The sequence below is a fragment of the Carcharodon carcharias genome, chromosome 16 (genome assembly GCF_017639515.1).
Source record: "Carcharodon carcharias isolate sCarCar2 chromosome 16, sCarCar2.pri, whole genome shotgun sequence".
In the NCBI taxonomy this organism is placed as follows: Eukaryota; Metazoa; Chordata; class Chondrichthyes; order Lamniformes; family Lamnidae; genus Carcharodon; species Carcharodon carcharias.
The window spans coordinates 97,190,821-97,334,999 of NC_054482.1; the positions used below are offsets into that span (position 1 = coordinate 97,190,821).

Consider the following 144,179-nt stretch of genomic DNA (forward strand, 5'->3'; position numbering starts at 1 on the left):
GTTAGGAATTCAATCAGAGAATTCAGTTATCTGAAGGTAGCTATCCCTTTTAAATTCATTTCCTATATACAATGGCAACACCAAGCTCTACCTCACCCACCTCAAACCCACAACTGCCTCAGATTTATCATGCCATTTGTCCAACAGAGAATCAATTTCCCCCAATTAAATATTGTGAAAGCAATTGTCTTCAATCCCCAACCATAAATTCCTGTTTCCAAGTCACCCATCCCTCTCCTTAGCCGGAGACTAAACTAGGTCATTCGCATCTTAGTTGATCCTGAGCTGAGCTTGACCTCACATCCTCTTCATCACCAAGATCACTGTTTCAACCTCCATAACATCTTCGTAAACTTGAGTTCATCCACAGCTCTGCTGCCTATATCCTCACACCAGGACTATGTTTCTTTGTTTGCATTTTTAATAATCAAAATAATGCCTGCAATTTTTCTTCAAACAGCCAACAAAGTTTTAAGCATTTGCTTTGCCCTGTAATGTTGTTAAACGCAGTGACAAGTATCTTCATAGAATAGATACAAAAGGAAAAGATGGTCACATTGAGTCCAGGAAATGCATGCGAGTCAAGTGGCCAGATGAATGGGTTTTGCAGATAATAAATTGCTCATGCATTCTCACAAAAGTCATTATTGTAGGTTTCTTTGAGTTGTGGGATATAAGTACAACATATGACAAGTATGGAACTTCTCCCCTTTTAAAAAAAAAAATTGTCAAATTTAAAATGTAACAAAAAATGAAACCATCTATACAATTGCCTGAGCCAATCAAGTGTAGTTAACTTAACACCTGGACATTTTTGGTCTTTTTGAAACACTTCAGCTAGTTTAAAATGTTTTTCTTTAGAAAAGAGGGCCAAATAAATTTTCTCAAAAAATACACCACTTTCAATTGATCTTTCCCAATGCATCTATTGCTTTCTGCATGACAAGGATCTTGAGGGGTAAAAAATATGCATCTTGGCATGCACTAAACTTTCTAAAAAGTTTTTACTTCAAATATAAAAATATATTCATCTTTTTGGACCAAGGACAACAGAAATTTACCCATTAAAAACTATGACCAGCATTGCTCACCTGCCATGTTAGGTCCTTAGGCATCAAAATGATGTGCACCAGAATAAGCATGTATCCACATAAAGCTATTACATATTTTCTTGTGTAGCAGTTGCCTGCTTACAGCTGCATTCACCTCACCATTAACATTCTTCTTGTGGACAATTACATGTTTGAATAGTCTTGTCCACAAATGCACGTGCCAGAATATAACGCAATTAATAAGAGAATTAGTAGGTAGCAAAATGCAGAATTGGAAATGAGAAATAGTAAGATCCTGAAGGCTGCATTTAGATGAAATGGAAACAGCAAGAGTAGATGGGATTAGAAGATTACTCACAAATGAGCCATTAAATGTGATGATAAAACTGAATTTCACAATCATTTGTACTGCTATGTCAATTCAAATATGTTCTATTTCTAAAAACAAGATTTCTTGATGTGCTAACCTTAAATTTGAATTCAGCTTTTAAAGTCCAAAATAAACTACAGAATTTATGGCAATCAGGAACATTAAGAAGTTTGTCTGCACTATATGAATAGCACAGCTATCTTTTTAAGGTGGAATGTATTTTTCATCCATGGACTTAATAATGTACTGAGTGACAGTAGGTTATAAACATTTGAATGTTATGCTCAAAGCCAGCCCAAACTGGTGGGTACCAACATTCTGTGCAAAATCTCAGCATTTGTGGACATTGATTCTTTTCCCAAGCTGCTTCTAATTAAGCACTGCCACAAACCTGGCATCTCTTAGCAATTTACTGCTATTGGCATTATGAGGTGAAAATATTAAAATGGTGCAGTGTGCTTTTGAACTGAGGTCAAAGCTCATTTTTTCTGACAGACCAATGCTGCATCTAACTGTGGTACACTTGACCTGGGAAGGATGCACAAAAAAGGTGCCCAATTTTGCAAGCTCGAATGTCACTCACTTTTGACTAGCACAAAAGAAAACTGAGTGGACAGATGAAAACATTTCAGTAAGTCCTTGGGCATCAGAATACAAGGTTTCCACAAATATTTTTTTTTATATATGTTATATATATAAAAAATGCTGTTTCAGTGCAAACATACATTTGGTGTTCTGAAATTCTGTCATCTAAATTCAAATTGTGCCTGCACACCCGTTTGGTGAGATAAATTTCAGAATTTTATCACAGTAATATAACTAGTGTTTTGTTCCCTCACTAACTACATGAAACAGTTTTGGTCTACTCATTTCTGATTAGGTTAATCCATATTTATGAAATGTCTCTTAAAAATTCATGTTTTTTGAAAGTTCAAAATTACCAATTTTCAGAACAGGTAGCTGATTAAATTACATATGAAATCAGGTCATTTTTCTTAAGTGTAGGCACACTATTTAACAAAAACAGAATTACCTGGAAAAACTCAGCAGGTCTGGCAGCATCGGCGGAGAAGAAAAGAGTTGACGTTTCGAGTCCTCATGACCCTTCGACAGAACTTGAGTAACTCAAGTTCTGTTGAAGGGTCATGAAGACTCGAAACGTCAACTCTTTTCTTCTCCGCCGATGCTGCCAGACCTGCTGAGTTTTCCCAGGTAATTCTGTTTTTGTTTTGGATTTCCAGCATCCGCAGTTTTTAACACTATTTAACAGCCTGATATACAATGAGAGCACTGATACTATTTACAGCACAGAATACCATTCTGTCAGTAATAAATTCAGCTTCAGTGACTATATGTATTTCATACAAAAGCCTTGAGGGTGGCTGCAAGAATTTATTCAAGTAGTTTTCTGAATGGACATACATATAGCTTGCTTTTAAAGTACAAGTTTTAATTGGTGACCAGATTTCTTTCTGTCCATCATAGATTTCCACATTTGTTATCAAAAACAATTTCTTCCATTGCTATTTTGAGTAAATGTATTTCCAAAGGCTTCCTGGAATGTTAACTTTGTGCAAAGATATGCCTAAATATCATGTTTTAAAGAATAAACTACTAATTGCTAGAATGCTGCAATTTAAGACAACCATTTAATAAAAAGACTTACCTGCAAACATTTTATCTATTTCCATTTTTGAAAACTGTGGAATTTACCCCAATTCAATCTCAATGTCACTGATTAATCCGCTAAGTGAAAAACTTCTAATTTAAAATTTTCAGACTGCAAACGTACGTATGTTTTAAAATGTTCAGCTTTTAAAAACAGAATCCAGAACAGTTGCATTACATTCAAGCTTCAACTCCAGTGAAAATATCTCAAGTCTTTTAATTTGCAGCTTGGTGCTAATTACAAATTTAAAAACTAGTGCAAATTTGCATTTTTAAACACATATAACCAAACATTAAAAATACTTGTCTGCTTTTGTACTGTCACAGATTCTTCCGTGCCAGTTTTAGTACAATCAATATAGAAAGTTGGTAATGGACCATAAATTTAATAAGCCCATTTTTAAAACTACAATTACTAAAATGAACCAGTGCTATTGAGATGAATCAGAAGTTACTTAAGCCAAGTTTGCTTCAAAGAAACTGTAGAAAACTTCAAATACTGAATTGTAAGGTTCATTATCAAAACTGTATTGCTCCAAGTTTTAAATGCTGTGTGCATAAGCGGAAGGAAGGTAAAGAAACTGCAGTACTTGCACCCCAAGTTGGATAATGGTCAAGTTACAGCAAGAAGGGTGCAATTTTCCCACCCTAAAGAGAGTATTAACCATGAAGTCAGAAGCTTAATGAGGTGAAGACGAACAAGGGAAGTGAGGAAAAGCAGTACAGAAAGACAGAAGAGGTGGATAGAGCTACAGAAGTATTTATTAGGCATGCTACAGCAAGCGAACAGAGTACACAGGGAAGAAAAATCAAAGTCAACACAACCATCAAACATCCCAATTTTGTTAGAAAATTAATTTTAATTGTGCCTCTTTCAAACTATACTGAGATTTACATTGCTAGAGATCAAGATGTAAAAACGTAACTAATATAGAAAATATATATGACCTTTTTTGCTACATAGTCCAGAGATTCTATGTATATGATTTATGCTAATACATAGATCTGAAAAGTTCCTGGCCATTAAACTACTTAAATTTGACAACACTTGTAATTGTTGGACTTTCTTCAAGTGATGAACTCTACTCATACAATTCCTCTTATTTGAAGATACAGAACTGTTTATATTAAAGTCTGTTTCTGTTCAAATACAAAATATCTTGAAGAGGTTTATTAAAACTGAATATTACAATGCAAGGTAAATTAAGACTAAAGGCACATAAACTTTGGTCCCACCTGGTTGTCCATTCTAGAAAACTGCCACAAAACTATTCTTTCTGCTCCTTATTTTGAAGCATTTTTCTTTTGCCTTTCTATGACACATGCACCAATTTCATTAACTAACTAGACTTGACTGCACATGCTCAAAAATCCACAGCCATTTCAGTCCTTAAATTACAAACTAAAGATGGTAATAGAAATGCACATAAGCAATTTGCAATGTCAACTCCAAACATCTACAAAATGTATACTCAGCAACAAGCAAGACTGTAACTTAGTGCTAACATTTACACAATACTTCCAACTATTACTTAAATTCTCCAACCATGTGCCCAAAAGAAGGCCCCAGCTTCACTTTCATAGTATATTCACTTGTATTAATAGAAGTTTTTCAACTTTTAAGGCACATTTCTCTTCAGATTTTTCTACTAAATAAAAAGACACAGAGATTATTCAAATCCCCCAAAACTAAAATTGAATGAAATCTCTGGAAAAAAAAAACTTCAACATAAGAATGTTCTGAATTTTCATCCCAACCAGCAGCTGAATGAATTTCCTCTGCCCCTTCTAATGATTGCTCATCCTCCAAATTTTAGTATCACAAATGTATATATGAAGGAATGACAATAGCTGGAATTGCTAAACTCTGGTCCCACCTTCCTGAAACAAGTCTACAAATAACCACAAAATCAAAATCAAATAATTAAACTGTAAGCTCTCTCTGGGCATTTTCAGATAGTTGATTTGGAGAAGGAGACTCTCAGATGGTGGTTTTCGCCAAGGTCATAGTTGTGAAGATCAATCAGTGCCTGGATGGCTTCCTCCACAGAACACATTTGCAGCAGCGCCATTTTGTGATCTCTTCTGGAACAAAAGTATGGAATTAGGCAAGTGTGCTAAAATGGGAAAAACTATGGCTACATTTGCTTGTTTGAGCAATACCATTCACTTTATTTAGTGCATTACAAATCAGTAAATCATGATCTTAAACCCTCATAAGAATAATCTATTTGAACCTCAGACACAACTGATCGGATTAAATGTGTAAAATATTTTGAAGCCTGAGTCTAAATAATTTTAATGTGTATTCTAAATTGTATGCTAGTTTTCTAACTTTAAAATGGATCCTCTTTTCCCTCAAGAATACAATTAGCCATGTCTTAACTATGCAGAGAATTCCATTCACCTAAATTGCTCTGTGTAAAGACATTTCTCCTAGACTCCTCACTAAGGATTTTATGACGCCATGTCATTGGCCCCTGAGCCAGAGGAAATTATTTCTTCCCTACTCTATATCTAAACCTTTCAGAAATGCAAAATCCACTAGTAAATCTCTTCTTAATCTTCTCTGCTGAGTGGGAATAGTCCCAGCATTTTGACATTGTTGAAGATACATTCGCTGTCAGGGAGTTCCAGGTTTTTAACCCAGTGACAATGAAGGAAGGGCAATGGTGCGTGGCTTGGAGGGGAACTTGAAGGCATCTCTCAAGCGTATGCTGCTCTTGCTCTTCTAGATGGTAATGGTCGTAGTTTCGAAGCTGCTGTCAAAGGAGGCTTGGCATATTGCTGCAGTGCACCTTGTAAAATGGTGCACTGTGAGGTGGTGGTGGTGGAGGGAGTGAATGTTTAAGATGGTGGCTGGGGCACTGATTAAGAGGGCCGCGTTTGCCTTGAATGGTATTGATCTTCTCCAATGTTCTTAAAGTTGCACTTATCCAGGTAAGTGAAGTGCATTCCATCAGTCTGCTGACTTGTGTCTTATTAACGGTGGACAGAGTTTGGAAGTCAGTGAATTATTCACTGCAGAATTTCCAGCCTCTGACTTGTTATTATAGCCCAGTGTTTTTATGGCTGGTCCAGTTAAGTTTCTGGTTAATGGTAGCTCCCTAGGATGCTGATGGCGAGGGACTCAGTGGTGGTAATGTCGCTAACTTTCAAGGAGAAATGGTTAGATTTTCTCTTGTTAGAGATGGTCTGGCACTTAAGTGACGCGATTGTTACATGCCACTTATCAGCTCAAGCCTGAATGTTATCCAGTTCTTGGTGCACATGGAAGCGGATTGCTTCAGTGTCTGCGGAGCTGTGAATGGTATTGAACACTGTGCAATCATCAGCAAACATCCCATTTCTGACATTCTGATGTAGGGAAGGTCATTGGTGAAGCAGCAGTTAGGAAGAGGGGTGCTCAGAGATGTCCCAAAGGAGGAAAATTCTGAATGGGTCACACAAAGTAACCTTGGCGCAATATACAGTGGCAGAAATAAGAAAGCTTACGCTTTTCCTCTTAGCCACAGATGATGCCTGTTGTGAACGGAGAAGGAAAGTGCCTTTGCAAATGAGGAAGAAGCAAAAATTCCCTTAGTAGGTATTGATCTGTATGTCAGCATATGTGAACTCAGATAAATACTTGAAGCATATACGAAGCATTAATCTTAGAATAAAGATGCTACAATTATACATTTTAAAAAAGGCAGTGCCTAGTCAACTTGTTAGTACTTAGCTATGATTTTGTCCACTTCAATCCACTTAACGTGTTTTTACTGAGGAGCATCTAAATAAAAATTAAATGTAAATGGGATTTTACTACACAGTACCTCAAAAGCTTAGGCGAAGTCCTGTCTTCACATTGAGAGTACCCTCCGCCATGTGTGACACTACCACCGTGCTGAGTGGGATAGATTTCAAACAGATCTTGTAACTCAAGACTGGGAAACCATGAGGCCTTGTGGGTCATTGGCAGAATTGTACTTAATCACAATCTGTGACCTCAAGACCCAACATATCCCCCACTCTACAATTACCAAGCCAGGGGATCAACCCTGGTTCAATGAAGAATGCAGGAGGACATGCCAGGAGCAGTGCCAAGCTTACCTAAAAATGAGGTGTCAACCTGGGGAAGCTACAACACAGGACTTTTTGCATGCCAAACAGCATAAGCAGCTGGTGATAGACAGAGCTAAGCAATTCCACAACCAAAGGATCAGATCTAAGATCTGCAGTCCTGCCACATCCAGTTACAAATGGTAATGGGGCAATTAAGCAACACACTGGAGGAGAAGGCTCCACAAATCTCAATCCATCTCCATCCTCAATGATGGGGGAGCCCAGTACATCAGTGCAAAAGATAAGACTGAAGCATTTGCAACAACCTTCAGCCAGAAATACCAAGTAGATGATCCATCTCGGCCTCCTCCTCCTCCTTGGGAGATCCACGGCATCATAGATGTCTGTCTTCAACCAATTCAATTCACTCCAAGTGATAGCAAGAAATGGATGAAGGCACTGGATACTGCAAAGGCTATGGGCCCTGAAAACATTTCAATAGTACTGAAGACCTGGTTCTCTGGAACTTGCTGCGCCCCTAGCCAAGCTGTTCCAGCACAGCTGCAACACTGGCATCTACCCGGAAAGTTGCCCAGGTATCTCCTGTACACAAAAAGCAGGACAAATCCAGCCCAGCTATTTACCGGCCCATCAGCCTACTCTTGATCATCAGTAAAGTGATGGAAGGGGTCATCAACAGTGCTGTCAAATGGCACTTGCTTACCAATAACCTGCTCACTGATGCTCAGTTTGGCTTGCACCAGGGCCACTTAGCTCTTGACCTCATTACAGCCTTAGTTCAAACATGGACAAAGAGCTGAATTCCAGTGGTGAAGTTAGAATGACTGCCCTTGACATCAAGGCAGCATTTGACAGGGTGTGGCATCAAGGAGCTCTAGCAAAATTGGAGTCAATGGGAATCTGAGGGAAAACTCTCCGCAGGTTGGAGTCATACCTAGCACAAAGGGAGATGGTTGTGGTTGTTGGAGGTCAGTCATCTCAGCTCCAGGACATCGCTGCAGGAGTTCCTCAGGGTAGTGTCCTCGACCCAACCATCTTCAGCTGCTTCAATGACCTCCCTTCAATCATAAGGTCAGAAGCATTGGCTTCACTGATTATTGCAAAATGTTCAGCACCATTCATGACTCCTCAGATACTGAAGCAGTCCATACCCAAATGCAGCAAGACCTGGACAATATCCAGGATTTGGTTGACAAGTGGCATGTAACATTCATGCCACACAAGTGCCAGGCAATGACAATCCCCAACAAGAGAGAATCTAACCAAAGCCCCTAGACATTCAAAGGTATTATGGCTGAATCGCTCACAATCAACATTCTGGGGATTATCACTGACCAGAAACTGAACTAGCCATATAAAAACTGTGGCTACAAGAGCAAGTCAGAGGCTAGGAATCCTGCAGCGAGTGACTCATTTCTTGACTCCCCAAAGCCTGTCCACCATCTTACAAGGCAGGAGTGTGATGGAATATTCTCCCCTTGCCTGAAGGAGTGCAGCTCCAACACCACTCAAGAAGTTTGACACCATCCAGGAGAAAGCAACCCGTTTGATTGACACCACATCCACAAACATTCACTCCATCCACCACTGACGCACAGTGGCATCAGTGTGTACCATCTACGAGATGCAGGAACTCACCAAGGCTCTTTAGACAGCACCTTCCAAACCCAGGATCACTACTATCTGTAATGACATGGGCAGCAGACACATGGGAACACCAACACGCGGAAGTTCCTCTCCAAGCCACTAACCATCCTGACTTGGAAATATATCACATTCCTTCACTGCCGTTGGGTCAAAATCCTGGAACTCCCTCCTTAACAGCACTGTGGGTGTACCTACACCACATAGACTGCAGTGGTTGAAGAAGGTGGCTCAGTACCGCCTTCTCTAGAGCAATTAGGGATGGGCAAAAAATGCTGGCCTAGCCAGCGACACCCACATCCCGTGAATGAATTTAAAAAACGTCGCTTTCATATTCTTGGAGAGCGCTCACAACTTGACCCATGTCGGAAGCCGGTAGCGCAAGTTGCGCGAAGGTTAGTAGTGGGTGGAGGGGCGCCAGGTGGAAGGCAGGAGTGAGGCTGGATTTGAGGGGCAGGGAAGCTGTCCAGGTGCCCTTTGAATATGGCAACAGGGCCTTTAACCCCATGAGGCAACGGCCCCATCATGAGAATCACTGTGCTCTGAACGGATTCATAAGTAATGAGCTGACCAGCAAAGGAGCACACGTAGTTAGCTGTCCCCCAGCGAAAAACATATTGACATCCACTCCCTCCACCAAACTCAGGTTTCAGAATGGAAGATTCTGCCCAAAGTTTTCGGCCAATGACCTTTCTTCAGAACTGGAAAAGGCTGATGTAATAAGTTTTGAGCAAGAGATGGGTGGGACAAGGACAAAGGAAGATCAATGGTATTGTTGAAGACAGGAAAGATTGAATGACAGAAAAATTAGTCTTACAGGGCCAAAGGGAATGATGATGGGGCATAAACAAAGAAACAAAAGATGTTCCCAGTGCAGATTTGTCACTGTCTCAAAGCATAAATAAAAGAAAAATCAAAACATGCAAAAAGTAAACATAAAGGTAGGGAAGTGTGTTTACGGTCTGAAATTATCTCAATGTTGAGATGAAAAATGCCTAATCGAAAGGTGAGGTACTGTTCCTTAAGCTTACATTGAGCTTCACTGCAACATTGCAAAAGGCCTAGGACAGAGATGTCAGCTTGAGAGCAACGTGGAAAGTTAAAATGACAGGCCCTCAGAAGCTTAGGGCCATGTTTGCGGTCCGGAGATATTCTGCAAAGCAGTCACCCAATCTGCATTTGGTCCCATCAACATAGAGGAGAAAACATTGTGAGCAGGGAATAAATTATACTAAATTGAAATAAGTACAAGTTGCTGCTTCACTTAGGAGTGTTTTGCACCTTGGACAGTGAAAACAGTGAATGTAAAAGGGCAGGTGTTACAGCTCCTATGTTTGTATGAATAGGTGCCATGGGAAGGGGACATGATGTTGGAAGCGACTGCAGAGTGGACAAGGGTTTTACAGAGGGAATAAGTCCTTCAGAATGCTAAAAGGCAAAGGTGGGGGGGTGCTGTGAAGATGTGTTTGGTGGTGCCGGATATGGTGGAAAATGATCCGTTGAACATGGAGGCTGATGGGGTGTAAGGTGAGGACAAGGGGAACCCTACCGGGGTTCTGGGAGAGAGGAGAAGGGGTGAGAGCAGAAGCATGGGAAATGTGGCGTGCACAGTCGAGGGATCTGTCAACCACAGTTGGGGGAATCCTCAGTTCTGGAAAAAACAAAGGCGCTTGTGGAGAGGGTTGCATCATCGGAACAGATGTGACGGAGGCAGAGGAAGTGGGAGAATGGAGTCCTTGCAGAATGTAGGTAGGAAGAGGTGTAGTCAAGGTAGCTGTAAGAACCAGTGGCTTATAGTGTATATTAGTTGACAACCTTTTGACAGAAATGGACACAGAGAAGTTAGGGAAGGGAAGGGAAGAGTCAAAGAACAGCCATGTGAAACTGAGGGCAGAGTGGAAGTTGGAAGCAAAGTTGATTCAGTTTTCCAATTAAGGATGAGAGCAGGGCACACCACCAATACAGTTATCAATGTACAGGAAAAAGAGTTGAGGGAGCCCACCTCCCCACTACTGAGTAGGACTGGAATAAGCAATGTTCTACATGTCCCATAAAAAATACAGGCATAACTAGGACCCATATAAGTACTCATAGCAATACCTTTTATTTGGAGGATGAGGTGAGTTAAGGGAGAGATTGCTCAATGACAGAACAAGTTCAGACAGGCAGGGGAGGATGGAGGTGGTGTAGAGAGATTGGATGTCCATCATGAATGGAAACAGTGTGACATTGCTCAGCACATAATGGCAACTGTCCATGATGGAAGTAAAGCCAATGTTAATCAATTAGAAAAGTGCTTGCTGAAGTATGAACATACCAATTACATTCACAGAAAAAGACTTACTGAAAAAATTTAAAACCTTTCACTTTGCCACCAGTATTTGTAAAAAGTATCTTGAGATTATCTTCAGTAATCAAAGGTCTGGGAAAACACAATTAGGACATAATTAAAAGTTTTCTCCTACAAAAACTAGCTCAGTTAATTTCTTGATAAAACAGACCACTTATTGCATGCATTACACTCAAATGGATTACTTACGGAATATTTGAAAGGTGAAGAGTAGCAGAGGGAGGGAATATATTCTGGAAATTCTTTGATCCAGGTTTTTTGAAACGATGGAGTGGGGAATTGGTAAAATCTTTTGTCAATCCCTGGTCATCCAGGCCCTCTCGAGGTAGCTGTACTGTCTGGTGTTTGGACAGTGTGACACGGATAATCTTTCCATACATTTTCTGCCCATTCAAGTGGCTCATGGCTAACAAAAATTCAATTTTAACAAATTTTATAGGAACAGTGTATTTTCTAAGGACAAAAACTTATAGATTCTGGTCAAATGCATACAGAATCTTACCCAATTGTGCCTGGTTGACATCAGTCATTTGCACAAGAGCACTGTCTTTTTTATTGTACAAAATCTTCACACGCTGCACATCACCATAAACACCTTTTGCAGAGTGGAAGAGTGAAGAAAAATAAAAGTTATGCATGAAATTTGGCAAACTAATAAAGTTACTTATAGATCAATGAAACATTCAGATCAGACATCAACGTGAACGAGTTTTGACATCCAAAATGAATACAACAAATCAAGATTTAGCATAGTGATTATCTGAAGAGAAAAATCCTGGTAAAATCCCTCAAAGCTAATGTGAAGTGATACTAAAGAACATGCAAAATAATTTTTAGCATGCATTACTATAAATAAAATAGCATCTATGGAGAGAATTACAGCAAAAGAAAAAGTAGCAGAAGATTATCTACTTATCTATGAGCCGAATTGCTAGCTACAAATAAGAATTAAGGTGAAAACTTTTAAATCAATAATAAAAAGTATAGTGCTAACGATAACATACCGAAGAGGGTAAACAGACTTTGGGGCGTAACCATCTTTAGAAGGAGAGAAGAGCAAGCAGCGTAAGACAGGAAGAGAGAAGAATCGAGGAAGAGCGGAGATGAACAGATCATCCATAACGAAGGGTGGTTCCCGTAGAATGGTGAGGTGGTCATGGATCATGGTTCAAGGCAGTTAATTGGGGCAAGTTGGTCCGAGGAACATTTGTTCAAGCACATAAGCATGAACACAAGGAAAGAGGTAGGGGTGGGACAGAAAGAGGATTGGTATTGGGGAGGGTTGGGAAATGTGAAATAAACACACAGGGTAAGAAAGAGGGATGGGATGGGTAGGGGTGGAGCAATGCAGAAGTAAACAAGGAGAGGGAAACAAAACAAAAATAAATATATAGGTCAGTACACAGGAAATGCAGGAATTTGGTCAGAAAATGGCTGGTTCATGTACTTTACAAGAAAATAGTGTTGAATGTAGTCACCCAAGACCAAAAAAAAACATGGGCAAAATACATTTATAATCAAAGAATTACAATACTTTATATTAAATGAGAAAGTAAAAACACAAATCATGCACAAAAAAAACCTTGAACTTGGAAGTTAACTGCATAGTCATGGTGAGGTATGAAATGCAGGCAAATAAATATCAGAGAGGCACTCGAATTCAACCATTACACTTAACAGCATGCATAAGTACAGCACGAGGAAAATTATCAAATGTTACCAAATAGCTTTCCACCATTTAAATCTTTACAGAAGTTAATTTGAATTTTATAAATGAAAACAGAACCTTGGGCAACTTCTGTGAAGTGCTCAGATACAAGCCACATTTCATACCAGCTTTTGCTAAAGCCAAAATGAAAATAGAATATAAGTAGATCATTTGAGGACAAAAGCCCAAGAACCAGCGTTTTATATAATACAAAGATTTGCACAGTGCAAGAACACGTTTAGCTATAACATAACCAAGGTTTGCAAGGGAAAAAAAAAACTACAAAGAGTGGGAAAAGTGTCTCATCAAATTCTTTGGCGAGGACCTTTAAGGGAAAGGCATCAAAGCAAAGTTTACATGAAGCAAGATTTCATTGCAAACATATGTAAGCGTAACAATAACTGAACAGTAAGACTACACAATTTTATAGCAAAGAATCAGGTTATTTGGCCTACACCAGTGTTGACATGCAACGTAACCCTCCTCTCAAACTTTCTTCATTTCAATGTATTCTTCTATTCCATTCTACATCATGTACTTTGATGCTTAAGTAGAAGCTATATATGGCAATCACCTCAACTACCCCATGTGGCAGGCGTACCACATTCTCTCTAAGAAATTCCCTCCTGGATTCCTCATTGGATTTAGTGATTACATTTATGTCCCTTTGTTAGACTCCAACGTATTTGAAAGAATCTGTTTCTACCCTATTGAACCAGTTTATAACTTTAAATACTCCAATCACCTCCCCCATAGAGAAGAGGGCTAGATTGTTCAGTCTTTCTGGTTAGTTGTACACCTCAGTTCTAGTATCATCCTTGTAAATCTTTTTCATACTCTCTCAAGTGCTTCTGCAACCTTTTTGAAATATAGTTCTTCTCTCCATATTACAAGGATAGTACTCCCAAGTGTGCTTTGACTTCTCTGCTTTTGAATCTGATCCCCTAGAAATCAATCCGTGCTTTGCTTGTACTTCTTATGGAGTTGTGAATCCGTACGCCCCGGATGCCTTTGTGCCTTTAAACCATTTAGATACTCTATTTTCCAAGGAGTAGGTGACCTCCTTATTCTGCTTACCAAAATGCACTACCTCATATCAATATTTAAATTAACTTTCCATTTCCATACTCTTTTTATTTTCTCTTGGGATATGCGCATCACTGGCTTGTCCAGCATTTTTTGCCCATCCCTAATTGCCCTCGAGATAGTGGTGGTGAGCCACCATCTTCAACTGCTGCAGTCCCATCTGGTATGGGTACACCCACAGTGCTGTTAGGGAGCTCCAGGATTTTGACCCAGTGACAATGAAGCAACAGCAATATAGTTTTGAGTCAGAATGGTGTGTGGCTTAGGGGGAAAGCTGCAGGTGGCGCTGCTCCCATGTGTTTGCTGTCCATGACCTAGGTGGTGGGGGTGGCAAGTTTGGAAAGTGCTGTCAAGCTGCTGCAGTACATCTTGTAAATGGTACTACTGTTGCCATTGTGCGCCGGTGGTGGAGGGATTGAACGTTTAAAATTGCGGATGGAGTGCCAATCAAGTAGGCTGCTTTGTCTTAGATGGTCTCAAGCCTTTTTAGGTTTGTTAGAGCTGCACCTGTCCAGCTAAGTGGAGTGGATTCTACCACACTGCTGACTTGTGCCTTGTTGATGGTGGACAGACTTTGGGAAGTCAGGCGAGTTACTCGCTGCAGAATTCTCAGCTTCTAACCCGTTCTTGTAGCCCAGACTAATATGGTTGGTTCAGTTAGGTTTCTGGCCAATGGTAACCCGAGTGGCGGTAATGCTGTTGAATGCCAATGGTTAGATTCTCTCTTGCTGGAGATGATCATTGCCTGGCACTTGTGTGGTGAGAATGTTACATGCACTTTTCAGCCCAAACATGAATGATATCCAGGTCTTGATGCATATGGACAAAGAAAGCTTCAGTATGAGGAGTTGCAAATGATACAGAATGCTGCAATCATCAGTGAACTTATGTTGGAGGGAAGGTCATTGGTGAATCAACTGAAGATGGTAGGGCCTAGAGCATTACCCTGAGGAACTCATGCTGAGATGATTGGCCTCCATCAACCACAACCATCTTCCCTTGTGCTAGGTTAGACTCTTTTGTGGACAGGAGATAACTAGGTATTCTTCCACAATGTTGGGTAGATGTCAGTGTTGCAGTTGTACTGCAATAGCTTGGCTAATGCATGGCCAGTTCCAGAGGACAAGTCTTCAATACAACATCTGGGATGTTTTCAGTGCCCATAGCCTTTGCTGTACCCAGTGCCTACAGCCGTTTCTTGACATCACATGGAGTGAAATGAATTGGTTGAAAACTGGCACACATGATGAGGCCTCAGGAGGCCAAGATGGGTCATTCACTTAGCACTTGGCAGATGATGGTTGCAAATGCTTCAGCGTCACCTTCTGAACTGACTGCTTCGCCATCATTGAGGGTGAGGCTATTTTTGGAACCTGCTTGTACCATCAGCTGTTTAATTGCCCATCACCATTCATGACAGGATGTGATAGAACTGCTAAGTTTTCATCTGATCCACTGGCTGTGGCGTCACTTAACTCTCTCAATGACATGCTGCTTCTGCAACCTGCTCCAAGCTGTAGGGCTTCTGCGTAATGTACATGTAGTCCTACGCTGTATTGACATCAGGTTGGAATTTCATTTTAAATGTGCATGGTACTGTTCCTGGCATGCTCTCCAACACTCCTCAATGAACCAGGGTTGGTCCACTGGCTTGATGGTAATGATAGTGAGGGATAAGCCAGGACAAGGATGCCTAGTTCTGACACCTTAAGGTTGCCTGGTTTTGAGCTGCTAGATCTATTTTCCATTCAGCACAGTGGTACTGTCACACAACACAATTGAGGGTACCCTCAATTTGAAGACGGGCCTTTATTTCCATAATTCATTTCACTTCTACCAATGCTCTCAAGGACAGATGCATGTGACAGGTAGATTGGTTAAAGATTGCTAAATGAATGTTTCCCACTTGTTGGTTCTCTCACCACCTGATGCATGCCCAGTCTTGCAGAAACATTTTTCAGGACTTGGTCAGCAGTGATGTTTCTGAGCCACTCTTGATGGGTGGGGGCACTTCAGTGTTCATCAGAGTACATTCTGTGTTTTTGCTACCCTCAATGCTTCTTCCAGATGATGTTTAAAATGGAGGAGCACTGGTTCATCAGCTGAGGGTGGGTGGTAGGCGGCAATCAGCAGAACATTTCTTTATCTGCATTTAACGTGATGCCATGAGGCATCCTGGGGTCTGGAGTCAATGTTGAGGACTTCCTTAACTACTCACGCCAGGCTATCTACCAAGTGTGCCGCCACCATTGATAGATCTGTCCAAGTGGAGGAACAGGACAAAGATAGGGATGGTGACACGCAGTCTGGGACATTGGCTAAAAAGTATGATTTGGTCAATATGGCTATACCAGTGGTCTGTGGGACAGCTCTCCCAGTTTTGGTGCAAGTCCTCAGATATTAGTGAGGAGGACTTTGCAGGGTCAACTGGGCAGAGCGTATCTTAAGGTAGTGTAATGATTAAAATGGTGGTTTGATATAGCTGAATGGCCCACTAGGCCATTTCAGATGGCAGTTAAGAGTCGATCACATTGTGGTGGATCTAGAGTCACATGTAGGCCAGAACGTGCAGGACGACAGATTTTCTCCCTGAAGGGTGTTATTGAACCAGATGGATTTTTATAACAACCCAGTAGTTTCATGATCATTAGTAATGAGACTAGCATTCTGCATATTTGCTCAAGTCTTCTTGTGTTGCTAAAAAGGCAATGAACAGATAACATTTCACTCTACACTCAATCCAAACCCTAGAATTTATGACTTACTAACTCGTCAACTTCATTAATTTTAGAATTACTAATCTATACAGCACAAGTTAGATTAGAAAGTAAAAGCCCAGGCACCCTCAATATATATACACAAAGGGTGGGGCATTTCTCCAAAACAATAACTTGTACTGTGGCAGAAATTAATATCACTCAGGAAATGGGGCCTAAAATCCCCCCATTATATTCTAAATCATTATTTTGCACCTGTACTTTTGCGATTGCTAATAACATTTGCAATCACCATGCATTAATTTGATCATATAAATTTTGTTTCTACACTTATGGGAAATTTAGTTAGTGGACATTGAAATACAAACATGGACACAAATACAGACATGGACACAGAAAGTAACAAGACAATGAGTGAAGACGACAAACAAATGTTAGAAAAGTGAATGATACCAACTTGCTCTGCAAACAGAAGAAGAAAAGATGTGTAAAAAAACAAATAATTACCTCGTCATTTAGATTGCTAACCAGAAGCACACTGTGGTTGGCAGAAGCAACTCCAGACATTGCTACACGCCCTGCAGCTGCAGCAGCAGCTGCAGCAGCAGCACCGGGCATAGCCAATGGGCTCAGGGATCCTGGAACAGCTGCAACAAAGACCAAATATTTTAAAATAAACTAATACTAATTTCAGCCAGAAGAAAACTCTCCATATAACAAAGGGTGCTCTGTTTTGACCAGAGATTTGGAGTAAATTTATTCAGCTAACAGTAGAATTATAAGTCCCATTTTTTGATTTTCCATATGTGCTGACTAAAGTGACTGCTGAGGTGCTACAGTTGGCCTCAGTGACCTCAAGTTAGGCAACAGAAAATTGGCAGGAACCACTAAGTGGTGGTTTATGTTGTTAGGTGCAAACTGGGTTTGGTTTGTCTCTAAAGCTCCTATAAGCAAATAAGACTGCCAACATTTATTATTGAAGATCATGCATGAGTAAAGGCCGCTCAGAGGAGATAGATGGTACCTGTGAAACTTCAGCTTACAATTAAGTTTCTGTTCCCAGTCATGGAGAGTTAATAAAAATGGATGGCAAGAAAAGACATCAGAGTGGATAATTATCAAAAATTAAATCGACTGGTGACACTGGGACTGCACATAGATTCCTCAAAAACACTCCAATTTCTTTGCTTGTAGAGACAATATGGTCAACATAAACAAACAAGAGCAGCTATGAGTAGAATCAGGTGAGAAAGAAAAATCAACGGCAAAGAAGCTCAACTTGTTCCAAACAAGACAACTACTGTCACTTAATCAGCATTTTTTCTCCGCTGCTCAGCATCCGCATTCAAGGTGCTATAGTTCCTAGCAATTAAGGTGCTGGACAAAACTTCAGTATTGAAATTTCCTTAGTTAAATAAGCTGTATTAATAGTTGGAATTAAAAAAATTGCTCAACTGCAGGCAGAATTTTAGCAATGCTTTGTTTTAAAAGTTTACCAAGACGGCATTGCCAACTCTTGGTGTGATAATTGCTTCTGTATGACCAATCCATTCAGTAAGCTGGACATCATTTTGTTTACAGGTGTATGCAACGATGTTCTGCGTGCCCACATACTGTTCAATACAAAGATCTGAAGTTCCAATAACACTTATACAAAAGTGCATGATCCCACATCAAGTAAACAGGATATGGTTTTTCTTTTTCAATGTATCTAATCAGCATTTTGTCAGTCTTGCCTACACATGTTGCAGAAGAAACCTATATTTTAAATGTAGGCTTACTAATGTTACTCATGCAACTCTAACCTGCAGTCTGTGCAAAGCTTATTGAAGTTGGAAACCCAGATCCTCCACTGTATGGACCAGACATCATTCCCGCAGGGGTACCTAAGAAATGGAAGGCAACAAAAAAATTAACTCGATTTGCTTATGCACTCTACATAATTGTAAAATACCAAAAGCATGTCCATTGTCATTTAGAGATTGTAAATCGATACAAACAAGTAATACACAAAAGGTAGGTTTTAACTTGCCTAAATTAATTTCATATATACATAGAACTTCTCAAAGAGAGGGCAACTTGACCATATAAGGTTATACCTTAAATATACATTTCATCATGAGCCTCAATTTGACATCTTCCCAGAAACACATCTAATTGCCTCACACCCAATTATACCATTGGCTTTAATGGCCTTTCTTGGTAATATATTGCACAATTTAATGCCCTTATACAAGAAATGTTCATCAAACTTTAACTCTTAAACTTATTCTCTGGTATTTGGAGTCCTTCAAACACGGAATAACTTTTAATCAGTTGTTGAACCGCTCTCAACATGGTTTGTGTGTCCTGATCTCTCTCAATTTCACAAATAATTTTCTATCCAAAAAGATTGTCACAAATTTGAAATCTATTCAACCTAAATGCAACAAGTAGAATAACAAATGAATGACTGCACTATGAATCACCAATCTTTGTAATTGATTCTCACAAGGGACAGCAACAATGAGAATCTATTGTCACAAAAGCTGCCGATGCTGGAAATCTAAAATAAAAGAATTATTTCTAGAGTCCGTTGTGCAGCTGATTGAATTTTCAGAATGAGCTTGACAGCTTTTTATTAGGTGAGGTTATCCAGGGATATGAACCAAAGTTCGGCAAATGGCGTATGAGGTACAGATCAGGAACGATCTAACCGAATGGCAAAACAGTCTCAAAGATGTGAATAGTCTATTTCTCATATGCAGTTGATTCAAAGCGAATAAGTCTTGGGAGAATAATTTTATTTGAAATACTCTTCCATTGAATAAAATAACACAATATTCTGACATGGAAATTATCTTCTCTCAACAATGGCGATCCACATAAAACATTTTCAAACTGGTTGAGCAGCTCAAAACCAGGCATCCATCAGGCATTGTGGACCATCAACAGCAAAACTGTGTTCAACCACAATCTATAATCTCATATCTCTCACTCCACCATTACTATACAGTGAGGTGACCAATCCTGGTACACTGACCGTAGAATTTAGTCAATTTATAGTGCCTTTAATTTTCCTTTATTATGCAACAGATCTTTCACCTCCAATGTCAACGAAGAACAGATATGATTCCACAGACCATTCACTCCTGCCGAGAGGTGATCAACCCTGATTCAAAGATATGTGATGGAAAGCATGCCAGGAGCACCAGGCAGGCAGCTTCATGAAGCTGCAACGCAAGATTACACACATGCTAGCAGAAGCAGCATGCTAACAGCCAAAGCTAAGTGATCCAACAACTGATGGATCTGATAAAAGCATTGCAGTCCAGCCACGTTCATTTGTGAGCCACAGTGGAAAATTAGCAGCTAATCAGAGGCGGCAGTGGCCCCACAAACACTACCATCCTCAATAATGGGTGGAATCCAGATCTTCAGTGCAAAGTGTCATGGCCAGGAGAAAGAAAGAGAGAGAGAGAGGGGGGGGAGATTTTAAATGCTTCCCCTTTTTCCCTCTCACGTGATTGCAACAGGTCCTTTTTTTTTTAAAAATGGATATACTTGCCAAGTCACTGAGTGTTTAACCGTTTACACGCTGTAATTATAAAAGAACTAATTGGACAGGTTTTCTTGAGATCAAAGGAAGAGGTTAGCTTCATTACACTTAAACCAATCTAAGGAAAACAATAAAATAAACTGACTTTCATGCACACGGACTCAAAGTCCACACACACCAATAGATTCGAGTGGGGAAGATTTGTCAGCTCAGAGTCCAGAGAAATAAAAGGGGTATATTATTTGTGCTGGCTTCAAGCTCAATTCGAAGGCTGTCTTATGACTTTCCTTTGGTGGCCTCGATGATTCGAATTAACGATATATTCTGTTGATTTGGCTATTCTCCTGCAAACAGTAGCATTGAGTTGAATTCATTTACGAAGTCTCTGCCTGCAGCCGGGGTGTCCCTGCATGGTCATGGTCAGCAAACAGGGATCGAAGCTGGCAAGGTAGGTTGGAGAGAGAGGAAGGAGACACACCACTTGGTGGTTCTTCCTTCAGTGTCTCCACTGCTTGCCCTTACTGCAGAGAAAGCAGAAATTTAAACACACAAAGGGTGGACCTGTCACATGGCTATCACCCAGTGATTCAAACATTACTAATATATTTCTCCTTGTAACTTTGGGAAACCTCTTTCTTAGCCAGTGTCCATCGGTCAAGTGATTGGATTTGGCATATGCCCATTGGAGTTTAATGAGCTCATGTGTGGGAACCCTCTGCTGAATGCCCCAGGTGATTGCTTTGATGCCTTGCTAATGAGAACAGGGTATGTGGCTCATTCATATTCTCCTAAAGCCATTGTCCTTGGTGGGTTTTTGCAGATGGAGTGCTTCTCCATCTCAGTGGGCTGCAATGTGGAGAGTACAGTGATGCAAATTGGGTAGCCATGTTTGCTGCGAGCTCACGCCACACTTTTAGTCTGTGTTTTAAAAAGGCTCCATTTTTGAAGGTTTAGCTTGTCTCGCCAGCTGGTGAAATAAAAATCATTTGACATAAAGCACATTTCCGTGACAAAAGACAAAGCTGAAGCAATTGCAACCATCTTCAGCTAGATATGCTTAAATGGGTAAACCATTTGGGCCTCCATCTGAGTACCCCACCACCATAGATGCCAGTTTTCAGCCAATTTGATTCACTGCACATGATATGAAGAAATGGCTGAAGGCACTGGGTATAGCAAAGGCTATGAACCCAGACAACATCCTGGCTGTAATATTGAAGACTTGTGTTCCAGAGGTAGCAATGCCAATAGCCAACCTGCTCCAGTACTGTTAGAGCACTGGCATCTATCTGGCAATGTAGAAAATTGCTTAGATATCCCCTATCCACAAAAAAGGGCAAATCAGCGTTGTCTATTCTCAATCATCAAAGTGACAGAAGGTGTCGCCAACGGTGCTGTCAAGCAGCAATTACAAAGCAACAACTTGCTTATCAATGCTTAGCTTAGATTTTACTTGGGCCTCTCAGATCCAAACCTCATTATGTACTTCAACCAAACATGGACAAAAGAGCTGAATTCCACGTGAGGTGAGATTAACTGCCCTTGACATCAAGGCAACATTTGACCAAAAGTAGCACCAAAGAGCCCTAGCAAAGCTGAAGTCAACAGGAATCGGGGAGAACTCTCCACTGGTTGGAGTCATAAGGAAGATGGTTGTGGTTGTTGGGGGTCGATCTTCTCAGTACCAGGACATCAATGCACAAGTTCCTCAGGATAGTCAGCTTCATCAATGACCTTCCCATCAACATAAGGTCAGAAGTGGGGATGTTGCTAATGATTGCACAGAGTTCAGTACCATTCTCAAATTCCTCAGATACCGAAGGAATCCTTGCCTGCCTGCAGCAAGATCTGGACAACATTCAGGGTTAGGCTGAAGTGGCAAGTAACAGTTGTGCTACACAAGTGCCAGGCAGTGACCATTTCTAACAACAGAATTTAATTGTCTCCCCATGACATTCAATGGCATTACCATCACTGAATCCCCCACTGACATCCTGGGGGTTACCACTGACCAGAAACTGAACTGGACCAGCCACGTAAATACTGTGGCTACAAATACCGGTCAGAGGTTGGGAACTCTGGCAAGTATCTCACCTCCTGACTTCATAAGTCTGCCCACCATCTGCAAGGCACACGTCAGGAGTGTGATGGAATACTCTCCACTTGTCTGGATAACTGCAGCTCCAATATTCAAAAAGCGTGACACCCCATCCACCACCTTATGTATTCAACTCCTCCACAACTAGTGCACAGTGGCAGCAATGTGTATCATCTACAAAATCCACTGCAACAACACACCAAGGCTCTTTCAATAACGCTGTCCAAACCCACAAACTCTATCACCTAGAAAAACAAGGTTGGCAGAAATAAGGGAACACGATCACCTTAAGTTCACATCCGAGTCACACCCCACCTTGACTAAGAACCATACTGCCATTCCTTCAATGTCACTGGGTCAAATTCCTAGAACTCACATCCTGTGGATGTACCTGCACCACACGGGCTGCAAGAGATTCAAGGCAGCTCTGCTCAAGGGCAACTAGGCATGGGCAATAAATACTAGCTTTGTCAGCAACACTTACATCCCAAGAACTTATAAAAAAAAACCTCCTGCCTTCCAGGACTTGCTAGCAAAGCGAACATGCCTGCGTGTCAGAAAGCAACTCCATGTCAGTAACAGGGATTGCTCCTGATCACTAAATAGCTTGCAATTGCTTCCACACAGCCCAATCCCAGATTGTTTCACATACCCTTCCAGCTTACTATGCAACTGTCCGGGACAGTCCTTGCAGGCCAGTTAATTGAGAGATCTAGCCGAGATACTGACCATATCCTCAGTGCTATGTGCCTGAAATATCAAATATATCTCAGGGAAGATCACTTCCTTAAATTAAGTGCACTATGAACAAAAGTACTTAAGGCTACTATTATGGGTGGCCTGTTTCTATGCTGTAAGTACTGTGCAATCAGCCCCAACAGGTCCATGCTGGTGTTTATGCACCACACAAGCCTCCTATTCACTAGCCCCATTATCAAATCGTTTTAATCCTTTCTTCCTCATGTTTTTATCTAGCTTTCCCTTAAATGCATCAATGCTAATTCCTTCAACTATTTCTTCTGGGTGTGCTCCACATTCTAACCATTCTGAGTAAAGAAAAATTTCCTATTACTTTCTATTCTATCAAACACTTTCATAATCGATCTCTATCAGGTCACGTGGGTTTTCTTTCTTAGAAGACAGCCTCAACATGTTCAAATTTTCCTGATAGATATAATCTTTCAATTACAATATAATTCTAGTAAATCTTTATTGTACCTTCTCCAGGCGCCTCTATCCTTTCTATAATATGAAGATCAGAAATGCTCATAGTACCCCAGGTGTCTAACCAAGGTACTATACATGGTTGACGTAACATTTTGCTTTCAATTTAAACCTGCAAGAAAAACTCCAGTACTTCAATTAATTTTATTTTAAATGAATTTAATAAGCTGCAGCACTGCTTTTACTGACTCCCAGATCCACTGCTCCCCTACCTTATTTAGGCACTAGTTTCTAAGAAGTATGTGGCATCCTCATTCTTCTTAGCAAAATGTACTACATCACACTTTGTTTTAGTAGTTAATTTGTCAATTACACACCCATTCTGCAAATTTATTAATGTCTTCCTATATTTTAATGCATTCCTCCTCTTTAACCATGCCCCAATTTGGTGCTGTGCACAACTTTTGAAATTGTACTTCTGATACAAAGTCCAAATTATTTATTTAAATGGTGAACAGTGGTCCCTGCACTGGTCCTTGCATAACTTCACTTCCTAAGTAACTACCTTTAACTCCAAAGCTCTTTTTTTCTGGCCAGCTTGTTATCCATTCGTACTTGTCCTGATTCAATATACTGACCGTCACCAATTTTCCTTCTAAGTTACTACAAAATGTATTTCTAGAAGGGTTGCACCCGAGATCATTTATAAAGAATCAACCCAACATCGCACCCTTTTGTTCCATCCATTTGCATCAGCTTTATTATTATCTTTATCTAAATAGCAATTTCTGAGGAAAAAACTTGGTGAATAAACAGTTCTCAAGCCAACTTATGGAGCACTGTAACTTTAGACCAATCAGTTGGCATAAAGCTTGCAAAGATTCAGCGTCAAGCACACATAATGCAACACCCTCACATCATCAGCATATACAAGGCAACATGGCTTAATTCAATCTCCTTCGAAAAGTTAGCTAAAGGATGTAACAGAACAAGAAAGTGTTGAAATTCATCATTGTAACTTGCAAACCTCAACAATTCACACCATTTAACTGGAGTGCAAAAAATACATGTATGACTAGAAAAATTAATGTACATTTCCCAATGATTTCCAAAAATATATTCACAAAATTAAATAAATAAGGTTAGCTAAACATGGCAGGGCAGTCTGTGTGCTGTAACTTCAGCAGGTGGGAGTTTGGGGAGGGGATTGCAATCCCAGACAACTATATGTGGAGGAACATTGGCTCAAGACTTGTTTAACTGGAGTCCAAATTGCAGACATTGCGGGGCATCAGGAAGGGGCTGATCCTGATTGACTAATTCTAAAGTTCTACTTAACCTAAAGGATCAGTTAATGGTCAGGGACAGGAGGGTGTGACTGAGAGCCAGGCAGGTATTGGGATCCAGGATGTAGCGATAGGAGAAGCCTCAGCCCTTGACTTTGACTAATTGAAACGAGGTAATTTCTCCTGTGTGGATCTGATAAAAGGCTGCCGACCTGAAATATTAACTTTTTTTTCTGTTGTATGGAAAGAGCAATGGAGCAGGACTATTTTCACAACTCTTTCAAAGAGCCAACAATTCTGCAATGGACTGAATAGCTTTCTTCTGTGCCGCATCATTCTATTAGAACTAGGACTACAGGGTGAATGGGTAAACTGATCACAGCGCCATGTTTCAGGAAGCCATTCAAGCGAGTGGAATGAAAAACAACATAGTAGCAAAGGGGTACAGTACAGTCAGGGAAACAGATACTGTTCTCTGCAGCAGCAGCCGAGAGTTCCAAAGATTGTGTTTCCTGCGCAGTGCCAGGGTTAGAAACATTTTCTTGTAGCTGGAGAAGATTTGGACATGTGCAGATAACGAAGCAGCTGTCGTGGTACTTCATTGGCTGTAAAGTGCTTTGAGAAATCCAGTGGTTGTATGAAGCACTACAACGATATAAGTCTTTCGTTTCTTTCTTTCAATAAAGAGGGAATCTTGAAACAACTCTAAGCGAACATTCGCATACGCACTAAAGACATCCCGTGATGTGGGCATTATCGGTACCTATATCTCATATATAGTACAAATAACTGGTTATGTTTTATTATTTGCTTTGATTTAATAAAATATGAAACCAACTTCAGTTTCCTTACTCCTTAAACATGTATTAGAGTTAAAGAATATACAACAATATTCCATAATATCATCACATAAGGGATAAAGGGATATATGACAATATCCTATGTAACCCCAATATTCCTATAAGAAATGCAACTTCAATTTTAGTTTGGGGGAGCGTAGAGGAATTGTCACTGGACTAGTAATCCAGAGGAGCAGGGTAATGCTCTAGGGACCCGGGTTTGAATCCCGCCACGGCAGAAGGTGGAATTTGAATGCGATGAAACAAAAATCTGGGTTTAAAAGTCTAATGATGACCATGAAACCATTGTCGATTGTAGTAAAGGCCGATCTGGTTCACTAATGTCGTTTAGGGAAGGAAATCTATCATCCTTATTTGGTCTGGCCTCAGTTACAAAGTCACAAAACAGGAATGAAACCGGATGGACCGTCCAGCATTGACCAAAGCACCAGAAAAGTCAACAGCAAACTCAGCCCTGTCGATCCTGCAAAGTCCTCCTTACTAGCATCTGGGGGCTAGTACCAAAATTGGCAGAGTTGTCTCACAGGCTAGTCAAGCAACTGCCTGACGTAATCATCCTCATGGAATCATAATGTCCCAGACACCAAAAACCACCATCCCTGAGGTGACGGCACAGTGGTATAGACAGGAGGGAGTTGCCCTGGGAGTCCCCAACATCGACTCCGGACCCCATGAAGTCTCATGGCATCAGGTCAAACAGGGGCAAGGAAACGTCCTGCTGATTACCACATACCACTGTTCCCTCAGCTGATGAATCAGTGGTCCTCCATGTTGAACACCACTTGAAAGAAGCACTGAGGGTGGCAAAGGCCCAGAGAGTACTCTGGCTGGTGTACTTCAATGTCAATCACCAAGAGAGGCTTGGAAGCACCACTACTAACCAAGCTTGCAGAGTCCTAAAGGAAAAAGCAGCTAGACTGGGTCTGTGACAGGTGGTGAGGGAACCAAGAAGGAAAAACATACTTGACCTCATCCTCACCAACCTGCCTGCCACAATTGCATCTGTCCATGATAATATCAGTAGTTGTAACCATCGCACAGTCCTTGTTGAGACAAAGCACGCCTTTATATTGAGAATACTCTTCATTGTGTTGTGTGGCACCACCACCGTACTAAGTGGGATAGATTTCAAACAGATCTAGCAACTCAAGACTAGGCATTACAAGGCACTGTGGACCATCAGCAGCAGCAGAATTGTACTTGAATACAATTTGTAACCTCATGCCCTGGCATATTCCCCCACTCTACCATTACCATAAAGCAAGGGGGCAACCCTGATTCAATGAAGAGTGCAGGAGGGCATGCCAGGAGTAGCACCAGGCATACCTAAAAATGAGGTGTCAACCTGGTGAAGCTATAACACAGGACTACTTGTGTGCCAAACAGCATAAGCCGCAAGTGATTGCTAAGCGATCCCACAACAAATGGATCAGATCCAAGCTCAGCAATCCTGCCACATCCAATTGTAAATGGTGGTGGACAATTAAACAACTCACTGGGGGAGGAGGCTCCACAAATATTCCCATCCTCAATGATGGAGGAGCCCAGCACATCAGTGCAAATGAAAAGGCTGAAGCATTTGCTACAATCTTCAGCCAGAAGTGCTGAGCGCATGATCCATCTCAGCCTCCTCCAGAGGTCCCCAGCATCACAAATGCCAGTCTTCAGCCAATTTGATTCACTCCATATATCATCAAGAATGGCTGAAGGTACTGGATTATGGAAAGGCTATGGGCCCTAACAATATTCCGGCAATAGGACTGAAGACTTGTGCTCCAGAACTTGCTGTGCCCCTAGCCAAGCTGTTCCAGTACAGCTACAGCATTGCCATCTGCCTGGCAATGTGGAAAATGTCCTGTACACAAAGAGCAGAACAAATCCAACCTGGACAATTACCACCCTGCCAGTCTACTCTCCATTATCAGTAAAGTAATGGAAGGGGTCATCAACAGCACTATCAAGTGGCACTTACTTAACAATAACTTGCTCACTGACGCCCAGTTTGGGTTCCGTCAGGGCCACTCAGCTCGTGACTTCATTACAGCCTTGGTTCAAACAGTTACAAGAGAGAGATGAATTCCAGAGGTGAGGTGAGAGTGACAGCCCTTGACAACAAGGCCGCAGTTGACCAAGTGTGGCATCAAGGAGCCCTAGCAAAATTGGAGTCAATGGGAATCAAGGGGAAAACTCTCCGCTGGTTGGAATAATACCTAGCACAAAGGAAGATGGTTGTGGTTGTTGGAGGTCACTCACCTCAGCTCCAGGACATCACTGCAGGAGTTCCTCAGGGTAGTGTCCGCGTCCCAACAATCTTCAGCTGCTTCATCAATGACCTTCCTTTCTTCATTAGGTCAGAAGTGGGGATGTTTGCTGATTATTACATAATGTTCAGCACCATTCGCAACTCCACAAATACTGAAGCAGTCCATGTCCAAATGCAGCAAGACCTGGACAATATCCAGGCTTGGGCTGACAAGTGACATTCGTGTCATGCAAGTGCCAGGCAATCACTTTCTCCAATAAGAGAGAATCCAACCATTGCCCCTTGACATTCAGTGGCATTACTACCACTGGATGCCTCATAATCAATAGCCTGGGGGGTTACCATTAACCAGAAACCGAACTGTACAAGCCATATAAATACTGTGACTACAAGACCAGGTCAAAGGCTAGGAATCATGCGACGAGACTCCCCAAAGCCTGTCCACTGTCTACAAGGCACAAGTCAGGAGTGTGATGGAATACTCTCCACTTGTCTGAATGAATGCAGCTCCCACAACACTCAAGAAGCTTGACAACATCCAGGACAAAGCAACCCGCTTATTGGCATCACATCCACAAACATTCACTCCCTCCACCACCGACGCATAGAAACAGCATGTACCATCTACAGGATGCATTGCAGGAATTCACCAAGGCTCCTTAGACAGCACCTTCCAAAACCCAAGACCAAACCACCGAGAAGGGCAAGGGCAGCAGATGGATGGGAACACCATCACCTGGAAGTTCCCCTCCAAGTCACTCACCATCCTGACTTGGAAATGTATCGCCGTTCCTTCACTGTTGCTGGGTCAAAATCCTGGAACTCCCTTCCTAACAGCACTGTGGGTGTACCTACATCACATGGACTATAGCAGTTCACCACCACCTTTTCAAGGGCAACTAGGAATGGGCAATAAATGCTGGCCCAGCCAGCGGAAGCCCAGATCCTGTGAATGAAAGAACTAGCATTTTTTTTGATTGAAGTTGTCCCCAAGATAACCAAACCTATTCCAGTCAAAATGTGTGTGTCACATTTTGGATCTTTGCTGCCAATAAAAGCAATCACCTTGGACAAATGATTAGTTAATACAAATATTAATGACAGTGAAGTGGAGACTAATTTGGAAAAATACTTTAGCAGTCAAAATTATGGAGATGTAGCTCTAAACGGTAGTCAAAAATATTATTTGTCCAAACCACATTAAGTACAAATTATAGTTTGCTCTGAAAAATATCTGAAAAAAATTATTACAGGCGACTTTATCCTACCAAGAAGGGAGCTCTCCTTAGCAAATGCTGCAGCAATGGCAGGATCCATAGATGACTGCCCATCTCCTGAAGGAAGATCTGGACGAGTGTAGTCACGACTTTTATCATTGTTGTATTTTACATTCAAATTCACCAATTTTGAAAAATCAATCCTGAGAGTACAGCAAGCATTATAAATGTTCTGACCATCTAGAGCCTGTAAAGATTAATTCAAATTGGTAATCAGTAGATGAAGAATCAGGAGCATAAAAATGTTTTGTCACAAAGTCAGAGATACAAAAAAAACAATCATACCTTCAAAAAATTTTGTAACCTTCAATACAATTAAAAAAGACTGTTTTAAAAACAAAGTCATTTGTTTCATTTTGACAGTTAAATTAGGGGGAAAAAATCAGAATGAAATACTTCATTTAAATAATATCTTATGACATGTAAACATTCCACAATTAATTATTTTTGGAGTAGATGACATTATACAAGCAAATGCTTAGAACAGGACAAGAAAATGGTGTTTTGTTAAAATACCACCATGGGTTCTTTTAAATCAAGTTTATTACATTGTGATTAATAAGCTGGTCAGGAGAGACCAGCTCATCAGTTTGCAAATCAATATCTCACTACAATTGTGCTTTCTCCCCTTCTATTCCTAAACTTTAGAAAACAACACTATTTCTTAGATTCCAAAATCAGAGGGAACAAATAAAGCTGAGTCACCAATAGCAGACAGGACTGATGCAATCATGCTGGAAAACGAAACAACCAGATGTAGGCATAATTTACAAGGTCCAAACTAGCAGCAGGTAGGTTGTGAACCAAAGTAGCAGAAAATGAGTATTTAGCAGCAGACTGGTCATAAAATTTCTATAAACATCAGATCTTGTGCTTTCCACAAGTACCACCAAGCCAAATCAGATGCTACAGCACATAAAGCCATTTAATTCATCATACCTGTGCTCAACTGATCGCACTCTCCAGCTCTCTCCCCATAGCCCCGGAATTTTGTTCCTATTAATTATTTATTCAATTTGCTTTGAGTGTTACTAATCAATCTACTGCTACCACCCATTCGGGCAGTGCAATACAAATCACAACAACTCGACATGTAAAGAATTCTTCAAACCTCTGGTTCTTTTGCCAATCACCTTAAATCCTTGTCCTATGGTTACTGACCCCTCTGCCACTGGATACAGTTTCTCCTTATTTAATCAATCAAACCATTCATGATTTTGAACACTTCTATAAAATCTCCTCTTAACCTTCCCTGCTCTCAGGAGAACAAACACCTTCTCCAGTCCTTCTGCCTGACTGGAGCCCCTCGAGCCTTTGTACCGCTCTGGTAAAGCACCTCATTACCCTCTCAAAGGCCTTGACATCTTTCCTAAAGTGTGGTGCCCAGAATTGGACTCAATACTCCATCTCCGTGAATCCTAACTGGCGTTTTCTAAAAGTTTAACATAATTTTCTTGCTTTTGAACTCTATTTGTAAAAGCTCAACTGGAACCTTAGTTTTAACAGTTTTTCTCAACCTCTCCTATCACCTTCAAAGATTTGTGCACATGCACCTAGGTGTCTCTATTTCTTGTAACCCCCCTCTATAAAATTTTAATCATTTGGTTTATAGTGCCTCATTTTGTCTACCAAAATATATCACTTTATACTGTTCCCAATTAATTTAATCCACCATGTGGGCCCATTTCATCAATGAAATACTTTACAATTTCTTCCTATTGTTTATTACATTTGAGTTTCATATCATCTGCAAACTTTAAAATTATGCTAGGTATATCCAAATACAGATCACTAACTTATCAGCAAGAGTTGTTATATGCTATATGTTATAACCATTATATGCTTTCCTCCAGTTTGAAAAGCAACAGTTTATGCTACCATGTTTCTCTGTCCGGCTGAACTCCAGGACACTTGCCCATGTCCATGGCACTTCTGCTCTCATCCCTTCCCTTCCCTCTCAGAGACATATGATTTCCTTTATATAATAGAAACACAAAAAATGTTGGAAAAATTCAGGTCTGGTAGCATCTGTGGAGAGAGAAAGAAGCCACAATCAAATCAACCATGATCTTATTGAATGGCAAAGAAGACTCAAGTGGCCTTCTACCCAACTGGTCACCACATTCAATGGATCATTGTCTGCCATTTCCTCTGTCTCCAGTGTGATGCCACCACCAAACACATCTACCTCCCCCATCTCAACATTGCAAAGGGGCCAGTCCCTCCATGGCACCCTGGTTCACGCCTCAAATCACTCCCAACAGCCCCTCTCCTTCCCATGGCACCAACCCATGCAAGTGCAAGATATAAAACAGCTATCCTTTACCTGCTCTCTCCTCACCATCCATAACTCCAAACACTCCTTCCAGGTAAAACAGTGTTGACGTGTAGTTTTTTCAATTTAATATACGGTATTTACTGTTCACAATGGAATCTGCTCTACATTGGAAAGGTCAATCACAGATTGGGTGACCACTTTGTACAACACCTTTGTTCAGTCCGCAAGCATGACCCTGAGCCCTCTGTCACCTATCATCTTAACTTTTCACCTTTCTCTCAAGCTGACCAACGCTATCCTTGGCTACTCCAGTGTTCCAATAAAGCTTAACTTAAGCTTGAGGAACAGTACCTCATCTTTCGATTAGACACTTTACAGCTTTCCGGACTCAACGCTTGAGTCCCTATATTGTTTTATTTTTCTTTGCATCTTACTCTGTTGGTTTTCTTTATTCATTTATGGGATGTGAGCTTCGCTGGCTGGGCCAGCATTTATTGCCCATCCCTAGTTACCCTTGAGAAGTTGGTGGTGAGCTGGCTTCTTAAACTGCTGCAGTCCACGTGGTGTAGGTACACCCTCAGCGTTGTTAAGGAAGGGAGTTCCGGGATTTTGATCCAGCGACAGTGAAGGAAAGGCAATATATTTCCAAGTCAGGGTGGTGAGTGACTTGGAGGGGAACTTCCAAGTGGTGTTCCCATCCATCCGCTGCCCTTGTCCTTCTAGATGATAGTGGTTGTTGGTTTGGAAGGTGCTGTCGAAGGAGCCTCGGTGAATCGCTGAAGTGCATCTTGTAGATAATATACACTGCTGCTACTGTGCATCAGTGGTGGAGTGAATGTTTGTGGATGTGGTGCCAATCAAACGGGCTTTGTCCTGGACGGTGTCAAGCTTCTTGTGTTGTGGGAGCTGCACTCATCCAGGCAAGTGGGGAGTATTCCATCATACTCCTGACTTGTGTCTTGTAGATGGTGGACAGGCTTTGGGGTGTCAGGAGGTGCATTGCAGGATTCCTAGCCTCTGACCTGCTCTTATAGCCACAGTATTCAGATGGCTAGTCCAGTTTAGTTTCTGGGCAATGGTAACCCCCCCAAGGATGTTGATAGTGGGGGATTCAGTGACGCTTGTGCCACTGAATATCAAAGGGCAATGGTTGGATTCTCTTGGTGGAGATTGTCATTGCCTGACACTTGCGTGCGTGAATGTTACTTGTCACTTGCCTGCCCAAGCCTGGATATTGTCCAGGTCTTGCTGCATTTAGACATGGACTGCTTCAGTATCTGAGGAGTCGCAAATGGTGCTGAACATCGTGCAATCAGCAGCGAACATCCCAACTTCTGACCTTACAATGGAAGGTCATTGATGAAGCAGCTGAAGGTTGTTGGGCCGAGGACACTACCCTGAGGAACTCTGTGACCATGTCCTGAAGCTGTTATGACTGACCTCTAACAACCACAACCAACTTCCTTTGTGCTAGGTATGACTCCAACCAGTAGTTTTCCCCCTGATTCCCATTTCACTCCAGTTTTGCTAGGGCTCTGTGATGCCACACCCTGTCAAATGCGGCTTTGATGTCAAGGGCAGTCGCTCTCACCTCACCTTGGGAGTTCAGCTCTTTTGTTCATGTTTGAACCAAGGCTGAGTGGCCATGGCGGAACCCAAGCTGGGCATCAGTGAGCAGGATATTGCTAAGCAAGTGCTGCTTGATGGCAGTATTGATGGCCCCTTCCATTTACTTTACTGATGATGGAGAGTAGACTGATGGGGTGGTAACTGGCTGGGTTGGATTTGTTCTGCTTTGTGTGTACGGGACATACAAGGGCAATTTTCCACATAGCCAGATAGATGCCAATGTTGTAGCTCTACTGGAACAGCTTGGCTAGGGGTGCGGCAAGTGCTGGAGCACAAGTCTTCAATATTATTGCCGGAATATTGTCAGGGCCCATAGCCTTGTGTAATCCGTTCAGCCGTTTCTTGGTATCACGTGGATTGAATCAAATTGGCTGAAGACTGGCATCTATGATGCAGGGGACCTCCAGTGGAAGCCGAGATGGATCATCCACTAGGCAATTCTGGCTGAAGATTGTCGCAAATGCTTCAACCTTATCTTTTGCACTGATGTGCTGGGCTCCTCCATCATGGAGGATGGGGATATTTGTGGAGCCTCCACTATTCATAACTGGATGTGGCAGGACTGCAGAACTTAGATCTGATCTGTTAGTTGTGGGATCATTTTGCCCTGCCTATCACTTGCTGCTTATGCTGCACGCAAGTAGTCCTGTGTCACAGCTTCACAAAAGTGACACAGGTATGCCTGGTACTGCTCCTGGCATGCCCTCCAGCATTCTTCATTGAACCAGGGTAGATCCCCTGGCTTGATGGTAATGGTAGAGTGAGAGATATGTCAGGTCGTAAGAATACAGATTGTGTTCGAGTACAATTCTGCTGCTGATGGCCCACAGCGCCTCATGGATGCCCAGTCTTGAGTTGCTTGATCTGTTCGAAATCTATCCCATTTAGCACGGTGATAGTGTCACACAACTATCAAGTTGTGATAGGGTATCCTCAATGCGAAGACGGGACTTCAACTCCACAAATGACTGTGCGGTGGTCATGGACAGATGCATCTGTGGCAGGCGGGTTGGTGAGGATGAGGTCAAGTATGTTTTTCCCTCACCACCTGCCGCAGACATGCAGCTGTCAGCTATATCACTTTTAATTCCAGATTTTTATTGAATTCCATCATCTGCCATGGCAGGATTCAAACCCTGGTCCCCAGAACATTGCCCTGGGTCTCAGGATTACTAGTCCAGTGACGACACCATCGCTTCCTCTTGAAAGGCAACCACTTATCTTTGTCATCCACATCTCCTTGTGATGCATCTTATTTCTTTACTTGTCCAATTGCAACTCTTATTCACCCCTCACCAGCAACTCCTTTGTCATTTAATCGGTCTTCAACTGTATCGCAGGCCTTCCCCCTTGTTCTTTTTCCAATCTCCTCCATTTCACTGGCTTAAAACCTATTACATTTCTAATTCTAAAGCTCATTGACCCAAAACGCCAAGATAAAAAATAGGAGCAGTATTCAGCCCCTTGAGCCTTCTACAATAAGATCATGGTTGATCTGATTGTAGCCTCAAGTCCACTTTCCTGTCTGCCCTCCACCCCACCATAACCCTTGGTCCCCTTTTCGATCAAACATCTGTCCAACTCAGCCTTGAACATATTGAATGATACAGCTTCCGGTGCTCGCTGGGGAAGAGAATTCCAAATACTAAGTCTCTCAGAGAAGAAATTCTTCCTCATCTGTCTTAAATGGGAGACCACTTATCTTGAAACTGTGCCCCCTATTTCTAGATTCCCCAATAAGGTGCAACACCCTCTAAGTAACTGCTCTGTCAAGTCCCCAGCTCCCCCCAAAAGGGTATATGTTTCAATAAGATCAACCCTCATTCTACTAAACTTCAATGAGCATAGGCCCATCCTACTCAACCTTTCCCCATAAGGCAACCCTTTATCTCAGCAAGTCAGCCTTCTAAACCTTCTCAGAACTGCTTCCAATGCAGGCACATCCCTCCTTAAGAAAGGAGACCAAAACTGTACACAATATTCTAGTTGCAGTTGCAAACAATGTTTGTTCAGTTGTACAAGCTCCTACTTTTATACTCAAATCTCCTTTCAACAATGGCCAAAATTCAATTTGCCTAATTACTTGCTGGATATGCTTGGTAACGTTTTGTGATTCATGTACAAGGGCACCAAGATCCCTTTGACCCACAGCATTCTGCAGTCTCTATTTAAATAATATTCTGCTTTTATATTCTCCCTGCCAAAGTGTACAAGCTCATATTATACTCCACCTGCCAATTTTTTTTGCCCACTCACGTAACCTATCCATATCCCTTGGCACCCTTTATATCCTCCCCAACTTACTTTCCTACCCATTTTTGTATCATTGCCTACTGGTTCCCCTTTTTCCACCCTCCTTATTAAACCCTCAAAGAATTCTTAACAAATATGTCAAACACTATTTCTCTTTCACAAAACCATGCTGACCCTGCTATTACCTCCTTAATAATGGATTCCAGCATTTTCCCCAATAAAAGATGTTACGTTAACTGGCCTTCAGTTTCCTGTTGCCTCCTACCCTCCTTTCTTGAATAGAGGTATTACATTTGCGGTTTTCCAATCTGCTGGGGCCTTTCCAGAATCGTGGAAAGTTTGAAGATTACAACCATCTCAGTTTCTCTCTCAATGGAAGATATCTTTGTTGAGATTTATGAAGTGGATCCTTAAACGTCTACAACTATGTCACTGTCTTACCCTTTAACCCATTTTCCCTGTCCATTTTGGCCAGCTCTGTCTTCATACCCTTGCAATTGCATAAGTTTAAGATACTAGTTCCTACATTTCTCACCCTCAAATTGACTGAAATTCTACCACGTGATCACTCTTGCTTAGAGGATCCTTTACCATGAAGTCTTTAATTAATCCTGTCTCATTTACACATTACAAGGTCTAAAATAGTCTGCTGCTTGGTTGGTTCCAGAACATATCACCCTAAGAAACTCACAAATAAACTTTAAGAACTCACCCTTCAGGCTGCCTTTGCCACTTGATCCATCCAAATCTAAAAGATTAAAATCGCCCATGATAACTGCGCTATGAGCCCCCATTATTTCTTGATTTACATTCTGTCTTAGTGTCCCGACTGTTAGGAGACCCTAAACTATTTCCCATTCTTCTTCTCATTGCTATTTCTTACCTCCATCCAAACTCAAATATATACCTTGATCTTCCAAACCAAGATAATTTCTCACCGTTGTTCTGATTGCATCCCTTTTTAACAGAACTACCCCCCTCCTTTTCCTTTCTTCCTGCCCTTTTGAAATGTCAAATACCATTGGATATTCTGTAATGGCTATAATATCATACTCATTTTTTCCATTTGAGCTTTCAATTCATCCAGATTTACACACCAGAAGATTAACCAATGACAAAGCTAAACAAATGTGAAAATTAGGATTTAGAATTCAACCTCCATGAGTTCTCGTAATTTCAATTTTCCTGCAAAATTGTTTTACTGCTAGTTGATTTGCTTTCTTTCAGTCCTTTCACAAGATCCCCATTAAATTTTGCATAATCTTTATAGTTCTTTCATGTTCTTCTTTAAGATGTTGCATTTTAAATTTGTGTTCATGAACAATGTGCTGAAGCTGCCTGCATACTTTTTTCCAGTTTTGCCATAAGAATGAGCTGCCGACCATCCTGTTGAAATTTCTGCGCTTGCTGTCTTTCAGATCGTTTTAATGCATTCTCAGGCTCCTTCAACTGGATATCATTTAGTTATCTTTGTAATAATCTTCCTTGGTTTTCTCCTTTTCCCATCCCGTGGGCCCCTTGGTCCACCATTCATCATGCTTCTGCTCGTCCCCTCTGTGGATGCCTTCCAACATCTACAGAGGGTGGCGTGAAGTCTGGCCTCCAGGATAGCATTCACTTGGGGTCCAAAGGACTTGCAATTTGTTTGGTCTGGTTAATCTTTATCAAGGACAACATCACTGATTGCTGACAGTACACCTAACTTCTAAGCACTGGCTGCTATGAACTGGAACCCAAGGAAAACATCCAGTCATATTGCTTCTTGCCCTCTAGATTCAGCAATTTCACTCTCCTTCTTTAGAGTTGGGCAATTAAGCCGTCATCAGGGCTTTCTTTGGTGATTTCAGTGCTATAACTTTCAAATAGACTCTGACCCGTTCTGTTCAGATTCTCATTCCTGATCCTAATTTTGTTCCCACACGAGCATGTTTTTTACTGTCCAAGCCCTTAACCAGACATGCATCTAGAACTGACCTATCTTTTCAGATTTGAAGCATTTTCAACTGCAAATTCTTCTTCACGACCATTCTTCTACAAGAGACGCCAGTTTAATTCTGCCCCTTTTTGTGTAAGCAGCTCATCTTTCTGCTGCATAAAATCCTCTTCAGCTGCTTTAAGAACTTTAACTTGTTTCAATGCTCAGCTACCTGCTTTGTCACATTTTGTTCATGCTTTTTCTTCAATTCTAGTTCAAGTTGCTGTTTGGCCTCTCCAATTGCCATTATTTTTTCCTCTTTAGCTTGATGCTCCAATGTAATTTTTAAACTAGCAAGCAGAGCTTCTAATTCTTCTGGTGCATTTTTAGTAAGAACATCAATCTTGGCAGCAAATTGATAAAAAGTAATCAGTTCCTTCAAGTTGGCCAGTTCTTCCTTAAGTACTTAACATTGAGTTCAACAACTTCAGATCATGAACTCTCTCCTCCACCCCCAACCCCTTTCCAATCCCCCTTTTTCTAATCATTTATATTTTTTAAATATATTTTTCATTTCCCACGTATTTCCATTATTTTTAAATGTGTTCCCATCCATTGTTTCATCTCCATCTTTTAACCTATTTCGATCCCTTCCCCCCCACCCCACTTAGGGTTATCTGTCATTTGCTCGCCCTGCTTTCTACCCTTGTCACCATTAGCACATTTCTTAGCTAATATCACTACCGTCAACAAGCCTTTGTCCTTTTGTCTATGACATCTTTGGCAATCTCCTCTTTGCCTCCACCTATCACTGGCCCTCTATTCAGCTCTACCTGTCCCACTCCCCTCAACCAGCTTATATTTCACCTCATTTCTATTTTTCCTCAGTTCTGATGAAGAGTCATACAGACTCGGAACGTTAACTGTATTCCTCTCAGCAGATGCTGTCAGACCTGCTGAGTTTTTCCAGCTATTTATATTTTTGTTGCAGATTTCCAGCAGCTGCAGTATTTTGCTTTTATCTTCCTGTAAAACCTTAGTTTCAACACTCTTAGCAGTTAAGCTATAAATTTAATGCTTATATTTCCCAGTACCAGTTTAAACTATTGCCAAGTGAGAAAAAAAGCTAAAACTTTTTCTCCCTCCAGATGACCATTAACTTGCCTACCTCCCTAGACAAATGTGGGCATACTTTACCTTCAAACAGAAAACTTCTATAGTTACCTACACCCTGATTCACTCATCAATAAAAATGGTCAATCACTTCAAGTAACTGAAAGAGCTGCAACACCCTTGCATTTGCATATTGCCAGCTCCTGGGTCCAGCCTTCATATTCTTCTTTTTACCTGCACCACACACCTTTCCTTCTTCTCCAAAAAAAAAGTCACATGGGCCAGTTTTCGTGCTGCACCCATGGTCATGTGGGAAGAGGTGATATACCCGTGTGCGCCCATCAACCCGACCATGGCCAACTCACAGAGAAAGTGCCCTGGATGAGCCCACCAACACAATTCATTCCTCCGGAAAGCCCAAGATCGCAGGTGGCCTCAGAGCTGCAGCTCCATTTGCTTCATTTCAACTCCCTGGTTGTTCTGAGCCATCTATCGCTCTGCAAACTGCGCAAATTGCAGAGCTCAACACAAGTTTTTAAATGACCATAAAACCTGTGTCCATACAGAAATTTTATTTGTGCATTTTCATTAATCTATTTATAGCTTAATTTGTTGATGGGGCTACAATTCCCCACACTGGGCGGGATGCATGGCCAAACCTGACTGCTAAGCATACAAATAAAACCTATTCCCCAACTCTTTATTTATTTTGACATTTGGAAAAGTCACTCTTCAGAGGTGCTGTTCAAGTATGAGACAAACATACCTAGCCATAACACAAGGCTTGGACAGCAAAGCCTTGCATTCTAATTATGCTAATCAACAAATCTGAAATGGGTTGTTCCATTCTGTAGAATACTTAGTGCGTGGCAAACACAGGTATCAACATGCCGCCTTAACTTAAAAACGTTTGTTTTGCTGCAGGCATTATACCACAACCAATGCTGGCAGACATGTTGGGAGACAAGCAACTGGATTTGGAAACAATCTGAACGCTAAAATTCTATTTTGTGTCTCAGATCCCTCAATTGTCCTTGTTTGTTTAGGCTATTTTTATATCTGGCTGATAAACATGAAATGACAATATGGCTTGTAATATGTAATGCTTGCAATCAAAGTGGACTAATTGGACCTTAAAGACTGATACCTCATTCAATTAGCTCCTGGCTGATCTGTATCTCAACTTCATTTACCCATTTCCATTTCATATTTCTTAACACCCAAGCCCAACTAAGTTTTGGAACAGCATTTTTTTTTTGGTGGGGGATGGGGGCACAGAGGGAGAAGAATGAAGAATGCAGGAGAAATAAATTCAGATTCCCACTGCTGTTTGTGTGTGAAAAAGTCCATCCATACCAACTAATGGCCCACCTCCAGTTTCGAGTTTATGCCCACCTGTTCTGGGCTCCCCCAAGGGCAAACAGTTGCTCTCTATTTACCCAGAGACACAATGTTTTTCTTAAACATCTCAATTGGATCACCCATTATTCAAAGGAATACAAGTTTAGTCTATGCAACCCTTCCTCATAATATAACCCTTTCAGCTCAGATACCATTCTGTTGAATCTGCATTTCACCCACACCAATGCCTACAAAATCCCTTTTTAAGGTGTGGTGCCCACAGGTAAACATGGTACTCCGGATGTGACCTAAACTGAGCTTTATGCACCTGTGGCATAATGCCAACTGGGCCAAGGAATGCTAAATCCTCTATGCTGGGTTAAAGAAACTGTAAAAAAAAAGATGAATGGTAGGTTTGGAGTGTACTTGCACACTGCAAAAAAAGTTCTGAAGACTGTAATTAACCTACTCCTGTGACAAAACCAAAGATATTGGCCACATTTAATGTGGGTATGGTATATGTGACAGAAAGTTAAATGTTTTTAGCTGGCTAGAGAGAAAAATAAACTAAATGTAAAGGTGCCGTTTCTCAGGCTTTTGGGATTTGGGTGTAGCAGGCAACAAGTATTACTATCCACCTACAAATTCCAAGCCTTTTTATGTGCTTCTTAGGAACCTAGTTTTCCAAGATCAATTAAACTGGCTTTAAATGCTAGAGGGGTGAATTTAATTCAAATGATTTTTAATAAAATCTTTTCAGAGAGAGATCAATCTTGTACTTGGATGCATTCTTTTTATGGTGGCAAGGGTTCAAAAACTAAACTAGTGTCTACTCTTCTTCAAACTTCAGGGGTAAATGGGTTACTACGGTGACGATAGCTCCAAATATGATATCCCAGGTAACACAAGGTCAGTTAGTTCATGTCTTTGGGGAAGACAACGTGCAATCTAAATAAAAACATGTCTAGGTTACTCAGTAGTTTGGTTCGGTTCTCAAACAAAAATCCTACTGCCCTTTATTCCACTTAGACACTCATATCCCAGGGAGTATGTAAGTTTTATTTCTCCTGCCAAAATGAACCACTTCAAATTTATCGATATTGAATTGATTTGTCAATTGCTAACATCTTATATTTCATCGCAGTCTTAAATTTTTATAAACCCCAAATCGGTGTCACCCACGAATTTTGAAAATGTACTTCTGATTCCTGAGTTATGTTACCAGTTATAAAGTCCAAATCATTTATATTAAATTATAGCTCAACATTCTGAGCTAATGCGCACTAAGTGCAATAGACAAATTTAATTACTGATGCATGGTTTACAACCTGATTTTCTTCCTTCTCTGCCTCACAAAAACAAAACTGCTGTGCTTACCACTTACAAGGAGTTATGATAATGAAACAGTGCATGGAAGAGGAATGACTTAACAACGTGACTGAATAGCTGTCCAAGAACATGCACGAAAGGTTTTATGGTAGCCAAAAAGCTCCCACAGGTGGATAGTTTTTCAATGAACCCAGGAGCCTCGATGTACTATTGATGACAGAAATTAAAGACATTCACTAACTGTTATGTCAAACCGTGGTGTGGATTTTCCTGAAGCGTTCTACAAAAGGTACACACAACAAAACCATACGACTGCTCTTAATTTTATGAAAGCTTTAACAGAAAGTACAACCTCAGGTACCAAAAGTAGAACGTTTCTACTTCAAACCAGGGGCACTATTTTTCGATCAGAAGTTGATGGTGGAGACACAAAGGTGTGGTGGTAGAGAGAGAGGGATCCTGAAGTGTTCTACAAAAGGTACACACAACAAAACCATACGACTGCTGTTAATTTTATGAAAGCTTTAACAGAAAGTACAACCTCATGTACCAAAAGTAGAACTTTTCTACTTCAAACCAGGGGCACAATTTTTCCATCAGAAGTTGATGGTGGAGACACAAAGATGACAGACAGCGATCAGTGCTGGGGTCTCAACTTTTTACAATTTATCTAAGTGACTTGGATGAAGGGACTGAAGGAATGGTGGCTAAATTTGCTGACAACAAAGATAGTAAAAGGAAGTAAACTTTGAAGAGGATGTAAGGAGGTACAAAGTGACATAGATAAGTTAAGTGAGTGGGAAAAGATCTGGCAAATGGAGTATGTGGGCAAATATGAAATTGTTCGTTTTGGTAGGAAGAATAAAAAGATTATTAAATGGTGAGAGGTTGCAGAGCTCTGAGGTTCAGAGGGATCTGGGTGTCCTAGTGCATGAATCACAAAAGGGTAGTATGCAGGTACAACAGGTAATTAGGAAAGGTAATAGAAAGTTAACATTTATTGTCAGGGGAGTTGATTACAGAAGTAGGGAGGTTATGCTTCAGTTGTATAGGGCATTGGTGAGACCACATCCTGAGTATTGTGTACAGTACTGGTCTCTTTATTTAAAGAAAGATATAAATGTGTTAGAAGCAGTTCAGAGGTTTACTAGACTAATACCAGGAATGGGCGGGTCGTCTTATGAGGAAAGGCTGAACAGGTTTGGCTTGTATCCACTGGGATTTGGGAGTAAGAAGCGGCTTAATTGAAAACTTTAAGATCATGAGGGCTCTTGACAGGGTGCATCTGAAGAGGATGTTTTCTCTTGTGGGAGAATTTAGAACTGGGGTCATTGTTTAAAAATAAGGGTTCGCTCATTTAAGGCAGATGAGGAGAAATTTTTTCTCTCAGAGGGTTGTGTGTCTTTGGAACTCTCCCTCTAAAGGCAGTGGAAACAGAGTCTTTGAATATTTTTAATGCTGAGGTATGTAGATTCTTGATTAACAAGCGGTGAAAAGGTTATAGGGGGTAGGCAGGAATGTGGGGCTGAGGTTGCATTCAGTTCAGCCATGACCTTTTTGAATAAAGGAGCAGGCTCAAGGGGCCGTGTGGCCTACTCCTGCCCCTAATTCGTAAAAAAAAAAGATTGGATGCAAAAGGCTTTATGCAAATTTCTAGACAGCAAGGCTGAAAATTGAATTTGTCTAGCACCTTTTATGAACCTTAAATCAAGGATGATTCTCTAGCTCTTTTAAAATGCCTTTCCTTAAAAGGCTTTAGCTTAAACTCCCCCACTAGCTCCAATCATCCACCAATGTGAATTTTTTTTCTTCTCCTTCCTCGAAAATAGAGCTACCTGTCACAAATCTTTAAGGATCCTTTGTTCGAGACCTTTCAATTTTTGTTTTGTACCAACAGAGGCTATGCTGGTTAAAATTAATGACATATCTTAGAGGCAGTTGTCAAGCTTGTACATATCTGTGTTTCATCTTTCTTCCTAAACCAACAACCTGTCCAAAAGTTACGCAATGAAAGAATCAAAATTTCTAACTCATGTAAGCAAAACTAAAATCATCCATTCTGGCTCCATTTATAGCTCTTTTATTAAATCCACTGGGTCTACAGTTTCTATCTTGGATTCAATATGGTCGAGAACACACTGTTTGATAAACTGCTTAAAGTTTCTTCCCCAGTTTTGGTTTTTGTTACGCAAGTATAATACTTTTCATAATATTTTTCTAGTTTGTTGTAAAGTCAGTTTATGGGTGAGTGTGTAGATGGTTGTGTGTGATTTAATTACATTTGAAGTCAAGTAGATTGCAAATTTGAAATCATGGAAAGAAGCTAGGTGTTGAAATGTACTTGAAATGCTAATGAGTGATCATGGATGCTGTCTTAGCATGTAAGGTGTGAAGGGAATTGCATTTTTGGATAATTGAAAGGATTGTTTGGATTTCAGAGATTTTAGTATGTTTACAACTGGCCAGCTGAGCAAGGCTAAGCAGTGTGTTTATTTTTCCCTGGGTTACTGACAATATTGGCAACATGAAAGTTTTTATATTATGGGAAAGGTACAGTTCCAATGACATGTGGAACAATGGCATTCACATATTAAAGAGAGAGAAACACACATAAAAGGAGAATGAAAGGCTATGTTGGGGGCCAAGTAAGATCTAACAGGAATGTGTGAGAAGACCAAGAAGCCCCCAACTATTTTATCAAATTGAAATAAAAAACCTACAATGTGGCAAAGATTAGTGGTAAGCCAGGGGATTGGAAAGTTTCAAAGAACAGCAAAAGGTGATTAAAAAAGAGAAAATGAACTTTGAGGGTAAACTAGCAAATAACATAGAAATTGACGGTAAAAGCTAATTTAAATACATAAAAAGGAAGAGAGGCGTCAAAGTGAACATAGGTCCCTTAGAGAATGAGGCTGGGGAAATGATTAATGGAAGAGGAGTTAAATAAATACTTAGCATCAGTCTTCACGGTAGAAGACAATAAAGCATTCCAAAAATACTAAATAAGCAGGGGGCAAAAGGGTGGGTGGAAATAAATGCAACAACTATCCTGAGACAAAAAGTACTAGGGAAACTATTGGGGCTAAAGGCCGATAAGTCCCCTGGACCTAATGGTTGGCATCCTAGGGTATTAAAGAAAGCTGCTTCAGAGATAGTGGATGCACTGGTAGTAATCTTCCAACGGCACTTAGATTCTGGAAAAGTCCCAGAGGATTGGAAAACTTCTAATGTAACGTCCTTATTCAAAAACAGAGGAAGACAAAAAATCAGAATGATAGGCCAGTTAACTTAATATCTGTCATTGGGAAAATGTCAGAGTCTATCATAAAGGATGTAATAGCAGAGCATTTAGAAATGCATAATATAATCAGAGTCAGCATGGCTTCATGATGGGGAAATCATGCCTGACAAACTTATTAGAATTCTTTGAGGAGGCAACAAGCAGGGTAGACAAAGGAGAATGAGTAGATGTAATATATTTGGATTTCCAAAAGGCTTTCAAATAAGGTACTGCACATAAGGCTACTTAATAAGAGCCTGTGGTGTTGGGGGTAGTATATTAGCATGTTGGCTAACTAACAGAAGACAGAGTTGGGATAAGGGGGGCATTTCAGGGTGGTAACTAGAGAGTGTCACAGGGATCAGAGGTGGGGCCACAATTATTTACAATATATATTAATGACTTGGATGAGGGAAGTGAACGTACTATAGCCAAGTTTGCGGGTGACAAAAATAAGTGGGAAGGCAAGTGGTGAGGGTGACTCAGAGTCTCCAGAGGTTTATAGACAGATTAAGCGAGTGGGCAAAAACTTGACAAATGGAATATAATTGGGAAAATATGAGATTATGCACTTTGGCAGGAAGAGGAGGAAAACATTATTTAAATGGCGAAAGACTGCAGAAAGCTGCAGCACAGAGGGATTTGGGAATCCTCGTGCATGAATCCCAAAAAGCTAGCATACAAATTCAGCAGGTAATAGGGGAGGCAAATGGAATGTTGGCCTTTATTTCAAAGAGGGTACAGCATAAAAATAGGGAAGTCTTGCTAAAACTATACAGGCACTAGTTAGACCACACCTTGAATTCTATTAACAGTTTTGGTCCCCTTATCTAAAGAAAGATATCACTGGAGTTTAGAAGAATGAGAGGCGACCTTATTGAAACATATAAGATTCTTAAGAGGCTTAACAGGGTAGATGCTGAGAAGTTGTTTCCCCTTGTGGGCGAGTCTAGGGCCAGAGGGCATAATCTGAGTAGGTGTCACCCATTTAAGACAGATGAGGAGGAATTTCTTCTCTCAGAGGGTAATGAATCTTTGGAATTCTTTTATCACAGAATGCTGAAGAGGCTGGGTTGTTAAGTATATTCAAGGCTGAGATAGACAGATTTTTAATCAGTAAGGGAATCAAGAGTAATGGGGAAAAGGCAGGAAAGTGGAGTTAAGCTTTATCAGATCAGCCATAATCTTGCTGGATGGCAGAGCAGACTTGATGGGCCAAATGGCCTACTTCTGCTCCGGCATCATATGGTCATTTGTGCATAAGCCTGTTGCATCCAGTAACTAAAGCTGGAGAAAGCCATTTGGAATTCCACTGTCAAGTGGGTATTGTGTTAACTTGCTGGTTTTAAAAAGTTACTAAAATTTATTTTGGAATGTTGCCTTAAAGGGTGTGTGTAATTGGGAGTCAGGTTAATTAGAAACTTTAAGATTTTTTATAGTATTACATAATTAGTTTATGTAAGTGCTTGAAATCTTTTATTTTGTTAATAAATATTTTAATATAATTTTTAAAAGCTCCAAAGGTTCTAGAGGACTCATTACTTCTGAATTCAGTGCATTCTCATGATAAATACAAACTGCAAAACCATTGTGGTAGTGTGACCAAATTTCCCTTGTGATTTGGCCTGCTTGGCACACATCATCTGCCACATCATAACAGTTTCCAAAACTTGCTACCTTGTTGTTAAAGAAATCTTCAAGCTTTTCAATCCTCCTGCTTTTTGGCCCTATCTACCAATTCTTTCTTCCCACCTGGTTTCCATTTTTTTTCCTTCCATGTGGTAATGCACAAAAAATAGTAAGTGCAACTACTGCTACAGAACACATAATTGAAGTAGGCCAGAAGAAAAACCAGCCTAGTAAAAACTTGCCCAAATAATGTTAAATAAAACAACTGGGTGATCAAAACCTCATTGACAGCAATTTCCACAACAACTGCAGCACGTTATTTCTACACAGAGTATTTGCACTTTGTTTCCGCATTCTAGGTTCAGCAGAAATGGTTTCAGTAAAAAGCACTTGGATTAGGTGGTTGCATGGCAATGAAGTACTTCCTTCTAATAATAGCCAGTCATATGTAAATGTGCTTGCTTTCCACTGGGAAAGTTGAACAGGTTGCATCTACCAAAAGGCTTGTTAAGTAACTGTCAAAGACAACTTGCTACAAATGCAAGGGTGCAGAATGTACTCTGGGTGTGGGACTTCAATGTTCACCACCAAGGGTGGCTCATAGCACCACTAATGAATGAGCCTTAAATCACATAGCTGCTAGACTGGGGGTGTGGCAGGTGGTGAGGGAGCCAAGGGGGAAAACATACTTGACCTCATCCTCACAATCTGCCAGCCTCAGAAGCATCTGTCCATGACAGGAGCGGTAGCGGTGACCACTGCAGTCATTGTGGAGACAAAGATCCGCCTTCACAATGAAGATACCCTCTATCGTGTTGTGTGGCACTACCACTGTGCTAAATGGGATAGGTTTCAAACTGCCCTAGCAAATCAAGACTGGGCATCCAAGAGGCATTGTGGGCCATCAGCAGCAGAATTGTACTCAACCACAATCTGTAACCTCTTGGCCCGGCGTACCCCCACTCTACCATAACCATCCAGCCAAAGGATCAACCCTGGTTCAATGAAGACTGCAGGAGGGCATGCCAGGAACAGCACTAGGCATACCTAAAAATGAGGTGTCAACATTGTGAAGCTATAACACAGGGCAGCTTGTGTGCCAAACATAAGCAACATCTGACAGACAGAGCTATGTGATCCCATAACCAACAGACCAGGTCTAAGCTCTGCAGTCCTGCCATATCCAGTTGCGAATGGTGGTGGACAATTAAACAACTTATTGTAGGAGGCTCCACAAATATTCCCATCTTCAATGATGGAGATGCCCAGCACATCAGTGCAAAAGGTAAGGCTAAAGCGTTTGCTATAATCTTCAGCCAGAAGTGCTGAGTGGATGATCCATCTCAGCCTCCTCAGAAGGGCCCAGCATCATAGATGCCAGTCTTCAGTCAATTCGATTCATTTCACATATCATCAATAAATGGCTGAAGACACTGGATACTGCAAAGGCTATGGATCCTGGAAATATTCCAGCAATAGTACTGACGACTTGTGCTCCAGAACTTTCCGCACCCCTAGCCAAGCTGCTCCAGTAAGCTACAACACTGGCATCCACCCAGCTATATGAAAAATTGCCCAGGTATGTCCTGTACACAAAAGCAAGGGCAAATCCAATCTGGCCAATTACCACCCCATCAGTCTACTCTCCATCATCAGTAAAGTAATGGAAGGGGTCTTCAACAGTGCTATCAAGTGGTACTTGCTTAACAATAACCTGCTCACTGATGCCCAGTTTGGGTTCCGCCAGAGCCACTGAGCTCCTGACCTCATTACAGCCTTGGTTCAAAATTAGACAAAAGAGCTGAACTCTCAAGATGAGGTGAGAGTGATGGCCCTTGACATCAAGGCAGCATTTGACCAAGTGTGGCACCAAGGAGCCGTAACAAAACTGGAGTCAATGGGAATCAGGGGGAAAACTCTCCATTGGTTGGAGTTACACCTAGCACAAAGGAAGATTGTTGTTGGAGATCAGTCATCCAGCTCCAAGATATTACTGCAGGAGTTCCTCAAGGTAGTATCCTCAGCCCAACCATCTTCAGCTGTAGGTCCTGATGGACTTCATCCTAGAGAGCTTTAAAAGTAGCAGCTGAGACAGATGATGGTTCTGATTTTCCAAAATTCCCCACATTCTGGAAAGGTCCCATCAGATTGGAAAATAGCAAATGTAACTTCTCTAAATCAAGATAGGTAGAAGACAGAAGGCAGGAAACTACAGGCCAGTTGGCTTAATATCTGTCTTAGGGAAAATGGAATTTATTATCAAGGAGATTATAGTGGGGCACTTAGAAGATCCCAATGCAATCAGGCAGTCAACATGGTTTTGTGAAAGGGAAATTTGTGTTTGACTAATTTATTTGAGTTCTTTGAGGTAACAAGCATTGTGGATAAAGAGGAACCTGTGGATGTGGTGTACTTCGATTTCACAAGGTGCCACATCAAAAGGTTACGACACAAAATAAGAGCTCATGCTGTGGGGGATAACATATTAGCATGGATAGAGGATTGGTTAGCTAACAGGAAACAGAGTAGGCAGAAATGGTTGGCAAGATATAACAAATGGAGTGCCAGGGATCAGTGCTGGGGGTCTCAACTATTTACAATCTATATTAATGATACGGATCATGGGATGAATATTTGGTTGCAAAATTTGACGACACAAAGATTGGTAGGAAAGTAAGTTGTGAAGAGGACATAAGGATTCTGCAGACAAGAATAGGTTAAGTGAATGGACAAAAATTTGGCACGGAGTATAATGTGGGAAAATATGAACTTTTTCATTTTAGCAAGAATAAAAAAGCAGCATATTATTTAAATGGGGAGAAACTGCAAACTCGAAGCACAGCGGGATCTGTGTGTTCTAGTAAATGAATCACAAAAACTTAGTATGCAGGTACAGCAAGTGATTAGGAAGGCAAATGATTGAAATGTTGTTTAATTTAAGGGGAATGGAATATAAGAGTAGGGATGTTTTGCTACAGTTGTATAGGGTATTGGGGGGACCACCTCTAGAGTACTGCGTACAGTTTTGGTCTCCTTATTTAAGAAAGGAGACAACTGGAAATAGCTCAAAGGGGTTCCACTCAACTGATTCCTGGGATGAGGGAATTAACCTACAAGGACAGGTTTGATAGATTGGGCCTGCATCCATTGGAGTTTAGAAGAATGAGAGGTTATCTTAGTGAAAAATATAAGGCACAGAGGACTTGACAGGGTGGATGCGGAAAGGATGCTTTACCTTGTGGGAAAGACTACAACTAGGGGACACAATTTAAAATTAAGTGGTCTCTCATTTAAGGAGACAAGAAAAAAAAATTTTCTCTAAGAGGGTCTTGAGTATTGGAACGCTCTTCCCAGAGAGTGGAGAAGGCTGGGTCATTGAATATTTTTTAGGCTGAATTAGATTGACTCCCTTGTCAATCAAGAAACTAAAGGTATAAGGGGTAGGAAGGAAAGTGGAGTTGAAGCCACAATCAGATCAGTCATGAGCTTATTGAATGGTGGAGCAGGCTTGAGGGGCCGAATGGCCGTCTCCTGTCCCAATTGCATGTCTGTATACTTAAGCTCCTGCAGATAGCAATGTCTAGGAATCACTGAATTTATGAGAACTTCCCCTTTTATTCTGCAGTTGTTAAAATCACTTAAAAATCTCCGAAGAAGTTATCCCTTGTTAATGAGGTAACTGGCTTTTTAAAACTCATAATTTAGAGGGGTATGGTGGTTATGATACTGGATTAGTAATTCAGAGGCCAGGACTAATGATCAGGAGGCATGAGTTCAAATCTCATAATGGCTGCTGGGGAGTTTAATTCAATTTAATTATAGATCTGGACCAACAAGCTAGTATCAGTAGTGATAACCACGAAACTACCAGATTGTCATAAAAACCCATCTGGTTCACCAATGCCCTTTTAAGAAAGGAAACCTGCTACCCTTACCAAGTGTGACATAAATGTGAAACCAGGCCCACAGCAACGTGGTTGACTTTGAACTGCCTCTGAGATAGCCTAGGAGGTATTCAAGAAGGCAGCTCACCACCACCCACTCAAGAGCTATTATGCAATAATCGTTGAGCTTACCAGTGGTGCATGGCATCCTGTGAATGATAAATCTTTTATTTTTATTCACTCATGGGATGTGGGCATCATTGGCTAGATCAGCATTTATTGCACATCCCAAATTGCTTTTGAGAAGGTGTTGGTGAGCTGCCTTCTTGAACGGCTGCACTCCAAGTGGCCCAGCCAACAAAGGTCACAATCCATGAAATGAATTAAAAAAAACTACACCCACTGTGGTGTTGGTTGGTGGGTGGGGGGAGGGGGGGAGACAGATCCAGGAGTTTGACCTACCCACAGCGAAGGAAAGGGGATACATTTCCAAGTCAGGATGGTGTGTAACTTGGAGGGGAACTTCCAGGTGACAGCATTCTCATGCATCTGCAGCCCTTGTCCTTCTGGATGGTAGTGGTCATGTGGAAGATACTGTCTAAAGAACCTTAGGTGAATTGCTGTAGTACATCGCGTAGATGGTACACACTGCTGCTATTGTGCATCAGTGCTGGATGGATGAATGTTTGTGGATAGGGTGCCAATTAAACTGTCCTGGGTGGTGTCAAGCTTCTTCAGTGTTGTTGGAGCTGCACTCATCCAGGCAAGTGGAGAGTATTCCATCACACTCCTGACTTGGACCTTGTAGATGGAAGAGAGGCTTTGGGAAGTCAGAGGTTGAGTTACTCACCGCAGGATCCCTAGTATCTGACCTGCTCTTGTAGCCACAGTATTTATATGGCTAGTCCAGTTCAGTTTCTGAACTTGCTTAAAACCTATTACATTTCTAACTTTTCACAGTGATGATAGTCACTGACATTGACCAGGATGTTAAAAGTTGGGGATTCAGTGATGGTAATACCATTGAATGTCAAGGGGCAATGTCTAGGTTCTCTCTTGCTGGAGATGCTCAATGCCTGGCACTTGGGTGGCACAATGTTGCTTGCCACTTGTCAACCCAAGCCTAGATGTTGTCCAGGTGTTGCTGCATTTGGACACGGACTGCTTCAGTATCTGAGTCGTCGTGACTGTACTGAACATTATGCAATCATCAGTGAACATCCCCACTTCTGACCTTATGATGGAAGGTCACTGATGTAGCAACTGAAGAAGGTTGAGCTGAGAACATGACCTTGAGGAACTCCTGCAGTGATGACCTGGAACTGAGATGACTGACCTCCAACAACCTTTGTGCTAGATATGACTGTTACCAGTGGAGAGCTTTCCCCCTCATTCCTATTGACTCCAGTTTTGCTATGGCTCCTTGATGCCACGTTCTATCAAATACTGCCTTGATGTCAAGGGCAGTCATCTCACTTCACCTCAAAAATCTACAGCTGAACAATTTCTCTGGTTCTGGAAAACGAATTTTATACTTGTCTGATGTCAAATTTTTCCATTATGACAAAAATTCCATAGTATGAGGGGCTGCAAACAGGAGGGCCAGGGAGGGATGAGGTGAGCAGGAAAGGCGTCGAGTGGAAGGATTGGTGAGCAGCCCACAGGGAAGACAAAGGTTGAGCGATAGCTTCAGGCTTCCAGGAACTGACACGAGTGAATGTGACTGTTAATTCAACCTGATTAATCCTGTCAGACTTGGCTCTCGTCTGTTAACTTCCTGTGTCCTGGGGAGTCTATGAGCTCTTTGCTCATGGCCTACAGTGGCAGTAAGCCTCACTTAACCCATCAGGGTATGTGCAGCTATAATAATGAACTGCACAGCACTTGATGCACTGCTGTGTGGCTGCACAGATATGCAACTTAGAGGGAATAAAGCTCTAAACCCATCTTTTGGTTCTTCAATTGTTCCATTACTGTCTCCTTTTGCCTTGCACCATTACATTTGTCATTTACTCTCTTGTGCTTTCCACCCTATCATAGATCTTCCCTTTTTCTTTCCCTTCCTCTGAACTTGCTTAAAACCTATTACGTTTCCAACTTTTTACAGTTCTGATGAATGTCACTGACCTGAAACATTAACTCCATTTCTCTCTTCATAGATATTGCCTGGCCTGCTGAGTATTTCAAGCAATATTTCATAGTTACGTGGTCAGAAAAGCAAGTTCAATTGTAAGAGAAGTGTAAGCACATGTGCAGGCATGATTTGGGAAAATTGGTGACCAGCTTTTTGAGTTTGAAGAAATTATGAAGTAATCTCAGCTGTACATTTCAATCCCATTGATGATGATTTCACATATTGCATGTTCAAGTCAAAATTTACTTTCAAGTTATGGCCAAGTAAAACAAGAACAAAAACATTTGAGTGTTAGAATGCTAATTTTGATTCATAGATATTAAGTGGACGGCTTTACATTGGTTGTAATATTTTACCTTCAAAAATATGCAGGTATGTAAATATACTAAATCCAGAACTGGCACAGTTCTCAGCCAGACTAGCTAATAAGAGTTCCCAGTTAAGCATAAAAGCCATCACCTGAAACCTATAGCTACTATCATCTTGCTCCACTAAAGCCCATTTGCCTGTCATTAGCATGGTAAACAGAAATGTAGGTGTAATGGAAAGTTTCAGCTGTGCCCACTTACCAGTTTTGCTTGTTGTGCATTCATAGGATCAGAATATTGCAGTAGAGCTTGAAACTGATTATTCTTTGTAAAAGTAATGATTTTCAATACTGGCCCAAACTTGGAAAAAATCTTTAAAAAACAAAAATGCAATTATTGTCCATCAAAATGAGTTTAAATCAACACAAAACAATGTGAAGCATAAACGCACCTGATAAAGTACATCCAGAGTGACTGGATAGTACATGTTGTCAATAATTACTCTCAGTACTGGGCTCTGTGCTGGCGTCACTGCACTCTCACTAACTGTAGTTCCGGTAAGTGGGGTGCTTGCTGTCTGCACAGCAGTTACAGCCTGAAGAACTGCTTGGGCACGCTGAAAGCAATAACAGGCAAATTAGTTTTCCAATTTCACCTCAGTTTCATTTTAAAGCATTATTTTAGAGATATAATTTTTAAACAAACGATCAAATCAATTTTACTTCGCCCAAATTAGGGGAAAGGGGAGAAAGGAGCAACAAAATTAGAAGTTACTGTATGTCAGTTTAAAAAATAGAAATCAAAATTAGAATTCAAACAGTTTGCTAAGCAACACATTCAAACTAAGGTGTTATTTACTTTATTAATTCAATTTAGCAGATAATTTATTCTGTGCATTAAAAGTTGAAATTATTGATAAGGTGCCACACAAGGTTAAATTGCAAGATAAGGGTTCACGGACTTTGGGTAATGTATTAGCATGGATAGAGGATTGGTTAATGGACAGGAAGCAGGCAGTAGGGATAAATAGGGCATTTTCAAGTTGGCAGGCTATGACTAGAGGAGTGTCACAATGATCAGCTATTTATAATCTATATTAGTGACTTAGACAAAGTAATGTATCTTCTGAGGCAAGGTTGGACAGGGTGGGCTTGCATCCATGTGATGATGCAAAGCTAAGCGGGAAGATAAGCTTTGAGGACACAAAATATGTTGAAAAGAGATGTAGAGAGATTAAGTGAGTAGGCAACAAGGTGCCAGTTGAAGCATAATGTAGGGAAGTGAGAGTTATTCACTTTGGTAGTCAGAAGAGAGAAGTAGGATAATTATTACAAGGTGCGAAAAAGCTAAGTGTTGATGTTCAGGGACTTGGATGTACTCTTACAAGGAACACTAAACCACCATCTCCCCCCAGTGCAACAAAGATTCCACAGATTGGTTTTGGAATGAGGGGGTTATCCTGCAACGAGAGGCTGAATAAATTGGGCCCACGCTCTCTGGAGTTCAGAAGAATAAGGGGTGATCTCATCTATAATCTATAGGTTGGTCTGGGCTGAAATTTTGAAAAAATGCACACTACAAATAGTTGAAACCATCACATTATTGATTTCCTTTGCACCACTATAGGCACCACTCAGTAATGTTTGAACCTAAAGCAGTTTAACGTTTAGGAATACAAGCATTAGATAAAAAAATCATGGCAGACATCCATTAAATCCCCAAATTTCAAATTCATAATTCCAAAAAAAAGAAACAGATGAGTGAAAATGTATGAACGTGCAGCCTTTTCACAATGAACTAAACAATAACCTGGTTTAAAGCATTGTCTGTCTTCAACTCTTTATGGTTCGAGTACTGGATATAGATAGGCTGGTTCCGAAGATGAGGCGTAACTGCAGTATAGTAATTGACCATGGTGATAGCTGCCTCTTCAGAAGCCATTTCCAAGAAAGCCTGAAGGAGCACAAAGAAGGCATACTAATGGTGAGCACAAGTTAAAAGATGGCAATTCAAACCTTTAGACAATGGCATCAAACCAATTCATAAAGTAACACCTGCTTCGTAGTCCAGCATTTTGTTTATAATTATTAACTTACAAATAAATTTTACAACATTGGATCTCAATGGGGGATTGCTAGTTGCCATCTTAAATTCCCACACTTTTGGACAAAAGTATCTCAACATTTAAACGATAGATTTTAAAGCAGCACCCTCTGGACTACACATTTCCAAGCTATGATGAATTGAAACTTTAGTGATCTTGTTCCCAGTGCTACTCTGGATTTGACAATTACTCATCTTTTCCTTAATATCTCCCAAAGCTACACAGGAAAGAAACGTTTGGAATAGCAGAACAATGAATAACAGAAATTCATATATTCTTACTCTAATACACAATAGGTATTACAATCCAGATCTTTGTAAATCCCACATCTGCTTGATGCTTTCAATCAGAAATTAATTCCTTAGAACATATTCAAAGAAAGTCCATGTGGCATATTTACCAATTATTGCTATTATATTTGACATTAGTCTCACAGAAAAGGTTTTCAAATGCTCACATAATATACGCCAAGGGCTGGAAATCGCAGAGGAGGTTGCGCAACCCATTCCCGCCGACAGGGAAACTACCCCCATTAAATCAGCGGCAGGAATGACCTGAAACAGGGAACCTGCCACTGACTAATTAGGCTCATCAACAAGCCACTTAAAGGTTATTATCCCAGAGTCCAGCGAGGTTTAGTGGTGGCTCAGGGATTCTTCCAAACTTCCATGTTTCCTGTACCTGTCAGGACTGCCAGTGGCCTCCTGGGGCATCCTTTTTTCAAAGGCATTTAGTGCCCAATCCAGGGATCTATCATCAGGAAGGGAGGTGCCCACTGAGGATAACTGGATCCAAGCTTCACCAACATATTCTAGCACCAACCAGAGCGCAGACTATATTAGGTCTGGTAATGTGCTAGGATACAGGATAAGTGGATAATTTTTGGGTTGACAAGATGTGAAGAGTGGAGTGCTATAGGGATCAGTGCTGCAGTGTCAATTATTTATAATTTATACCAATGGTTTGGATGAAGGGACCAAACGTTTGGTTGCTAGATTTGCGGATGAGGCAAAGATAGGTAGGAAAGTAAGTTGTGAAGAAGACATAAGGATTCTGCAAAGGGACATTGATAGGTTAAGTGAGTGGGCAAAAATTTGGACATGGTGTATGAAAAGTAGAAAAATGCGAATCTGTTCACTTTGGCAGGAAGAATAAAAATGTAGCAGCTTGTTTAAACGGAGAGAGATTGAAGAACTCAAAGTACAGAGGGATGTGTATGTCCTGGCACATGAATAACAAAAAGATTACTATGCAGGGACGGCAAGTGATTAGGAAGGCAAATGGAATGTTGTCGTTTATTGCAAGGGGAATGAAATAAAAACAAAGGAGGGATGTTTTGCTATAGTTGTACAGGGCATTGGTAAGACCACATCTGGAGTATTGTGTGCAGTTTTGGTCTCCTTATTTAAGAAAGGATTTTAGTGCTTTAGAAGCAGTTCAGAGAAGGTTCACTGGACTGATACCTGGGGCTTGCGGGTGGGGCAAGGTCAGACAGGCTGGGCCTGTATCCATTGAGTTTAAGAATGAGAGGTGATCATATTGAAACATACAAGGCTTGACAGGGTGGATACTGAAAGGACGTTTCCCCTTGTGGGAGAGGCTAGAACTAAGGAACACAATTTAAAAATAAGGGGTCACCCATTTAAGACAGCAATGAGAAGAAATTTTTTCTCTCAGAAGGTCGAGAGTCTTTGGCACTCTCTTCCCTGGGCAGCGGTGGAGGCAAGGCCATTGAATATTTTTACGGCATAGGTACCTGACTAACAAAGGAGTCAAAGGTTATTGGGCGTGGGAGGAATGTGGTCAGCCACGATCTTACTGAATGGTGGAGCAAGCTTGAGGGACCGAATGGCCTACTCCTGCTCCTAATTCATATGTTCATATGTCCAAGTTCTATTTATAGATATAGGTTTCCAGTGAGAATCTGCAAGTGGCTTTTCCTCATTTTTTGCTCATCGCCCAGAGATATATAAGGTTGAAAAGTTTGGGAAAAGCTGAACAGCAAACTAAAGAAATTCAGATATTTTCACTCTCACATACAATGCCTACAAGCTACACCTTATTCCAGGATCATCCTAGAATGCAAAGAACTGCAGGCTTCTTTTTCTCTACTGTGAACAAACATCTTCTTACATCTCCTCTGTCCCCCCTCTACCTCCATCTATAAAATGTCTGAGCAGCTAATGGGCTTTTTCCTGTCACGAAGTTCAAGAACATCCGATCAGATGCCTCTGCTGCTAACCTCCACTCCCTAGTCAATTAAGCATAACTTCTTCAAAAGTTTCCCCTGCTCTAGCCCTGAACTTGCATTGTTCTCTAGTTTGTCTACCTACCCCGAAGCCTTCTGCAAGCGCATCTTCTTCAAGAGCCGACCTGCTCTCCCCGGCCCTATTCCTACTGAACTGCTAAACACTAACTTTCCTGGTTCCTTTGTTGGCTAAGCTGTCAAGTTTTTTTCCTTCAGGTACTTTCTGTCCCTCTCTCTTTAAAATCAGCCATCATTGCCCCTCTGCTCAAATAATCAACTTGTGATGTCAAGACATTTGTAAATTACAACCGCATCTTCAACTCCTTTCCCCCGCAAAATCCTTAAGCTCCGTCATCTCGCAAATCTGTACTCACCTGGGGAAGCAGCGATTTACATGCACTTCTTCCAATTTAGTCTACTTTATTAGTTGTTCACAATGTGGTCGCTTCAACGCTGGGGAGGCCAAATGCAGACTGGGCGACTACTTTGCAGAACATCTCCAATCAGTTATTAGGCATGACTCCGGGGTTCCATTGACCTGTCATTTTAATTCTCCTTCTTGCCCTCACATGACATTTCTGTCCAGGTCTGCTGCATTGTTCTGGTGAAGCTCAATGCAAGCTTGAGGCGTCTCATCTTTCAATTAGGAACTTTACAGCCTTCTGGACTCAACCATGAGTTCAACAATTTCAGACCATAAACTCTTTCTCTTTGCAAGTTTGACAGTAGCACACCTGCTTTCGACATTTCTTTTTCATCTGAAATGCTTCTGTGATTCAATCTCCCCTGCCTTCCACGTGATTGCAGATCTTCCTTTTGTCCTCGTCTCACTCATTCATTGCTCAAAACCTATTACATCTCTGACTTTTCCCAGTTCTGATGAAAGATCATCAACCTGAAACATTAGTACCGTTTCTCTCTCCACTTCTACAGACCATTTTCTGTTTTTATTTCAGATTTTCAGCATCTACAGTATTCTATTTTTCAGTTAACTCTATATTATCGCCCGACTCCACCTCTACACTTCTGTTGTTAAAACCCTCATCCATGCCTGTTACCTCTAGACTTGACTACTCCCACGCAATTCCTGGGTGACCATCCACCTTCTACCCTCCATAAACTTGGTCATTCAGAACTTTCGGAGGGGAGGCAAGAGTGGCTGTCCTTAACATCAAGCTAGCATCTAACCAAACGTGGCATCAGGGAGCCCGAACAAAATTGAAGTCATTGGAAATCAGGAGGAAACGTTTCCGCTGGTTGGGAGTCATACCTAGCAGAAAGGAAGATGTTGATTGGTGTGGGCCATCTCAGCCCCAGGACATCAGTGCAAGAGTTCCTTAGGGTAATGCCTTGGAACTCCCTCCCTAACAGCACTATGGGTGTACCTTCACCATATGGATAGCAGTGATTCAAGAAGGCAGCTCACCACCACCTTCTCAAGAACAATTAGGAATGGGCAATAGTGCTGGCCTAGCCAGCCAGGCTCAGATCCTGTAAACAAATAAAAAACACATTTTTGTTCCTTGGCTCTAGCCAAATAGATTCTATCCTTGACACCTCTGTGACATTCTCTTTTTCCAGCACTGCAATGCTTTCGTTAATCAATACTGACATCCCTCCCCCTGTTCTTCAATTTCTATCTGTCCTGAACACTTTATTCAGGAATATTAAGCACCCAGTCCTGCCTTTCTTTGAGCCAGGAGTATTACAGCCACAACGTCATATTTCCACATGACAATCTGTGCCTGTAACTCATTAATCTTATTTACCATTCTGTGCATTCACAATAGCCCTGATTTAGACTTTATTACTTTCTCCCTTACTCTGGGATAACCTATTAACTTACTATTTCCAAATCTAATGCTATCTATCTCTGTGCACCTTGGTATTCTCCCTGATATTACTTCCTGGTTCCTACACCCCTGTCAAATTAGTTTAAATCCTAACCAGTAGCACCAGCAAAACACCCTGCAAGGAACTCAGTCCCAGCTCTTGGTGCAGCCCAATTCAGGTCCGATCTCCCCTAGAGCCACTCCCAATGCCTCAAGAACCTAAAGCCCTCCCTCTGACACCACCTTCCCAGCCAGGCATTCATCATGAATTTATCCTCCTATTTCTACACTCACTCACGTGTGGTACTGGTGTAATCTGGAGATAACTACTTTTGAGATCCTGCTTGCTACTTTTCTACCTAGCTCCATAAATACTGACTGCTGCACCACATCCCTATTTTTGGCTTTGTCTTTTGTGCCAATGTGAACCACGACCGCTAGCTGTGCACTCTCCTCCGTCAGGGTGCCCTCCAGCTGCTCAGTGACATCTTTAACCCTTATGATGGAAGGAAGTTCTTGGTGAAGCAGCTGAGGATGGTTGTGCCTAGGACACTACCCTGAGGAACTCCTGCAGTGATGCCCTGGAGCTGAGATGATTGGCCTTCAATAATCACAACCATCTTCCCCTATGCTTGGTGTGACTCCAACCAGAGGAGAGTTTCCCTGATTCCACTGACCCCTGCTAGGGCTCCTTGATGCCGCACTCAGTCAAATGCTGCCTTGATGTCAAGGGCAGTCACTCTCAACTCACCTTGGGAATTCATGTTCTTTTGTCCAAGTTTGAACCAAGGCTGTAATGAGGTCAGAAGCTGAGTGAGTCTGGCAGAACCCAAACTGAGCACCAATGAGCAGGTTATTGCTAAGCAAGTGCCATCTGATAGCACTGTTGATGACTCCTTCCATCACTTTACTGATGATCAATATTAGACTGATGGGGCAGTAATTGACCAGGTTATATTTGTCCTGCTTTTTGCGTACAGGAGATACCTGAGCAATTTTCCACATTGCCAGATAGATGCCAGTGTTGTTGCTGTACTGGAAGAGCTTGGCTAGGGATGTGACAAGTTCTGGAGCACATGTTCAGTACTATTGCCAGAATATTGTCAGGGCTTATAGCCTTTGAAGTACCAAGTGCCTTCAGCCATTTCTTGATATCATATGGTGTGAATCGAATTAGCCAAAGCATGGCATTTGTGATGTTGGGTCTTCTGGAAGAGGCAGAGATGGATCATCCATTCGGCACTTCTGGCTGACGATTGTTGCAAATGATTCAGCTTTATCTTTTACACTGATTGAGGATGGGGATAGTTCTGAAGCCTCCTCCTCCAGTGAGTTGTCCACCACCATTCATGACTGGATATAGGGCTACAGAACTTAGATCTGATCCGTTGGTTGTGGAATTGCTTAGTTCTGTCCATCACTTGATGCAAATGTTGTAGTGTTGTAGCTTCATCTAATTTTTAGGTATGCCTGGTGCTGCTCCTGCACTCTTCGTTGAACCAAGGTTGATCCCTTGAATTGGTGGTAATGGTGGAGTGGGGAATATGCTGGGCCATAAGATTACACATTGTGGTTGAGTACAATTCTGCCACTGCTGATGGCACACAGCGCCTCATGGATTCCCAGTCGAGTTGCTAGATCTGTTTGAAATCTATCCCATTTAGCACGGTGGTAGTGCCACACGACATGATGGAGGGCATCCTCAAAGTGAAGACAGGAATTTGTCTCCACTCCTACTGATACTGACATGGACAGATGCATCTGTGGCAGACAGGTTGGTGAGGATGAAGTCAAGTATGTTATTCCCTCTTGTTGGTTCCCTCACCACCTGCCGCAGACCCAGTCTAGCAGCTATGTCCTTTAGGACTTGGCCAGCTCAGTCTGTAGTGGTGCTACTGAGCCACTCTTGGTAATGTACATTGAAGTCCCCCACCCAGAGTACATTCTATGCCGTTGCCACTCTCAGTGCTTCCTCCAAGTGGTGTTCAACATGGAGGAGTGCTGATTCCTCAGCTGAGGGGAGGAGGCAATGATCCGTGGTAATCAGCAGGTAGTCTCCTTGCCCATGTTTGACCTGATGTCACAAGGCTCCATGTGTACTGGTCAAACATGGGCAAGGAAACCTCCTGATTACCACGTACCATGCCACCACCACCCCCCCCCCCCCCCCAAGTTTAGGCTGACTATGGAAAAGGACAAAGAACAATCCAGAGTAAGAATAATTAACTGGGAGAAAGTCACTTCATTGGGTAAGAACGGATATAACCGAATAAACTGGAGTCAAAAGTTGGCAGGGGAAAACAGTAGCTGAACAGTGGACTATATTCAAAGAAGGGATAATTCAGACATAGTCAAGGTATATTCCCCTGGAAGGGAAAGGTAGGGCAAACAAATGCAGGGCTCCTAGATGTCAAAAGGGATAGAAATTAAGATAAAGAAGAACAAGTGTGCTTATGACCCATGTTAGATAGAAAACACAATTGAGAACCAGGCTGAATATAGAAGGTTTGGGGGGGGGGGGGGTGTGGTTTAAAAAGCAAATAAGAGAAGCAAAGAGGAGTATGAAAAGGCTGGCAGTCAACATAAAAGGGAATCCCAAAGTCTTCTGTACGCATATAAATAGTAAAAGGATGGTAAGAGGAGTAGAGCTGATGAGGGACCAAAAAGGGAATTCATACATGGAAACAAGGGACCTAGCTAAGATATTAAATGAACACTCTGTATCTATCTTTACCAAGATGATGCTACCCAGGCCATGGTGAGAGGAGGCAATTCTGACACTAGAAGGACTTACAATTGATAAGGAGGTGGTATTGGTTAGGATGTCTTACTTAAAATGGATAAGGCACCAGGGACCAGATGAGATGCACCCAAAGATACTGAGAGAAGTGAAGTGGAAATTGTGGAGGCACTGGCCATAATTTTTCAGTCTTCCTTAGACTCAAGGTGGTGCAGAGGACTGGAGAACTGCAAATGTTACACCCTTGTTCAAAAAGTAAATAAAGAAAAGGCCAGTCAGTTTAACTTTGGTGGTGGGGAAACAATAATTTGGGACCAATTTAATGGACAAATGCATGTTAATTAAGGAAAGCCAGGATGGATTTCTTAAGGGAAAATTATGTTTAACTAATCCACTGGAGTCCTTTTTGAAGAGGCAACAGAGAAGATTGATGAGAGCAAGGCAATTATGTGGTGTATATGTACTTTCAGAAGGCATTTGATACAGTGCCACACAATAGACTTGTGAACCAAGTTACAGTTCATGGAATAAAAGAGACAGTAGCAACATGGATACAAAATTGGCTGAGTAACAGGAAACAGACAGTGGCGGTTAATGGATGTTTTTCTGGGCTGGAGGAAGGTTTGTAGTGGAGTTCTCTAGAGGTTAATGTTGGGACCTTTGCTTTTACTGATATACATATTAACGACCTGGACCTTAGTGTACAGGACACAATTGCAAAATTCACAGATGATACAAAACTTGGAAACATTGTGAACTGTGAGGAGGATAGTACAGAACTTTGAAATGACTGACAAATTGATGAGATGGGTGGACAGGTGGCAGATGAAGTTCAACATGGTGAAATGCAACGTGATTCATTTTGGTAGGAACTTGGAGAGACAATACAAAATAAAGGTACAACTCTGAAGGGGGTGCAAGAGCAGGGGGTGTATATGTGCATAAGTCAGTGACGGTGGCAGGACAGGTTGAGGGTGGTTAATAAAACACAGTATACTAGGTGTTAATATAGGCATAGATTATAAGAGCAAGATGATGTTGAACTTGCATAAGACACTGGACTCAACAGGAGTATTGTGTCCAGTTCTGGGCGCCACACTTTAGGGAGGATTTGAGAGCATCAGAAAAGATTCAAGAGAATGGTTCCAGGAATGAGAAGCTTCAGTTATAAAAATTGGAGAAGTTGTGACTGTTTTCCTTCAATGCTAGAGGACATTTGATAGAGGTATTCAAAATCATGAGGGGTCTGGGCAGAGCAGCTACAGAGAAACTGTTCCCACTCATGAAGGAATCGTGAATGAGAGGGCACAGGTTTAAAGTGATTGGCAAAAGAAGCAAAAGCAACATGAGAAAATACTTTTTTTTTTTACACACTTCAGTGGTGAACGTCTGGAATGCACTGCCTAAGTGTGTGGTGGAGACAGGTTCAATCAAAGCATTCAATAGGTAAGTAGACTGTTATCTGAAAATGAAGAATGCTTAGGGTTATGCAGAGAAGGCGGGAGAATGACAGTGAATTACTCATTTGGAGAGCTGGTACTGACACTATGGACCGAATAGCCTCCTTCTGCTCAATAGCAATTCTGTGAACTAAGGACTTTTACTGATGATTACAGTGTTCAGCACCATTCATGATTCCTAAGATACTGAAGCATATCCAAATGCAGCAAGACAGGGGCAATGTCCAGGCTTGGGTTGATAAGTGGCAAGTAACTTTCACACCACACAAGTGCCAAGTAATGACCATCTCCAACAAAAGAGAATCCAATCAACTCCTCTTGACATTCAAAAGCATGACTTTGGCTGAATCATCCACCAACACCCTGGGACTATTGACCGGAAACTGAAATGGACCAGCCATCTTTATACTACGGATGCAGGAGCAGGTCAGAGATTAGGAATGCTGCAGCAGCTCACCTCCGAATCCTCAAAGACTGTCCACCATCTACAAGGTCCACCATAGACAGGGGACAAGTCAAGGGTGTGATGGAATACCATCCCTTTGCCTGATTGAATGTGTAGCTCCAACTCTCAAGAAGCTTGATACCACCCAGGGAAATGCAGCTTGCTTGATCGCACCCCATCCACCATGTTAAACACTCATTCCCTCCAACACCACTGCACAACAGCAGCAGGAAGTACTATCTACAAGATGCACTGCAGCAACTCGCCAAGGTTCCTTCCAAACTTGCAAGCTCCACCTTTGCAAGTTCCCTCCAAGTCACACACCATGCTGACTTGAAACCATATTGCAATCCTCTTTGACCAAGCTTTGAGCCATCTGCCCTAGTTAACTCCTTTTGGGGCTCGCTGTCAAATTTTGCTTTATAGCACTCTTATGAAATGCCTTGGGACACTTTGCTATGTTAAAGGCACAGTATAAACAAGTTGTGGACCACTGGCCAACAGAACAAATGGAATCTGATTTTAATTTAAAATATGCAATTACAATTTGTGCTAAGTGCCACAATGTAAATAAATTGATCAAAATATTGCATATCACTGACTTTGCTGCTACCTGTCTTAAATTACAGAAGTGTAATTTTAATTTTGTGTATCATTTTCATAGAATTGTATGGAAATATAAGACAAAGAGGCAGCGCAGCCCAACTAGTCCATGTTGGTGTTTATCCTCCACATGAGCAGTCATCTTAATCCCATGTACCTGTTTTATTCTCATATCCCTTTAGCTCACTGTCCTTCAACTGAGTATCAAACCTATTTCTAAATGGTAACATGGTCTCTGCTTCGATCACTAATTCCAGCAGGTGTTACAGAGTTTCATAGCCTTCTGCGTAAAATGATCTCTTCTCCCAAATTTTTTTACACATTAAAAACCTGTGAAAGTACTCGGGAACTATTGGCAATCGAACAATAGCCAGCATAAATTATTCTTCAGAAATTCTCAAAGATTAATCAGAAACTGTCAGCTAAATGGGGGGAAATTAATCTCATTGATGGCTTCAGAATTCAGCTTTGAGTGGTGAGAGGGAGCATGCAGGAGAAAATACAAACAAGGTGACCAACTGTTCTTCAAAGCATTAATTCTTGGGATGGAAGAACGGAGAAACTAAGAAATGTAATAGTTGCTTCATAATGCATGTATGGAACTAGATCAACTCAACCTTGTGATGCAGTTAGATTTGTGTATATGTTGCAGAGTAGTAATATGTGCCCTTTCACACAACACGCCACTTACAAGCCATGCTTAATCATAAAACTTTAACAACTACATTGAAATACTTGATCATCAGGCAGCCCAAGTAGTGTCCCATTTAACTTGCTGTGAAAAGTTGTGCCAGTGATACTTAGCTATGGTTCTTAAGGCTAATGAAAATGTACAGCCCACATAATTCCAAGCATTTCCGGATACACTGGCAAGTTAATTACTGACACTCTTGTCAAGTGTCATTTTCCACCAAGGACCTCGTCAATCTCCCAGCTTGTGCTTGAATAAGGAGGGTATAAAACCAGGACACTGACTTATTTCTTATGTTCACAGATACTGACTGATCTCCTTTATAACGTTAGCGTTGTGTATTTATTTCCAAATCCATGATTTGGTGCTAAATAGCAGTCATCTGAATGTCAGCACATCTTTCTCCTTAATATAGATAAAAACTCAAGGTTCTAGATCTCTTTTCACTAATGAGCAGGTGCAAGCGCTATAATCCTCTAAAATGTACTAGGAAAGGGAATGGAAATTTTTGAACAGGTAAATTATGATTAGATAAGATCAGCATGCTTTTGAATCTGGCGAAATGTCACCACGCCATTAAGGGAACCTCAAACACTTTGTACAGTTGAACATCCTTATACCAATTTTTCAGATATAGAAGAGATATTCGAGTGTAATTGAATGTAATTTATATTTCAACTGTTAAAAGCTTTTTGTAAATAATGGAAGTACTTTAAAAATAGCTATATATTAAAAATAAAGTTCAGAGCATAGTGAACAGTACTCACTTAGCATCCTTATTAAAGCATCAACTACAGTACTAGATACATTGGCTTTAAACTATTATACCCATGCCAGGAATTCATTCCAGGCTGTACATACCTGGTTTTTCCCTTTCAGCATCAAAATGTTGGTAACTTTTCCAAATGGCAAGCCCAAAGCGATGACCTCAGTTTCCATGACTTCACTGGGCAGTTTCCTAATATGGAGAACACGGGATGGTGCACCAATCATCTTATCGTCACCTTTAAATTTCTTGCTGTCATTGCCGTTAGCTGCAGAACATAATAAAATGCAACATTTACTGAAGTTTGAAAGACATCAGTAAAAAATCTGTTGCCACATGAAAAACATCTTGTAGCTTTTCTTCAAATGATTTTGAAAAAAACGTAGAAACTGCTAGAAGCTGGGAAAAAAAATAGTATAACTAATAGAATGTTAACGGTAATGAATGCAGGCAAATTAGCTGTATTGTAGATGGTCAGGTTGGGCATTCAAAAATCAGTGCACAGTATTGTAGCACTGAACAAAAATTTTCTGCAATTCAAGGTATGGGGAAAAGATGAAGCTTTCGAGCATTTATTTTAGTTAAATTCCACTTTTGGACATTCAAATTTTTAACTACTGATGGAAAAAAGTAATGATTGCTTTTTTCTTCAGAAAACTTGACAACATGGTCAGATTGTAGAGTGGTCTGGTATTTTTCAACATAAAAATGACCATTAAACCTATAAGAGGAGTTAATACAAAGTATGACAAAAACACAACAGGAAGTTACCTGGTACAAGCAGGAAGTGCAAACCATTTATAGTATTTTGTGCACTAAATACTTGACATTTTAAAAATTTCCTTATTTTACAATTTCCTTGAAAAATAAAGCTACAACATGGCTCTACTACATCCAACGATAGCGTAATAATTTACTCCCAAACACAAAACTGGTCATTCGCAATCTGAAATAATTTATTGTAATTCAAGACTATTAAATAATCATATTACTGTACAATCTTCAGTTAACTTTCTTCTTCCTAATTACCTCAAGGGTTGCATGCTAGTTCACATTAAGTGTGCAATGAGCAAATCTTTGTAGGGACATTCAGATAAGCACGAAAAGTAACTTTCTTTGGGGGAGGAGGGGGAGAACTACCAGGAAGTATTCAGTAGCTGCATCAAAGTTCAGGAAACAATAAGTAATAATTAGTTAGAACAGAGAAACTACTTCCTCTGGTGGGAGTCCAGAACAAGGGAACATGCGAAAATTAGGGCAAGGTTGTTCAGAAGTGATGTCAGGAAGCACTTCTTCACACAAAGTAGTGGAAATTTGGATCTCTTCCCCTCCAAAAAACAGCTGACACGAAATCAATTGAAATTTTTAAAACCAAGATAGGTAAGATTCTTGTTAGACAAGCGTAATAAGATTACAGAACCGAGGAGGAATAACTGGAATTGATCTACAACATCAATTATTATCTAGTTGAATAGCATATCAGGCTCCAGGGGTTGAATTCCCTCTCTCTGCTCTTATATTATCACCCATGGCAGAAAGGGAGTCGAGACCAATTGTAATTTTAAGGTCAAGTCGGGTGAGAAGGCAAGGAATAATTGGACGTGACATGGAGATGCAACTAAGTACCCAATGTGAAGTCGTAGATTATATTTTTTATAAATAATGTTTTGATTTGATATAGTCAAACAACAAAACATATGGCAATTTGAAAGGAAAGAATTAGAGTTAGTTGGAATATAGGAATTTCTTTGTAGTACAACGCAGTCTGCAATGGGAGATGCAAAACTGAGGTGCCATGGCACTTCCACTGGGAGAGGTCGATAGTTTCTATTGTTTATATAGTAGGAATATATAAATGGAAATATGCGGACAAAGTGACAAAAATTTTGTAACAAGGAGGTTTTGTCAACAGGAAGGGAGCACAAATATAAAACTTGATGACACTTTGTTAATTCAGCTACAGTATATAAAAATTCTGCTGGGATTTGGATTTTGCAGATGGATTCAGGTGAGCATACAAATTAGCAATCTGTATTACAGCTCATCATTAGGTGAGGTCACTCTTTGATTATAACTGGCTTAACCAAATTAAGAAAACCCACAACAACAAAACTTTAAACTGCTTGATATACTGAAGTACCATATGAGAATAAAATCCAACTTTGGAGCATGTGATCAATATTTCAATGCCTGCATTTAAATAAATTCCTTCACAGATCATATTTTATGAACAAAAGGAATGTATCTTAGTGTGTTGGATCAAATATGTAAGAGGCAGGCTGCTACTTACCAGAATACTAGTCGACCATTACATCAGTTGATTTTGACCGAAAACTAAACAGAAGTCCTTTAAAGCCCAGAACATGCAGGATTTGAAGAGATGGATAGATTGGATTATGACATGTACAGCAACGAAAACCTAAACTTCATTCCCGTTCATGCATCCTAACTGAGTGGACCATGAACAGATAGGGAAGTTTAGAATTTGGTGAGAACAGGAACTCAGTGAACAGGGGAAAGAAGATGTTTCTTTTTGCTTTTAACACTTAGTGGTTTGTGAAAGTTTAAGGCAGTAATTATTTAAAATGTTGTTCAATGTTTTAGCACCTAGTGGAACTTGGCGTGCAAAAAAGGGAAAACACTAAAATGGACCAAAGGAAATCACTATAAACAAATATAATCTAAGAAAATGTAAGGGTCAGCAATAGAAAACTAGGATAATTAAATCGGACTTCAAAAAGTCTGAGAAATTCCAATATCATTCATTCAACTGAGGAAAACATCTCCCAGACCTAGTGATGCCACAGGACAGCTGGTTGGTGAGTAAAACTATCTACTCACCTGTGGGGGAAAAAATTGTAAGTTTTTTCAGACGAAAGCAGTCCACCTAATTTTAATTCAGGCTAATAATTTTTTAAAAACTAGACTGGGATGGAGGCGTGGAAGATGCGGCAGGCCGTGTTTCAGCACTGCAGTTTGTGCAAGATCTCACACAGTGAGATTTCCTACTTCTGCATAAAATGTCTCCAATCACTCACCCTGCTTCAGTCAAATTAAGAGGCGTGCTGAAACATAAGAGAGGGGTTGAAATTCCTGGATAGTTTTATCCAGGACATTTACATCTCTGATGAAAGTGCAGGTGCAGGAATGGGACAATGTCAAAACATAGGTCAACAGGGACTTAGGAAAAGCTGAGCAGGAGATCCCGCAGAAGCTCACTCTGTTCAAAAGGTACGAAGTACTTGCTACCCTTTAGGTCAAGGAGAAAGACTGCAGGGAGGACAGCCACAATGCAGACTAAAGAACTGTAACTTAATAGGCTAACCGATGGGGAGGAAAAAGAACAATCCCCTATAGCTACCACATTTCTGTTAAGGGTAGATGACATCTTATGCTGCCATAAATGTGTCCTGGTGTCAGTATAAGGGATATCTTGGGGAGGCTGGAGAGGACTTTGGAAAGGGAGGAGAAAATCCTGTTAAGGTGACATGTTGGAACAAAAAGCATAAGTAGGAAAAGGAAGATCATCCTGCTGAGAGGGTATCTGGAACTAAGGGCTAAATTACAAAGTGGAACCTTCAGGTCAATTATTTCTGGATTATCTAAATGAGCCACATGCAAATTGAGAGACAGACAGCCATGTGGCTTAAGGACTCCAGTGGGAAAGAGAGGCTCCTTTTTATGGGACACAGTATTGGGATGGGAAGGAACTGTACTGGTGCGACAGGTTCTACCTCAGCCAGAACGGGATCAGTATAATAGCATAAAAGGATAAACAGAGAGACAGCAAGCTTTTTAAAATGAAGTCAGGAGGGGCATCAACAAAAGAACTAAACAAGTAAATAAATAAACAAAACAGGAAAGATGAACATAGGTCAGACTAAACTAAGAGAAGGCTGTAAATGGTCAGGGAATAAATAGCTATAAAATAGCAGTGTAAAAATGTGTTAAAAAAGGAAGAGAAAGTAACTGTTGAAATGAGTTGTTTGTGCAGCTATGCAGTGTTGGTAATAAAACAGGGCAATTGGATAAAATAATATGTTGCAAGAAACCAAATATAGTGGGAATTACTGAGAGCTGGCTACAGGAAATTAATAACTGCAGATTAAATATTCCAGGATGCAATACATTTAGGAAAGATGGAACGAGATAAACAGGAGGTGGAGGAGCTATGCTTATTTGAGTAGAAAAAAATGATGCGGCCAACAACAAAACAGTGGACAGAGATAAAATAAAGAATAAATCACAGAGATAGTCTATGACAACCTAATAGTGGAATGGAGGTGAAAGAAGAAATATGCAAACAAATTAGGAAAATGACTAAGGAACAGAACTAGGGTTCAACTATGCTAAAATAATTGGCTAAGAGGTAGGTAAAGGAGACAAGGGAATGGAATTCCTACAAACTTTACAGGATTCCTTTCTGACCCAGTATGTACGAAGACCAACAAGAGATGATGGGGTGGGAGGAGAGAAAAGGAAGGATCTCCTACTGGATTTGGTAAAGTGTAATGAACCAGGGCAGATAAAAGTAAAAGTAAGGAAATACCTAGGCAATAGTAACCATAATATTATACGCTTTAAGGTGAGCATTGAAAAGGACAGAAGCATGACCAAGACCCAGGTAATAGATTGCAGAAAAATCGATTTTATGGGGCTGAGAAAAGAACGTTGGAAAGTATTGTGAAATAATAATGTAGAACAGCAATGGAAAACATTTAAGATGGCGTTCAGAGAGTCCTTGAAAAATATATTCTACTAAAAAATAAGAATAAACTGAACACAAATGAGTCACCGTGGATGAATAAAAGAATAAGGGAAAAATTGAGGGTAAGGAAAGAGGCATACCCCAATAAACATGGGGACGGTAGGGACAACATGACAAGTGAGAATACAAAAAGATTAGGAAAGAGGTGAAAAAATTAGGAAGGCAAACAGGAAATATGAAATTATCAAGGTTTATTACACAAACTAGTAGAATATTCTACAAATGCAATCAAGTAAAAACGAGGAAGGAAATAGAGCCACTAAGGAATGGGCAGGATAAAAATCACAGACAGCAACAGCAAGAATCACAGAAATATTTCATACTTTGCTTCAGAATTCACTAAGGAGGCAAATCAGAAGGTGAGAGCAGAAATGACATAACCACATTTAAAATAAATAAACAAATCAAAATCAAAGTGGATAAAACGTCTGGTCCGGATGTTTTGTGTATCTGTGAATTTTAAAACCTGGATTATATCACCCAATATATGCTAACCAACTTTGAAGATGCTGACACAATTTTTTTTTAAACTTTGTGCCGCAAGGCAAATGTGTGGATGCCTTACGAGGGCTGTTCAAGGTTTTCACTACCAACAATCATGGGAGGTCCTGTTCTGACAGTTGCTGCCTCCCAATAACCAGGCTAGAAATCAGAACACTTCCATGTTCAGATGAATCCTCCAAAAAAATTAGTGGTTTTGGAAGGCCAAAGGTAATGGGGGGGGGGGGGGTCACAAGGTTAACTTCCATTCTATTTTCTTGAAACTTATATCGAATAAATGGAGTTGAGATACAAATCAGCCATGGTCCAATTAAGTCATTGAATAGTGCACACATTCCTATGAAAAATAGGAGCTGTTGCCTGCCAGGATCATCTTCCTCTCTTAATGGTTGAACACTTATTGAAACTTCTGCAAGTAGGTTTTCCTCTTGAAATGGTGAACTATGAGGTGAGTGAGTACATCTGTGTTGTCTACTCCAATCAAGTGTTGGGAAAGTCGGGAGATGGCGGATGAATTAAATAGGTATTTTGCTTTGGTCTCCACTATAGAGGACACGAGTAACATCCCAGAAATAGCTGTAAATCATGAAATGGAAGGGAGGAACGCAGGAAAATTACAATCACCAGGGAAGTAGTATTGAGCAAATTCTTGGAGCTGCAGGCTGACAAATCCCCAGGATGGGCTTCACCCTAAGGTCTTGAAAGAAGTGGCTGGTGAGATAGTTGATGCAGTGGATTTAATTTTCCAAAATTTCCTAGATTTGGAGAAGGTTCCATTCGATTGGAAAATAGTAAATGTAACTCCCTTTTCCAAAAAAGGAGCGGGAGAGAAAGCAGAAAGCTACAGGCCACTTAGTCTAACATCTGTCAGAGAAAATGTTCAAAGTTATTATTAAAGATGTGTTAGTAGGCACTTGGAAAAATTCAAGGCCATCAGGCAATATGGTTTTGTGAAAGGAAAATCATGTTTAACCAATTTACTGGAGTTCTTTGAAGGAGTCACATGTGCTGCGGATAAAGGGGAACCGGTGGACGTACTGTACTTAGATTTCCAGAAGGCATTTGATGAAGTGCCACATCAAAGGTTATTATGGAAAATAAAAGCTCACGGTGTAGGGGGCAACATAATGGTATGGATAGAAGATTGGCCAGCTAACAGAAAGCAGAGAGTTGGCATAAATGAGTCTTCTTCTGGTTGGCAGGATGTGACGAGTGGTGTGCCACAGGATTTTACAATTTATATAAATGACTTGGATAAAGGGATCGACGATATGATTGATGACATAAAGATAGGCAGGAAAGGAAATTGTGATGAGGACATAAGGAGGCTACAAAGCAACATAGATACGTTAAGTGAGTGCGCAAAAGATCTGGCAAATTGAAGTATAATGTGGGCAAATATGAAATTGTTCATTTTGGCATGAGGAATAAAAAAGTTTATAATCTAAATGGCGAGAGATTGCAGAGCTTTGAGATTCAGAGGGATCCAGGTGTCCTAGTGCATGAGTCATAAAAGGCTAGAATGCAGGTACAGCATGTAATTAGGAAAGCTAATAGAATGTTATAATTTATTGTGAGGGAATTGATCACAAAAGTAGGGAGGTTATGCTTCAGCTGTACAGGGCACTGGCGAGACCACATCTGGAGTATTGTGTACAGTACTGGTCTCCTTATTTAAGGAAAGATGTAAAAGCGTTAGAAGCAATTCAAACAAGGTTTACTAGGCTATTACCAGGAATGGGTGGGTTGTCTCATGGGGAAAGGTTGGCCAGGTTAGGCTTGTATCCACTGCAATTTAGAACAATAATTGAAACCTTTAAGATCCTGAGGGGTCTTGGCAAGATGGATGTGGAAAAGATGGCCTACTTCTGTTCCTAATTCATATCTTATGTATGTTGGGCAGAGTTTGAAATTCAGACACCCTTGGTCAGCTCAATCAGACAGACAGGAAGAGAGGCCTCTTTTGGTTCTCGTAGCAAAGAATGCCTGCACTACTGCCTTCAATTCAACATCATGCAATCCATTTGGTCATCCGTCATGTATCTATGCCCTTTACAGGTGATCACTTATTACACAAGGGGCATCTTCATATGCAAGATTCAGAGGTTGCTTGATCATCAGGAGAGATTGGGGGAGGCCTCCACAGGGCAACAACTGGCTCAGCTAGTTTAGAAATTATGAATGACAAATATTATTTCAACCAATAGGAAGAACATTTATTAATAGCCACCCTGACCACCTGAGGTGATCATCTCTGGTACTGACTTCAACAAACCAGAAACCAGCACTCTAAGAAATCTGGAATAACCCTCAGTACAAAATATCCTTAGTTGCTGTTTACTCTTTTCCCTTTCAACTGTACACCAAACTACTAACTTACTGATCTCTATGCACAATGCTGCCATATTATAGACTTCCATAAATAAACTGTTGAATTATCTCAAGATTTCATGTTTATGACCATAAAGTGGAGAGTTGAAAAACTGCTACAGTGGTTTGATCCCAAATTCAAACTAGTTTCTGCAGCTAAATAATTCAAAGCAGTCTTTTTCAACATTGATTGTTAAGACTGAACAGGTTGCAACTGAATAGCAGTATTCAATATGAAGGACATTTAAGGAACAGCCATTTTCAATAATTATGTTTATTTGGCTCTTGTATGTGAACTCAACAAACAACTAGTTTATCTAACGAGGAGTTCTGTCGAAGGGTCATGAGGACTCGAAACGTCAACTCTTTTCTTCTCCGCCGATGCTGCCAGACCTGCTGAGTTTTTCCAGGTAATTCTGTTTTTGTTCTAGTTTATCTTGACAATTCTTTTTACAAAGTCAAATAAGTGACCTCTTTTGACTGTGCTGAAGGCTTACTGCAATGGGTATTTCAGAAGCTCTCCCAATGCCACTGGATATCTGATTTGAAGATCTGTGTGATGGCAGCAGCAGAGAACACAGATTTAATTTCCCTATACCCAGTGCTCCCAATCTCAGTTGCACTTGTATAGAGAACCAAAGTCAAAAGGAGGGTAATTCTTGTCTAATTTACACACCTTTAAAAGGCTCACTTAAATGCAAGATGGCCAATCATCAACTCTGCAATTGGCCAGGCTTGAAAATCCAGGGAGAAAATTCAGGAAATGTTCCATTTCAAAATGGCATAGACAATGCATTAGGGGGAAAAAAATCATATATCACTACGCCTTCAATTATGAAACAGGGTTTCTGGATTTATCCTAGAGGGCGAATTCTGCAATTTTACTCCTTAATCTCATTCATTAACTGTGCTGGCAGTGCACTAACCAAAAAAAGACTATTTAAGCAATTGTCATTCTCGATTATCAGTGAAAACTAGAAAGTAGTGAAAATACATCACCTGTGCACTACCATCCAAACCTGTAGGGAAGCACCAGACCATCATTCAACAGTGTGTACTTAATATAATGCTTATCTTTTAATACAAAAGTCACAATAAAGAATTACAGTTCTAAATAGTGGACTAGGCAACCTACCAGTAACAACCACACTGCTCATGGTAGAGTTTGAGCTGCTGAGAATGGTTCCAGAAAGTTCGTCAGATCCCCGCTGCAAAAAATAAAAAATCCATAATTTCATTACAGCTATTCAGAACACCACTTTCATGCACTAATTTTTCAAAATGGCTCCTGGAAACCAATGTAATTAAAATGCTTCTTCATATTATGGTCAAGCAAAATCAAGTAAAAAGTCAACACACACCTATAGGAATGTGAAATCTGTGGGGCAACCAATATAGCCAGACACAAACCAGAGACAAAACAAAAATCAATGATAAAATGAATTTAACAGCACCAATTCTTTAAACTCTACAACCAAGAGCTATGATACAACCAATTTTTACTTTAACCGGTTTCCAAGTCTTATTTGAAGGAGCCTAGAGTCCTCTACCCAAAATTGCTAAGTATTGTCACTAATGACATAAAAAATGCATTTTTTCCTGTTAAGAAAAATCAATTTCTCACCATATTGGCATTGCATAGTATGAATATCTAAAATAAAATGTTGGTCACTTTAATTCTTAGGGGTCCTGCAAACAAGTTTACCCAGTGGTAATATTTCTGAGATACAAACCCAACTGGTTACACTTATTAGGTTACCATGTGTCTTCAACAGTGTTAATTTTCTAGCTTAGCTTATTACAATAAAGCCACAACTATTATTCAAGTACTTCTGCGATGCCTTGTGCTTCAGTGCATAAGTTGAAAAGATGTAAAATAAAATTCTCTAAGCAGTCAATGACCCACAATCCATGGCAATTCAAGCCTTAATGCTACAGTAATTCAGTTAGTTAGTTTTCTTATTTGCTGGTTACTTATAGTCAGATTTTGTGGGCCTGCAGTTTTGCAAGGTATCATTCTTAACACTTTTGCCTCATTGGAGGACAAATTCCAATACAGAAGACCACAAACTCATTAGCATCGAGAGGAATGTGAATTAATGGGAATACTGATAATAAGCTTTGTGTGCTTAAAAATAGTATACAGAATAAAGACATTTTGTCAATGCAATATACTTAACACTTCAAAAAGCTATGATATTTACTTCCTTTTCCCCAACTAGATCAGCAAATCAACAAAAACATTTTGCTCAAAAGTACTAGCCCCCAAAAACTTCTAAGCCACATAAATCGGAACAGACTTCCATTTTCCTACATACAATTCATCTGCTGCACGAATATAACATGAGGTATAAGCTACATAATTATCAGTTGTGAAACAAAAGTAGGCACCTCAAGCACAAACTAGGCTCAAGAAAAACCGTAAAATTTATAGACACCAATCCATTTCTTGTGATGAGAATCAAAACCAAATGCTGTCAACAGATAAAGTAGGGATGCACAGGGGAGTGAAATAATTGGGTTAGGACACAAATCCAATTGACAGGACATGCATACCTATGACGTTAATTCAGGTCTGATGCTCAAAATCCGGCATCCTTGGGATCGAAGCCATGCCGGGTTTCAGGTTTTCCTGGATTTTGGACATTGGATATATCATCAGACCACCAAATTCACAAGCTTCACATGCCCGTTGGGTATCCCCAAGCAGCTCAAACCACTGAGAGTCTTGAGTATGTGTTGGAAGACAGGGTGGCAAGGAAATAGGGATCAGTGACCAGGAAGGAGAAGGTAATGATCGCAAATAGGGCAAGCAGTGACCAAAGGTTTTTAATGCACTCTTTCACCTCCTGGCTTTGTATTTTTTCTACCTTTCCTGGTAGAGACTGGCAGTGGTCTCTTTAAAGACTGTTGCTTAAGCTGCGCCATCCTTGGTGGCTGCATTCAGGGCGAACCAATTGCATAAAGGGAGGGCAGAACATAAAATAGGCATTAGGCTTCTTACTGGTACATGCAAAAACACTAATGTCTGTTTGAGGCACAGGCCCTGGGTACTTTTTTTGATGCAGATGTCTGCCTCAGAATGTGTGCACTGCCTGCTGTGTCATCACTGATTTAACTAAATCTCAAAAATGTCTAGTTTTCGGTTAGCCTAATTTTGGATAACATCCTTCTATGTACAAAAATTACTCTGGACTCAAAATAACAGATTGTAACAATTTATTTACATAACAATCAAATGTCCCAAGTTGCTTCACAGGCGCATTAAAACAAAGTATGACACTGAGCCACATAAGGAGATACAAGATCAGATCACCAAAAGCTTGGTCAAAGAGAGGGTTTTAAGTGTCTTAAAAGAGGATAGCAAGGTACAAAAGCAGAGTGATGTTGGGAGGGAATTCCAGAGGTTGGGGCCTAGGCAACTGAAGGCAGGGCCAACATTAATGGAGCAATTAAAACTGGGAATGCACAAGAGGCCAAAATTAGAGGAGCACAGATATCTCTTTGTGAACAAGAGAATAATATGCGTCACTTATTTGAAAATCTATATTTGAAATGTTTCCATAGAGTGCAAATAGTTCAGATTTCACATCTGCTCTCTTTTTCATAACTTTTGCCCGCCCAAATGTATATTCAACCAATAATCTGAGATGGGAAAATAAATGCTCTGAAAATAACAAGGAGCCATAATAAAACAAAGTTCTAGCATAACCTCAAGTTTTAAAATGAAAGACATGAATATGCACTGGGTGGATATTCTTTAACCTCAGCTAACTATTTCTGTTAAATCTTGCCATACAATCAGAACAGATTTTGCATGTATCCATGACAGCCCCTCCCCCACAATGGCTGGGACTTGGTTTACGTTACGCTTGACCTCTCTAGTAATACCACCAAGAACGGACTAAATTTTGTCAAAACACCTTTGAAAATGCTGTCTCATGCAGTTTGGTGTTAAGGGTTAAAACTGAATTAATAAAATGCATTTAAAAAGGTTACTCAACTTTTAAATAATTACAGGTATTGCTTTACAGATACTTTAGCAAATATAAGATCACTATAAAGAACTTGTTGATAGGCAAAATACTAAGTGGGTTTCAATTCAAAGTATGCAAATAGGAAAACCAGAGCCGTATTTTTAAAAATTACCATTAGGTTGGCATACAAATCTTTGGTACATAGGCCCATCAACAAGCCAAATCAAAAAAAAGACAATACTGCAAAATTTGAATTTAAATAAGCACATGTAGATTGAGCCAGGAAGAGGGTTAAGAAAAAGTTGTATTACTTTGAGCTAATTATTTTTTGAAAATAATAAAAATATGGCAACCAAAATCTAATGGAAATGTTGGCAAATGCTTTAGAAACATACTAATTTGATGTGTGATGCATAAGTAAAATCCAAACAGGAATTGTAAACTGAACTATAAGCACAACTTAGACTATTTACCAGAAATTCAATGGAAACATTTCAGTAGTAAAAGCCTATCTGAAAATCCTGTATTGAAAAACATTAAAATGTGTTTCTTCTCATTTAATCCTGAAATAAAATTATGAGGGAGATATAGCTTTTAAAGTGCAGGCTAATCATTATAAAACAGACCTTACCAGTTAAGCATCAGCCAAGTCTTCAGTTCTGGCTTTGCAATTGCCAGGAAACAGGAAATCATCATTTGAAAGTGATTATAGATAAACAGCTAGTCACTACACTGAAAGAATGACATTCTAATCTAAACTTGGCAGAAAAGAAAAAAATTAGGCAAATCAGCCTTTCTTACTTGTGCATCCAATCAAAGAGCCTATCAACTGCTTTGGGTGACAGTGCATATTACAAGTATCTAGAAGAAAGCGTCTAAAATGAACAAAGCAATTAAAAATGCATCAACTTCAAACAGATGTCATGGTGAATATTACTCCCTTGAAGAAGTCGGCATCTTAAGCTTTCACCTGAAACAATAATGCAGTTGTGTAGCTTTAAATACTTATTGCCTCCACACTATTTGTATTCACTTATAATTTCAGTCCTCTACTACATGTATTCCCTTTGCCCACCATATAAATAGAAAGGAAAAAGTAGAGGGAAAAGCAGCAAAGTAAATCTTCAATTGGGAATTTCATTAAATGTTGAACTAGTGAAGCTATTTCAATATAGCTTAAGTAATCTTCTAACTTCTGTGGCCTGCAAATCAAAGATGCAACTTCTAAAATTATCTTTTTTCCCATTCATCTATTCACAAGCATGAAAACCAAAGCTGGAGATGTGAGAGAAAAAAAAAACCAAGCATCAAAATGCAGTGCAGTAAAACTTCACTAGGAAAACAATGCTGAAATACATGCTAAATAATTTGATTCGTACTGGCTAAATTGTGTCACTGTAGTATTAACATTGCAGTATCAAAAATTAATCAATTTCTAAAAGCTTTGTCATGAACAGAAATTAAGAGCAGATATTGTTTTATCTTACTCTTACTTTTTAGGTTGATCATTTCCCATTCTGGCAATTTTCTAGTGTTTGAAGTTGTTACAAAATTCTCACTTAATTTAATAGTACTAGCAAAGCTTAAGGCTACAATAAAAATTGGTGCATTGCTTTACTTTTAAATGCTAAATCATTTCTACAAACTTAGGCTTTAAGTCTGCGTCAATGTCTTCATCTTTTGGTTTGATTTTAAACAGTGACTTCTGTAATCATTAGGGTTAGACTATAGGCCTCAGGCATTCAATATCTCTATTACTTCGCTGATTTAATAAAATATGAAAGCAGCATTGTGTCTTTGTGATACCACAATTTCTGCTTACTTTCCTCAAATATCTTTATTTTAAACCAATTTTCTCCTCTACTCTTGTGGTTTCTTTGTGCACCGGCAGCCCTACATTATCTTGCTTAAGGGTACAACAGCAAGGTTAGAGTTAGGTTTATTGCTATTTGGTCACAGGAAGCATTGAAGCTGAGCCATTCCTTTCATCCAAAGGGCTTGTATGTAGACTTGCCAGCAGACACACTGGACATTGATCTGGATCAGGCAGGAATTCTGGCAGAGTTTCCTGTCATTAGTCTAAGGGCAACAAGTCAACAGAAGCACCTGAATATCACACCAAAGTTCAGGGAACAAATAGAGTCCTTTTAGCTTAAGCTCAAAATCATATAAAAACAATATATTTAAACAATAAGCCATAGGAGTGCTCCTTTATGTTTTTCTATCAGATCACACCAGTTCTTTTAATTATTCCAAAGATTTGATGAAATAATAGTAAATTCAAATATAACTGTTTCAATGATCCTGATTACTGACACTATTAAACACACCAGGTTATTTTGTAATATCTCTTCATTTCACAGGTAAGCACAATCCTACATCTCGATCAACAAAATTGTCTGCTTTAAAATCTTTTAGGCGTTGCAACGCCATAATGACCTTAATATCATTTTAAGTTTATAAAGCAATGAAAAATTGATCAGGTCACAGTTGTAAAATTAAATGCAGTTGTAATGCTTCTGCAATTTAATTGCCTCACAGGAACGGTGACCAACAATTTAGATACTATTCATAATGGTGCATGAGACCAGAGAATCTGAAAAATAGCTCTACCAAAAAATAAGTATTCTATAGTGAGGGAATTGATTACAACCCAAACACACAAGAATGACTGTTGTTTCTAATCAATCCAAACAGAAATAGGAAATCAAGTTTATACATAGGAACACATGAACCGGACCAGTCAACAGCTTAATCAAAGAGTCGATTTATGAGAACGTCAATACAATTAAGCAAGATTAGGCATTTTAAAAATCACATATAGCTATCCAAATGGAGAGGATTTTATGTCAAAATTCCCAACTGCTGTATTTTTAAAAATCCCTGGAAAATACTGGTTTGACACCAATTTAAAACTTATATAACTCAACAACCAGAACAAAATAACAGCATCAATTGTTTGGAGAATTCTCAGTATTAGATTACGAAACACAAATAAGGAAAGAAGTGCAGTGAACAGCAAATTCCAACTAAAACTGGTGTTTGATTTAATGCAGACTCCATGAAGATAATTGATCCCATTTAGGGGAAAAAAAACTTGCATTTATATGATGCCTTTCATGACAAAAAATTTCACAGCCAAAGTACTTCTGAAGTATAATTGCTCTTGTACTGTAGTAAAATGCCATAGCCAATTTGTACAAAGTGCAGAGATAAATATGTTAGCCAGGATACTGGAAGGGCTCCCTTTGTCATCCATGAAGAGCCATAGGATCTTCTGCATCCAATTGAGGAGACAGGTGGGACATTGCATAACATCTCATCTAAAAGAAGGCACCTCCAACACTGCAGCATTCCATCAGTATTGCACCAGCATAATAGGCTAGATTGCATGCAACACTCAGTGGTGATAGTGAAGCCTGACCATTTGAGTAAAAGGCAAGAGTACTATAGCTGAGACAAAATGAGGTTTATGCTATACATTCTGAAAAATATAATCTATACCAGAATTTAATTTTCTCGTGCTGATATAAAGGAATAGGGAATAGTCATGTTTTAGGTATGTACTGAATATAGACACCAAAATTCTCAAAAACAGTGCAAAATAAGAGTGACGATTTGTCAGTCAAATAAATAAGATAACATGTTAATTACTGATGTTAAATTCATCTGTTTGCTGAATCACAAAAGTTATCCACAATTTTGGGACTGCTTCTTCTAGGTTGAGAATGGTCCACTAGTCAGTTTAATAACTGCCAAAAATACTTTTCTCCTATTTTCGCTAATGAGAAGGAACAGGCAGAAACAAACAAAAACAAATCTTTCCAAAGCTATCTGTTCAGACGACTGATGTGTGCAAACTAGCATTATTCAACTGTAGTCCCTTTTGAATCTAGGCTTGTTGTTCCAGTTCTATAAAATTATCAAGTAGGGAAGAGACAATCATTATGGAACATTTCGTAGTGCATGCTGTCACCTGCAATTATGACTACAGCAGCAGCACTGTGTGACAAATGAGGTAGTTGCCAGTTCTAGAGACTGCACATAAACAGGTGGTTTATGCAAGTGTGTTTTGCAAGATAGTAATTGGCCTCGAACCTCCAAAACACCTTGATATGGAGTAATGGAATGAGATAAATAGGGTACAACATCAGACATGAATTACTTTCCTGGAATTCCAACTTTCAATGAGAGCTTGAAGACTTCGCTGCAAATGAAAGCTGAGAATAATTTAAAATTTCATAAATATTGTCATTTTCATGTTACTTTACATAGTGTTTACAGCATGGAAACAGAGGTCATTCAGCCCAAAAAGCCTATGCAGGTGTCTTTTTTATGCTCCGCACAAGCCTGCTCCTGTACTTCCTGGCTTTGAAGGTGGTCATATGAACAATTGTACAATAAAAATTAACACAAATCATTAAACAAAAATACACAGCAGTTTATTTCCTGCATTATGCAAAAGATTCAGGTAAACACATAAATGGCAAGATGTCCTGTAATTTTAAACTGCATCATTTTGCACATTAGCCCGTATGATAAACCCAGATTATTCCCATTTCTAGCAATATATCCCTACACCAATTATTTTAAGTTATTGAATATATTACAGAAAATAACAGTGTGGTGAATCACAGTTCTCCACATCATCCAGATGTGATTTTGGCCCTATACATAATGAGTGATCTATAACCTTCCACTGTTTTTGCATCAGTCCATGGCAAGTTATTCTTTGGTCCTCAATATATCTCAAAGAAATAACATTTGCAACTTATTGAGAAAAAGAATGGAGCACAATGCAGAAGTACTACGTTTTAATATAGCATTGACTTCACATGAACCGGTCAACAGTATTAGAAAGACAAAACCTTGATTTTGCAACAATGTTTACTTACTACACTTTATTCAGAAAAACTGTTCAGGCTAGCTTGAATTTAATAACCTGAATAAAATTGATAATTTTATGATGCATGCAAGAACAGAGAGACCTCGGGATGTTTGTAAATTCTTTAAGATGGCAGGGCAACTTCAGAAGAAAATCATTTGGGACCCTTGGCTTTATTAATGGAGGAGCTGAGCACAAAGACAGGTAAGTTATGTTAAAATAGTGGTTAGGACTCAATTGTACTATTGTGTCCAATTATGGGCATCACACTGAGGAAGGATGTCAAGGTCTTGGAGGGCACAGAGGCTATTTCCTAGAACAGGTAAGGGACTTCAGCTATGTAGAGAGACTGGAGAAGCTGGGGTTGTTCTCCTGAGAGTATCACAGTATCTTTACAATGCAGGAGGCCATTCGGCCCATTGAGTCTGCACCGGATCTCTGAAACAGCATTCCACCTAGTCCTACTCCCCTGCCTTATCCCCGTAACCTTGTACATTCTCTCTTTTCAGGTAGAAATCCAATTCCCTTTCTAACCTGCCTCCACCACTCTTTCAAGAAGTTTGTTCCAGACTCCAAACACCCTTTGGGTGAAAAGATTTTTCCTCGTCACATTTACTACATTTGTCAATTATTTTCAATCTGTGCCCTCTAGTTCTTTAAGTTCTCTTCATGGGAAGTTTCTCACTATTTACCCTGTCCATAACCCTCAGGATCTTGAATACCACCATCAAATCTCCTCTCAGCCTTTTCTCCAAGAAAGACAGCCCCAACCTCTCCAGTCTATCCTCATAGCTACAATTCTTCATCATGGGAATCATTCTTGTGAATCTCTGTACTTCTCCAATGCTTTCACATCCTTCCTCAAGTATGGCGTCCAGAACTCCAGATGAGGCCTGACTAGTGTAGAGTAGGAAATCTGTTCCGATGATGCTACCTTCAAACAGTTCCTCTGACATGTCCTCCTTCTTCCTTAACCGAGGTTTTCCACCCACGGTCATTGACAGGGCCCTCAACCATGTCCAGCCCATCTTCCACGCATCCGCCCTCACGCCTTCTCCTCCCTCCCAGAAACATGATAGGGTCCCCCTTGTCCTCACTTATCACCCCACCAGCCTCCGCATTCAAAGGATCATCCTCCATTTCCGCCAACTCCAGCATGATGCCACCACCAAACACATCTTACCTTCACCCCCACTGTCGGCATTCCGTAGGGACCGTTCCCTCTGGGACACCCTGGTCCACTCCTCCAACACCCCCTACTCCCCAACCCCCACCTATGGCACCACCCCATGCCCACGCAAAAGATGTAACACCTGCCCCTTCACTTCCTCTCTCCTCACCGTCCAAGGGCCCAAATACTCCTTTCAAGTGAAGCAACATTTCAGTTGCATTTCCTCCAATTTAGTCTACTGCATTCGTTGCTCCCATTGCGGTCTCCTCTACATTGGAGAGACCAAACGCAAACTGGGCGATCGCTTTGCAGAACACCTGCGGTCTGTCCGCAAGAATGACCCAAACCTCCCTGTCGCTTGCCATTTCAACACTCCATCTTGCTCTCTTGCCCACATGTCTGTCCTTGGCTTGCTGCATTGTTCCAGTGAAGCCCAACGCAAACTGGAGGAACACCACCTCATCTTCCGACTAGGCACTTTACAGCCTTCCGGACTGAATATTGAATTCAACAACTTTAGGTCTTGACCTCCCTCCTCCATCCCCACCCCCCTTCTGTTTCTTCCCCCTTCCACCCCCCTTCTGTTTCTTCCCCCTTGTTTTTTTTCCAATAAATTATATAGATTTTTCTTTTTCCCTCCTATTTCCATTATTTTTAAATATTTTTAAATCTTTTATGCTCCCCCCACCCCCACTAGAGCTATACCTTGAGTGCCCTACCATCTATTCTTAATTAGCACATTCGTTTAGATACTATCACCAATTTTGACACCTATGTGTTCTTTTGTTCTGCCGTCTGTGACATCTTTTGATGATCTGCTTCTATCACTGCTTTTGCCTACAACCACCCCCCCCCCCCGGCCCCTCGCCCAAACCAGCTTATATTTCAACCCTCCCTGGGATTCACCTAGTTCTGTTGAAGGGTCATGAGGACTCGAAACGTCAACTCTTTTCTTCTCCGCCGATGCTGCCAGACCTGCTGAGTTTTTCCAGGTAATTCTGTTTTTGTTTTAGAGTAGGAAAGGTTGTGTTCAAAATTATAAATCGTTTTGATCGAATAAGGAGAAATGCTCCAGTGGCAGAAGGGTCAGTAAGCAGAGGACACAGATTCAAGATGGCAAGATAATCAGAACCAACATGAGGAAACTTTTAAAAAAAAGATCGTGTTGTTGTGATCCAGAATCCATTGGCTAAAAGGGTGATGAAATCAGATTGAATAGTAATATTCAGAGAACCGAATAAATGCTTGAAGGGAAAGAATGCGAGCTCAGGAGAAAAAAAGAACAGAAAGTGAGTGGGATATCTCTGAAGTATAATGGATCAAATGTGGTGCTTAAATTTTGTGAACCATTAGAACCAGAATATGTGCTGGAACTGGAATAAGATCACTAAGGTACCAAGTTGGATATGTCAAACTTAGACATCATGTAATAGCAGATACCAAATTCAGCTGAATCACCAAACAAATTCAACATTGGTATTCTCTCAGCTGGAGTCGCAAACTCTGGCTCCTCTCATCCAGCAGCACATTAAAATTAGTTTTAGCAGGAGAATTGTACCCTAATCACTGATGACATTCTAATGCAAATAACACAGTCTTCACAGTTTCAACAGACCCAAAATTCCCTCGGATCTTACGAACTGTCAAATGAGGTTCCTTTACCACTGGCCAATAATCAGTGAGCGGGAGAAGAGCACAGTTGACGTTTCAAGTCCTCATGACCCTTCAACAGAACTAAAACTGTGCTCTTCTCCAGCTCATCCGCAGTTTTTTTGTTTTTATCTCTTCTCCACCGATGCTGCCAGACCTGCTGAGTTTTTCCAGGTATTTTTGTTTTGGATTTCCAGCTTCCGCAGTTCTTTGCTTTTAAACAGTGAGCTGGTTTAATGGACAATAGTATTTGCATAATGGCGTATACGGAACCAAAGGGCTCTCAATTCGCAGGTTCGCTTTAATTTTTCCTTTATTTTGGTTCCCTTGCAGATACACGTCTGGCATACAAATAGAAAAATTATAAATATATGAACAAATATTTTGACACCTACCTTTATGCCAACTGTAACATCAGTAAGAATGCTACAAGAGCAAGAAAAAAAAACGTTATTGTCAGAATTTCGTCCCACACGGTGTGACTCGTTCAACTGAAGGCCAACATCCCCAGTTCCTACTTAGTTAATACAAAACGGTGCTGCATGAAGTATCGGGCTATAAAGTTTTTTTTATTGTTTATTGTGGCTTTTCTAAAGCAGAATTGCTGACTGCACAATCTGGCTCTCTGCCATTGCTGAAAGACCCGTCTCCATATGCCTGGCGCCCTCTCAATATCACCTCCCCATCCCCCATATTTATTAACTCTTTATCCGATGGCCTGGGTTCGGCATTGATGAAATAAATTAAAAGGGGGTGGTGTGGGGTGGGAAGGGAAGGAAAAGGCCAGCTCATCCGAAGAAGGGCATGATACGTTGTAATTGATTAAAGCTAATTTATTTATTGAACACAGGGGAGGGAGGAAAACCATCGCCAGTTACAAAGGGGTTTATCTCCAATGTCTGGCCTTCGATTGAGTCGGTAGCCGGGGTGGCGGAGGTGGTCTAGGGAGCTCGGCCCTGCCCGGCCGAACGAACAATGCGCTGGATGGTCACAGCCGAGCGGCCACCACTTGACTTCTTTTCGGGCTTATTTCTTTGCTTCTCTCAACCCCCCACCCCCCCAATCCAAAGCCAGCAGAGACTGAGGCGGGGGGGGGGAATAAGCCTTTTCCGGCCCAGGAGGCTATAAACACGGAGGTCCGCCTTCAATTCCCGCCAGTCCAACTCACACGAGACGCCGCGACACACACACATTTATATCGATATAAAACATCGTGCTCGCCCGGAATTGAGAGGGCCCATACGAATCGCCCTGACCCTGAGTAGCAGATTAACTATATCTAATCAACGTCCCGCAGCTATGCGGGAATTTTTTCATGCATTTTTTTCTCTGATGTTTAACGGTACTTACCCGTCCATTGCCGGATTACCAGAGGTTTAGGAAGCAACTGCCGCCGACAGTGAACACACAAAATGGCGCCGCGTGTCGTTTGCTTTCCTTCCCTTCCCCCACCTCCCCCGGCTACGGAAATGGCCGAGTGCCTCCCCCTCGGTCTCCGGAAATCACCGAGTGCCTCCCCCTCGGTCTCCGGAAATCACCGAGTGCCTCCCCCTCGGTCTCCGGAAATCACCGAGTGCCTCCCCCCGCGGTCTCCGGAAATCACCGAGTGCCTCCCCACCTCGGTCTCCAGAAATGGCCGAGTGCGGCCGAACCGTCATTTGCCAATTAGCGCCGCGGACAGGCTATGACGAACCTTCCAGACCGGGGTGGGACCATGGAGAGCAAGTGGAGCCGTCAGGTGAGACGTTAAACTGACAAAATGAGAAGATTTCACGCAGCTATTTTCTTTCAAGAAGGATGGAGAAAGCCCTTTTCCCGCCTCCCTCCTCTGCTCCTTCATTCTATGTCTCGGCCAATATTCATCCCTCAACCAACACACTTAAAAATATTAAAAATGTGATGAAATTTATACTGTTAAAGGGGGTGGAGCAGGTGAAGCCGGAGAGAAGGCCAGCGATAGGTGGAGGCAAAGGAGAGATTGACAAAGATGTCATGAACAAAAGGACAAAGGAGTGTTAAAGGCAGTGGTACTGGCTAAAGTGGGTACTGATGGTGGCATTAAGGTGATAAAGCAATAATAGGACAAAGGTAAGCACTCTGGAAAGTGACAGAAGGCCCTAGTGGGGGTGGGGTGAGAAGACGGTGGTGGAATAAAGATAGAAAATTAGGATAAAAGGTTGGGATAAAACAATGAATAAAAATGAAAATAAATAAAAATGTGGATAAAAATTTAAAAATTAAAATGAATATTGAAAAAAGGGGAGAGGATGGAGGAGAGAGTTCATGGTCTGAAGTTGTTGAACTCAGCGTTAAGTCAGGAAGGCTATAAAGTGCCTAATCGGAAGATGAGGTGCTGTTCCTTCAGTTTGCGTTGGGCTTCACTGGAACATTGCAGCAGGCCAAGGGCAGACCAAAGGTGTTTCGCAAAGCAGTCACCCAGTCTGCGTTTGGTCTCTCGAATGTAGAGGAGACCACATTGGGAGCAGTGAATGCAGAAGACCAAATTGAAGAAGGTGCAAGTAAAGTGCTGCTTCACCTGAAAGGAATGTTTGGGCCCTTGGATGGTGAGCAGGAGGAGGTAAAGGGGCAGGCATTGCACCTTCTGCGATTGCATGGGAAGGTTCCGTGGGAGGAGGATGAGGTGTTGGGGATGATGGAGTAGTGAACCAGGGTGTCCTGGAGGGAATGGTCCCTAAGGACGGTGGGGGGGTGGGTGGGGCTGGGGGTGGAGGGGAGGTGGTGAAGGGAAGATGTATTTGGTGGTGGCATCATGCTGGAGTTGGCGGAAATGGCGGAGGATGATCCTGTTAATGCAGAGGCTGGTGGGGTGAAAAGTGAGGGCAAGGGGGACACTATCTTGGTTCTGGAAGGGAGAGGAGGGCGTGAGGGCAGAGGCACGGGAGATGGGTCGGACACGGTTTGGGACCTGTCAATTACCGTGGGTGGGAAACCTCGATTAAGGAAGAAGGATGATGTCAGAAGCGCTATTTTGGGAAATGGCATCATCAGAACAGATGCAACGGAGGGGAAGGAACTGACAGAATGGGATGGAGTCCTTGGAGGAAGCAGGGTGTAAGGAGCTGTAGCCAATGTAGCTGTGGGAGTTGGTGGGCTTGTCATGAATATTGGTGGACTGTCTATCACCAGAAAGAGACAGAGAGGTCAAGGAAGGGAAGAGAAGTGTCAGAGATGGACCATGTGAAGGTGATAGAGGGGTGAAAATTGGAAGTAAAATTGATAAAAAAAAAAATTTCCAGCTCCAGATGAGAGCATGAAGCGGCACCGAAACAGTCATCAATGTACCAGAGAAAGAGTTGTAGGAGGGGGCCTGAGTAGGACTGGAACAAGGAATGTTCCACATACCCCATAAAGACACAGACATAACTGGGGCCCATGCAAGTACCCATAGCCATACCTTTTATTTGGAGTAAGTGAGACAAGTTTAAGGAGAAATTGTTCAGTGAGAGAACAAGTTCAGTCAGATGGAGGAGAGTGGTGGTGGATGGGGATTATTTGGGCCTCTGTTCAAGGAAGAAGCAGAGAGGCCTCAGTCCATCCTGGTGGGGGATGGAGATGTAGAGGGATTGGCCGTCAATGGTAAAGAGGGGGCAGCTAGGGCCAAGGAACTGGAAATTGTTGATATGATGTAGGGCATTAGAGGAATCACGGATGTAAGTGAGAAGAGACTGGACAAGGGGAGAGAGAATGGATTCAAGATAGGAAGAAGTGAGTTCCATGGGGCAGGAACAGGTTGACATGCTTGGTCTACTGGGACACTCCTGTTTATGGATTTTGGGGAGGAGGTAGAAGCGGAATGTCCGGGGTTGAGAGACTATGAGGTTGGAAGCTGTGGAGGGAAGATCTCCAGAGGAGATGAAGTCAGTGACCGTCCTGGAAACAATGGCTTGATGTTCAGTTTTGGAGTTAGGGTCCAGGGGGAGGTAGGAGGAAGTGACTGAGAGTTGACACTCAGCCTTTGCGAGGTAGAGGTCAGTACGCCAGACAACAACAGCACCAATCTTGTTGATAACAAAGTCAGGGTTGGACCTGAGGGAATCGGAGTGCGACAAGTTCAGAAGGAGACAGGTTAGAGTGGATGAGAGAGCAGAGAGATTGAGATGGCCAATGTCACACCAACAGTTCTCAATAAAAAGATCAAGAGCAGGGAAGAGGCCAGAGGGAGGGGTACAGGTGAAGGGAGAGTACTGGAGGCAGAAGAAAGGATCCGTTGAACGGGGGTGGACTCCTGCCCAAAGAAGTGAGCATGGAGATGAAGGCTGCGGAAGAACAGCATCATGCTGAGCCCGGAATTCATTGAGGTGAGGGCGTAAGGGTATGAAACTGAGTCCTTTGCTAAGTACTGAGCGTTGGGCATCAGAGAGGGGAAGGTCAGAGGGTATATTGAATACACGGCAAAGAAGATGGGATGGGGTCAGAAGAAAGGGAATGGCTGGAGGGGCGTTGGTATCAATGAATTGTTGGAGCTTCCGTTCTTCTCTAAAGGAAGAGACAAACTTTCTTGTTAAGGCTTCAGATGAGACAAAGAATGAAATGAAACTGGAGACAAGGACAGCTTTGAGATAGGGTGTGTCGGTGCTGTTGGAGGGTGGAGTCGAGTGTGCAACCCTGCCCCTTTATCTCCCTCTCCACGGTCCAAGGGCCCAAACACTCCTTTCAGGTGAAGCAACGCTTCACTTGCACCTCCTTCAATTTAGTCTACTGCATTCACTGCTCTAAATGCGATCTCCTCTACAATGGAGAGACCAAATGCCAACTGGGTGACCGCTTTGCGCAACACCTTCGGTCTGTCCGCAAGCATGACTCAGACCTTCCTGCCGCTTGCCATTTCAACACACCATCATGCTCTCATGCCCACATGTCCGTCCTTGGCCTGCTGCAATGTTCCAATGAAGCCCAATGCAAACTGGAGAAACAGCACCTCATCTTCTGATTAGGCACTTTACAGTCTCCCAGACTTAACATTGAGTTCAACAATTTCAGATCATGAACACTCTCCTCCATCCTCACCCCTTTTGTATCCCTTTTTTCAATATTCATTTTCACTTTTCAATCTTTATTTTTTATCCACTTATTTTTATTTTTTCATTTTTCATTTTTTTATGCATTGTTTTATCCCCACCTATTTTCTATCTTTTATCCACCACCGCCCCCTCCCCTCACACCACCTCCATTAAGGCCATCTGTCACTTGCTCATGTTGTTCTTTCCAGAGAGCTTACCGCTTGTCCTGCTATTATCAAATTCTGCTTTCTTACCTTAATGCCACCATCAGCACCCACTTTAGCCAGTATCACTACCATTAACACCCCTTTGTCCTTTTGTTCATGCCATCTTTGTCAATCTCTCCTTTGCCTCCACCTATTGTTTGCCTTCTATCCAGCTTCACCTGCTCCACCCCCCCTTAAGCAGTCTAAATTTCATCACATTTTTATTTCTCTTTAGTTCTGAAGAAGAGTCATATGGAGTCGAAACGTTAACTCTGTCTTTCTCTCCACAGATGCTGTTAGACCTGTTGAGTTTTTCCAGCATTTTCTGTTTTTGTTTCAGATTTCCAGCATCCATAGTATTTTGCTTTTATAAAAAAATGATTATTCTCATTACTGTTTGTGTGGGAACTTGTTACGTGTAAATTGGCTACCAGGTTTCCTTAATTGCAGCAACGATCAAGCTTTTAAAAAATACTTCTGGCAGCATTTGTGAAGAGAGAAACAGGGTTAACCTTTTAGGTCCGTGACTCTTGGTCAGAGTAGTTCTGGGCAAGGGTCATGGACCTGAAACCTTAGCTGTTTCTCAAGCCATTGATGCTACCAGACCTGCTGAGAATTTATTTCAGTTTTCTGAGATCTGTAGTTTCACTCTTCCATAGTACTTCATTGGCTGTATAGTACTTTGGGGCTCCCTGTGGTGGCAAAAGGCACTATATAAATGCAAGACTTTTTTTGTCGACAGGTATTAAAGCACCCAGTAACTGCAGGGAGGTACAAGATGGGCTCAAACACTCCTTTCTGCAGCACTTCACTTGTACCTCCTTCAATTTGGACTACTGCATCTGCTGCTCCCAATGTGGTTTCCTCCAGATCAGGGAAACCAAATGCAGACTGGGCGACCGCTTTACATAACACCTCCAGTCTGTCCGCAAGCATGACCCAGACCTCCCTGTCACTTGCCATTTCAACACTCCACCCTGCTGTCATGCCCACATGTCCGTCCTTGGCCAGCTGCAATGTTCCAGTGAAGCCCAACGTAAACTGGAGGAAAAGCACCTCATCTTCCGATTAGGCACCTTACAGCCTTTTGGACTTAACATTGAGTTCAACAACTTCAGACCATAAACTGTCTCTTCCATCCTAACCCCCTTTTGTACCCCGCTTCTACATTAATTTTTACTTTTTATCGGCTTGTTTTATTTTTATTTATTTATCTGTAGTTCTATCCCCTTTTCAAAATCCCATTTTCTATCTTTTTTTTTCCTCACCATTGTCCCCTCCCCCACCCCATTCCCTACAGGGCCATCTGTCACTTATTCCATTTTGTTCTTTCGCACAATGCAACCCTTGTTCTGTTATAATCACATTCTGCTTTCTTACCTTTACACCACGATTAGCACCTTTTTTAGCACTAACCACTACCATTAACAATCCCTTCGTCCTTTAGTTAATTACATCCTTGTCAATCCCTCCTTTGTCCCCACCTATCACTGGCCTTCTATCCAGCTCCATCTGCCCCACCTCGCTTAAACAGCATAAATTTCATCACATTTTCACTTCTCTTCAGCTCTGAAGTAGGGTCATATGGACTCGAAACTTTAACTTTGTTTTTCTCCCTCCACAGATGCTGTCAGACCTGAGTTTTTCCAGCATTTTCTGTTTTGGTACAAGAAAGGTTTGTCCGGCTGCATAATTTTGGTACCCAAATTATGGACCATTACCATGCAGTATCCACTGTATTTGTATATTATGCCTTTAACACAGATAAAACATAATGGGCATACCTCATCTCAATGAATTTTGGGCTCAGCACGATGCTGAACTCTTCTTCTGCCGCCTTCGTCTCCGTGCTCACTTCTTTGGGCAGGAGTCCTCTCCCCATTCAATGGATCCTTTTACCCATCTCCAATATTCTCCCTCCACCTGGACCCCTCCCTCTGGATTCTTACTTGCTCTTGATCTTTTCATTGAGAACTGTCGGCGTGGCATCAGATGTCTCAATTTCTCTGCTCTTCTCACTTCTCTAACCTGTCTCTCTCAACTTGTTGCACTCCGTTCTCTCAGGTCCAACCCTGACATTGTCATCAAAGCTGCTGACAAAGGTGGTGCTGTTGTCTGGCGCACTGACATCTACCTCGCAGAGGCTGAGCGTCAACTCGCAGACACTTCCTCCTACCTCCCCATGACCCCAACACTCAACATCAAGTCATCATTTCCGGGACTATTACTGACCTCATCTTCTCTGGAGATCTTCCTTCCACAGCTTCCAACTTCATAGTCTCCCAACCTCAGAGCTTCTACCTCCTACCCAAAATCCACAAACAGGACTGTCCCAGCAGACCAATCGTGTCAGTCTGTTCCTGCCCCACTGAACTCATTTCTTGCTGTCTTGATCCATTCTCTCTCCCCTTGTCCAGTCCCTTCCCATGGTGAAGAGGAGGCAGTTGGGGCCAGGGAACTGATATGATGTAGGGTGTCCTTCCGGGACACCCTGGTCCACTCCTCCATCACCCCCTACACCTCAATCCCCTCCCACGGCACCTTCCCATGCAACCGTAGAAGGTGCAACATCTGCCCTCTCCTCAACGTCCAAGGGCCCAAACACTCCTTTCAAGTGAAGCATGATTCCTCTGACACCCTACATCATATCAAAAATTTCCAGTTCCCTGGCCCCAACTGCCTCCTCTTCACCATGGATGTCCAATCCCTCTACACCTCCATCCCTACAGGGATGGCCTGATGGCTCTTCGTTTCTCGAACAGAGGCCCGAACAATCCTCATCCACCACTACTCTCCTCAGTCTGGCTGGACTTGTTCTCACACTGAACAATTTCTCCTTCAACTCCTCTCACTTCCACCAAATAAAAGGTGTAGAGATGGGTACCCGCATGGGACCCAGTTATGCCTGTCTCTTTATGGTGTATGTGGAGCATTCCTTGTTCCAGTCCTACTCCGACCCCCTCCCACAACTCTTTCTCTGCTACATCGATGATTGCTTCAGTGTTGCTTCATGCTCTCGTCTGGACCTGGAAAAATTTATTAATTTTGCTTCCAATTTTCAACCCTCCAGCATTTTCGCATGGTCCATCTCTGACACTTCCCTCCCCTTCCTTGACCTCTCTGTCTCAATTTCTGGTGATAGAATGTCCACCAATATTCATTACAAGCTTACCGACTCCCACAGCTCCTCACACCCCGCTTCCTATAAGGACTCCATCCCATTCTCTCAGTTTCTTCACCTCTGTCGCATCTGTTCTGATGATGCCACTTTCAAAAACAGTTCCTCTGACATGTCTTCCTTCTTCCTTAACCGAGGTTTTCCACCCACAGTGATTGACAGGACCCTCAACCGTGTCTGGCCCATCTCCCAAGCACCCGCGCTCACACCTTCCTCTCCCTCCCAGAACCATGATAGGGTCCCCCCTGTCCTCATCACCCCACTAGCCTCTGCATTCAAAGGATCATCCTCTGCCATTTCCGCCAACTCCAGCATGATGCCACCACCAAACACATCTCTTCACCCCCCCCTTGCAGCATTCTGCAGGGATCTTTCCCTCCGGGACACCCTGGTCCACTCCTCCATCACCCCCTACACCTCAATCCCCTCCCACGGCACCTTCCCATGCAACCGTAGAAGGTGCAACATCTGCCCTCTCCTCAACGTCCAAGGGCCCAAACACTCCTTTCAAGTGAAGCAGCATTTCAGTTGCTCTTCCCTCAATTTAGTCTACTGCATTCGCTGCTCCCAATGCGGTTTCCTCAACATTGGAGAGACCAAACGCAGACTGGGTGACCGCTTTGCAGAACACCTTCGGTCTCTCCGCAAGCGTGACTCAGACCTCCCTGTCCGTCCTTGGCCTGCTGCATTGTTCCAGTGAAGCTCAACGCAAACTCGAGGAACAGCAACTCATCTTCTGACTAGGCACTTTACAGCCTTCCAGGCTGAATATTGAGTTCAACAATTTTAGATCATGAACTGTCTCCTCCATCCCCACCCCTTTCCAATCCCCCTTTTTTCCCAATAATTTATATAGATTTTTCTTTTCCCACTTATTTCCATTATTTTTAAATGTATTTCCATCCATTGTTTTATCTCTGCCTTTTAACCTGTCTGGATCCCTTCCCTCCCACCCCACCCCCACTAGGCTATCTGTACCTTTATTATCACATTCCTTGGATAATATCACCAGCTTCAACACCTCTTTGTCCTTTTGTCTATGACATCTTTTGGTTATCTCCACCTATCACTGGCCCTCTATCCAGCTCTACCTGTCCCAGCCCCCCTTAAACCAGCTTATATTTCACTTCTTTTCTATTTTTCCTTAGTTCTGTTGAAGAGTCATACGGACTCGAAATGTTAACTGTGTTCCTCTCTGCAGATGCTGTCAGACCTGCGAGTTTTTTCCAGGTGTTTTTGTTTTGGATTTCCAGCATCCGCAGTTTTTTGCTTTTAAAACATAATGGATGCCCAGTCAGCTGGGTGAGGGAACCTGTCAGTCTTCTTCATTGTTGGGGGTCAATGAATAGCTGAGTTTGGGTAGTTTCCTAGTCTTTGCTGCAAAATTATGTAACTTTTTTTACTTGCAAGTGTTTTGTTTACCTCCGTATTCCACAGTGTGCAGAAAACGTTGTCCTCACTTCCAGGCTGAATTTTTCCAAAACTCTCCTCATCAGCTTCCTGTTATTCCAACTTATCTGAAACTCTGCCTTGTATTTCCATTCCATACAAAGCCTCAACCTCTTACCACCCCTGATCCTTTATTGCTTCCCCAATCTTCAGTGCACCAACTTCAAAATTCTCATCAAGTCTCCATCAGTAATTTTCACCACATGAGCTTCCTAATCTAATTTTAGAGCTTAACTAAAGGCCATTATTTCACCAAATGTACATGTACTCCTCGCACATTAACTTGGAAGTCATCAAATGCAACATGCTCTACATCAAAAACAGACAATGAATGCACAAGCTCATCTAGTGTCCGAAGTTCTGAAGACCTGTCAGCAGAAGAGCATGAAGTTTGTTAGCATTCAAAAACGTGCCAGCCTACCTAGTGTTTATCCATCCAAGGTACATGGGCATGTTATAAAAAAAGACCTCACACTTATTATACTGAAGCTGCATACAAAGTTCTGAACTTTACAGACTCTTTCAAAGCTTCGCGTGCAGGCCAATATTCCAGCAGGACAACTTTTTAACTGAAAATGGAACCATTGTCAAGGTGAATCAATAAAGCAAGTTTCCAAAAATACTCACCTGCATGATGCATATTCATTTACTCACATGTACGTGCACGGATGCAGAATGGGCATTTATGTGACATTGCATATCTTCAGATTTCCACATATATCGCCATTACTACTTTGTTTGTAGGACAAAGCAGACATAATCCTGGTAGATCCTTCAACTTTGAGCCCTCAAATGCTTTCAAAAAAGGCTCATATACTGAGATCTGAGAGCATAGAAGAAATGTGGAAAGATGAAGCCAGTAATCTCCCACAAACTTCAACCTAGTCAGATTCTTATTTGTTATCCTTCACAGGATGTCTTGCAGGTAGCATTCTAAAATAGTTCTATTCTTTCTATAGATGGCTCCCAAGAAACAGCTCAATTTGTTACAGAAACCAAATAAATTCCCACCTTGCAATACACTGTGTAATTCATTTCATCTCCTGTGAGAAACAGCACAAAACCATCCATGTGGGGAGACCTGGACATCAGTTTGAGATGAATAATCCAGATAGATCACAGGATTTTAATGAACACAAACTTGAGGTGACATTGGTGAATCAGGAACCAGATGGCCAGAAGAACATAACATAAGAAATAGGAGCTGGAGTAGACTCCATCAAGCCTGGTCTGACATTCAATACAACCATAGCTGATCTTCTGCCGCAACTCCACTGCCTGCTCCCCATATCCCTTGATTCCCTGAAAGACCAAAAATCTGTCTGTCTCAGCCTTAAATATATTCAGTGATGGAGCATCCATAACCATCTGGGGTGAGAATTTCAAAGATTCACAACCCTTTGAAGAAATTTAACTTCATCTCTGTTCTAAATGGTCGTCCCCTTATCCTGAGCTTATGTGTCCCGTGTTCTAGATTCTCCAGCCAGGGGAAACAACCTGTCAGTGTGTACTCTGTCAAGCCCCTTCAGAATCTTGTAAGTTTCAATGAGATCATCTCTCATACTTCTAAACTCCAGAGAGTATAGACCCAATTTAATCAGCTTCTCGTCATAGATATCTCTCTCATCCCAAGAACCAACCTAGTAAACCTTCGTTGTACTGCCTCCAATGCAAGTATGTCTCATCTTTCATCTGTCCTCATTCCGAAGGTTGGCTGAACTATGAACAATCTTTCTCCACTAATTTCTCTTCTCCACTGCCCTCACTGCCTGTCCCATGGAGAGGCCAAACACATTCTGATATTATCCATCCATGCCATCTTGGATCTTCCTTGTGTACATTTTCCAGGTGTTTTACCTTGCATTTCCTCTTTTTCCAAACACTCCTCTCCTGTTCTCATCACATGCCCAAAATATGACAGCTTCCTTGGTATCACTGCTTCAAACAAGTTCCTCTTAACACCAGCTTTCTCAAGCACCCACTCATTTGTCCACTTGACCACCCATGACACATGTAATATCCATCTGTGCCCTTTCATATCTAATGCTCTTATTCTAGCCTCCTCACTCTTGATGGCCCAGCATTCACAGTCATACATTATCACCAGCCACACAAGGACTTTCAGAAGACAAATTTTTGTTGTAATTGAGCTGCTGTGTCTACTTCATTCTCTTTTAAGTGAGTTCACAATGCCATGACCCTTCTTAAGTATGGCCTGAATTTCATTGGTAGACTCTACATCTTCCATGATGAGTGATCCAAGATAGCAGAAGATATCAACCTGCTCAAGCTGAAGGTCTTACCACCTATGCTCATCATCTGTGCCTTGTCAACATTGATGAGGAGACAGGTCAGCTTCGTCCAGTTCATTTGATCAAGATGATCCACCAACTCCTGTAGCTCCTCCATTGAGTTAGCAAGCAGAATAATGACATCAGCATACCATAGATTTGAAGCTCGCTGCCCGCCAATTGGTAACCCACCATTATATCCATTAAGTGTCTCTCTCATAACCATTTCTGCTACAGTGTTGAATAAATATGGTGAGATGACAGACACCTGTCTAATACCCTTTTTGACTCTGAACCATCCTGAGAGGCTGCCGGCAACTCTGACCCTAGCTTATTGCTTACAATGAAACTTGGCTAGCAAGCTGATTAACTGTGGTGGGTATTCCACGTCAAATATTGTCAACCAGAGTTTCTTGTATGAGACCCAATTGAATGCCACCTTAAAATCAATGAAGCACAAGTATATTGGCTGCTGATGTTCTTGGACTTTGCACATTATGATTCTAAGATTAGTGACTTGATCACTGGTACCTCTTCTATGTCAAAATCCAACTTGCTCATCAGCAACCTCACTCCCTGTCTTTTTCCAGATCCTTTTCAGGATGATCCTGAGCAAGATTTTACTAGTGTGAGACCCCCAAAGCAATTGTTCTATAATTTGAGCAGTTTCAGGTCACCTTTCTTCGGAAGAGGAATGAAAGTAGAATCACTCTAGTCCTCCAGCCAATCGCTGGTCTCCCACAGTGCCACACACATTCTACATATCCTGTCCACTACTGATTCTCCTCCCACCTTAAATAATTCTACCGGTATATTGTCTGGGCCGTGGCCTTATGGCTGGCTGGCTGATGACTGTCCAATGCAAGCATATCCTTCCTTAAATATGGAGATCAAAACTGCACATAGGTGTGGTCTCACCAAAGTTCTGTACAACTGTAGCAAGACTGTTTGATTCTTGTACTCTAATCCCCATACAATAAAGGCCAACATGCCATTTTGCCTTCCTAATTGTACCTGCATGCTCATTTTGTGTTCCTTGTAGGAGTATACCCAAGCCCTCTGAACATCAATGTTTACAACAATAACAGAATTACCTGGAAAAACTCAGCAGGTCTGGCAGCATCGGCGGACAAGAAAAGAGTTGACGTTTCGAGTCCTCATGACCCTTCAACAGAACTGATCAGTTCAGTTGAAGGGTCATGAGGACTCGAAACGTCAACTCTTTTCTTGTCCGCTGATGCTGCCAGACCTGCTGAGTTTTTCCAGGTAATTCTGTTTTTGTTTTGTTATCAATGTTTACAAGTTTAACACCTTTTAAAAAAATATTCTGTTTTTCTATTCTTAGACTAAGTGGAAAACTCCACATTTGCTTGCATTATACTCCATCTGCCACCATGTTGCCCACTTACTTAGCCTGTCTATATTGCTTCGCAGCCTCTTTGTGCCCTCCTCACAATTTGCATTCCCACTTAGCTTTGTATTTTCAGTAAACTTAGGTACATTACTCTTGGTCTCATCATCTAAGATATGAATATAGATTGTAAATAGCTGAGGCCCCAACACTGCTCCTGATGGCACTCCACTAGCCACAACCTGCCAACTTAAAAATACCCCATTTATCCCTATTTTGTGCTTCCTGTCTGTTAATCAATCCTCTATCCATGCTATTATATTACCCCCAACTCCATGAGCCCTTTTCATATGTATTAACCTTTTGTCTGGCATCTTATTGAATGCCTTTTAGAAATCCAAGTATACTACATCTACTGGTTCCCCTTTATCTACCCTACTAGTTACATCCTCAAAAAACGCTAATAAATTTGACAAAGATATTCCCTTTTGTAAAACAATATGGACTTTGTCTGACCATACAATGACTTTAAAAGTGCATTGTTAAGACTTCCTTAATAATAGACTCCAACACTTTCTCAGTGACTGATGTCAGGCTAACTGGCCTATAGTTCCATGTTTGCTCTCTCCCTCCTTTCTTGAATAATAGTTTCACATTTGCTACGTCCCAACTGCTGGGTTCATTCCAGAACCTAGGGAATTTTGGAAAATCATAACCAGTGCATCCACTACCTCCGCAACAACCTTTTTTGGAACCCTAGGATATAGGCCTGGTGGATTTGTTGGATTTTAGTTCTTTAAGTTTCTCCAGTACTTTTTCCGCTGCTGATATATTCCGTAGCCCAAGGTTACCCTCTATTTCTGGTATGTAACTTGTGTCTTCTACTGTGAAGAACAACACAACATATCTGTTAATGTTTCTGTAATTTTCTCATTCCCATAGTAATTTCTCTTTGTTTCTAAGGGACTAATGTTAACTTTAGCTACTCTCTCCTTTTTTATATACCTGTAAAAGCTCTTACACACTCTTTTATGTTCCTGGCAAGTTTAGTCTCATTCTGTTTTTCCTACCTAGCATCCTTTTTTGGATTTGCACCTCATAGGACATTCATTTAAAAAGATACCTGTGCATAAGCATTCGGTGTTGCTATATGAGAGTGTGCAAAATACCACATTGGCTCTGCAAGCATATTGGACATTTAACTGAACTGCTGTCCATGGTGGAGTGCATAGCAACTCCTATATATCTTGCAAAGGTACCATTCACAATCATGCTTTGGACTCTAAGAGTATCTCTCATAATGTTACTACAGGAATCTTGGGCTCCTATCACCAAGGGGATTTGGATAGAGAGGGCTATTTTGTAGGGCTTTACAGATCTAATTTCTGTTCAGAGCTTTGCTCCCATGCACATCAATGGACATGCTGAAGGAGAACACAGTGGCAATGGTTGAGATTGCTGTCTCCCAGGGTGCTGCCATTTTTTGCTGCAAATGTATAGGACTTTGCTGAGATCACAGTCTTCTGCCAATTCAATTCACTCCACATGATATCAAGAAACAGCTGAAGGCACTAGATAGTGCAAAGGCTATGGGCCCTGACAATATTCCAGCAATAGTACTGAAGACTTGTGCTCCAGAACTTCCCATGCCCCTGCCAAGCTGTTCCAGTATAGCTAAAGCACTGGCACCTACCCGGCTATGGGGAAAATTGGCCAGGTATGTCCTGTACACAAAAAGCAGGACATACCAGCCCAGCCAATTACCGCCCCATTAGCCTACTCTCGATTATCAGTAAAATAACGGAAGGGGTCATCAACAGTGCTATCAAGTGGCACTTGCTTAGCAATAACCTGATCATTGATGCCCATTTTGGGTTCTGCCAGGGCCACTGAACTCTTGACCTGAAATACAGCCTTGATTCAAACATGGACAAAAGAGCTGAATTCCCGAGGTAAGGCAAGAGTGACTGCCCTTGACATTAAGGCCGCATTTGAACAAGTATAGCATCAAGGAGCCCTAGCAAACCTGGAGTCAATGGGAATCGGGGGAAAACTCTCCACTGGTTGGAGCCATACCTTGCACAAAGGGAGATGGTTGTGGTTGTTGGAGGTCAGTCTTCTCAGCTGCAAGACATCACTGCAAGGGAAGGCGGTTGCATAGTGGTATTGTCACTGATTAGTATTCAAGACACCCAGTGTAATGCTCTGGGGACCTGGGTTTGAATCCCACCATGGCAGATGGTGAAATTCAAAGTCAATAAAAATCTGGAATTAAATGTTTGACGATGACCATGAAACTATTGCCCATTGTCTTAAAAACTCATCTGGTTCACCAATGCCCTTTAGGGGAGGAAATCTGCTGTCCTTACCTGGTCAGGCCTACATGTGACTTCAGACCCACAGCAATGTAGTTGACTTAAATACCCTCTGAACAAGATGGCCAATAAATGCTGAGCCTGCGATCCCATGAACAAATCAAAAAAACACCCTCAGGGTAGTGTCCTTGGCCCAACCATCAATGACCTTCCTTCCATCATAAGGTCAGAAGCGGGGATGTTTACTGATGATTGTACAATGTTCAGCACCATTCATGACTCCTCAGATACTGAAGCAGTCCATGTCCAAATATAGCAAGACCCGGACAATATCCAGGCTTGGGCTGACAAGTGGCAAGTAACATTTGCGTCACACAAGTGCCAGGCAATGACCATCTCCAACAAGAGAGAATCTAACCATCACCCCTTGATGTTCAAAGGCATTACCATCACTGAATCCCCTACTACTAACACCCTGGGTGTTACCATTGACCAGAAATTGAACTGGACCAGCCATATAAATATTGTGGTTACAAGATCAGGTCAGAGGCTCTGAATCCTTGCGACGTGTAACTCACCTCCTGACTCCCCAAAGCCTGTCCACCATCTACAAGGCACAAGTCATGAGTGTGATGGAATATTCCTCACTTGCCTGGATGAGTGCAGCTCCCATAACACTCAAGAAGCTTGACACCATCTAGGACAAAGCAGCCCACTTGATTGGCACCACTTCCATAAAAATTCACTCCCTCCACCACCGATGCACCGTAGCAGCAGTGTGTACTGCAGGAATTCACCAAGGCTCCTTAGACAGCTCCTTCCAAACTCACAACCACTACCATCTAGAAGGACAAGAGCAGCAGATAGATGGGAACCTGGAAGTTTCCCTCCAAGTCACTCATCGTCCTGACTTGGAAATATATCGCCGTTCCTTCACTGTTGCTGGGTCAAAATCCTGGAACTCCCTTCTTAACAGCACTGTGGGTGTACCTACATCACATGGACTGCAGTAGTTCAAGCAGCTCACCACCACCTTCTCAAGGGCAACTAGGGATGGGCAGGAAATGCTGGCCCAGCCAGCAAAACCCACATCACATGAATGAATAAAAAAAAATCTGGCGTACTGCGTACAATTTTGGTCTCCTTATTTAAGAAAGGATATAAATGCATTAAGAGCAGTTTAGAGAAGGTGCACTTGACTGATAACTGGGATGGGGGTTATCTTATGAGGAAAGGCTGAACAGGCTGGGCCTAACTGTTGGAGTTTAGAAGAATGAGAAGTTATCTTATTGAGATATAAAAGATCCTGAGGGGACTTGACTAGGCGGATACTAAAGGATGTTCCCCTTTGTGGGAGAGACTAGAACTAGGGGGTACAGTTTAAAAGTAAGGGGTCTCCCACTTAAGATTGAGATAAGGAGAATTTTTTTCCCTCAGAGGGTCATTAGTCTTTGGAACTCTCTTCCCCTGAGAGCGGTGGAGGCAGGGTAGATAGATTCTTGACTAACAAGGGACTTGAAGGATTTTGGGGTATGCGGGAATGTGGAGCTGAGTTCACAGTCAGATCACCCATGAACTTATTGAATAGTGGAGCAGGCTTGAGGGTCCAAATGGCCTAGTCCTGCTCCTGATTCATATGGTCATGCAACACTCTGTTCAAGTTACAGTGGACATGCCAGCTCTCCATCCCAGGAGCAGATGTAGCACAGGCACTTGTAGGTTAACTTATGACCCACAAAGGCACAAGACACCTCAATACCAAGAAGCTTTCACTGTGCGTCAGCCTCCAGGTACTTTACTTACCCTTCCCACTAGAAGGGACATCAACGAAGTTTTAAAAAACACATAATACCTAGGGGAATTATGGGATGAAACACAGTAATACATGCCCTCATTACTTTTAAGGTATTAAATTTGGTTGCACTTATTTCATTGGTCTCCAGGCTTTTTTTCTCTAATGATGCAGAGTTAACACTAGATCCGATGATGGTCATCCAAAGTAATTCAGTTAGCATATAATTAAATGTAGGAAAGCTGCGTTGATCTGCTGCATTGTGCATTTGTTTCCAGGACTTATTCCATTGGGTAGCTCTGAAACTTAAATGAAGTTTTCATCTATGAATGCCAATGTGTGCATTTTGCTAACTACTAAGTGTTTCAATTCAGATATCTTCTGAGCCGTTGTCAGAAATCTGCTGTGTACTTGACCCTCTTCCTTCTGCACTTATTTCATGGTTCGGATGTACAGATAGCAAACATGTGCAGTGTGCAACAAAGATTACCTTGGAGAAACTGGTCAGGTTTTTCTGCTATATGTCCCATCATTTGGCCAAGCATTTGAAGGACTTCTTCAAGTTGCATATGGCATATGTTTAGCAATTGTCTTTATAGCAATAAGTGTCTCATTGTATCTTTGCTCAGCAAATATTCTTGGCTGTTGTCATGGTATTTGGCTTAAGAGTCTTGGTGATTTTAACATAACCTGGCAGGTGGATGGCTGTTTTACACCCTGCCCAATTTTGCTCTTTATTGATTTCAGTGGAGTATAAAATGGGTGGTTGACCCAAACCTGCCCGTTTCTCACCAGACACATTAGATTTTAATTACATGCTTGATCTCTGAGGAACCATCTTGAGTCCCTATTACTCAGCAGCATTGTATTATTACTTGGATGGATAAATGTGTAGAACAGACTGAAACTTATAGCAAAGCCTGCGTAATGTAGAGAAGTCCTTCATACTTAGGCTTAAAATATCCACAATTTTTGACAACAAATTGTGTTTGTGTTTATAAACATTATTTAGTTATTTGTAGTATAAGTCTTATTATTGCAAGCGTCATAATTGCTGCATCTTTATTCCAACAGGAAACTTAAAAACCTAATTTTAACTTGGAATGAGAATTGGGCAGCCGGGACCAAGGCAAACATCAAACTTGGGGGCGATTTTAACTCCCAGGCCTCATCAGCATGGCCTCCCTGTTCATTTGTTGGCTGAAACTGATGGGAAGCAGGAGGAGGGAAGCGACAGAACCTAAAGAATGGTCCCTTGCACATGGGTAAGTTGTGGAAAGTGGATTTTAGGAGAGGCTTACAATAATGAAAGGAGTGGAACGTGTGGCAGTTAAGATTTAAACTTAGCTCTTGGGCCTACTTTGGCCCTCAACTCTTCATATTGCTAGCATCACCGGGAGGCAAAGCGACAGTGCCCTCCCATTTGGATCACTGGTTAAAATAGCAGTCAATGACCAGTTGCATCATTGGAGCCCAATCTGCATATTTCAAGAATGACCTTCTTGGTTTCAGTTGGGTATCCTTGAGAACGTTTATGAAAGGGAAATCATGAAAGGGATTCATGAAAGGGATTTACGAAAGGGAAATCATGTTTAACGAATGTGGTTGGAGTTTTTTGAGGAAGTAACTAGCAGAACAGATAAAGGGGAGCTGGTGGATGTGTATAATTACATTTTCAGAAAGCTTTTGATAAGGTCCCACACAAGAGGTTAGTAAGCAAAATTTGAGCATGTGGGCTTTGCGGGTAATATACTGGCATGGATTGAGAACTGGCTAATGGACAGAAAACAGGTTAGGAATAAATGGGCCATTTTCAGGTTGGTGGGATGTGACTAGTGGGTAAGGATCAGTGCTTAGGCCCCAACTATTCACAATCTATATCAGTAATTTGGATGCAGGGATTAAATGTAATATTTCCAAGTTTGCAGATGACATAAAAGTAGGCGGAAGTGTAAGGAGGATGTAAAGAAGCTTCAAGGGGATTTGGAGAGGCTAAGTGAAAATTTGGCAGATGGAATACGATGTGGAGAAATGTGAAGTTATCCACTTCGGTAGGAAAAACAGAAATACAGAGTATTTCTTAAATGGTGAGAGGCTGGCAAGTGTTGAACTTCAAAGGGACTTGGGTGTTCTTGTTTATAAGTCACTGAAAGCTAACTTGCAGGTTAAGAAGGCAATCAAGAAGGCAAATGGTATGTTGGCCTTTATTGCAAGAGGATTTGAGTATAGGAATAAAGTTGTCTTACTGTAATTATATAGAGCTTTGGTGAGATCTCACCTGGAGTAGTGTGTGCAGTTTTGGTCTTCTTACCTAGAAGAAAATATACACTTGCCATAGAGGGAATGCAACAAAGGTTCAGCAAACTAATCCCTGGGATGGAGGGATTGTCTTATGGGGAAAGATTAAATAGACTGGGCCTTTATTCTCTGGAGTTTAGAAGAATGAGAGGTTTTCTCGAACATACAAAATTCTTACAGGGCTCGAAAGGATAGATGCAGGAAGGATGTTTCTCTTGGCTGAGGGGTCTGGAACTAAGAGACACAATCTCAGAATAAGGGGCTGGCCATTTAGGACTGAGATGAGGAGGAATTTCTTCACTCAGAGGATGGTGAATCTTTGGAATTCTCTGTCTCAGAGGTCTGTGGAGGCTCAGTCATTGAGTAAGTTCGAGACTGAGATCAATCGATTTCTACATGTTATAAGCATCGAGGGATACAGGGATCATGCAGGAAAATGGTGTTGAGCTGGAAGATCAGTCATGACCTCATTGAATGGTAAAGCAGGCTCGAAAGGCTGAATGGCTTATTCCTGCCCCTATTTCTTATGTAACAGGTCATGATTGAAGATTGTGGGAAGGAAGAAAGGGCAGTTATGTCTTCCAGACAATTTTAACTGCCCATGTTGTTTCTGCTGAATGAACAAAGTTAAAATCACTCCTCTAGTTTCCGCTGTAACATTTGGATAAATATATACTGCAGTGAACGCAGCAGATCCACTGGCAACATAGACTGATGTGATTGTCATTTGATTAATTACTTCCTCATATGGCCTGCTAAATACACTGACCTGGTTTATTCCTTAGTTATCTACATATTTTACATAAAACCAATAACTACAACTCATTGGAAACCTTCAGCATGATGGAGCATCAATATACCAACACTAGAGGATGCTTTCTACAGTGAATTCTCTGAAGTATTCAGCAGTATAGGTAAGCTGAAGGGCATTTCTATGCAGATTGTGAATGCCACATTGACAACAATTTCCTTATGCATATGCGGTTGACAAAAGCGTTCACTGATCAGAAGCTCTGCTACTCCATATTTGACAAACCACAGCCTAAACTTTCAGAATCTAGCACTGGTTTCTAAAGGCAAGTTTTACTGCATGATTGATAACTATCTCTTTGATCTAATAATCCTGATGCCTACAGCATGACGCCCTGATCCAAATGCTGCGACAAGTCATTATTCAGAGGGAGTTGAGGATTTTATTAATCCTAAAGCTCAACATTCTATACTTATATACTCACTCAAGCTGAAACCAAACAAGCTAAACAGAACAATCATCACCTCCTCACATTCAAGGAAGGAGACCCCTTCATACCTCAAAGACTATATTGTTTAAAAAGTTTCATAATGTTTCAGAAGCTCTGGTTATTTGTGTAAAGCAAAAATGTTCGGAGACAACTTCATTCAAAGATATAAGTTCAATATATATGCTGATGATACCCTGCACTACTTCATCACCACCTCTCTCGACCTCTCCATTGCCTTTATCAGACTGCTTCATAGAAATGCACAAGATGGAAGGAGGCCATTCAACCCATCCTGTCTGCATAGCCAACAAGTAGCCATCCAGCCTAATCCAACTTTCCAGCTCTTAGTCTATAGCCTTGTGGTTAAGGCACTTCAAGTGCATAAGCAAATACTTTCTAAATGTTTTGAGGGTTTCTGTCTCTACCACCCTTTCAGGCAGTGAGTTTCAGATCCCACCACCCTCTGGGTGAAAAAATTGAGCTTGCTCATGGCTTCAGCCACCTAGATCCTAAGATCTAGAATTCTGTCAGTGAACATTTCCACCTCTCTACCTTTCTCCTCCTTTTCGAAGGTACTTGAGGAAACTTTTAGCCACCCATCCTAATATATCCTCCTTTGGCTTGGTGAGACTTTTTATCTGATTGTGTTCCTATGAAATGCCTTGGGATATTTTACTACTCCAAAGGTGGTATGCAAATGCAATTTGCTGTTTTCATAATAATGTTAGTATAACTGTTTTTAAACAGTTTGCTAGGAAATCTTGGATCTCCATTGCCCCAGACTTCCCCTCCCTCCATGGATTGCGATCGCTTCCTGAATCCACCACTCCACCGCCCACTCTGCTGTCACTTATTTGACTGCCAGGAACTGTTCTTGTGGGTCACTGGCAATGGCCTGCTGTTGCCAGAATTTTTGCCACTGCCTGCCAAGTTTGAATGGGTATTAGGACCTGGATATAGAAATGAGCCCTAGGACTTAAATTTCCTCAAGGCATCACCCATATGAACTTGTCTTGTCCCCTCACACACAAGAATCCCACTTAACAATAAAATGAAGCAGAAATTAGACACCAATTTACCTTCTATTTAGACACAATATTCAGGAAACTACTGTTGACAACATTAAGTGGGTGTTTTCTTACAATATTACTCTGTCTACTGTTTTAACAGAGTTATTAAAACATTTATTTTAAACTCAGCAACAAATTTTCTGCTGTTCATTAAGGGAAAACTGCATGCTACATCACTTCCTCAGGGACCTGATACCATCTTTCACTCTCCCAGTTGAATGTGTCATTACATGTTAACTGTTTTTAATTTTCTAACATTGATAGTGTCAGAAATGTTACGGTATAGACCAAAAATGTTTTTGAAAATTTAAACATGATAACGTCATCATGAATTCTGGAAAGATAAAAATTACAAAGAAACCAAGCTGAATAAAGAGTTTCCATTATTTTTCATGCAAGAAAGATTTATGTTCTTATTGAGCATTGGCATGAAACTAAATCAATAGTTGTTTTGGTTTACAGCTTATTTACTATCAATACTTTTATTTTTACAAGAGAGTGTTTTACATATACTCATGCATCTTTCTGAGTTACGATTCTCTTAAAGACGAAGTGTTCAGGTCTATAATTGATAGTAACTTTTTAACCACAAGAGGCATGTGGCATGACTTAAAGTACTTTTGTCTTCACCCTGTCATAACCTGTAGACAAGAGGGGGAGTTCAGCATAGCTATATAAATGAAACTTGATGGCCATGAGTATGTCAGTGTTGTCAGTATAGTACAACTGCTGTATGATGCAGTTGGACCATTTGAAACTATCCCAGAGATCATGAAGTTAACCTATATTACTACTGAAATTTTACAGAACCTATGAAATATTTAAGAAGAAGGAATTTTGCATAGCATTGTTCCAGCGCTCATCCAGTTCTTTGCTGCCACATCATATGGTAGGTTTGGGTGACTATCAGTCTTCAGCCCATTTTATAAATACTTATCCTACCATCCTCCATTACAGAATCGAACTGTTTCTCAAAACTACTTCAGTATCCTAGTCTCAACCACCCGAGCAATCCATTCAACTTGTTCATCACTCTTTGGCCAGGATTTTCTGGCCTTGATACTGGTGGGCATCATTGTGGGTGGGACGAGAGAATTTGGAGAGCCATTGACGTTCAACTGCTCTCCAAATTTTCCCATCCCACCCGTGACGATGCCCACCAGTGTTGGGGCTGGAAGATCCAAGAAATACTTCTTGATACCTCTCTTAAACTTGGCCTTCAGAATCCCAAAGTCTTGTCCTAACATCCTGAAGTTTACTTCATCTAATGCACTAAATAGCTCAGCTCTGAAAATCCACGGAATTACTCCGCTGGCTCAAATGCCAGGGAGCGTCTGCCTGTGATCTCTACTCTTGATTTGACCAAAGTATCGAGGTTGAGCTAGAAAGATTTTTGATTTACAAGGGAGTCAAAGGTTCCAGGGGACAGTGGAGTTAATGCCACAGTCAAATGAGCCATGATCTTATTGAATAGTGGAGCAGGCTCAAGGAGACAAACAGCTGACTCCTGCTCCTATTTCTCATATTCTTATTTTTATCTGGGGTCAGAAAAATTCACCTCACCAACATATATTCAGCATGTGCCTATGCCGCTATGGCATATCTGCCCACAGGAGGTTGCAGCTTCTGATACCTTCAGCACAATTATAATTGCTGTTCATGGTGGTCCCTTTAGAAAGGAGTTGGTGTAACTGAAACATAGGCAATTTTTCTACCTTTATGTCCACTGCTGAAAGTGCCAGTGCATTAACATGTTCTCCGTGAAATGAGGCTGACAAACAGATTGAAGGTATGAGAGAGAGGAAGAGGATGCAAAAGCAGAAGCAGCTACACTGATGGTCTCAAACTCAGATGCAAAGAAATCCATCAGCACCCTATAGGTGAGAGCAGAGGAAGAAGGAGAAAGCGTTTTATGAAGATAGTTAGTCATGGAGAATAGCAACCTTGTATCGTCTTTGGCTTTTAGAATGATTCTGGAGGAGTAAAGGGAAGCAATAGGCCTATCTGGAGATGAATGAATGCAACAGGTACTATTGAGTTTTGGATCAAATGCATTTAAGGGGAGCTACAAAAGTGTATGAGGGAGAAAGGAAGGTTCATATGGAAACTAAAAACCAGCATAGACCTATTGGGCTTATTGGCTTGATTCTGTGCTGTAAAATGCTGTGTAAGTAGCACAAAGTGACAATAAATAAAGGTTTACTCAGCAAAAGCACAATTACAGTTGTGTGGTTACAAACTCTGTAAGGAACAGATAGGTGGATATAAAGTTAAATATAGAACAGGTCAGAGGTTATAAAGATAAATATAGAGCAGTTAGGAGATTGTAAACAAATATAGAGCAAGTAGAAGGTTTTCTCGGCAGTTTAAAGGGTTGTGTAGTTTCCATGATGTGACAGCTACATGGCCTGTGGAAGGAAATGGCTTGACAGAACAAATGACCTTTTCTCATTTCATGGCTTTTCTTCATGCTCCTAAATTTATGCCCCATAATGATTTGATCTACCAGCTGGAACTAGATAGCTGAACAAATAAGAACTAGAAGGCAGCATTGCAGAAGCATGAATTCTAAAAAAAAGAAATGTAACAACTATTCAGTTTGGACGAGCAATCAAAATATTTGCAAAGAAAGAAAAGAATGCTACTAATCTGCTGGTTAAGTACATACTTGCTTTCACTAATAAAGAGCTCATTCTGTGTTGTTCCTACTTTATCCCCTCACACTGGAAAGACAACAGATGATACCAATATGAGAGTGGTGTCAAGCGGATGTGAGATTATAAGATAATTGCTGTGTGCAGTTAATGAATCATAAAAAAATTAAACATTTTACACATTAAGTATACACTTTTATGATATTAGTTGGGATTACTGGCTTTTTAAAAGTTATAATTATAGCAAGAATGTATAAGCTGGAAACGCTTGTAGCAGAGTGGGAAGCTTCATGAAAGTTTCATAGTTATTAACTTCAGTAATTTACAAAGTCTTTGCTTTAAAGATTACTTTAAGGAATATAAAAAGGAAATATCCCTATTGGTAAAAAGGAAATAAAGTGGCAAGATCCAGAACACAATTACATAATAAAGAACTCAAAAGTCATTTAGGGGTGATTTTCTGCTTATTCATGCCTTAAACACCAACTTGTCACCATGCAGAAATGCATTTCTGGGCAATGTTGATATTGGTTTCCATTTATTTTCTTTCAGTGCGTCCAAATCAGTAACTAATTGGAAGTTTGATGAGCCACCTTCCAACTTTGTTGCTGCTACCTCAAGGTCAGCCCAGAGCAAATAAAGTCATGGACAGAGGTGAGAAATAGTAACAACAACCTGTATTTTCATAGCACCTTTAACATAATAAATCATCCCAAGGCACTTCACAGGAGCATTATAAAATAAAATTTGACACCAAACTGCATAAATAAATATTACGACAGATGACTAAATGTTTGGTCAAAGAGGTAGGTTTTAAGGAGTGTCTTAAAGGTGGAAAGAGAGGTTTAAGGAGGGAATTTCAGAGCTTAGGACCTTGGTTGCTGAAGGCACAGCCACCAATGCCAGAGTGACTAAAATCGGAGATGCTCAAGAGGCCAGCATTAGAAGAATATGGACATCTTGCAAGGTTCTGGTGCTGGAAGGGGTCTACAGAGACAAGAAGGGTGCGACCATAGTGAGATTTGAAGACAAGGTTGATAATTTTATATTTGAAGCATTGCATAACCAGGAGACAATGTATGTCAGTGAGCACAGGGTTGATAGGTGAATGGGAATTGGTATGAGTTAGGACAGGGGCACAGACTTCAAGTTTACAGAGGGTAGAACTTGGGAGGCTAGCCAGAAGTACATTAGGAATAGTCAAGTCTAAAGGTAACAGAGACATTAATGAGGATTTCAGCAGAAGATGAGCTGAGGCAGGGACATGGTTGGAGCAGTATCACAGAGATGAAAATAGGTGGTCTTAGTGATGGTGTGGATATGTGGTTGGAAGGTTAAGTCGGGGCTAAATATGTGAGTAAAGTTGCAAACAGTCTGATTCGGCTTCAGACAGTAGCCATGGAGCGAGGTGGAGTCAGTGGCTAGGGAATGCAGTTTGTAGCCGGGATCAAAACTTTAGTCTTCTTAATAGTTGATGGAAATTTTTGCTCATTCAATAACGGATGTAAGGCAAACAGTGTGACAATTTAGAGAAAATGGATGGTTCGACATAGAAGGTGGTGAAGTAGAACTGGGTGTTCTCAGCATACATGTGGAAATTGACACTGTTTACAGATGATATCGCATAATATGTAGATGAGAAATAAGAGGGGGCTAAGGATAGATCTTCGGTGGGGGCGGTGGTGGCGGGTGGGACACCAAAAATAATGGTGCAGGATTTAGAAGAGAAGCCATTGCAGATGATTCTCTGACTATGATTAGGTAGATATAAATGGAACCATTTCTCCAACTTTTCAAATGCAATCTTTTGGAAACTTGGGGCTGCATCTACCGGTCGGTGAGCTGGGGGGAGGGTGGGGCCTGCTCGGTGATACGTAAAATGACGAGGGGTGATGTCGGGCGTGCGTCCCGATGTCACCCTGCATCATTTAGATTTTCAGCTTGGCGGGCGCACAGCCGAATCAGCTGCGCACCCATCGAACTGTCAAAAACCTATTAAAGCCGTTAAAAAAGTAAATAAAACCTTAAGGTTGGCGGGCAGGCAAAGAGCCCAGATGGCCTTCAGAAAAAACATGAAACCTCATCCACAGGCGGGATGAGGTTTCATGAGGGTATTAAAATTTTTATAAAATGTTTAAATAAAAGAAATTGACATGTCCCAGCTTATGTGACAGTGTCACATGAGGGGACATGTCAGGAAAAAGTTTTCTACCCTTCAAAAGATTTTCACAACTTCCACCAATCTCCCTGAGGCGGCACTTTGTCTCAGGGAGATCTGTGCGCTCTTTCGCACACGCATGTGTGAAAGAGCACACTCCTGGCTCAGGGAATCCCCCCACCCCACCGCCCGCACAAGGAGTGCACAGCGCTTCTGAGCGGACGTCACGCTGGGTGGGCCTTAATCGGCTCACCCACGTAAAATGGCGGTGCGCCCCCAATAGGGGGAGCCAATTAGGAACCCGCCTGCCCACCCCCGCACATCCCCGAAATTGCTGCCCTTGGAGAAAATACAAGGATATTCAGAGAGCTTGAATTTAATGGTAAAGTAAAAAGACTCTGGGCGGAATCTTCCGTTCTTGAGTCTAAGTCCAGTGGCGGGCGGGAAAGTTGGCAAGATTCCCATTGGGTGGCAGGACAGCTGAACGCGCACCTGGACACACATTCACTCAATGCAGGCCAGGAGCTCCGTATTACTCTTCTAGAGTCCTTGCAGCTCCAGTTCTGACTGGAGAAGCTGGCTGATGTGAACAACCACATCCTGGGACATACTAAGGTGCCTCTGGCATTGCCTTTTGCTCATTTCTAGATAAGAACAATGCCTGCGATACACCCGTGGTCTGGTCAATGCTCACCATTACAGTGGACACTGTTAGCCAGCATCTTGACCTTGAGGCCACACTGCCTCTTGCTGCTCAAGCCCTTGCTCCTCCTGACCCTACGCCAAACAGCGATGGGTCTTCATCCTTGTCATCCAGATGAGAGCCATTGGCAAGGCGGGGTTTCCTGCAGCATGCATCATCAACACCTCAGTGGATCTGTGAACAAATTGAAGTGATGAATTTAGCGAGCATGTCATTTACAGGTTGACCCCCACCTCAAAGTCAGCAGGCAAATGCAAGCCCTTCGCCTGGCCTCCATCCAGACATAGCAGCCCATGCCACCCCTTCCAGGTGAGGGACATCCTGGAGGACCAGAGATAGATGTTCCCATTCACACATAACTGCGCACATTGCTCTTTGACCAGGGTGATGAAAGCCATGTACAAGAAGCCTCCCTCTGACACTATTCCACTTGCCTTCATTACCCTCGAGACTATAGAGAGAATATTGCCATGGCAGCACAGAAAGACTAACCACATGCGCCCTTGTCAGACATGACCATTCACCTGAGAGGATGGAGGTTTGGAGTTGCGAGTTGGCTGCTGTTGACCAGCCATGCCCTTGGAGGCATTTACCTGGCTCCCTCCCTTCATCCCTGCCTCTGATAGCAGCAGATGGCACAGAATGAATGGCAGCTCCACACCTTGCTGGGATCTCAATGTTATGAGACCCATGAGTTGAGAACAAACATCCGCTAACTTCTACCTTCCCCCTTCACCCACCAACTTCCCCCTTCACCATAGACCCAACCAATATCATTCCTCTCCCTTCTGTCACCCTTGAACCTCCTCCTGTTGCTTGGACCCTATTACGATCCACCTCCATGTGCCTTCCCTCCCCTCAGAGCCAACACCTGTTCTTGTCCCCATGCCCACCCTGACTCTGCTCCCTTCCATTATTTGGGCCACCTGTCTAGTCCCAACCTCCCACTCCCCACCTTCACCTATCAAACTCTCACCCTGGACCTGCCACCTGACTGCATCCCATCCCCCACTCTGTGACTGTTCCCTGTTATCACCTGTAGCCTGAGATCACCCCCCAGGACCTCAACACTCAACACTCTCTCCTCCTCACCTCCCCAGACACTCTTTTTTCCCCCACCTACCAATGCCCCCACCCCCCCCCAACACCCCCAAAATCCTTCTCTACTTAGCCTGCGTTCTGTCTTGGCGCAGCTTTTGCTACCGGCACTCAATATGAATGAAGTTATGGGAGGTCTTCCAGAAGGTGAAATCAGCACCTACTGACCTCAAAACCAGGGAAGAGTTGAAGCTTGCCAGGTGCAAACCACTTATATACAGTCATAAAAATTAACTTTCTAAATTCTCGCTGGTGGGGAACTTAATTTGGAGGGAGAACTAATTCCAATGAGGTGGCCTTTTTAATGAGTATGCATGAGATGCTAATGCATGCAAATGAAATTCCCAACATTGTTCGTCAGGAAGCTCAACTCGCCTTTAACCCACCTTGAAAGTCAGGAGAACAAAATTCAAAGATTATCCTGCCGTCGGGAAACAGGTTTTTGTCTCCCACCAAATTAACTGCCCCTGCCAGCCACAATTCCCACTGCTGGCGGGACTGGAAGTTTCTGCCCTCCATGTTAAATTCAACAGACGCATTTTTCTTTTCAGCTCCTCTGCTTTGGGCTTGTTGGTTCATCTAACCATAGTTTGTTGCTGCTTGGTTCAGCTTTCCCAAGATTTTCAGACCAGTTTATCCAAAAGTTTCCTTGCTTTACGAGTCACAGAAATTGAGAAGACGGAGGGAAAAAGGAAGAAAGGGCTGAGATTCGGAGATGACATAGTTGTTTATTAATAGCAAACACAGTAACTGCATTAGTTTTTGCGGGTGAGAATGCAACAATATATGCCAGTAAAAGTAGAAGCACACTTGGATGATTCGGGTTGGATTGCAGTATTTTGTTAAAGGAATCGATTAATAACATGGAAAGGTTTTGATGTATTTGAACCAAACCTATTAATAGCCTTAATATCAGGCCAGATCAGATAAAGGTCATCTAACAGTACAGTTTTGATTTTTAGTGAGCGTTATTCAGCTGTCACTTGCAGGAATACAGTGAATCAGCATTGATTGCATGTGCCAGCAGCCTCTTTCGCCATAACCTTGGAAAAGAACTACCTCCTATTATCTAACATATATATATAAGAAATAGGAGGAGTGGTCCATTCAGCTTTCAAGCCCATTCTATCATTCTTAGTTCTGACCTTTGTTCCAAGCACCCAGCCATCAACTGACAGAGCAACACAAGATTTCACTTTTTTAAACAAAAGCAAACTTTATTGCCTACAAGAAGAATTAAACAAAGCAAGCACTATTAACACTATAGTTTATAACCCCACCAGGTCCTGTATTTTTAACTCTCAAATGGCCAGTGTTCCAAGGAATGCAAAGAAAAGGCACTCTGAAGCTCTCCTCTAAGAGTGTAGCATTGACATTAATGACTGGGAGGAGCTTGCTACTTATTGTTCAGAATGGTGACAACTTGTCCATCAAGAAGTATCATGCTTTGAGTCCCAATGGCAGCGGCAGAGAAAGAAGCAAATCCTGCACTCTGGATCCCACACCTCATGGGACGTCCTATCCGATGTGCCTAAGTTCTGTGGGTCAAGAAACATCCTATTCAGTCACATGAAGACTCATGGGAGAAGTTCAAGACCCTGAGTAGACATCATCCTCTAACTGAGGGATGGTAGTTTATAATTACTTATGCTATGAACTCAGTTCTACATTTCTACTCTCCTCACTGTTCTAGCTGCCTCCAAGGTAAGATTCTATCAGGTCCATTCCACTAGCTTTTTGGCTACGTAACCCTCCACCTTTTCTTTATTGCCCTCAGAACTGTGGATGCCTCAGCTCTTGATTCGTTGTCGGCAGATACTAAACTGCCTTCTCACAGCTTTTTAAAAAGATTTATTCTTTCATGGGATGTATTTCCCTCGAACTGAGTGACCAGCAAGGCTATTTCAGAGGGCAGTTAAGAGTTGACCACATTGCTGTGGGTCTGAAGTCACATGGAGGCCAGACTGGGTAATGATGGCAGATTTACTTCCCTAAAGGACATTAGTGAACCAGATAGATTTTTTTTTATGACAATTCGTGACAGTTTCATGGTCACCATTACTGAGGCTAGCTTTCAATGCAGACTTTATTAATTAAGTTTAAATTCTACTAACTGCTGTGGTGGGATTTGAACCTATACCCCCACAGAATTAGCCTTGGCATGTAGATTACTAGCCCAGTTACATTACCACTACACCAGTATCTCCCCAAGCTCTCAAGCTAACTCTGCTGACTGCTTTCTGCTACAAGTTCAGTGAGGACCACTGTAGGTTTCTTCCACTAACTGAAAGCTGGACCAAATATTCCAGCTGTTTTTCCCTCATGATTTCCAAATTGAGATAGAGTCTCACCCACATTCCCTGCAGTGAACAATGAAGTTAGTAATTTCTCTGAAGTTTACGCCTAACTGACTGACATTTTTTTCGCTCTCCCAACAGCAGTCTACGCCAAGACCAAAACTGCAACTGCTTCCGTCTGTTCCCAAGCTGAGCTGCTTCCTTTTGTCAGCAAACTCACACAGATAAATTAAACAAAGGAATCTTCTAACCAAAACAAAAACTCTTGGACTCGAACTCAAGTTCTGTCGAAGGGTCATGAGGACTCGAAACGTCAACTCTTTTCTTCTCCGCCGATGCTGCCAGACCTGCTGAGTTTTTCCAGGTAATTCTGTTTTTGTTTTGGATTTCCAGCATCCGCAGTTTTTTTGTTTTTAATGTTCTAACCAAGGCTTCTAACCTGAATCACTATCTCTGTAGTAACATGCTTTGGGATGGCTCAAACAGAAATGCAAACAATTTATTTTACCTTCAAAGCTACTCTTTGATTCTGTAATCCATATGAATAATTTATTTTGTTAATGGGAGTTTTACGAACCTTTCTCGAGACTCCATGGCTCCATTTCGAGCTTAGAGATGGATCATTCATTGTTCAAGTTTTATTCCAATATCAATTCTGACCCCGTAAGATAAGCATAGGTTACCTTTTAAGTTTAATAAAGCAGGCTAGTTTGAATTGCATTTACATCAGAGTTATTACCAGTTTCTCAATCAGATATCTGCTTATCTTACATTTAACACTTCAACCTACAACCTAAAAGATATACTCCTGAAAATAAAAGTTATATTTTAAACTACGTAGGATCTGAATTTCCACAGAATGGCAATCAGAGTCTGATCGACACTCTGCTCCTACTTTTTTACCTTTAAATCTTGATCCGATCCTTCCTTGGCCTGACATTTCGACTCAGGCCGGGTGAGAACTGTGCAGAGCAGGACACTCTCAAAGCCTTCTTTGAGAGCTTCAGAGTCAGATGCAAGGAGGCCACACCTTAGTTTTGTGGCATTGGCTACGGCACAGTAGGTTTAAAGGCACAACGACCTTCAAGCCAGGGAGAAGCAGACTTACTTGGCTATCTGTTGGAGACAAGGGGTACCCACTTAAAATTTGGCTGATGACACCTGTGAGGAACCCAATAAATGAGGCCCAGGAGTGCTACAATGAAAGCCATATGAAAGCCAGATGTGTCATTGAGCAAGCAGTTGGGTTGCGGAAGATGTTCTTCACATGCCTTGATAGATCTGGAAATGCGCTTCAATGCGCAGCAGACAAAGACTCCAGAATGGTTGTGATTTGCATAGCAGCGAGGTTTGGATCTTCAAGAGGAACAAAGCACAGAGCCTCTTCAGAGGAAGAGGATGAATGTGATGCAGGGAAAGGAACCAGCCTGGGATGCCTTCAGAATGGTGAGGTTCAGTTAGGCTCCACCAGAGCTGAGGTTGACAGCCTTTTTGACTTGAGAAGCCTTTTAAAAATATTGCTTAAAATAAAAACTATTAGGGGCCGCAAGATGAAAATTTGGCATTTCTAAACCAAATACCAGGCAAATTGTCAATTTTCTCTGGTAGGATGCATAATTTGCCTACATAATAAATAAAATACATGCATTAAATTTAGGTATTAATAAGAAAAAAATTAAAATAGAGCTAAGTCTAAATTATCACTTGTTTTTACTAAAACAAATTTTAACTTGAGTGTGTAGGATTAGAACAATCTTTGACTATTGATACTGGTGATTAAAAACAGCTTCTAATAACAAATTAAGAATAGTTTGTTGTCTCAGCTATATTAGAAACAATAATGGTAGCAACAATAAAACCTTTTCCTTGAACCAAGTGCATTATCTATAACCATGGTGTAGCTAGACCACTCAAAACAGGTTGATTTCGAGCACAAGGGTGTTTTTTGTTTAAATACTCATTTGGAACTGTAAAGTGCAGCATAATGATTAGCCTTTTATCCCCCCAGTAAAAACACAGCTCTTCATTTTTTTTAGCCTTTTTATATGATAATGTGATCCAACTGGAAAGTGTTGGAGCTGCAGGATGTTAAAGAACCGAATGCAGCTCCAGACCCACATGTTGCAGACTCCTGCCCAAGTGCACCCATCTGGCAGCCACATGCTAAAAGCAGCTTTCCCCCAATACAAGGACCCCTTTCACAACAGCCCATTGCTTAGCATTAAGCCTTGTCTTACCATTCACAAGTGATAAGGCAACTTGTCAGGGAGCAGGCAAGAAATGGGCAAGAAGGAAAAGTGGTATAAACAATTATTTTTGTAGCTCAAAAATGAAACAGAAACTTAACAATTTAACATTGTGTAAGACATCATGGCATACTCTTGTGCAACTATAAATCTTTACTCTTCCTAACACATCTACATGATGCAACCCCTGTTGCTTCAGCAGAAGTAGAGGTAAGCTGCTCAGATCCCTGCTGTGACTGCTGCGATGCTCTTGGCTGACATTCTCTGGATTTTGGAGCTCATGAAGGCCCCCCTAAAGACTGCTCCGCCTGCACTTGTGCAAAGGCAGATTTGGCCATCAGGACACGAGACAACATGTGGAGTACTGCCTGAGTGGGGTGTGGAAACAGTAGAAACGCTTTAATCGGAGTCCTCACTTCCATGTCCCCATCCCTCTCGTGGCTTAACTGCACTTCTCTGCTAGCAATGAGCTGGCAAGCACTTTGCTGCACATCAGTGGGGCGATGAATGGCCATGGCTAGGATTGCATCAACCCTATTTTAGGAGGCATTCATAGTGTGTGAGCCATTGGTGAGGGTCTGCATGCATTTGTTTGATTGCCGCTTTTGATGGTCATTACATGTGGCTATTCTTTCCACGGCCAAAGACATCACTGCAGAGGCCTATGACATCATGTCACTCATGCTTGAGACAAAGTCCTTCAATGCCTTTGAAACCCATTACAGTGCAGCTGGAAAGACTTCCAGTATGTTGCAAATTCTTTGCTGCTAGTCCATAAGTATTATTCTTGTTGATGGCCCCCAAGATTCAACGTTTGCATCCAGCTGAGCAGAGCTTGGAGAATCCTGCATCTTCCAATGTGGACTCTTCACTGCTGTCCTTGCCTCCATCAACTGCTCTTGCTTATTTGTGATATGTAAATCATCAGATGAAAACAAAACCATCTTCCTTTTCGGTCCCAACGAAGTGTAAATTTCTGAGCTGGTGCATGGTCTGCATGGTCCTGTGATGGTGCACTCTCAGAGTGAGTTACCTCCCTTGAGGAGTCATCGTCATCCTTCTAGGCCATTTCCTGTGGAATGTTTGAAGTCCCTGTGGGAGATTGAAGACATGAATTAGAATTGTCAAGGTAAGAATTTTTAATGGGTCATAATGTACATGTGCACATCATATTTCACTGACAGCTGACATCAAGTCAAATTGACTGAGTGTTGCATGCCATATGGCTATGTGCTACTTAATTCTGTCATTATGTAGCTTGGAGGCCCCATCTCTGACGACCAAGCATGCTGAGACTCCATTGATCTCCTCTTTCTCTTCATATGTTAATTGTGAGGTTAATGGAGGACCACCTCTGGTTCTCTAACTCTCCCTCATTTTCTATGCCCTCTTCTGTAGGGGAGAAGAAGAGACCAGTGAATGAGAGTATTGGAATATATTGAATGAATGAATAAATGAAGAACATTTGTTTAGGGTGTTTGAGGGAGAGTCATGACATTACATTAAGATGAGCGTGTCAGTGGTGAATCGAAATGTGGGATGTGAGAAAGAGTATGAACAGAGAGTAATGGGTGTACCTGCGAGGTAAGTAGGTGTGAGGAGTGATGTGCTGAAATAGGCTTGAGAAGGCAGAATGAGGAGTTTGGTGTGACACATGCACCAGGATGTAGTTGATTGTGCTCTTGTATTCACCTTTCCCACCCTTAAGTCATTAAACTATTTCAGCATTGAATTTGGGAGTGTTGGCACCATAAACCTGCTGCTCACCACCTAAGCAACCTCCAGCCATGCATGCTTGCTTTCACTGGCTTCTTCTTCCTCCCATCATTAGGAATCAGTAACTCCCTGTGGGCCCTGACAGCCACCAGCATTAAGTCCAGGGAGGCATCATTAAGACGAGATGCAGACTTGCAACATTGGGACTTCACTTCTGCTTCCAGCTTGCCTTCAAATTACAAATTTTGTCAGAATATGCTCTGACGAACTCAGCATAGCAAAAGCATCTCCTTCCTCAGATTTCAAAAAGGGCCTGTAACTATTAGTGGATCAATGGAGTTAAAAGGTCTATCTTCCAACTTTCACATGGTAACTATCCATGAAATACATAGTGATAATTAGCAGCATTAACTTGGAGAGAGCCAGGAAACAACTGCTTTGCGGTGTTAATTTTGAGTGCATCTGTCATTAATTTACCGACCCAATTTATTACTTGGTAATTACTTCAAGCTTGTTGCTAGCCACCGAGAGAAGATCACAATCTGAACTTTAAGTCAGAATGGGAGTGTGTTGATTGTTTTTTCATTTGGCTGGTTTATGACTTTATGTATAGTTGCTTGGGGTGTGGTGGGGGGAGGGGGTTTACTGTAAGGAATATTTGGTTGGCATATAAAAGTGTAAGTGCCTACATCATGATGAATTGCCTGGTTGCTCCTGCTAGATAGCAGTCCAGCAGCATCCATGTTTGGCCTTGTAGCTTAGCCCACATTAATGTTCCTTTTGAAAAATTATTTTCCTTTTATACTGATCAAGGTAAGTTAAAGTAGGCGGAAGAAGGCTGCCCTGGGAAGGACCTGGCATTGTTGTTATTAATGCTTCTCATGTTCCCAAGAAGTAACTGACACATTTGTTTTTAACTTTTTTCTGAACAGTCAGCAGCGGTTCCTTTAAAGAATCCTGGTTTGGTCACTCCAATTATCAGGCTGTGCGTGGGTTAATGAGCATGGGCTAATGAGGCTCCCGTCCAGCAACCCCTTGGTTACCCATTTCAAGCTCAAAATAAAACAACCATTGGCAGGAATGGAGAGTTAAGTGCTGTGCTGCTATTTTAATCATGCTATCTTCCTGTTCCCACCTAAGAAAGGGGATTAAAATCAGTGCCTATGTGTGCTATTACAGCAAAGTTGTTACCCACTTAAAATAAAAAATGATTTTGTTTTTAAAATAGTGTACTTTTGAATTTGATGATAAATGTGTTATCCAGTCTACTAAATACTTGTTTCAGCATAAAACAAAAACAGAATTTCCTAGAAAAACTCAGCGGGTCTGGCAGCATCAGCGGAGAAGAAGAGTTGACATTTCGAGTCCTCATGACCCTTCAACAGAACTGACGCTGAACGTTCAGTGCTCAGCAAAGGACATAGTTTCATACCCTTACGCCCTCATCTCAATGAATTTCGGGCTCGGCACAATGCTGAACTCTTCTTCCGCCGTCTTCGTCCCCATGCTCACTTCTTTGTGCAGGAGTCCTCTCCCCGTTCAACGGACCCTTTTACCCACCTCCAATATTCTCCCTCCACCTGGACCCTTCCCTCTGGATTCTTCCCTTCTCTTGATCTTTTCATTGAGAACTGTCGGCGCAACATTAGTCGTCATAATTTCTCTGCTCCTCTTACCCATTCTAATCTGTCTCTCTCTGAATTTACTGCATTGCGTTCTCTCAGGTCCAACCCCAACATTGTCATCAAACCCGCTGACAAGGGTGGTGCTGTTGTTGTCTGGCGCACTGACCTCTACCTCACGGAGGCTGAGCGTCAACTCGCAGACACTTCCTCCTACCTCTCCCTGGACCATGACCCCACCACTGAACATCAAGCCATTATTTCCAGGACTGTCACTGACCTCATCTCCTCTGGAGATCTTCCTCCCACAGCTTCCAACCTGATAGTCGCCCAACCTTGGACAGCCCACTTCTACCTCCTACCCAAAATCCACAAACAGAACTGTCCCGGTAGACCGATCGTGTCAGCTTGCTCCTGCCCCACGGAACTCAATTCTTGTTATCTTGACTCTCTTCTCTCTCCCCTTGTCCAGTCCCTTCCCACCTACATCCATGATTCCTCTGCTACCTTACGTCACATCAACAATTTCCAGTTCCCTGGCCCCAACCGCTTCCTCTTCACCATGGACGTCCAATCCATCTACACCTCCATCCCCCACCAGGATGGTTTGAGGGCCCTTAGCTTCTTCCTCGAACAGAGGCCCGAACAATCCCCATCCACCACTACTCTCCTCCGTCTGGCTGAACTTGTTCTCACACTGAACAATTTCTCCTTCAACTCCTCTCACTTCCTCCAAATAAAAGGTGTGGCTATGGGTACCCGCATGGGCCCCAGCTATACCTGTCTCTTTATGGGGTATGTGGAACATTCCTTGTTCCAGTCCTATTCCAGCCCCCTTCCACAACTCTTTCTCCGGTACATCGATGATTACTTCGGTGCTGCTTCATGCTCTCGTCGGGACTTGGAAAAAATTTATTAATTTTGCTTCCAATCTCCACCCCTCCATCATTTTCACATGGTCCATCTCTGACACTTCCCTTCCCTTCCTTGACCTCTCTGTCTCAATCTCTGGTGATAGACTGTCCACCAATATCCATTACAAGCCTACCGACTCCCACAGCTACCTCGACTACAGCTCCTCACACCCCGCTTCCTGTAAGGACTCCATCCCATTCTCTCAGTTCCTTCGCCTCCGTCGCATCTGTTGTGATGATGCTACCTTCAAAAACAGTTCTTCTGACATGTCCTCCTTCTTCCTTAACCAAGGTTTTCCACCCACGGTTCTTGACAGGGCCCTCAACCGTGTCCGGCCCATCTCCCGCACATCCGCCCTCACCCCTTCTCCCCCCTCCCAGAAACATGATATGGTCCCCCTTGTCCTCACTTATCACTCCACCAGCCTCCGCATTCAAAGGGTCATCCTCCGCCATTTCCGCCAACTCCAGCATGATGCCACCACCAAACACATCTTCCCTTCACCCCCCCTGGCAGCATTCCATAGGGATCGTTCCCTCTGGGACACCCTGGTCCACTCCTCCATCACCCCCTACTCCTCAACCCCCAACTATGGCACCACCCATGCCCACGCAAATGATGCAACACCTGCCCCTTCACTTCCTCTCTCCTCACCGTCCAAGGGCCCAAACACTCCTTTCAAGTGAAGCAGCATTTCACTTGCATTTCCCCCAACTTAGTCTACTGCATTCGTTGCTCCCAATGCGGTCTCCTCTGCATTGGAGAGACCAACCGTAAACTGGGTGACCACTTTGCAGAACACCTGCGGTCTGTCCGCAAGAATGACCCAAACCTCCCTGTCGCTTGCCATTTTAACACTCCACCCTGCTCTCTTGCCCACATGTCTGTCCTTGGCCTGCTGCAATGTTCCAGTGAAGCCCAACGCAAACTGGAGGAACAGCACCTCATCTTCTGACTAGGCACTTTACAGCCTTCTGGACTGAACATTGAATTCAACAACTTTAGATCTTGAACTCCCTCCTCCATCCCCACCCCCTATCTGTTTCTTCCCCATTCAATTTGTTTTTTCCAATAATTTATATAGATTTTTCTTTTCCCACCTATTTCCATTATTTTTAAATCTTTTATGCCCTGCTAGCCTTTCCACCCCACCCCCACTAGGGCTGTACCTTGAGTGCCCTACCATCCATTCTTAATTAGCACATTTGTTTAGATAATATCATCACCTTCAACACCTCTGCGACATCTTTTGTTCTTTTGTCTGTGACATCTTTTGATTATCTGCTCCTATCACTGCTTGCTTGTCCCTACAACCACACCACACTCCCGCCCCCACTTGCCTCCCCCCACCCAACCACCACCCCCCACCTTAAACCAGCTTATATTTCACCCCTCTCCTTAGATTCACTCAGTTCTGTTGAAGGGTCATGAGGACTCGAAACGTCAACTCTTTTCTCCTCCGCCGATGCTGCCAGACCTGCTGAGTTTTTCTAGGTAATTCTATTTTTGTTTTGGATTTCTAGCATCCGCAGTTTTTTGTTTCTATCTCTCTGTTTAATTGACTGCCACTCCTCTTCAAGGAGTGCCTACCTTGATGAAGTTTTGTTCCTCTCTGCGACAAGATTTCCGTATCTCTCTTTTGCCTTGTTCATCTTCATTGCTTTTTATTTCTCTCCTGGTGTTTGACAAGGTGTTTACTAAAACCCGCTTTCACAACCATAGCTCCTTTCTCAGTGACTGTCTCCATTTCCGACTTACCCCACATGGATTTCAACTGAAATTCCATCCCTCTTGTTTCGAACCCACCCAGGATTACAGGTATCTCCGGGACATAATACGTTTGTCGGACAGCTGTTCCCGTCACATTCTGAGATCCACACTCGGTGCCATGCGCCGGCATATGAACACACTCAACCTCTCCCTCCAGCAGCACCGCCGCACCCTTTTTCAAAGCTGCGTGTGCCCCCAGTTTCTTTTTATTCTCCGTCTCATCCGATGCCTCAACAAGAAACTTTTTCTCTTTCTCTCAAGTGCTAAGGAATGCAAGCTCCAACAACTCATCGACACCAACACACATCTAGGACTCTCCACCCCTGCCTGTCCCTCCATCCCCACCCCATCTTCCAATCCCAGCCCCGGCCGTGTATTCACTATAACCCCTGACCTTCCCCTCTCCGATGCTGAACGTTCAGTGCTTAGCAAAGGACTTAGTCTCATACCCTTCCGCCCTCATCTCAATGAATTTCGGGCTCGGCACAATTCTGAACTCTTCTTCCGCCATCTTCATCTCTGTGCTCACTTCTTTGGGCAGGAGTCCTCTCCCCGTTCAACGGATCCTTTTACCCACCTCCAATATTCTCCCTCCACCTGGACCCCTCCCTCTGGATTCTTCCCTTCTCTTGATCTTTTCATTGAGAACTGTCGGCGCAACATTAGTCGTCTCAATTTCTCTGCTCCTCTCACCCATTCTAATCTGTCTCTCTCTGAACTTACTGCACTCCGTTCTCTCAGGTCCAACCCCAACATTGTCATCAAACCCGCTGACAAGGGTGGTGCTGTTGTTGTCTGGCGCACTGACCTCTACCTCACGGAGGCTGAGCGTCAACTCGCAGACACTTCCTCCTACCTCTCCCTGGACCATGACCCCACCACTGAACATCAAGCCATTGTTTCCAGGACTGTCACTGACCTCATCTCCTCTGGAGATCTTCCTCCCACAGCTTCCAACCTGATAGTCGCCGAACCTTGGACGGCCCACTTCTACCTCCTACCCAAAATCCACAAACAGAACTGTCCCGGTAGACCGATCGTGTCAGCTTGCTCCTGCCCCACGGAATTCATTTCTTGTTATCTTGACTCCCTTCTCTGTCCCCTTGTCCAGTCCCTTCCCACCTACATCCGTGATTCCTCTGCCACCTTACGTCACATCAACAATTTCCAGTTCCCTGGCCCCAACCACTTCCTCTTCACCATGGACGTCCAATCCCTTTACACATCCATCCCCCACCAGGATGGTCTGAGGGACCTTAGCTTCTTCCTTGAACAGAGACCCGAACAATCCCCATCCACCACTACTCTCCTCCGTCTGGCTGAACTTGTTCTCACACTGAACAATTTCTCCTTCAACTCCTCTCACTTCCTCCAAATAAAAGGTGTGGCTATGGGTACCCGCATGGGCCCCAGCTATGCCTGTCTCTTTATGGGGTATGTGGAATATTCCTTGTTCCAGTCCTACTCCAGCCCCCTTCCACAACTCTTTCTCCGGTACATCGATGATTACTTCGGTGCTGCTTCATGCTCTCATCGGGACTTGGAAAAATTTATTAATTTTGCTTCCAATCTCCACCCCTCCATCATTTTCACATGGTCCATCTCTGACACTTCCCTTTCCTTCCTGACCTCTCTGTCTCAATCTCTGGTGATAGACTGTCCACCAATATCCATTACAAGCCTACCGACTCCCACAGCTACCTCGACTACAGCTCCTCACACCCCGCTTCCTGTAAGGACTCCATCCCATTCTCTCAGTTCCTTCGCCTCTGTCGCATCTGTTGTGATGATGCTACCTTCAAAAACAGTTCCTCTGACATGTCCTCCTTCTTCCTTAACCGAGGTTTTCCACCCACGGTTCTTGACAGGGCCCTCAACCGTGTCCGGCCCATCTCCTGCGCATCCGCCCTCACGCCTTCTCCTCCCTCCCAGAAACATGATATGGTCCCCCTGGTCCTCACTTATCACCCCACCAGCCTCCGCATTCAAAGGATCATCCTCTGCCATTTCGTCCAACTCCAGAATGATGCCACCACCAAACACATCTTCCCTTCAACCATCCCCCTCCTCCCCGCCTCCCTGGCGGCATTCCGTAGGGATCGTTCCCTCCGGGACACCCTGGTTCACTCCTCCATCACCCCCTACTCCTCAACCCCCACCTATGGCACCTCCCCATGCCCACGCAAAAGATGCAACACCTGCCCCTTCACTTCCTCTCTCCTCACAATCCAAGGGCTCAAACTCTCCTTTCAAGTGAAGCAGCATTTCACTTGCATTTCCCCCAACTTACTCTACTGCATTCGTTGCTCCCAATGTGGTCTCCCCTACATTGGAGAGACCAAACGTAAACTGGGCGACCACTTTGCAGAACACCTGTGGTCTGTCCGCAAGAGTGAGTCAAACCTCCCTGTCGCTTGCCATTTTAATACTCCACCCTGCTCTCTTGCCCACATGTCTGTCCTTGACCTGTTGCATTGTTCCAGTAAGCCCAACACAAACTGGAGGAACAGCACCTCATCTTCTGACTAGGCACTTTACAGCCTTCCTGACTGAATATTGAAATCAACAACTTTAGATCTTGAACTCCCTCCTCCATCCCCACCCCCTTTCTGTTTCTTCCCCCTTCCTTTTGTTTTTTCCAATAATTTATATAGATTTTTCTTTTCCCACCTATTTCCATTATTTTTAAATTTTTTATGCCCTGCTAGTCTTTCCACCCCACCCCCACTAGAGCTGTACCTTGAGTGTCCTACCATCCATTCTTAATTAGCACATTCGTTAAGATACTATCATCACCTTCAACACCTCTGTGTTCTTTTGTTCTTTTGTCTGTGACATCTTTTGATTATCTGCTCCTATCACTGCTTGCTTGTCCCTACAAGCACACCACCCACCCCCCACTTCTCTCCCCCCACCCAACCACCCCCACCTTAAACCAGCTTATATTTCACCCCTCTCCTTAGATTCACTCAGTTCTGTTGAAGGGTCATGAGGACTCGAAACGTCAACTCTTTTCTTCTGCGCCGATGCTGCCAGACCTGCTGAGTTTTTCTAGGTAATTCTGTTTTTGTTTTGGATTTCCAGCATCTGCAGTTTTTTGTTTTTATCTCACTTGTTTCAGCATGTTGATTTTCAGGGAAATTTATCTGCAGGTTGTTTTGAATGATTTTTAAGTTTCTTGTAGATAATCTTATTCTTATCTTCTGGCTTTTCAAATATTCCAAACATCCTCAGTCAGACCATTCTTTCTGATTCTGCTGTCAAAGCCTAAGTCTTCCAACTTTTGCCCCACTGTGCAAATCACTTTTGAAATCTCCTCCTTTAGCCATTACATTGCCTTGCTGAATCCAGCTATTTCAAGCGTGCTTAAGCTTCACCAGAACTTTGCATAGGCTTCAGTGACATGGAGGAGTAAAATAAGACTGAATTGTATCTTTAAATTAAAATGCTAGTGTCTCAGAGTCACCAATGTCTTTTCCTTTGTAGTTGAAAGCATTTGTTTTGCAGCAGTGAGTTTTTGAAATTACCTTCATTTTATGTCTTGAATTGCTGAACTGAATTGATTGTGTAGAGGCCTGATTTTACAGAAAAATGTAACAATTGAGATGTCAGCTTGACATATATCCAGGTTAACCTTTGGCATCACCAGAACTTTTGAGCTACAATAACCCTGACACAAAGAACAGTGTTGAAATTGCTAGCCGGGTGAGGCTGTTGGTTTGGGAAAAGAGACTGAATGACATCTTGCAATGATAGTGAACTCAACTTTTAGCATGTTGAAGCACAGTGCGGCAGCAATCAATAAAGCTAAAGAATGGGTTTTGTAGTTGCATGAGAGCAGTGTAAAAACTGCAAATCTTATGGTTCATCTCTTTCTCACAATGAAAAAATTTGCTGTTGGACAACATGACATCAAAGGCCAGGGGAAATGCTCAAGCTCTGGGCCAGAAGCAAAATTCAAACCCCATGAACCAGATGAAGGAGCAGGCCTTTGAGAGCAAAAGGTTTTTAAATGTATTGTAATATGTTGGAAAGCTCAATGATTTTCTTTTCAGTATGGAGTAATTTTTTATGCATTTGTTATATGTTCGTTTCCAGCTGTATTTAGTAACCTGAATTAGAAAACGATGGACAATATCTGTTTGAAAAAATTGTTTTAGTGGTTTGTTCAGTTTTTTGTGGTGGTTGCTGATTCAGATTGCTGAGCTTAAAAAACTGATTTGACTGGGAAGTTTTCTGAGTTTTGCTCATTAATGTTGTTAGTCTTTCCTACATGTCAAGTGAATAGAAGTTGTTTTTGATTACATTTAGTCATTGAGATACTTCAGTCAATCAGTATCTTTAACTTATTACATCTGATTATTTTTGATTGTTCTGGATACATTTTAAGATGTGATGTATGTGGTGAACACCAAAATTTCTGTTTTTATAATGTTAAATAACAGGTCAAAATGGAGGCTATTCTGTTTCATTAAATTTCAAAATGGAACACAGGAAATAAGCAATCAGTAGAAAGTGATAAATGCCACTTGTACGAAGAACAAGCAATTTTAACTCAGAATAGCCACCCATCTGAATCAGGTGGTAGCCTCATTAAGCAATGCAAAGTTGAACACCTCTATTGTACATTGGACCCAGATGCAGTTTTGAAGACTTTCTGGATAGAATGTGTGCTGAAGATAATCTGCTCAATGAAAGTTGGTGGGCATGAGGAAGAGGCTCCAAGAATGTAAGTCTAAGATTTTTTTTTGTCAGGACAGGAGCAGCAAAAATGCTTCTCTACGTCCTCAAGAATTATGTGGGCCACTGTCACCCTAGGCTCCTCCTCTTGCCACTCCCTAGATAAACCACTTTTTCTGCTAGCTGCCCGACACCCTGCTGGCTCAGAAGGGTTGAGCTGCAGGTTGTGGGATGCCTATTCAATGTATGCAGCTGTTATGAGCATGTTAATGAGCTCTCATCATCTTGTCCACTCCACTTGTCAGCCACTTATGTGATAATTAAAATCTATTCTTGTGTTTCTAAGAACGCAGAGAAGTGGTGTAAGAATTACAGACACTGGGCAGAATTCTCCCATCCAGGACTAAGTCTCCTGATGGGGAGTGTTTCCCTCCGCAGTGACAGCCAGGAAATCCCGTGGAACCTTGTGTTTGGTGCCATTAATTATCAGTTGGGGTTTTCCCGACGTCCTGCACAGCAGGGCGTGCTGGATGGTGCACACCCCACCATCGTGTCCGGGCACCACATTTAAAAGGCACCCGGACATCCTCACTGTCAATACTACCTACTGAGATGTCTGGAAATGGAGGTGAAGGTCCAGCGCCCAAGTTCAATGATGCCTCCCTGCACATCCTGCTGGAGCATGTCAAGGCCAGGAGGGATGCGCTATACCCAGCTAATATGGAGGAAGAAGCTAAGCAGGGAAACTAACCCGGTATGGACACAGAAATAAAAACAAAAAACTGCAGATGCTGGAAATCCAAAACAAAAACAGAATTACCTGGAAAAACTCAGCAGATCTGGCAGCATCGGCGGAGGAGAAAAGAGTTGACTCTTCAACAGAACTGAGTGAATATTAGGAGAGGGGTGAAATATAAGCTGGTTTAAGGTGGGAGGGGGTGTGTGGGGGGGTGGGGGAGAGAAGTTGGGGGGGCGGGGTTGTAGGGACAAGCAAGTAGTGATAGGAGCAGATAATCAAAAGATGTCACAGACAAAGGAACAAAGGGGTGTTGAAGGTGGTGATATTATCTAAATGAATGTGCTAATTAAGAATGGATGGCAGGGCACTCAAGGTACAGCTCTAGTGGGGGTGGGGTGGCAAGTCTAGCAGGGCATAAAAGATTTAAAAATAATGGAAATAGGTGGGAAAAGAAAAATCTATATAAATTATTGGAAAAAACAAAAGGGGGGGGGGAACGGAAAGGAGGTGGGGATGGAGGAGGGAGTTCAAGATCTAAAGTTGTTGAATTCAATATTCAGTCCGGAAGGCTGTAAAGTGCCTAGTCGGAAGATGAGGTGCTGTTCCTCCAGTTTGCGTTGGGCTTCACTGGAACAATGCAGCAAGCCAAGGACAGTCATGTGGGCAAGAGAGCAGGATGGAGTGTTAAAATGGGAAGCGACAGGGAAGTTTGGGTCATTCTTGCGGACAGACCGCAGGTGTTCTGCAAAGCGGTCACTCAGTTTACGTTTGGTCTCTCCAATGTAGAGGCATGGACACAGGTGGCAGATACTGTAAGTACCCAGGCTGTCCAGCGCAGGTCAGCCATACAATGCCGGGAAAGGATGAATGACCTCGTTTGCTCCACCAGGGTAAGTAAGGCTTCAGCTGCTCGCACTAACCACAACAAAACCAATGAATGTCAGGGTACATGGGTCTCAGTGGCAAAGGCATAGTTGTGCCTCATAGCCCCACTGCAGTGCATTCACTCTTTGGTGGAGTGACCACTGTGCCTTCCACATAGAAAGATCAATGCTGTATGGAAGGGGGTATGGGGGGAGGGTGGAATGGGTTTAGGTGCAGAGGGCAGCAGCAACTGCTGCAAGTCATCTTCCTCTCTGAGTCTTATCTTGCATGTGGATAAGCTCAGCACCTTGGAGGGAGCTGGCCCACAACCCTTCCAGACAACTTGCAGAGCAGTAATGCCATGTCTCACAATCCAGTGTACTATCTGTAAGAGTGGAAGTATGAGAAGTGAACATGAACTTGCAATGTACAAATGGATGCAGCATACAATTCCTCTCAAGCCCATCTTTTCTGTTGTCTTAGGAACATAGGAGCAGGAGTATGCCATTTAGCTCATCAAGCCGGCTATGCCACTCAGTAGGATCATGGCTTTTTCCTACAATATCTGCATATTCTTTTACATCACTGGCATTTAGAAATCTGTCAGTCTCTATTTTAAACTTACTCTTAGATTGAGCTTCCACAAACCTCTGGGTTAGAGAATTCCAACCCTATTCACAACCCTCTGAGTAAAAAAAAATTCTCCTCATGTCGGTCTGAAGTGGCTTCCCCCTTATTTTGAAATTGCCTCCTTTGGTTCTAGACTCATTACCAGGGGAAACACCTTACCTGCATCTACCCTGTCCATCTATCCCTTTAAGTATTTTGTAGGTGTCAATGAGATCACCTCTCATTCTTCGAAACTTGAGAGGAATAGAGGTCCAGTTTCCCCAATCTCTCTTCATAGGACAGTCCTGCCTTCCCAGGAACAAGTCTACTGAAACTTCTTTGCACTCCCTCTATGGCAATAATATCCTTCCTAAGGTAAGGGTACCAAAACTGCACATAGTATTCCAAGTGTGGTCTAACCAAGTTTCTATACAATTGAAGCAAAACTTCACTACTCCTGTACTCAAACCATCATGCAATAAAGACCAATATACCATTAGTCTCCCTAATTGCTTGCTGCACCTGCATGTTAGCCTTCAGTGACTTATGGACAAAGACACCCAGGTCCCTTTGTACATCATCACTTTCTAATCTCTTACCATTTAAGAAATACTCTGTGCATCTGTTCCTTCTACCAAAGTGGATAATCTCACATTTTTCCACATTATATTCCATCTGGATGTTCTTGTTCACTCAGTAAGTCTGTCCAAATCCTCTTGAAGCCACTTTGTACCCTCCTCACAACACACATTACACCTAGCTTTGTGTCATCTGTGAACTTGGAAATATTACATTTGGTCTCCACATCCAAATTATTGATATATATATTGTGAACAGCTGGGGCCCGAGTACTGATCCCTGCAGTACCCCACAAGTTACAGCCTGCCAAGGCGAGAATGACCAGTTTATTCCTAGTCTCTGTTTTCTGCCTGTTAACCAATCTTTAATCCATGCCAGTATATTACCTCCTATCCCAAATGCTTTAATTTTGCTAACCAATCTCCTGTGGGGGACTTTATCAAAAGCCTTCTGAAAATCCAAATACACAATGTCCACCAACTTCCCTTTATCAATTCTGTTAGTAACATGCTCAAAAATCTCCAACAGGTTCATCAAACATGATCTCCCATTGGTAAATCCATGTTGACTATGCCCAATCAGATCATTATTATCCAAGTGTCAATTTATCACATCCTTTATAATTGATTCTAGCATTTTCCCCAGTACTAATGTCCCATTAATTTCTCTAATACAACCTTCCTACTAATATAAATTTCCTTCAATTTCTCATTCTCCCTAGTCCCTTGGACCTCTAATTCCTGGAAATTTCTTGTATCTTCCTCAGTGAAGATAGACACAAAGTAATCATTTAGCTTCTCTGCCATTTCTCTATTCCCCATTATACATTCTCCTGACTCTGCTTTTAATGGACCCACATTTGTCTTAACCAAATGTTTCCTTTTTACATACCTCTAGCAGCTTTTACAGAAGGAGAAGTTGAGAAGGAGAATGGGAGAAGACGAGAGTGGGTCACCCACATCTGAGGGCTCTTGCAGAGCTTGAAGAGAGGGCAGCCCAGCTGGCAGATGTGGAATGGGACTGGGCAATAGGTGATAGAGAGCTTGAACTTGGGCCTCCACACAGTAAGGATCCATCCATGGTATAGAAACATGAGGGCCAAGGATGCCTCCATGTTGCAGGCAGCTCATGCTGTCACTTGCCCTCTCCTGTCTCACTTACAGGTGCCACCAAGGCAGTGGCCAAGGCCCGAGACTGAGGACTCCCTGTTAGGCCTCAGCAAAAACACTAGCCTGGAGAAGAGCCAGGAGAGAGGACAAGAGGAAAGATGTTCACCTGTAGGGGCATCACAGCAGGCAACTGCGCCCTCCACCAGCCTGGAGACACACACCTTGGTGGGTATTAGTTCTTGCTCAGGAAGGGTCTTACACTCTGGTGGCCAACACATGGACACGTGTCTGCAGCAGGAGGAGGCAGGGTCAGTTGAGCTCACAGGCACTTGGAGGACTGCTGGGGAAGAGGCATCCGAGTCCAATGACAGGCCTCTGGAATTGACCTTGCAACTAATGGTGGAGAGTCAGCAAAAGTGGGGCACCATCGGGCAGAGGTGTTGGACACCCTCAATAGAGTTGAAGGAAGTTGAAGGAGTCCATCTGCCTGCTGGCTGATGAAATGGTGCTGCTCTTTGTGCCCTTTGAGTTCTCCATGGGGAGGTTGGCGGACTCCATGAAGATCCTAGTCCAGCAGATTCTGCCCGAGATGCGCGAAGACCTGCACTCCAACGTGATAGCCATGGGGGAGCTTTTGGCATGCGAGAGGGGGATAAAGCACCTCAACCTACCTTCAGGAATCTCAGAGGTTGTCTGGACCTTCTGAATCTCCTTTGTCTGTGACTTCTTCAACCTCCTCCTCTGTCACCGCAGAGGGAGCAGCTGGCCCACAGGAGAACAGCGAAAGGAAGCCGGGCCTTGGCTCTCCAGAGGATATCACTCCTCCTGCCAACCCCTGAGTCTGTGTACATCTATGTGTCCCCACCGATGACCCTTGCTGCCCCTTCATGCGACACCATTGCACCCTCACCAAGGCAACAGGCCATTCATCCGCAGGCTGCCTCCACTCCTCCTTGTCATCCAAACCAACAGGCCACTAGTTAGCAGGCTGACTCCATCCCTGCTCTGGATGTCAGAGGAGCATCTAGAAGAGGTAGGAGGCCAAGGCAAATAAACAAATTTTCATCACAACTGGTTGCATGGGTGAATACATGATTGTCACAGTTATAATCTCTGTAAAGTTCATTACTTTCACTGCAATAATGTCTACTATCTTGTTAAGGCTTAGTGAAGGCCCCAACACCCTCCCCCCATCTCCACCTCCTCCCACCAATCACAGCTGGGCAGACAACCTTGCCCCTCCAGATGGGCAACCAACATGGTCTCTCCCAATTTCCCCCTTCATTCCACCTGCTGCCTTGCTGCACCCCTGAAATACGCTTTCCAGCAGCTCCAACTGCCAAAGTCCCCCCCTAGGCCTCCACCATCCCCCATCTCTTCAATACTCTTCTAACCTTTTTTAACCCCCTCCCAACAGTACCTCCTGCTGCCTTCCACTTCAAGGATCTGATCCCATGGTGAAATTCCTGGAAGAAGGTCCGATCCCATGGCAATGTCCCTTGAAGAAGGTCTGAAGTTTGAGTGAAGTTGCTATGTGGAGAACTCCCACATTCTGCTTTGAGGAAGACTCACGAGGATTAAGCTCCACATGTGCTGCACATGGCGCACCAATGTCTGGTAGCTAGACGCTTCCATCTTCTCGTCGAATGTACGTGACCTGACCAAGACCCTTAAGGTAAGTCCAGACTTTTGCATACCACGTTGGTCCAGACATGTTCTGGACCACTGTGCTTTTCCACTGTCGTTGCGGAGAATCGGGAGATCCGGTTGGATCTTCATCTGCATCGCATTAGTGGGATGCAAATCAGTTTCTTGCCGGCCTCTAGCAGAAATCATGATCTGCCATGGCGGGCAGTATCAGAAGATCCTGCCGTCACTTCATGCCAGCGCGAAACTGATTTTTGGGCCTCCCGCCAAATTCTACTCCCCCTGCATGGCATTGATCCCACCGATTGGGGCATGGGAGAATTCCACTGTCTTTGCACTTCAGACCATTAAATTGCTTATACCAATAGCTTGATCTTGTACATTATTTTATGTATAAATAAATCCAAACAAGCAATTTTAGTCTGTATTCTGTAACCTAGATTTTCTCCCACCTTTTGAGGTAATGGACGAATGTAGTGGACATCCCATGTAATTTCTCCGTTAAGCAACTTGCTGCGATTCGTCATTATTGTCAGATCTGGCATTTACTAACCTATGTGCGGAGTATAAGGATGCATCTTTTGGGTTATAAGAAACATGGTTTATATATTGTCATGAAACTATTCGGGTATATAATGTTTTTGGAAATTATTTTTTAATACAGGTTTAGTCTGCGGGTGTGTCTGTGTGTTAATTGGATTAAAACCAGCTAGTCTGGGTGCTTTGATGTGTAGTAGTTTTGAGATGTAAACAGAGGTAGAGGTGCATTTGCGTTTTTTTGAATAAAGCATTCAAGAGTAGGATTGAAAGCTTGCACCTAGCTAGGAGAACATCATGCCATATGCTTATATAACTAATAAAATTGGTACTATGAAAGGGGTTTATTGTTAGAAGAGATGGAGTTCAAAGGGCCTGGTGATACAATGAAAATTTACATTCAAAGAGAAGTGCTAGGTGTAAACTGAGGGGAGTTTGTGTGTGCAGAACAGAAGCATGTAACATCTAAGCAGCTGTAAGCCTACAACTGTCTGCAAAGGAGCCAAATTGAAAGGAACCTCATTTTGAATTCATAAGGGGAAAATGCTTTGCCTGGTGTCTGGTTAAGTCTATTGGTTATTGTTGCCTTAGTGGAGATTAATTTGGGAATTTGTTAAAAAAGTTATGTTGGTAGTAATTTGTAGCCATGTGTATATGTTTAATTTATTTTAAGTTAATAAATGTCTCATGTGGTTTTATATAAAAACCTCTCAATAACTGATGGTCTTATTCCTGAATTTAGAGCTGCATTTCAAACATAGCAATTGAAAATATAGGTTATTACGGTTGTTTAAAGTTTCCCTCTGGGATTTTAAATAACAGCTTTTACCAACTGCTGTGTCATAACAATATAGAAGCTGTAGTGTAACTGCGAACATGAGAAAGGTGTTGGGAAAAAGCTCAAACTGCAACAATGCCCTTGAAATTGTCATATGGATGCATAGTATATGTAAAACCTTTACGCATATATATTTTTAGGTATGTCATCAGTCCCAACTGATAACCTCAAAACATATTCAATTTTCTTTCTATGATCTCATTGGTCAACTGCAGTTTCCCTGTACATCAGATAAGCTTAACTTTGGAACCTTACTTACTATAGTGATTTCAAAATTTGCTGATGATATCAAGTTTGGAGGTGTGGCAAACAATGAAGGTTATACCAATTGACTGCAACAGGACAAAGATAGGCTAGCAGAATGGGCAGACAAGTGGCAAATAGAATTTAATACAGAGAAGCAAGTGGTGATGCATTTTGATAGAAGGGATAGAGAGAGGCAATATAGACTTAATGGGACAGTTCTATAGAGTGTGTGGGGACAGAAGGACCTGTGAGTGCATGTACAGAGATCTTTGAGGGTGGTAGGACATATTAAGAGAATAGTTAACAAAGTAAGTGGGATCTTGGGCTCCATACATAGAGGTATTGAGTACAAAAGTAGGGAAGTTATGTTGAGTTTATATGATGCTCAGATTGGTCACCACACTTTAGGAAAGGATGTGAGCATCCTTGAGAGTGTGCAGAGGAGATTTACCAGAACGTTCCAGGGTTGGAGAAGCTGGGGTTCTTCTCCTTGGAGTAAAGTAGATTAAGAGGAGATTTGACATATACAAGATTATGGCAGGTTTAGATAAGGTAGACGAAGAAAAGCTGTTCCCATTAGCTGATGGTATAAGGACTCAGGGGCACAGATTCAATGTTTTGAACAAGAGATGCAGGGGGAGTATGAGAAAAACTTAGTGATTGCTAATGACCTGGAACATACTGCCTATGAGAATGGCGGAAGCGGAGATGACCAATGATTTCAAAAGGAAATTGGATGGGCACTTGAAGGAAATAAATTTGCAGGGCTACAATATACAGCGGGAGAATAGAACTTACTGGATTGCTCTGCACAGGCCAGGTGTGGACTCGATGGGCCAAATGACCACCTTCTGTACCATTATGACTATGATTCCTGTATCTCGAGCTTTCATTACAGCCAGTTTATTGATTTTATTTGCCAATTAGTTTTTTCCCCCAGTGAGGCCAGATGGTTAAATCTTAACCGAGGCCTGAGAACATGGAACACTGTACTGTGTTAAGGCTTGTGTATCAGTTTTTGGCAACAGCAATGTGATGTTCTATAAACAAAATATTTTACTCAAATAAATGTCATGTACTTTATCCATGCCAAGATTATGGTGAGCATGAATGCAAAATGTCTTATATAAGTTTTCTCTGCTGAACAGATCTTCCGTTGCATAAAAATGTCTTAAAGTCCAGTATTCGACAAGCCGTAGATCAATTTTCTAATTTCCCCTGCACTCCTGAAAATAGCAATTTAAATAATTAGGAACACTGATAAAATTTTCATTTCAATCAGATTGAATACGTTTCTGACAGCTTGATATTCTTAGTACAAAACAACCTTTTGTATAGTCATCAACTGGCAACATTCCTACAGTTCATGCAGCTGTTCTATTTACTGCAAACTCATCAACATTAACTCACAATTAAAGTGTCATTGATTAAGACAATTCAGATTATGCAAGCTTCTGATATCAGAGAAGCAGTGTTTTCAGCACACACTATAAACTACATAATAAGGATTAACTAGTTACAATATTCTCGTCACCTTTTAGCAATGTCTATAGAATTGTAAGATAGATGAACTAGTGACACAAATAGAGGTGTACAGGCCCACAGGTCACTGAAAGTGGCAATGCAGGTGGATAAGGTAGTTAGGAAGGCATATGGCATGCTTGCCTTCATCGGCAGAGGTATTGAGTATAAAAGCTGGGAAGTCATGCTGCAGCTGTATAGAACCTTGTTTAGGCCACACTTGGAATATTGTGTGAAATTCTGGTCGCCACATTACCAGAAGGATATGGAGGCATTGGAGAGGGTGCAGAGGAGGTTTACCAGGATTCTGCCTGGTCTGGAGGTTATTAGCTATGAGGAGAGGTTGGAGAAACTCAGATTGTTCTCACTAGAGCGATGGAGATTGAGGGGCGGCTTGATAGAAGTTTACAAAATTATGAGTGGCATGGACAGAGTAGATAGTCAGAAGCTTTTTCCCAGGATGGAAGAGTCAATTACTAGGGGACATAGATGAGAGGAGAAAACTTTAGAGGGGATGTGTGGGGCAAGTTTTTTACGCAGAGGGTAGTGAGTGTCTGGAATTTGCTGCCAGAAGAGGTGGTGGAAGCAGGTACGGTATTGGTGTTTAAGAGGCAGCTTGACAAACACATGAACAGGATGGGAATAGAGGGATACGGACCCCAAAAGTGCAAAATGTTTTAGTTTGACGGGCAATATGCTCGGCGCAGGCTTGGAGGGCCGAAGGGCCTGTTCCTGTGCAGTACTTTTCTTTGTTCTTTGTTCTTTGTTCTTAAATAATTTAGATCTAATCGCCATTACAGAGACATGGGGTGGAATTTTCCAGTCCCCCCCTGGCATTGGGTTTAACAGTGAGCAGGGAGGACAATCCAGTAGGAGCTCAAAAATTGGCTTCCTGCCAGGGTAAAATGACGGCGGGAACTTACACTCCCACTCGTCATGGTGGGTAGACATTCCTGCCAGAGGCTGGTGAGATACTGTTAGATGAAGGCCCCAATGGAATTGTCCCCCCCCACCCCCCACCCCCCGTCCAATTATCCACGCCGCCGGTGGGGTATCACGCCATCCCCGAACAACATGGTGTGTACAGGTCAGACTTACCTGCAAGAAGGCCTGGGACAGCTCGAGGAGAGTGAAGCTTGGCAGCTGTCCTCTGGAGACCTGAGACCCGGGGCAGGATCTTCTGGTTGGCGAGCGGGGGTGGGGCCCGCTCCCTGACACATAAAATGATGCTGGGTGATGTCGGGAGTTCCACCTGACGTCACCCCGCGTCATTTCCATTTTCAGGTCGGTGGGTCGCAATCGAGTCAGCTGCACGCCCGCCGATCTGTCAACGGCCTATTGAGGCCATTGAAAAAATAATTAAGGTAGTTAATGGACCTGCCCATCCAACCTTAAGGTTGGCGGGCAGGCCAGGAACCCTGGTGGGCTTCGGAAAAAGCATGAAACCTCATCCATGTGCGAAATCTTTAAGAAAGGTTTCAATAAAACTTATGGACATGTCCCAACTCACTTGAGGGGACATGGCAGGGAAAATTTTTAAATATGTTTCATAAAAGTTTTAAATCGGAGCTGATCTTCCTGAGGCTGCAGTTAACCTCAGGGAGATCTGTGCGCTCTTTCGCGCGCATGTGTGAAAGAGCGCACTCACGGCTGAGGGAATTCCGCCCCCCCCCCCCCCGCCCGCACAGGGAGCGCATAATGCTTCCTGGCGGACGTCACACTGGGCAGGCCTTAATTGGCCTGCCCATGTAAAATAGCGGCATGCCCCCAATTGGGCGTGCCAATTGGAGGTGCGCCCGCTCCCGCACTTCCCTCAACCGATGTGGGGAAAGTTTTTTCCCTGGAGGACCTTGGCTTACTTTGGCTGTCCTATTGTGGGGCAGTTGCTCCCTTTGCTGTCACAGAGGATGAAGCTGAAGGGTTCACTGGCACTGGGGATTCCAAAGGGCCGGAGATCCTCAGAGAGTCCTGAGTGGCGGCTCTGGGATGTGCAATAGCCACTCCCCCTCCTTTTGGGTGCCCAAGGGCCCCTGTCTGACTCCTTGAGGGGAAAGGGGCACCTGGAGGGAGGTGGATATGCCCTGTCCCCTTCTCGCATAGCCACTGCAAAAGCTCACCCATGGCTACAGCAATGGAGAGCAGCTCTGCGCACATCTCCAGCAGAAACTGGACATTCTGCTGGATCAGGTTCTCCATGGTATCTGCCACCCTCCCCATGGAGACCTCAAGATGTGCACAGGTCGGCATCACTTCATCAGAAAGCAGGTGGACGGACCCCTCCGTCTCACGTGCCACTCTGCTGAGAGCCTCCACCACCTTTGCCTGATGTTCTCCCACCTCTTGCAGCATCCCCAGCATTTGGTGCAGGGCTGATCAGCTGACTTGGACTTCTGTCACAAAAATGGACTACAGCTTCACCAACTAACTATGGGCATATTGAACCTTTAGGAGAGAGCTGTGTTTTTAACATATTGGCATAGATAGAAGTTTGGCTAGCTAACAGGAAGCAGAGAGTTGGCATAAATGGGTCTTTTTCTGATTAGTAGATGTGACGAGTGGTGTGCCACAAGGATCAGTGCTGGGGCCTCAACCTTTTACAAGGGACCGAAGGTATGGTTGTTAAATTTGCTGATGATACAAATAAATTGTGAAGAGGATATAAGAAGGCTAAAAAGTGACATAGATAGGTGAAGTGATTGGGCAAAGATCTGGCAAATGGAGTATAATGTGAGCAAATGTGAAATTATTTGTTTTGTCAGGAAGAATAAAAAGATTATCAAAATGGTGAGAGATTGCAGAGCTCTGAGATTCAGAGGGATCTGGGTTTCCTAGTGCATGAATCACAAAAGGCAGGTACAGCAAGTACTTAGGAGAGCTAATAGAATATCATCATTTATTGTGAGGGAATTGATTACAAAAGTAGGGAGATTATGCTTCAGTTGTACAGGGCATTGGTGAGAACACATCTGGACTATTGTGTACAGTACTGGTCTTATTTAAGGAAAGATGTAAATGTGTTAGAAGCAGTTCAAAGAAGGTTTACTGGAATAATACCAGGAATGGGAGGGTTGTCTTATTGAAAGGTTGGACAGGATAGGCTTGTATCCATTGGAGTTTAGAAACGTAAGAGGCGACTTGATCGAAACCCGCAAGATCCTGAAGGGTCTTGACAGGGTGGTTGTGGATAGGATGTTTTCTCTTGTGGGAAATTCTAGAACCTGTGTGTGTGTGCGCGTGTGTGCACATGTGCGAGTGCCCAACCAAGGGGTTGGAATAAAGAGGGGAGCCAGCTCATTCCTCCTCCCCTGGTCGTAACACATCGCATGTGTCTCTTTCCCAGCGCTTCCACACACTCCCGAGTGCTGGTGAGCTTAGCTGATCCTGCCTCCTCCTGCTGCGAACACACATCTATGTGGTGACCACAAGAATGTGCCTGCCTGAACTACATCTAGTATCCACGGTGACTGCTGTGATGCCTCCACAGGTGCACTTTCTTCTGCCTCCCCATGGTCCTCGGTCCTCTGTGAGCTAGAGGCTGCTGGACAGGACTTTGTCCTCTTGCCTTGCAGTCTTCCTGCTGGCACCTGTGAGAGAGTTGAGAGCAAGTGACTATCTGAGCTGTCTCCAAAAAGAGGAATACATGACCTTTAGGTTTCTAAGTGATGTGCATGGATGCTTACTGGATGGAGACCGCCGCTGACCTGTCCATCTCCATAAGCTCAGTCAGGTTCCTCCTCTGCCAGCTGGGCTGCCTGCTCCTCGAAGTCCGTGGGGTTCTTGATGTCTGCCTGGCCCACTGCCATCTTCTCCCTCTCCTATTGTGCTGTAACTTTTCCGGCGCAAAGAAATAAGATGGGGTTGAGAGCTATTGAATTTCAGGTATCTTTATCAAACTATCGGTCTTATAAATAACCAACTGGATTTTGTGCAGTGTGATTGATTCACTGCTGGTTGTCAGCGAGAGTTCTGGGGCAGCATCCTTAAGAACAGTGAAAACATGCAGATATAAGGATAAGGCTCACAAAGGCATAACATTAGCATTGCCTGCTGCTGCTTCGAAGCCTGACCCTTTTCCCTCCCCTCTCCTGCAGATAGCACACGAGCTCTCTATGTTGAAAGGGCCCACAGTGGCCTCTCCAGCTGCAGACTAGATGGACTGCAATGGGCCATGAGGCATCACCTTAACACATTGCCACTGAGGCCCATGTCCCCCCTACCATTCAGTGAGGTGAGTGAACATTTGAGGGTTTTCTTAACCTGGCGAAGCGGATGAGGTCATTCATCTGTTTCCTGCACTGCAGGACAGTCCTCAGGTGGAGGCCCTGGGCACTGACCACCCTGGAGACTTCCTCCCATGCAGGCTTGGCCTCCTCCATCGTCTGGGTAAAGGACGCCCCTCCTGGCCTCTGCTGCATTGAGCAAGACTTCAAGGGAGATGTCACAGAATCTTTGGCCTGAGCTCCCTGTGATCGGTGGGTCATCGCCTCCTTGAACTGTGGGTAAGTTGATGTCCAGCTGCCTTTTAAAAATAACAGTGGATATGTGGCATCCAGCCCACCCTGCCACGCAAAACATTGAGAAACTTCTGACTGCATAATTAATTAGGCCAGCATCACACAAATTCCCACTGGCCTCCACAGTGGGAAGACTCCCCAGTCCTACCCCTATCACGGGACTTAGTCCCGGAATGGAAAATTCTGCCCTTGGTTACAAGGTGATCAAGATGGGAAATAAGTATCCCAGGGTACACAATATTTCGGAAAGACAGACAGAATGCAAAGAAGCAGGGATATCCTTGACAGTAAAGGATAGCAGAAAGATATATGTTAAAAAGAATCTGGCCTCATGAAGTTGCATCAGTGTGGGTGGAAATTAGGAATAGCAAGAGTCAGAAAACAGTAGTGGGGGTAGTTTATAGGTTCCTTAACAGTAGTTATACCGTTGGACAGAGCCTTAAACAAGAAGTTATTGGAGCTTGTGTTATGATCCCAGCTGATGTTAGTACTGGACAAGCCAGATCTTGGTGTGGAACCTGGCTTGATAGATGCTAACTTTTATTTTTTGTTTAGATGTGGGGAGTGGCTACTGAACAGAGTCACAGGGGTGAGCTGGTGAACTTTTAACAAAAGAATAAAACATTTATTTAACCAGAAAAGATGAATTATGTTACAATACTCCTTCGCCAAAATCTATACTTTTACAAATATATACAGCTTCGTAAGGATAACCCAAGCCCATGTAAACAAGTAGTCGACCTGTGGTCAGGCACAGCGCATTCTGAAACCAAGTGACAGATGCCACTCCAAACAGATGCTATGGATCTCTTCTCCACTCACCCCAGACACTTTTTACACCACAAACCAACTGGTCTCACTGAACTCCGACTTTCACACGAGGGTTTCCAATCTCCACTTTCCAAGAACTCGCCTTGGAATCTTCTGCTGAACCAATGCCTTCTCTCAAACGCCTTCTGCAAGGGTTCACCTCCACTGTTTCGAACTCTCCTTCTGATGTTCCTCTCCCCTGGATCACCCTGTGCATTCAAGCTTTCTTCCATGTACACTCTCTCACTGACTCAGCCATGACAACAGAACACCACTGCTTCACATGCTCGTAGTATAGAGTTACAGACCTTCAGCTGTCTCTTTGGATCTTCTCTCTGCTCTATACTTTCACTTCCACAGAACAGGACCTTTTCCAGATTCCTGTCCTTATCCTTTGACTAGACTGTCCTCTTGGGACCTTTCCTTTTCCACTCCCCTGGATTTAGGGGCTTTCTTCTTTAATTTCTGGAACCTGCTTCTGCAGTCCTTCACCTGTGTCCAGCTTGTCCTTGTGGCAGGCTTCAACTTTAGTTTGGGTCTACTATCTGTCTCTCTGCTGTTCAGCCTCTCTGGAATCCTGATTTCAACACCAGTTTTGGTTTGGGACTTTCTATCTGTCCCTCCTATGCTGCAATTACTTCCAACTGAATTCAAATTGCTTTCAACTGAACTCAAACTACCATTCTATCCCTTTGGGGCCTCCGGTTGTTAGGCAACAGAGCAGTTTTTTCTCGTCTTGTTTTAACTTTCCTAACCTTCTCCCCGCTCCACCACCCCCACCCTGATAACACAGTTGTCCTTGTTAAAGCTCATAAAACTCATGAGAAATGCAGGTATACAAACAGAGTTGCTGTCTCCACTCAAAAATGAAACTAGATCCCAGGTCTCTCTTTTTAACCCATAAATAGGAAAAAATACAAATTGAACTTAATTTAAAGATGTACCTTATTCTTAACACATACAAATACGCATATAACTTACTTAAACTGTCTCTATTTCCTAATACTTGTAACAAAGAAAATGTAATAAATGTGGGGAGCTTTAATCTTCACATAAACTGGGACAATCAAATTGGCAAGAGTGGTCTAGATGATGAGTTTGAATAGTGGTTTTGTGACAGTTTCTTGGAGCAATTCATTGCGGACCCGATTAGGGATTAAGCTATCTTTGATCTTATATTGTGCAATGAAGCAGAGTTAATTAGAAATGCCGTAGTAAAAGATACACTGGAAATAGTGATCAAAATACCACTGAATTCTATGTTAAATTTGAAAGTGACATGCTCCAATTGCAAACAAGAATCTTAAATTTAAACAAAACCAATTACATAGGTATGAGGGGAGAACTGTCTAAGGTTAATTGGGTAACTGGACTAAACGGCATGGAGATAAAGGAACAGTGGGAAACATTTACAGAAACAATTCAAAATATTCAACAAAAATACATTCCACTGTAAGACAAAAACTCAGGAAGAAAGACCCACCCATGACTCACTCAGGAAGTTAGGGATAATCTTAGTTTAAAAGAAAAGGCTAACAGTGTTTCAAAAAACAGTAGGAAAACTGAGGATTGGGAGTGTTTTAGAAACCAGCAGAGGGCCACCAAAAAGTTTATAAAAAGAGAAAAAATAGAATGAGAGAAAGCT

General features: G+C 42.2%; 1 protein-coding gene and 1 long non-coding RNA gene across 4 annotated transcripts; one reads left to right on the top strand and one right to left on the bottom strand.

Annotated features, from left to right (window-relative positions):
* Positions 1-3,930: 3,930 nt before the first annotated feature.
* On the bottom strand, positions 3,931-85,904 carry ptbp2a (polypyrimidine tract binding protein 2a). 3 transcript variants are annotated; one of them, XM_041207932.1, is made up of 15 exons: positions 85,801-85,904; positions 84,846-84,876; positions 73,903-73,975; positions 65,224-65,396; positions 54,049-54,192; positions 52,691-52,855; positions 52,501-52,611; positions 29,138-29,333; positions 18,466-18,546; positions 17,168-17,307; positions 12,154-12,187; positions 11,652-11,744; positions 11,339-11,555; positions 11,144-11,221; positions 3,931-5,172 (listed from the first exon to the last, which is right to left on the bottom strand). In XM_041207932.1, exons 1-15 carry the CDS (start codon positions 85,806-85,808, stop codon positions 5,043-5,045), a joined length of 1,674 nt encoding a protein of 557 aa, XP_041063866.1. In that variant the 5' UTR covers positions 85,809-85,904; the 3' UTR covers positions 3,931-5,042. The 3 variants fall into 3 exon arrangements, with proteins under 3 accessions (XP_041063866.1, XP_041063865.1, XP_041063867.1); XM_041207931.1 differs by having other exon boundaries at positions 3,931-5,175; XM_041207933.1 differs by lacking the exons at positions 12,154-12,187; positions 17,168-17,307 and having other exon boundaries at positions 3,931-5,175.
* A 149-nt stretch (positions 85,905-86,053) lies between these two features.
* On the top strand, positions 86,054-105,265 carry LOC121288836. Its single transcript, XR_005945461.1, has 3 exons — positions 86,054-86,188; positions 103,128-103,318; positions 105,137-105,265. It is a non-coding gene; the product is annotated as an uncharacterized LOC121288836 (long non-coding RNA).
* Positions 105,266-144,179: the final 38,914 nt, after the last annotated feature.

Excerpts from the sequence above, each read along its gene's own strand:
- ptbp2a (XM_041207931.1), bottom strand. Across the intron at positions 18,547-29,137 it reads TAAGGAGAGCTCCCTTCTTG|GTACCCCTGCGGGAATGATG; the intron begins GTAGGATAAAGT and ends TCCATTTCTTAG. Across the intron at positions 17,308-18,465 it reads AAGCTTTGCACAGACTGCAG|CTGTTCCAGGATCCCTGAGC; the intron begins GTTAGAGTTGCA and ends TCTTTGTTGCAG.